Genomic DNA, 144,179 nt, shown 5'->3' on the forward strand with positions numbered 1-144,179 from the left:
AACGCATTTGTAATGACTAAATTGGATCAGTGGTTAGAGAACTAGCCGGATTTTAAGGTTGTGGGTACGACCAATAATTTAGGAATTTTTTTTCTAAACTTTTGTCAGAGACATTTATTTATGTCTCTGCTTTTGTTAAGGTATTCGAAACTGAATATTGTTCAAAATTTTTCTTTTGTAAACTTTTATTAAAACATATCAAATTTACATGTACTAAATTGAAAAAAAAGAATGCATTTTGAAAATGTATTTTAATTACGACAACCAAATGGGCATTTGCGCTGTCTTATTCCCCATCTTCTTTAGCACTTAAATTATAGCCGTAAAATGCATTTAAGCACTGACATGCACTGATATGCTTTAAATTTCATTTGTCAATCATCATGAAAATTTGCAACCCCTCCCCCTTTTTTTTTAATTCGGGAAGTTTGTGGTTACACTCATTTAAGCTTCCCTGTACAGGTTCCGGTTAATCCTCACTCCTGAGAAAATCTGAACGGTAGTCTGCAGTGTATTGCGTTTATTGATTTTATGTTAGGGTTATATGGTTAAATATTTAATGCTTTATCGATTGTGGGAAAATAGCATAAATATAACTTGTTCGATTTTCTGTTCTTTTTGCACTTTTCACGCCCAGCTGATCTCTGTTTACACTTGCACTCTTTACGTTGAGTGGGCTATAGGATATTTCACCCGATGACGTTTCGCACCTGACTGTGGAACGAAACGTCCTTGTTAATTATGTGATAAAATTTGCCTTCTACACTGTCGTCATACATTGAATTGTATATTTTACGTTGTGTTCATAAAAAATGAAATACAGTCTAAAAAAATGTAACGTGATGGGAGAAATAGTGACAGATCAGACAGGGATTCAAACCTGGGCTCCCTTAAATATCTATATGAATAGTCAGATGCTCTCCACACTAAGTTAACTCTGGAGTGTATTCTTTTCCTATCCCCAGAATTGGTCCAGGATATCTCCATTGTCTACTTGCTATTTGAAAAGTAGACATTAATATAATTAGCATATATTAAGATTACTCTTAAAGCTTTCCACTCAACCAAAAAAATACAACCCTGAAGCCGGTATTTGAACTGGTCTGACAGTTACATTCCTCCCCCTGATAACTCGGTGGGTAGAGCAGCTGACTAAAGATTCAGAGGACCCAAGCTGGCCCATCACTATTTTCCCCTTGATATTGCAACATTCTTAAAAATTTCTATAGATTTATATCCAGTACTGATTTGACTCTTTTCAATATTTAGATTATTCATAGGGCCATTATTTTGAAATTTCATCTGGTATGAAGCAGTGAATTAACACTTAAAATATTCTAAAAAAAGATTAAGTGCCTGAAACCTAATTCGTTATTAGCTGGTCAATATATAAGTATTGTGGCACATCATTTTAAATGTAATTTTATGAAACAGTCATTTGGACTCAACCATTTAAAAATCTAATTTAAAAAAATTAATGAATAAAGTACAGCAGACATATGACAGCAGTGTAATTGGTATTGGTAAATGTGTAAGTTGAATATCCTTTTTGCAGGCAGACAGCCAGACAACAAGTTTTCTTTTTTATTTCAACAGTAACGGTGAAAACTTCAAATGACTTGATGAAAATTATATGAGTGGAAACATGCTCAGACTGTTGAGAAACATTTGTCCAAGATCAAGAGTGGTAAAAACTAGAGCATTTTCCTCAAGTGAGTACTTTGATTTTGACAAATAAGTGTTCTGTTTTAACCCTATCAATCTTTTCTTGTTCAGTGTGTTTAAATGCATTAACCTCTCATACCAATGGTATGATACCATGCATATGAGTTTGAATCACATGATAAATCTTATAGATTTGTTTATATTTAATTGTTTATATTGATCTAAGTTAAAATTCTGCCTTTTATACATTCTTTATAATAATTCAGTAGTTTAGGCCAGCTGTAGAATTGCAAGATCCATTACCATTTGTCTTTTTTGGAAATCATATTTTTATCAACCTTAAAAATAAACGATTTTCCTGAATTCACAGGTGTCATTGAAATATCAGATGAGGTACAAAATGCATTGCATCATGGGAAACCCGTCGTTGCCTTGGAATCAACTATTGTCACCCATGGCATGCCTCATCCAAATAATCTAGAGTGAGCTACATTAAGTTTAATGAAGCCAACCATTAATTAAATAATTATATATGTTTGATTGATCCGTAGCTCAGTGATAGAACTTTGTTGCATGTACGGTACTAAAAAATCAAACAATTTAAACATGAGTACAAGTTTATATAATTGGATCAAGATAAAGCAAATCATGCACCCAAACCACAGACTCTCAACTAGTTGACTGTTATTTTCCATTTTTCAGGGATAATTGTATATCACTAAAATCTCTAATTGTGCAATTAATTTCAGGACAGCCCTATCTGTGGAGAAGATAATCAGGGATAATGGAGTAGTCCCTGCCACCATAGGGATTCTGAAGGGCAAGGTCAGAGTGGGCAAGTATTAGTCTTAAGGGCAATTACAGTAAAAATAAAATTGTTGTCTCAAATTCCTTAGGACCAAATACAGACCTCAAGACATCTGATGATTCCAAATATGGAGGTAAACATTCTTGAAGGAAAAGTGGTTTGGATTCCAGATCAATTTGGCATGTCCATGATAAACAGTTGAACTTTGGTATCTCGAACACCGATATCTCAATTACAATGGATATATTGAAGTGATTTGTAAGTCCCAACCACTTATACTTGAAGTAATAAACCCTTGATATCTCAGATACTTGGATATCTCGAGGTTTTTAACCCGTCCCATCTATTTTGAGATAACGAGATTTGACTGTACAATATATTTGTGTTCAATTTGTATTAGATTTATATCAGATGTTGCTGACTGTTGATGAAAAGTAAAGTGCATGTCCCTTTCAGTAAAGTATACATCACTTTTTCCACACCAAATGATGAATGTTTGAGATGATAACACTAGACGCTACTCTATAAAACAGTATACATTTGATCCACAGGGTTGACAAACACAGAGATGGAATACCTAGCGGATCCTGCCACATCAGTCATAAAGACCTCGCGGAGGGATTTCCCAGGGGTCCTCAGCTTGGTGAATGTTACATGTGTATTATACTAAAAAACAAGGTTATAGCAAACATGGTAATATCAAATTCAAACCTGAAGTGAAGTCACTTTCATTACCCCAATCTTAAAACTGTATTAAAAAGTTATCTGATATAATGAAATTACAGTTAATGTAATGAAACAAAATCATTTGTCCCAGGTGCCTTGTTTTATTATATCTTCGGTACACATTTGTAGAATGGTTAACATGTAAATGCCATATCAATTTCAGAAACCATTGGTTAGTCTTGTAAGAGAGACAGACATTACTGTTAATATAGCCTAATTAAGAGACAGTCCGTCTAAAACCAAACTCTGCATGTAATATCAGTAGCTCAATAGATACTAAATCCTGCTCATTAATTTCATTGATACATAAGTTTATCAAAATAAACGTATTAATGCATTGTTAATTTTTGTCTAGCATACTTTGTGATTATGATTGAATTAAGATGTATTTGATCAATAATCTCAGAAATGTTTGAAATGTGTCAAAGGTATATACATGTAAGGCATTACTTTGTTGTAGTATGATTACAGATCAAGATTTACTAAATTAAAAAAAAAAATTGGAATATTTCATCTTTTTTTTAAAACAGAAATTGAATGGTGGCACCACTGTAAGTGGTACCATGGTGGTGGCAAACCTGGTGGGGATCCAGATCTTTGTGACTGGTGGCATTGGAGGGGTTCACTACGGGGTACAGGAAAGTGAGTAGTTTACACACAATTTACCGAACCTCATGACACCATCATTACTTGAATATTTAATTTTTATGCTGATCTTTGTGCAAACAGCGGTTTGAAACCCAGCACATCCAGAATAAGGTGAGACTGGGTTTGATTGGTTGATTATTAATTTAGCTTGACTGTTCCGGTGTTTGTAATGATTGCTGATTTGTTTACGGATAACAGGATGTATCTCACCTGTATTTTGTAGCTTACCTATTTATGTACAGTACATGGACTGGTGTTTGTTAGTACAAAGGCACTCTTTAATAAGGAATGGTGTGCATGTGTGTGTGTGAGTACATGTGCACTGAAATCACACTTTAATCTTTTCCTCTCTGATATGCACTATTTTCCATTTGAAATATTTTAAAAGTTGATCAGTACATAAGCTGTATAGATGAAAAGAGTTTCTACTATATTAGGAATTAAATTACCCTAAAAATCAAACAGTTTTCTTATGAAAATTATGAGAGTACTTACTCAAAGGATGTAGATATACACGTATAATTTTAACACATGTTTAGTACAGGGAGTTTGAGGTTCGTTTACCTTTATTAGCATAATAATCCTAATATCCAATTATCTACAGTGGGATGTCAAAGTTCAGAGCTGCAATCCAGGCGCATTCTTTCCTTTTAGTTTCCCTCACCTTTGAGGGAAAACACTAAGCATATTTTCTATTTTGATGTGCTGCATGTATAATCAAAAGATATGCCTTCACAGTGATTGCTGTGCACTGTGTGCAGTACATTTGCACATTTACCAGTGTATTTGATGACAATCCTATCCTTGGCTCGCATTTCTTGAATCTTGCTCTGTTCTACCTTAATTCATTATGGAAGTTTTACCATACGAGTGTGTTTTCACTCATTTATCTTAATTGCAAAAAACTCAACCAGTATTTATTTTTAATAAAATTCAAAATGCAAATGCTCCAAAACAGATTTGTTGTAAGCAACACATAACACTTGTTTTAGTAAGTTTGGGATCTCTAGATTCTGTAGTGGTTCAATGTCTTGATTTGAGCTAAATTATTTTTCCATTTTAACAAATGATATGCTTAAGGTGCCTCACTACACCTTGAAATAGTTTCTCAAATCAGCAGAAAATTACTTGATTATGATAGAAAGCATGATGGATAAGAAGTATTTATATCAAATAGGCGAAAAAATGTGCAATTTTAGATAAAAAATGGTATTTTCAAACATTTCATTCAGTAAACATAAACAAAAGCCCCAGGTGGAATCGAACTCATGACCTGCGGTTCACAAGCCTGATACTTTAACCACTGATCTATGACGATATATATCTGAATAGATTGATACAAACAATTTAACAAAACATTTAAACCGCCATCTTGTGACGTAGTGTCTTAAGAAGTATAAGTCTCGGTGTAGTAAAGTACCTTAAGAAAGCTATTTCAAATGGTCAAAATCTGAATGTCATGCAGTTGTCAAGTTTCAAACAGGATATAGAACTGTCAATTCTTTGTAAAGTAACAAGGTTTGGGCCAAACAGAAAAAATCTTTGTCCTTTATAGCTATGGATGCAAGTGTTGTGTGTTTGTTATAGTTAACAGTATGTTTGTAATAGATGTACAACATTAAACTGTTATATAGCCATGGATGTGAGTGCTGACTTGACAGAACTCGGTAGAACTCCGGTCACTGTGATCTCATCCGGAGTGAAGTCCATCCTGGACATCCGGAAAACACTGGAATATCTGGTAACCTTTGATGCAATCACACATACTCTCAATATATGCACACAATATATTAAGTTATTTCATTTTTTTTCTACAATAATTGTTAAAAATCATCAGAAAAACGCTGAAAGATCTGGTATTTTAATGTTACACTGAGATAGCCCATCTATATTTGTATCCAAGCTTGCTTGCACATTTATTTAAATACATGTATCTTTATTTAGATATAATGAACCTATTTTTTTATGCAGGAAACTGAGGGTGTTGCCGTGGCAACTTATGGGACATCCCAGGAATTCCCAGCATTCTTTACACCACATAGTGGCTTCAAAGCCCCATACAATGTGACAAATCCAACCCAGTCTGCTCATTTTATAGGTATGTGTATGATGATTCAAGGTCTCTAATTAAATTACAAATGTAATACCAAACCTATCCAGGCAAGTGCCAAAAAAAGCTAAACTTCAGAAACACATTTAGCCCCACTGCTCTTTGTAACTATTGGAACTCAAAGTATTAATGGATTCTACATTTGACTTGTTTTATAGAGGCTCATAGAACCATGAACCTACAGTCAGGTATTCTGATTGGGGTACCCATTCCTGAATCTGAGGGAGCATCTGCAGGGGAGACAATCCAGCAAGCTATAGAATCAGCTCTCTTACAGGCCAAGTAAGATTGGTGTAGAAATTGTACTCACATGGTCAAATACAGTATAAATCATAATATCTGCTTTAATCACCAATTGTGATTTTGGTTATTTTACAGGGAACAGAATATTTCTGGGAAGGACGTGACTCCGTTTATTTTAGACAGAGTTAATGCAATCACAGGAGGAGCATCCCTTCAAGCCAGTATCCTTAAGATGAGTTTAATATTGATTCTGATTATTCACATGTGTAATGTTATTTATGAATCATTTGCATCCTAAACTCTGAAAGATATCAGCCTCATTAAAAATAATGCTATGGTGGGAAGTCAGATAGCCTACAAATTGTCCAAACTCATCAAATCCAAGAAAAGCCAATCCCATGCTGCCTCTGTAACAAAACACAGTCACACAGAAAAAGCAGATGTGGTGAGATAGTCTCTGTCAAACTACACACTGTGTAGATTGAAAATTATATTATACATGTAAATTCATGTGACTGGGAAGTAGTTTTCTTTTGCAAAGTGAAAACAGTATGCAGTAAAATCATCTGATATTTTCTTCCACAGGTAGTGATAGGTGGATCTATTGTAGATTTTTATGCTAGAGTCAACTCAGATAATTTCCAGGTAATTTAATACAGCATGATGCAGGTACCTGTGGGGTCACAATTGTTTGTTTGTTTTTTTTTAATGAAATATAGATGACTATGTCTCAGATCAATTAAAAAGATAAAACGGAAACAGTTAAACTTTCCTAAATCAACTTGACAAAAGTTCTGGAGGACAGTTTGAAATTCATCTGATGTTTATTTTTCCAGAGTAATGGAGCAACCTACCCTGGTGGAGTGGCCCAGTCTTTTGGAGGGGTGGGCAGGAACCTGGCGGATGGACTCTCCCACCTTGGAGTCAACACTTTCTTTATTTCTGCCATTGGAAAAGATTCACACAGAGCAGGATTCAAAGCTTATTGTCATCACATGGTAAATACATGACAACAAAATAAAATCGTGACAAGCACATCTTCCAATTTTTTTTAAATCTCGCTGTTATTTTTCGTCAGACATAAACTAAATAAAACAATCTTAAAAGTTCATGATTTATACCTACGATTTGAAGCAAAATGGTTGAATTTCGGAATTAAGTACTATCATAAAATAAGGAATCTACAATACACATTTTACATGTTAGTACTGAAGTAGCTAGCTTCAATGTTTATATTATGTGCCCTCACAGAATCTGGGAGGTGTGCTGGAAATGGAGGGACACAGAACTGCCACCTACTGTGCTGTATTGCAGAAAGGGGGACAACTTCTGTTTGGTATCGGAGACATGGATATTCACAGTCAAATTACACCTGAATATGTAAGTATGATATAGGTATGGCATATTAACTTAGATCGATAGGTAGAACCTGTAACTTAAGTAATGCATTTATGTCTGTTTTACCTTTTGAGGCATTCAGTTGAATGCAAGATTAATATTGTTTGCAGATTGAAACATTCCAGTCTGTCATAGAAGGGGCCAAAATGTTGTGTATTGATGGCAATATTACCCCAGATGCAATGCGCAGTGCTCTTCAGATAGCACAATCCAAAAACGTACCAGGTAAGCGATCTTGAAGTAAGGTCTTTGAATAGTACTGTATAATGTGTTTGTGCCTTACTTATCCCGTACATTCTATATCAGTCTTTTTTCTAGATGTCTGATATTGTTTTCATAAAATATTTTGATTAGGTATTCAATTGTGCAAGTTTGTTTTTTCCATTTGCAAAAATATAACCTTGATATGAATTTAGTGAGAATTTTGATCGTTTGTAATCCAATTTGAATTTATTTAGATGTTCTGAATCTGCAACAGCTGGTAAAGCCATATTAAGTCACCTCAAAGTGACCTTTCAAGAATGAATAATTTTCCTTCCAATTTTCTTTGTTGAGTGTGTATCAAGGAGTCTTAGGTTCCAAAGAAAATCTTTTGCTTGAAATGCTTGCTTTAAAATTGAAAACAAATTCTGACATAAAAATTTAATGTACATCATGTTGACTTACACTGTATATTTATGTCAATGTAGGTATGCAGTATAGACCTATCTTTGAGCTTATACAGGCATGCTTGCTTCAAAAAATGTTAAATTGAACAAAATCCTTGGCACACATCTTTTTCAGTTTTCTTTGAGCCAACGGACATGTACAAGGCAAATAAACCCTTCCAAGTCAATGTGGGGAAATTTGTTACTATAACTACACCAAACCTCAATGAGCTCAGAAGCATGTACAAGTTTTTGACTGGAAATCTGGATTCTGAGCATCATGGTGCGTTTGATATTCAACATTCAAGATGCTTTTATGTAGAAGTCGGACATTTCGTTTTGTAACTCTATTTTACTTTTCGCTTGCTCTACACTGTATGTCACCTTAAATCATCCACATTGTTGTACATGTATTGAATGTTCTTTAGTACTATAGCCAACATAATGAAATAATTCTTTAATATTGCAACAGGTATGCTTAAGGTACAATGACCCATCAATACGAAAGATAAGACCTACTCAATTAAATGACAATACAATTAGTATTATAAAGAGAAAAGCAATTGTTCCTTTTTTTGCACCAATTGAGAAGTATCTAGTCATGCATCTGTAGCATAGTAGGGTGCGAGACAAAGTCTTTGCTGCTATGTGATTGTATGAACCATTATACATGTACCAGTAATGATACAAATCTTTTATCACGATCAGGAGGCTTTGATGACCTCCCTTTGAACAGTCTGTTGATGGAGTGTATACTGATGTGTAAAGTGGTGACCCTACATATACCAACTGTGCTGGTCACCCTGGGGAAGCACGGCCTCGCCCTCTGTCAGAGACACCTGGCTGGCACCCCCAACAGGGGCATCCCGATCAAGGTGATATTCTGTTAACAAGGATCAAAATTTATTCATTAATTAACTGTAATTTAGTGTAAACAATTACATAAAGAACTGTAATGACCGTTACTGTAAGGTATAAGGATAAGCCGTGGATTTTGAGTTGTTTGGGCTTGTTTAGGATGGGAGTTATCTGACTGTGGACCTGTATCCTGTACCAAAGAGTAAGGAGCCAGCCAAGATCATCAGTGTGTCTGGAGCAGGTGACTGGTGAGTGTAAAAATTAACATCAGCTTGTTCAAAAATTCAAAAGTACCATTACTATTTTCAAGAAAACTTGTTTAAATTGGTTTCCTTTTTAAGGTGTGATTTTAATGTTTAAGTCAATAGTTAAGGCATTTTTAGTAAAACTAACATGAATTGCCATTTCCAGATTATGCAATGTGATTCTGAAAAATATCCAGCATAATTAGGGCTTTTCGACTTTCGGTCGAAAAGACCTATTGTTATTCTTCTGTTTCTTATTATTATTCTTATGCTCGACAGAATTTCCGTCAGCGATTTTTTGAAAACGCAAAAGAATTTTGAAACAATTATACAATAGTCCTAAAGCATCTCTACATGACACGCGTATGTAAGGTTTTGGACTTCCGGTTCCGGCATTTCCGGTTTTGACAAGGAAAATACTAAAAATTCATTGAAGCACAATATCTTTATTGTTTTTTTAGTTAGAGCATTCAAGTTTAAGAATTAGATGCATCTTGTCTTGATGTACAAAAAAATAAGTGTAGCCATTTCTCTATCTCTTACCGTTTTTGAGATATTAGGGCTCAAACTTGAGAAAAGGGGGGATGAAAAAGAAAAAAAATCAAAAAACCTTAGAAATTTTATAAGACGCCTAGACATTGTTCAGATAGAAGTATTCAAGATGTATTCAAAGTTTGAATAAAAAATATTGAGTACTTCCGGTTTTATTGGCCTATGAAAAATTGACTATGGGAGTTTCAATGTTAAACTAAAATCATGCGTCGTTCGTTTTCTCAAAAAGATTTCAAGTAAACATTACAATATTTAAGGTGTATAATGGTACACATAATGCGCAGACCGGAAAAGTTTTTGGGTACACAATTCGAGGAAATTAGGGATCTGCAGGGGTCAACGTACAAAACAGCACATTAGCTGTAACTTTTTTATTTCTCTTTTGATTTTAAAAATCTTTTCAGTTTATTGTTGAGAGTAAAGAGTACAATCTTCAAATTATGGTCCGAGGGGCCACTTTTTGACTCCTTATAGGGGTTTGGAAGGCCCAAAGATCATCACTTGTTTAAATTTAAATTTTTTCTTAGTAAGAGTTATCTCGCTTTGCTGTAAGAATGTAGAGCATAAATACTATAGGCTTACCAAGTTTTGTGTCCGTGGAATGAATACTTACCTTAATATGATTTTTTGAAAATATTCCTTTGGAAATTAGAAGTGTAGCTACCTGTAAAGTTCTGGAGTTATCTTTCTTTTCGCACTACTACCACGGTAATAAATTCCTATCTAAGCAACTGTGGATACCAAGGCGTTTAGAACACTTGGAAATAAATTAGGGGATAATTTTTTTTTGAACATTTAATTAAAAAAGGATAATGGGGCTGTCGAAAAGCCCTTACTTTTTGTTGAAGAAAAAAAAAGTTCTAGTTTCTTTTGATTTTAGCCCCCAATTGAGAAAAAAATAAGGATATATATCGATAATACATGAACTCTTTTTTTTTAAGAAACCTGTACATTTTACTTGTAAAACATATCAGCATCTTTTCAAGTCAAGTGTTTTTGGTTCACTTCGCTCCCCACTTTACTATTTACATGTACTATGGTTGCGTCAAAAACTAAATGTATATATGCACAATTACTCTTCTTCTAAAGAATTTTGACACTTATTACATTGCTTTAAACCTAGGCTTGTTGGGAAACATGTCAGGAGTATAGATCCATGTATTTCTTTGTGGAGTAATAATAACCTACTTGTGCTCTATTATTACAGCTTGGCCTCAGCTGTTATATCTGGATTCACCAGAGGTCGGGATCTTGACCTTGGCATTAAACAAGGCCTCGTGGCTGCCCAGTTATCTCTGACCTCGCACCATGCTGTCCCTCCCTCCTTCTCCCAAAAGCAGATTGAACTGACAGAGGATTTAATAAGAGAAATGAATTGTACAAGAATAACAGACCCCTCTATACAATGAACATGATGAAGTCAAGCCATCTACTCTAATAAAAGAAGTTAGGTTAATGCTGTTAGAATATCAAACCATACACTTGTCATGTGCGGATCCAGAAATTTTTTCCAGGGGGGGTCCGAAGGATAATTGTGTTTGCCAGGGGGGGTCCGAGGCATATTTTCGCGATAATTTTACTATGTATATTTAAAAAATTTTCATTTTCCAGGGGGGGTCGGGACCCCCCCCCGACCCCCCCTCTAGATCCGCGCATGCTTGTTGTGTATACTGTGGTTTCATCAAGATTCGTTGAATACCAATTTTCATGGATTTCATTAATAAGGTGATCCACGAAATTTAGTGTTCATTGAAGTGCAATTTCTATTAACATTTTGTATTGATAGGGTCATTGGCTACAAATTATCGTATCCTTGAAACTGTGATTTTCACTTTCTCCACAAAAATTGATACCCTTAAATATAAATGAAACCACAGTATGTCTTAGAAGTGCAATTCCAAGTTTATAGATCCATGGTTCTTATATAAAGGGTTGGTAAAGTTTATAAATTAAGCAATAAGTTTGCTTTCCAAGTTCACAATTGTTGAAGAAATGTTTAAATAAATGATGAAGAGATTGTGTACTAGATGTATATATGTGTGTGTATGCCAATCAGAGTATTACCGGTACTTGTTTGTATTTTTTAATACCAAAGAAATATATATCATACATGTAGACATATACTCGAGACCTGACCACTGTGCAAGGTCAAGGATGTTATCATGGTAACCATTTCATAAAATCAGGTTTTTATTCCATGTATTGAGAGGTTATTTTTGTATGATTTACAATGGATCTATACACTTCTCTAATTTTATTGTACCAGGTGCATTTTTTTACCAGGTATCGTAGCATGTATATGTCTTGCAAATGTATTTTTTACTGCTTGTTGAGTTTATCAATTAAGAAAAGTATTTCAGATCTGTTTACAGTTAAACTGTAAAGATGTATATATATGTATGCCATTGATGATAATTAAAGCAACTGTAAAATGTTTGATGTCTCCTCCACATACAAGCAATTCTTGGACTAATGAAAAATGATATATTTGCTTGTCAAGCAAGTGTGTAGAAATTGATATTGTAATAAATATTCAAGTTTTTTGTGATGCATACTATGCAATATACAAGTATTTTTACAAGTACAATGTACATGTTATATACAAGAATCTTGTACATATAACTTTGAAAGTGCCTTTATCAGCAAGATTAAAAGTCAAGGTCAGTTACTTGGAATACAAGGTCAAATGAAAATATACAATATGTCACCTCTTCATCTATGTATGATGTTTTTGAGCAATTACCAAGATGTATGTAATTGGTCTTTATGACCATTCTCTGTTCTTTGGAAGAAAGATATTGTTACCTAATACATGTACCATACATACAGCGTGGAAAAGTTCATTGGTTGTGCATAACAGGGAAAGTGGTCAGCTGTACAGTGCAGACTAGACACAACCTAACACCAAAGCAGACCCAAAGCTGACCCTGGGTCTGTTTGGGGTTGGTTCTTTTTAAATTTGTGTCTGCTATAGGTTCAATCCAGGTCAGCTCTTGGGATTAGCCTTGTATATTCCACATACACATGAAGTAACATTTGGTCATTTTTCAGTAGCGATTTAAGGGTCTGCTTCTGAAATTGGGGTCTGCTTTCTATGTCTGCTTGGGTCAGCTCTGGGTCCGCCATAGCAGACCCTGAGTTGACACAGAAAGCAAACCCGGGCTTGGTTTGGCTTTCTGTTAGGTTGGGTCTGGTACTGTACAATTATTTTAATTCCTACTGTTGTAAAGAGCATAGAGCAGTGTGTAAATTTCTGATCCATACATAATACAAATTATTGTATAATTAAGGTGGTATGGGACACCTCCATGTTGTGACATACCGGTACTATTTATTGAAGTAAACAAAATCAAGTGGTTTATAAATTGTTCCTTTCCCAACATTGTCACCAAACAATGTAGCGCACTGGTTTAGAGGTTTCTTTACAAATAATGTAAGTCATGAGTTTGAATCCTGCTGGGGATTTTAAAAGTTTAACCACTCCAAAATGAAGTTTTCAAAAACATATTTTTTTGTTAAATATTGTGAAATTTGAAAATTCTAAAGTATTTTAATTAAAATGTACTTTAAGCTACATTAATATCGAAACGTGTCCCACCTTAGTTATCGGGTCAACCATGTGGTAATTCTTATTGATTTTATTGTCATGCCTGATGATTAAATACTAGGTAGATATAACACTTGGTTTATATACTTACATGTTTATTTCAAATTACAGTTTCATGTATAAAATATATTATGAATGCATGTACAATAATATAAAAATTATGTGATTAATATATTCTACAAATTGATCTGATTTATATACAAAGATGAAAATTTTCTAATGAATCATGAATATAAGTGATAATTTAAATGAATAAAAAAAAAAATGCACTGATACGTGTTATGTTGACTGCCCACTATATACACACGAGTAGAGAGTATACACAATGCTGAGAGTCTATAAGAACTTAGCATCCTTTGTACAACCTCTGGATGACATGGCACAAGATATTGTAGATATCTCCAACAATATACAAGATTATCACTACAATGATTTAATAGGAAGAATTTGGTTCCTTAACCCAAATATTATTCTACCTGTCATGTTGATATTGCATAGCAAAAATAATGACACAGAATTTTTTGAAATTTCCAAATAAGGAATTGAAACTGGAAAAAGTCAAATAGCGGAATATTGTTGAAATGTTTCATATGCAAATATCACTGCATAAGATGTTCCTTTGGTTTATTACATCAAATGATCTGTGTAAGGAAACTGGAATGTTCTGACTAATGACATTTTTGAAGCTCTCCAAGGTCTATACTATACAAAGGATTCAGAGTGCTTGCTCTGACCCCCTTGACTGACCGCGCCCATGCTTGCCTGTCCCATGCTGGCTTTTCCCATGCTTGCCTGCCCTAAGCTGGCTTGTCCTATGCTGTAACCCCCCACACTCCTACCACCTTGCTCACTAGGTTCATAATGAGGGGGTCTCATGGGTGGTGCCATTCCTGTTGGAAGGTGGGGAAGCTCGAGTTTCTTCTCTATTTCCATGGTTGCTTTGTCTGGCTTGTGATGGATCTCTGTTGATTTCAAAAACAGAGAGATTCCAGAGAATACAGCAAAGAATCCGGACAGGACAAAGAATCCATAGGACCAGGACAGGTAGTTGAGCCAGGGGCGGGGCATCCAGGTCGGATCTTTGGCATACATCGGGAACATCAGAGCCACAATCAGCACAAACACACCTACACAGAGAGAGGGAGAGAGATATGATGATCAAATTCATTGTGTTTCTTAGACAATGCTGAGTATCTTGGAACTTGCCTTTTATATAAATTTCATTAATAGTATACATTGTACATGTATTCACAGATCATGAGATTCATTGCAGTACATCAAGTTCTAACAGTAGATATGTGTACCAGCTTACCTGACACGAACATGAGGACCGAGTTAATCATGAAGGCCCTGTATCGGTTTGGGTTGTAGTATTTGATCCTGAATCTGTCCACCAGATAGAATGACAGCATGCCCACAGTAACAATGTTTACTATCAGGGTCAACACCACCACGGTCTGTACAACTCGGAACCAGGCTACAATGTAATGAAAATCAAAATTATCTCCATTACAAAATTCAACAGTTGTACAACTCTACTGAAGTACAATTGGATATTGAGTATATTACATCACATGTATATATACATGAGTTTTTTGAAGGTCGCTTATTGATAAATGAATCAAATGGTTTGCTTTTTAATTTTACTTGCTGAAGTTGGAACACAAACAGCATGCACAAAAGGACCTGTGGTTTCACACCAATCAGCAGGTGCCCGTTATAAATAATTAACAATCTTAATTACCTGGCATGATTTCGTCCCAAACTTCTTCAAAGAACGTGGAATGTATCCACCAGCAGCCTACGTATGATCTCATCATGGGGTCCCGGGGCTTCACCCATCCCGACAGACAAATGTGCCACATCCCGACATTGGCCAGGGGACTGTGGACTCGGCTCCATGATTTGTACCAAAAGGGGGAGGCGAAAGCAACGAAGACTAAAACTAGTGAACAAATCGAACAAAGGAAGGCAAACCAGTACATATAACCCTCACCCTTCTCTCGATATTGTTTACCTGCGCCTTTACCAGACGCCATTTTGAATGTTTGGTCTACCTGGACGAGTCCACTTTCGCACCTGTACCATTGGTTTCCGGGTTTTGTACTTTATCGTCGAATTAGGGCAAATCGTACGAGAGAATCCGAACGATGTAAAAATTTGACTATTCTTATTTTGTTCCGTATGATTCATATATTGGAATTTGAATATTGTGACCCCGCGCCGTCGAGTCATCTTTAACTTTAATTCAAATTTGAAACAAAAGTTGACATAATGTAGTAAAAATGTTACACGAATTTTATTTAATGTATACAAAATTATTAAATCATATCACATTTATATTTATGCTTTTTTTTGTTATACATATAATATCAGACCATTTTATATCTAAATATTATAAACTTCAAATATCAATAAATATGTTAACCATGCATGTGATATCAAATTTAAGACACTTTAAATTTCAATAATACAAGTATTTAAAAAAACTTTTTAATAAATTATATCCGTGTATTTGCTCTGTTTTGTTATGTTAACGCAAGCTACATAGAATCGAGAACTAGGGAAATTCAGTGATTTATTAACGAAAATTATCTAATTTCGTAAAAACATCTACACCTGGCACGCAACTAATTTACTACTTTTTCAAGTGCGATTCCCATAGTATACGTCGTATATTATACTAAGATGTAAAATCATCGCACAATTGACGTATCATGGTTCTCATAGACGCTATATAATAGCTCCCATCAAAATTAATGAATTAAAAAAAACCATATTATTATAGCACTGATATAGTACTTTGATAAGTAGAATTTACAACAGTATATATACATATCAACCGTACGTATATTTGTTATGAAGTACGTACGATATATTTCATTTGGAGCTTGACAGCTTTTAAACAGAGTTTTAATTTATTATAAATGAGGAAACATTATAATCATGTCCTATTTGTGAGAACTTTTCTTAAATTGTAGACCTGTATCCATTTGATATATGAATCAATGTATATAATAACAGGTACATTATAGCTGCATTAACAATGATTAAAATAACTGCAATTAGGTTAAAGCTAATTTTGTTCATCTCCCTGCAGTATATTATACATGCTTAAAGAGTTCTTAAAATATAAGCTGACCTAGTTGTCAGCAACACAGTGACCCCCATCCCCGACAGACACTGGTCGGGTCACGCACAAGGGGTACTCCAGTGTACCTGTCACTTCTCGTTGACCCAGTACATCGGATGCGGAAAATGTGACCAAAGGCTGGTCCTGGCAATGAATAACGCACACATACAGCAGACATAGAACGTCCACAAACAACAGAATCTGGCAAAGAGCTGTCTATAAGATTATTATTCCACAGTAGAGAGTCATTCTTCTTCCATGAACAGGTAAGTTTCAATATTGTTGTTTTACCTCCCAGGTGATATAATATGTACATTTTACGTCAAAATCACGAATACTTATTTAACGTGTAAATATCATCACTTAAAAAAATGGATTGTTTTAAATTATGAGAGGAAAAATTTAATATAACATAACTTTACAATAAATATTTATTTACGAACTACCATTAAACTCATAAGTGAAGATTTTTTTTCGCTAATATATACGCGAAAGTTGGAACGCGAATAGACAAAGACTTTCATATTTTAAAATTAAATAAAAACGTATTCGATCGGGGGTTTTTTGGCCTCTCGTTTGAAAAAAAAATGCCGAATACAAGTTGTACAAACAGTATAAAAACCTTTTAAAATTGTACAAATGATTTTAGAAATCGTACAAACTATTATTTTAAATTGTATCAAAGAATCTACATTGTGATGCTATGATATAACAAGTGCGCTTTGATGCGCGAAACCGGAAAATTTTTCCAGGGGGTCGGGGGGGGGGGGGGGGGCTACATGCACTAACCATCAGGAATCTTGACAAGCAAAAAAAAAAAAGCCTAATTCCCAAAATCATGAAATTCCTAATCCGTAGGCGGGAGGGGGGGATCTTAGTATACATTGTACCCATATAACTAAAAAAATAAATAAAAAAAATTCATACCTACGAAAAAAAATAAAATTCCCTAAATCATGAAATTCTAAATCATGAAATTCCTAATCGGGGGGTTGGGGGGGGGGGGGGGTTGGGGGGTTCGGTTCTCGAGGCATATTTGCGATAATTTTACTATGTAAATTTAAATGAATTGCACTTTCCTGGGGGGGGGGGGCACCCCTCTAGATTCGCGCATGGTTTTTTACTTGCAACAGTTTCGCGTTTATTATGTTTGCGAAGCCATATACATGTACCAAAAACTGAAATTTATGGCTCAAGTCTCGGAAGAAGTTGGGTGTGAGGCAATTATAAAGAATTTACTAAGATTTCAAATCTTTTAGATATTTTCTTTTAGAAAAAATGCATGATTATGATGTCCATAGAGCTTTTTAATGTATTGTGAAAATTCTGTGTAGATGGAGAGTTTTATTATAGTGTTGAGCCTCTGTGACAAAACATGTACACTAGTGTTTATAAAATCTTCTTTTCTGGTGGATCAGAAAAGCCAAATGTTCAGTTATGATGTCCTAGCTGCAAATATGTAACCTTTGACCCCTCCCCTTTTTTTAGGGGGGGGGGGATTAAAAAATAATTCGGAAGGGCTACATTATTGCAGTATGATGACTATGACAGCCATCTTCCTAAGTTTTGAGAATCCCAGCCCCTGTTTTTATACTTTTACAAGTAGACCCTGGGATGGACCAATATGGACATAAACAATTGAAATACCATAAATCTTTGGGAAAAGTCCTGTCATTACTTTCATGGTAGTGGAAATCAAACTGAATGCATGATTATGATATCAAAGAAGTCTGTTTCTTTAATTATTTTCAATTATATCCATTTCCCTATTCATACCCCAGAACCAGTCTCGAGCTTTAAATTCATCTTTCCCTCAAATGTAATTGAATTCATATTAAGAATAGTCATATACAGCATTAAGTTATGCACAAAACTCTGGGAAAAAATACATAATAACAATGTCATTCATATCATTATTATCCATATTTAATATCTGTGAATAACACAACATTATATAATAATGATAAATATCAACAAAAGAACATTACGGTAACATGATATGTATTTTGTGTATACATAAATAAAGAATAGTTTAATGCATTTCATAAGAAATAAAATAACCTCTTTGTAAATTAATACTTTTGAACAACTGTGAAACCAACGTCTGTACAAAGAAGGTAATCAGGATAACATTCTGTAAATGCTTTTAAATTTGTTCTTTAAAATAGTTTGGCACAATACAAAAAGGGAAAAAAAATTACAGCCATAGCCATATACCAAGAAAATTTGGTTAAATTATAACATATCATGAAAGAAGGTAAAGTAAGAGCTTGTGAGAGCTCTGAATGACTGGGACTTTTGTGTATTGTAAATATATATAAAAATAAAACACAACAGAATCACAGATTGGAGACATGATGTCCACAAAAGCTAAGTTATATCCCTGTAAATATATTATACTAAAGTCATGTAAGTGGAATATGTATACAGGCATTTTTAACAGCAATCAAATCTACACCGTCAAATGTATACATATATATATAAATGGATTATATTGCAAAACTATTTTAGCAGTAAATTGTTTTGGATAAGGGTAAATAATAGCAAAGTTTTCATTAAAGTAACCCTTAGCCAAATAAATAACAATATATATAAAAAACTTATAATATATTATAATATCTACTCTAAAATACAACTATCATGTAATAGCCGACAGGTTGACAAATGCCTCCTTTTGCATGGCCTTTTTATTCAGATCTATGTAAAGTAATATGAATCCTAGCAGCTTTCTGATGGTTAATTCCTCTATGTTCCTTACTGCATCGTACATACTTAAAATCAGTGAGAGAGTATGACGTATACCATAAATTATATTACTGTAAACCAACTTTAATTTGCGACGACTTTATTTTGTAATTAACCGGTTCGCAGCAACTAATTTTCCCAATAAAGATGTAATATTTGGAAATTAATATGCCAGAGACATTTAAAAACTGATTCGCAACAAGAAAAATCCAAAACAACATCCCTCTCGCAAAATTTTCTCGCAAATAAAATTTGGTTTACAGTACAAGACGCCATAGTTGTCTCTGGGCAATCAGAATTACGGTACAGGTAAGATTAAGTCATAGTGACATGTGACTTTCTAATTTAATCAATTTAATCACAAATGGAATATAAGGCTAAAAAAATCTATTTTTGTAAAAGAACTCTTTTATGATGAAGGAATTGTTACCAAATCTATCTTACAATAAAAGATGAATGTAGAGATTCCTCATCTTGAATTGTTGTTCAACATCGAGAATAAATGTGCATGAAAATTACAAGTGAATGGACATTTATGAACACATATTTTCCATGATATGACAAATAGTTGAAGACATTGTAAATGTTTCACTAAAAAATATATGTAATGATAAAAACAATTGACATTGAATGTATCACTAAGTGGACATCATTGAAATCATATTAAGTGATAATGGCCGTGCAGCTGTGCAGTATATGAACCAAAGGCAAGTTAATAATGGAAGATTCCTTCAGATCTAAATGCCTTCATACTGCTTGTTCCAATTCAGTAGTAAACACAGCTACTGAACATGTATTACAAAATGATACCTAGCTGCTTAAAATAAATAGTAAACCAAGCTGCTTAACATGTATGTACATGTATTACAAAACGATACCTGTTATGAAATACCATTACCGGGGTAATTTGATGCTTGATTTATAATTGGTTCTGAGAAAAATATTTAAAATTGGCACACATTATCAATGAAGTTTTTTGGTAAATCGATATAACATCCATTACAATTAATAGTTTTTGCTACTTTTAAGTAATTTTAATGGTAGAACTCTTAATAACATTATAAGCATACACACATGTGATAATTCTTAAAAATCAGTGACAATGATAATAATGTAACAAATATCATGATATGAGGATTTATCAAGTAACAACCATGGATCCTAGCTCAATATCAGAATATGATAGCAAGGACAGCTCTTTAACATCTTATAAATGTGAATGTTCATACCCCTGATCGAATTGCTTACATTATTGAACAAATATCTCTAAAATCTAAGTACCCACTTCAAGTGATACATCAGAATGCATGGTATGATGGATGATCAAGTTTACAGTATGATACAGAGTTTGCTCCCTTCGTCACAGTTGTGGACAGAGGGCACTGTGACTCTTGTTATGGAGGTCACTTGATTGGCAGGCAAGGTAGGAACAGTGGGCGGGGCTTCAATATGAGGCCTGGCAGGAGGGTCTTTCAACATCCATAAGTCCTTACTTACTTTTCCTCCATTTTCATTACTGTTAAAATATTGCATACATTAAAAGTACATGTACAGCTATAGTGCACATGCATGTAAAGCTATGAAACTCCCTAATTACTAGTAACTGTTTCAGTGAAAATTGGCTCGAGTAATAGATTGTCATACATGTTAACCTCCAGTGATGAAAAATAGGTAGATTTTGAACCGAAAAGCGGTAGCTTCGCGCGCGGCCTTTTTAGCGTATATTTTCAAAGCACAGATTTTTAGCTACAACATATGAAGTGAGGGTTTCTGATTAGATATTAACGATTTCAACTAAAATATAAAAATACTTTTGAGTTTAATAATATCAACACAAACAATGAAAATGTTTGGATTGCATTTACCATTATATTGATTACCGGTAAGCTATTCTTTTTTTTAGGAAAAATATTTGAGTGCATAGACTTTAACAATTCCCTTTGTTCAGAAAATAGCTTAAGTTTCCAAAATCTAACATATAAGAGAAGCAAGAACTATTAGGAAATCGTATATTCTTTTTCAGTATCAAAACGATGTTTACTTGCTTATTACAAATCATGCAGCATTAAACTGCGAGTCAAGTTTACTGTTATGGCCAGCTTAAAAGATATATTCAGGCATCGTTAAAGCCACGTGTGGAATTGCAAAGCTTCTTTTTCTTTTGCGAGGATAATATCGACATGTCTTGTAACTAATGTAATCACGGGAAGTGGCTTCTTTCATTGTTCAATGTAAAACACGTGCTTGAAAACTTGTCATTCAAGCGACTTAATAAAGCGTTTGTGTGCCTCCGATTCAAAGTCACGCGCTAATTTCAAACCCGACGAGATTTTTTTTACCACAATGGCTTCCAAAATGGCTATCTATCAAAACAAGGAACGTATTTTGAAGAAAAGCGGTAGATTTTTAAATAAAATCGGTAGGCGGGAGACAGAGCTAAAAAGCGGTAGACTTCCGCGAAAATCGGTAGAGTTAACATGTATGAGATTGTACATGTTGAAATTAACAAGTTTTTACCTAGATTTAGACAAAGAGTCAATATGGATGATTTTGTTGTCATCCATTTGGCATTTTGAGTCAGTGGTTTTAAGAATTGGGTCGGCATTGACACTGTAGACTTGGTTGCTGTTGATGGCTCCCTCATGGACAGAGATCACTGTGATGGTCCTCTCAGATGGGGACTGCAGCCGATTCTGTCTCACCTGGAAATCAACACCAACGACAGTTAAAAAACTTTTGTAGTGGAAGAGAATAAAAATATATATCTTTAACAACAATGACATGTAATTTCTCCAACAGCACTTGGAATATCTATTAAATCTGTGAAAGTTCATGTCGGTGATTAACAATAATTTTGGAGTTTCTCTGGTGACTTACCATAACTTGTGGGTTCCTCTCTAGCTGCAGGGCACTTCTCTGATTGCCCACTATGTCATTCTCTTCCACTGTGACCTGGTTCTTTACAAACAACCCATGATCCCTGTTGTCAAAGATTCCATTACCCTCCACAATCACCTAGAGATCCAAGAAAAATATTATTTAATTTAGTTATTGTCAAGAAAAAGATCAAAGGAAGACATATCAACATTTGTACATGTATACTTGGCATCAATTAAAAAGTTTAGCAATTTCAAAGCATTTAACAGGATTCTTTATTACCAGTTTTCTTGGAAATTATGTGCATGTGTATGACCTACACACAAGCAATTATCAAATTAAAATTATCTTCATAATAAGACGGTTTTCATTAATTTCAAAGTATGCATTATTATAAAATCTTAAATATAACAAACCTCAACAATTTCGTGACTGATTTGTGACTGATTTTTAAATATCTGTTGAAAATTTTCCCAGAATTACCTCCCCTACTTCGGATGTAATCAGTCCATTTCCTGCATTACATGTAACACTGTTGTCCTTTACCAGTACAGGAAACTCCTGGTCAATATGGATGCCATCACCACGGTTACCATGGACAGCATTACATTTGACTTCCACTTCATCACCAAACATTAGAAATATTCCTCTGCCTAAAAACATATGCCAAGAGTAATCTCAGATTAAGGATATCTTTGATATATGCAAATACATGTTCACAAAATCAATAGAGGGAAATGACCAGATGTACAGTGATCATTCTCTTTCAAGCATTCACAAATTCTTCAGTACCGGTATTCTAAAGCCTTCTGAACTGATTCTGGTCAAGTTACTACCGTAGTTATTCACTGTTATACAGTGACTTGCTAGTAACAGTTGATGATATATTACCATCATTTTGGTATTCACTACATGTATTTACAGTGTTGATGCGGTGTATTACTATTGTTGTGGTATTTACAATATGTATTTACAGTGTTGATGTGGTGTATTACTATTGTTGTGGTATTTACAATATGTATTTACAGTGTTGATGTGGTGTATTACTATTGTTGTGGTATTTACAATATGTATTTACAGTGTTGATGTGGTGTATTACTATTGTTGTGGTATTTACAATATGTATTTACAGTGTTGATGTGGTGTATTACCATTGTTGTGGAATTTACAATATGTATTTACAGTGTTGATGTGGTGTATTACCATTGTTGTGGAATTTACGATATGTATTTACAGTGTTGATTTGGTGTATTACTATTGTTGTGGTATTTACAATATGTATTTACAGTGTTGATGTGGTGTATTACTATTGTTGTGGTATTTACTACATGTATTTACAGTGTTGATGTGGTGTATTACTATTGTTGTGGTATTTACAATATGTATTTACAGTGTTGATGTGGTGTATTACCATATTTGTGGTATTTACTACATGTATTTACAGTGTTGATGTGGTGTATTACCATTGTTGTGGAATTTACGATATCTCTATTTACTGTGTTGATGTGGTGTATTACTATTGTTGTGGTCTTTACTACATGTATTTACAGTGTTGATGTGGTGTATTACTATTGTTGTGGTATTTACTACATGTATTTACAGTGTTGATGTGGTGTATTACTATTGTTGTGGTCTTTACTACATGTATTTACAGTGTTGATGTGGTGTATTACTATTGTTGTGGTCTTTACTACATGTATTTACAGTGTTGATGTGGTGTATTACTATTGTTGTGGTATATACAATATGTATTTACAATGTTGATGTGGTGTATTACTATTGTTGTGGTATTTACTACATGTATTTACAGTGTTGATGTGGTGTATTACTATTGTTGTGGTCTTTACTACATGTATTTACAGTGTTGATGTGGTGTATTACTATTGTTGTGGTATTTACAATATGTATTTACAGTGTTGATGTGGTGTATTACTATTGTTGTGGTATTTACTACATGTATTTACAGTGTTGATGTGGTGTATTACTATTGTTGTGGTATTTACTACATGTATTTACAGTGTTGATGTGGTGTATTACTATTGTTGTGGTCTTTACAATATGTATTTACAGTGTTGATGTGGTGTATTACTATTGTTGTGGTATTTACTACATGTATTTACAGTGTTGATGTGGTGTATTACTATTGTTGTGGTCTTTACTACATGTATTTACAGTGTTGATGTGGTGTATTACTATTGTTGTGGTATTTACAATATGTATTTACAGTATTGATGTGGTGTATTACCATATTTGTGGTATTTACTACATGTATTTACAGTGTTGATGTGGTGTATTACCATTGTTGTGGTATTTTCTACATGTATTTACAGTATTGATGTGGCATATTACCATTGTTGTGGTATTTACAATATGTATTTACAGTGTTGATGTGGTGTATTACTATTGTTGTGGTATTTACTACATGTATTTACAGTGTTGATGTGGTGTATTACTATTGTTGTGGTATTTACTACATGTATTTACAGTGTTGATGTGGTGTATTACTATTGTTGTGGTCTTTACAATATGTATTTACAGTGTTGATGTGGTGTATTACTATTGTTGTGGTATTTACTACATGTATTTACAGTGTTGATGTGGTGTATTACTATTGTTGTGGTCTTTACTACATGTATTTACAGTGTTGATGTGGTGTATTACTATTGTTGTGGTATTTACAATATGTATTTACAGTATTGATGTGGTGTATTACCATATTTGTGGTATTTACTACATGTATTTACAGTGTTGATGTGGTGTATTACCATTGTTGTGGTATTTTCTACATGTATTTACAGTATTGATGTGGCATATTACCATTGTTGTGGTATTTACTACATGTATTTACAGTGTTGATGTGGTGTATTACCATTGTTGTGGTATTTACGATATCTCTATTTACTGTGTTGATGTGGTGTATTACCATTGTTGTGGTATCTACTATATCCCTATTTACAGTGTTGATGTGGTGTATTACCATTGTTGTGGTGTATTACCATTGTTGTGGTATCTACTATATCTCTATTTACAGTGTTGATGTGGTGTATTACCATTGTTGTGGTGTATTACCATTGTTGTGGTATATACTGTTATACTCCACGGTGGCCTTGCTACAAGAGCGTCTGTGATGGGGCTGATCCTCGTTAATAAACTGCCAGAACTCTGCGCTCTTCTGACTGTGTACGTCACTGCGATCCATGGATGACAAAGGGTCCGCTTCATGGGCCTCATCCTGTGAACATAAAATGTTGTCCAAATCCAGTTACAAAATTGAAAAAAAACATTTGTTATACTTCATAATCCTTAGAAACATTCAGAATGACAACATGATTCAAACTTCTAGTAGTTACGTTTTCAGTATAGACGCTGGAACATATGATCAAGACACTTTTTAAAAAATCAAACTTGAGATGAATGGTACCGTTTTGTTAACAAATGTAATGCCGGTGTCCAAGTTGTTGTTGATCTGGTTGCCATGGATAAGTGGCTGTGAGGCTGCCGTGATCCACACTCCACATCCAGCATTCCCTAAAAAGGAAGTCACATTTTGCTTCTTAGTATGATATTGATTTTAGCTACATGTTAGTCTCACTATTATAACAAGAGATGTTTGTGAAACATTTATGCCCCCCTCCTTTGGAAACATCCACAAAGAAAATGAACGTAAACTGCAAATAACTGGTATTTTTCTAAGTTCAAGGGCCACAACTCTGTCGAAAATTGCTCTATCATACCCAAAATCAAACTTGACCTAGATATTATTTAGATAAATCTGTATATCAAATTTCATATCCATATGTTCATCCTCTGCGAAGAAAATGAGCGGACACTGCAAATAACTGGAATTTTTCTACATCCACGGGCTATAACTCTGTCGAAAATTGCTCGATTGTAACCAATATCGAACTTGACCTTGATATTATCATGATAAACCTATATACCTAATTTCATTTCAATATGTTCATTATCTGTGAAGAAAATGAACGGAAACTGTTGGTGGACCGACCGACAGACCGACCGACAGACAGCAGCAAAGCAATATGCCCTCCCTTCTTCGAAGGGGGGCATAATAATACCATTTTTGAGGAAAATTCCTCAAGTCCACATCAAATACATGTAGACCAACCTGTGATGATGTTGTTTTCTATGCTGCCCCGCCCCTTTTCTCCGATCACGATTCCATCGGACATTCCGTTACAGATGATGTTCTGTGTGACCACTGGGTCACCACCATGACGAATATCTACTCCACCCCACTGATTCTCTCGAATTATGTTATCTATCAAAATATTAAAACCGTGTAAAAAAATAAATGGGTATACTGTAGATTCCTATCTAAAAGCTTGAAATTAATATTCTTGTAATATTACAGAAGCGCATCTCACGAATTTTAAAATCTCGCATTTATTTTTTTGACATATATATGTAAACAACATGATACTATGATAAAAATTTGGCATTTGCGATTTTATGGAAAACAGATAAATTGCGAAATTAACAACACTTTAAAAATAAGGAATCTACAGTAACTTTAATAGTACTTGTACTGTTTTCAAGCTACATGAACAACTATGATACCAATTTTTAGTAATAAAGAGACATTCCTACATGGTCTCAATAAAATTTTGTTTGTCCCAATGTATTTAATAAGCACTTACCACAGACATATCCCTTGCCACCTTCATTCACTGCAATACCTGCAGCCTTCCCACTGAAAATCTGATTCTTGCTGCAATTAACAAAGCATGTGTATCAGTAACAAATGCCTACTGTCTGAGTACAATTTACTTATAACACCATGAAATCTATATTTTTATGAATACTATAGCCATTGGCTAAATGTGTATAATAATACATGTACAATTATGACACACTAAATGATTTTATAACATCTATCAGTGCATGTATAAATGCATATTTATGTACTCTAGCTGGTATCATGTTGATTTATGATGACTTCCATCACTTAATAAGACGCAAAACTACTGGTATATTGATGGAAACTCTTTAATCTTTTTATCAGTGGCTTAATTACTGGTATTTGGGTATTCCCTGCTTTTAGATGCATCAGTAGTTTATATGAATTCCTTAGGTACCTGACAGTGGGGTTTCCTCTGTACAGTATATAGAGCCCCGCCTCCTTGTTCTGGTAAATCTCATTGTTCCGGATCTGACCCCGCCCACTCCCCAAGACAACAACACCAGATCTCTTCCCATGGTGAATACGGTTACTCTGGAAATATTTTATATAAGCAATATTTAAGTTTCTTTTAATTTAATATTAGTTGCTGTAGGCTTGATTAAATATATGTAATGTTTTTATGTACTGTATAATAATTTAGGTTTATGATCAACAATATCATGTACATTTGTATTATGGCAACAGAAAACTTACTATGACAAGAGGGTCAGCATTTTTCCGAATATCAATGCCAGCTTCACAATTGGAGTGAATATCATTTCCTAAAATGAATATTTAAGAGAATTGGTTTGAGTTTAAATCTTTCATTAAATTTTGATAAGGAAGCATTCACATAATTTACATAAATAGGGTCACCTACCTGCAACCAATCCGGAGGCAGCAAGCCTCATAAACACACCAGAGGTTCGACAATGGTGAATCTCATTCTTCAAAATGATAACCTACAGGGATGAAATTCAAGTTTATAAATTTAGCAGCATTTCAATCCAAATCTTAATTGTTTTGTACCATGATATATTTGAATAAAAATGTAATCTTCATCAACAAAACAATCACTTACCCTTGCATTTTGAATGCACCTGATTCCATAGCCCACACTGTTGATATCACAGTGTGAGATGATGGCATGCGCCTGTAGACTGACCATCACCCCGCCCTTACACAGACTCATCCGACAGCGGTGGATCAGACAACCTCTGACCTCATCCGTCACCTTGTTAACCGCAGCATCTGCGGTGATTCGGATGTTCTCTGACTGGTTCTGGCTGCAGATGGATATGACATCTGCCCCGATACTTGCGGAGGATATCGAGCGTGGTTGCTGGTGTTGAGGGCATGTCAACATGATTACAGACTCCTCCTCATCGCTGAAGTCCAAGTCTGTGTCCGAGAGGATCAGTCCTCCCTCCTCACTGCTACTGCTGGATCCTATGTATTTAAATAAACAGACTCAAAACATGCACCATATTTACTTGTATATACTGTATATGTAGCATTTAAAATTCACTGATCTTATTTATTTGTGTAAAGTAAATTTGCAATGTAAGAAACAGATATATTATTGTCTTTTAAAATAACAAGAATATATACCACATATCCGGTAATTTTTGCAATGATCTAATTTTCGCTTTTATTACGACGTCTTTTAAATCACAAATTATTGAATATGCAGAAATTATATTCTGTATCATTTTCTATGAAAAACCTTTTAAATCTCAAAAAATGACTGAAGCAAATTAAAAATGCTACACAATTTCCCAATTTTTGCAAATTTTGTGACACGCGAAAAAACCTGGATATATGGTAATACACTATAAAACTCAATACCTCTGGAGTCAAGAGATCCAGAGTGATAACTTCCAATACTGTCATTGCTGTCATCAAATATGTCACTTCCACTGGCTGTGGACACTGGACTGTGTGACCTTGAATTGCTGAAGGCCCTGCTTGGTGACCTTGACCTGATAACAATTCTGTCATGAGGGTGAGGATCTCCATCCTGTTCTTGCACAATGCCACTGTTTCCTGCTCCCCCCATTGCACCTGTTTCACTACTCTGGTTTACATTTTCAGCAGTCTCCTGATTGGTTTTCACTTGATCTGGAACTGAGAGTTTATCTTCTTCCAACAGCATACCTGAACACAGCGAGGTTTTGTCATTGTCCTCAATGTCTACCCTGATACTACCTCCTCCAACAGTGGAGCCATGGCTGACCTCCGAGGCAGTAAAGCTCCCATAATGACTGCTCCCTGCTACAGTTAGAGTGTTTTTACCTCCATAGCATGAAGGGTCACTTTGAGACAGGAATTCACAAGTCCTGGACCCCCCTGTGAGCTCGCCTGTGTGGGAGGAGAAACAGGAAGTCCGACCCTGTAGCTGGTCCAGGCTAAAGGTCTGTCTCCCACTAGATTTCCCGTGCACCTTGTTGGCACTCCTAGTTTGAAGGGAGGTATCCGTAAACTCGCTCTGCATAAAGGAAGAACTACAGTAGCTTTGTCTACGATTTGGATCATGAGAATACTCTGTTTTGGTATCACTAGATTTTTCCAGAAGCCATTTCTGTGTAACAGCAGTGGATGTGGAGAATGCGGACGGTGGAGCCATTTCATATCCTTTCTGGGGAGGTCTATTTAAGTGACTTACAGCAGCTATTTTCTCCATCATGTAGTTAAATGTCCAGTTCCTGTCTTCACGAGGAAACCCCTCCACAGTTATAGCTGCAGAGTCTGTTTTTGAAAACTCACAATTTTCTATGATGCTGGAGTTCAAATGTTGCAGTATCACTGTGGCATGGCGAAATGTACAGAATTTTATGTGACATGAACCAGGATTTTGGACATAAACCATTCCATCCTCAAAGATACAGTTATCAACTTGTAAATACCCAAGTCTGACCTGTAATTATAATTTTTACCAATGTCATTGTAAAGCTGTTCCACATGATTAAAGTAAAAATTGATTAACATTTTAAACATAGGTTTTCCTTAAAGACATATCTGTATACATATTATTTTCATACTTTTTTAGAAATGAAAACTTTCTAATCTGAGCTGATTACCTTCAGAATAAAGTTTGTGAACCATGGAGCTCTGAATACCAGGTTACTGACTCTGCCTGTCAAGGCGATCTGCTCCACACACACCACTAAGATAATGCTGCCAAGCTCCCCAACACCAATAATCTCAAATGGAATTTTGGAGGACATTTCAAACTGCTCATCATAAATACCTGGGTAGATCTCAATTCTGTCATAGTCATTAGCCACTGCCAGCGCACTCTTAAGGGAAGTATGCTCCATACTCCTTCCAACTCGAATCACTTTTCTTTCTTTTTTTCGTTTTAAGACAAAGAGACAAGTAGCTGGATCGGGCTCGCGTAGGTTTCGGCCCCAGAACCTTACAGAGAGATATTGCTCTTTGAATGCTAGTCTCCATGAGGCAGGCTCTGAATCAGTGTTTATTGGCCAAACTGGATGCTTCCAGTCTGAGCATTGCAGATACAGCTCCCTCCATCTGATTAAAGTAATAAAAGTTTGGATAAAATTTAATAATATATGTGATATGCTTGTTTGGATCCATTCAGAATTCTAGTTTTTAATTTGCTAAAACATATTCTGAAAATCCTCCTTATTTTTAAGTCTTTCAAGTGCTGAATTCTTGAGCATTTTAAAAACAAAATTGGCTTTGAAGAATGTTTCCACCTATAACCTTATAAATCTTAGGAGTAGAAGACTAAATTGAAAGATTTATTCTTTAAGTTCTATAACTAAGAAAATCACTGGTGATTTATTTGATGTGTCTCATATGAATTCCAAGCAGTATATATTGACAATGTGAAGAGCACTTACAGAAACTTCACTCACAAAATTACATGTTGATATTACAAGAGGTGATATTTATGTTAGATCTCTATGATATTATTTTTGTATTTCAAACTCAAATATTTTTCATGTGAATTTCATGTGAAAAAAAATAGATGAATTCATTTTTAATTGCATGAATCTCACATGAAAATTTCACATGAAATTCAAGAAAATGTTCATATTACAACATGTGAAGCCTTCATAGCATTTAAATTCTAGTTCATATATCATGGAAATTTCATGTGAGGCATAACTGGCTCACTGGGTAATTTACAGGATGGGAGAAATAATGATGAACCAGACCAAAATTTAAACCTTGGTCTCCTGAATCCCTGGTCAGGTGCTCTATCCACTAAGCTACATGTATTTGGTGCCAGCATTCAAAATAGTCCGACTATCACATTCCTTCCCCCGTAAATCGGTACATAGAATTACCGAAATACCCGGGATTTACCGAAATACCCGGTGAAAACACCGAAATACACTTCAAAAACACCAAAATGCCCATTATTACGCCAAAAAGAGTTTAGGATGTTTAGGATTGTATATAGATAGTTATTGTATATAAAGTTAATTTTTTGAATAAATCATCCGATTTTCATGGTTATTGATTAGAATGCAATTCTTCCAAGAAAGATAACTCTTTCATTAAATTTAGTTTTTAACGTGTTAATAAAAACCCAATGTAACTAAATCTCTTTATTGATTTATTTCTTGTAAATAACAATGATTAAATTTATTTTAAATAATTCATTTCAACTGGACATAAATGTTTTCATCTCATTATAAGTTAACAGGTTATTGCCCTATGACCAATTATCTGCTCACAATTATTTTCATGCTTTCGCTAAACATAGATTAAATACATTTTGAAAAAATATAAAACAATTTGATGCTCCTAATTAAAGATCTAACATTTTATGCTTTAATCTTAATCAATTCTGGGAATAAAAATTCACACCTCTATTTGAGTGAAAAGCAATTTATGCAAGAGTTATCTTTCTTAACCCAATGTCTACACATGTTAAAAACCGTTATTTATGTCAAAATACTTACATTATCAACATGAATATTGGGGAAATACATTTTAACACTTAGATTCAAACTATGATGTTAAAAATCTGTGTTCAAATGAGGCATTTTGGTGTTTTTGAAGGGTATTTCAGTGTTTTCACCGGGCATTTCGGTAAAACCTGGGTATTTCGGTAAATCTAGTTACCCCCCGTAAATGATAACTTTGCCCTCAGTGATCATATTGGGCATTTCCCCCATGCAGGAGTTAAACTGACAGTTACAACAGTATACCAATTTAAAGGAGCTGGGAGAAATGATGGAGCACATTGCAATTTGACACCCCCCCCCCCTACTCTTGTCTGGTGCTTTACTAATTGATCTACATGTATCTTGCACCGGTAGTCAACCGGTCTGATTGTCTTCGCTGAATTGAGAAGTGGATCAACAAAAGGATTTTGACAATACATACCCACAGAACGCTGCTACAGAACAATTTCATTAATTTGTCTTTCATGCTCAATTATCATTTTACACAAGAATCAGAATGGTTTACCTTGAACTGTCCAGACTAACCACTAGATCATTCCAGGTTTTACAAGTGCATGAACATCGACAAAGGTCTTCTGCGGAGAGGTAGGACAGAATTATCCTCCATATTTCCCATGGCAAACCTGTTTTATCACCTGGGAGAACCTTGCTGCCAATATCTGGCTTCACGCTAGGAATAGACATCCTCTGTTTTCAATTGTATTATCTCTGCATTTAGATAGCATCATCCACCGGCCAAGAGATCGGTGGTAGACTGTCAAGGTGGTTTTTGTGCTGCATATTCGATTTCAGAATCAGAGGAATGTTTATAGTTTGCAAGGTGATAGAAAACTTCCGGCTGCCAATTAGGAGTCTTGGTAAAATGGGTAGGCAAACCCGGGCCGGGGCAAAATAAAAGCCGGGGCAGATCGATATTTTTCAATTTTCTTTGTTAATATTCAACCAATCTCATTGAAATTTTCAGGACATATCAACAATCAGTATAAATGTATTCGCTTTAAATATTTCTGCAAAACAATGTATATTAAGAAATTTATCGACGATTGTTGATTTTCAAGTTGGTAAAATGGGTAGGCAAACCCGGGTCGACATTTTACGGTTTTGTGGACTTATTTAAGAAAAAACTGAATATTTCACGTTTAATTCCGGTAAAACATATAAAATACTAATAAAAAATAGTCATTTATTGAACGGAAAGTAAAAATTCTTCAATTAATAACAGTTTTTAAGAAAAACCGAGTCACTAAAACCGGATCCGATCACCCGGGACAAACTTAAAAATTCCGAAATTATGAGGATGTTAGCTATCACAAATATTGTGAAATTGCCCAGCTCTAACCACAAGGACCTGGAGGTATCCTCATTAGAGCCTACTTAATTAAACTGAAAAGGTGAGTAATGTTTTGGTGTTATACATTAATTTTACTTTTAATAAATATTTGAGATGAATCAGTAGTTCTAATTGATCAAGCAGCTTACATTTTGGCCTATGTGAGATTGAAAAAATAATATTAAAGCTAGGCACAGTATCTGTGATCTTAATTTATTCTCAAATTATGTGAATTATTTTAAATATAAAATAACATTGATAAAACATAAATAAAATCCATGTGGGATAACATAGACACGCAACCATTACGGAATTATCAAGTTTGTCCCGGGTGATCGGATCCGGTTTTAGTGACCCGGTTTTTCTTAAAAACTGTTATTAATCGAAGAATAATTATTTTCCGTTCAATAAATGCCTATTTCTTATAAGTATTTCATATGTTTTACCGGAATTAAACGTGAAATGTTCAGTTTTTTCTTAAATAAGTCCACAAAACCGTAAAATGTCGACCCGGGTTTGCCTACCCATTTTACCAACTTGAAAATCAACAATCGTCGATAGATTTCTTAATATACAATGTTGTGCAGAAATATTTACAGCGATTTCAGTTATATCGATTGGGAACATATCCTGAAAATTTCAATGAGAATGGTTAATTATTAGTAAAGAAAATTGAAAAAAATCGATCTGCCCCGGCTTTTATTTTGCCCCGGCCCGGGTTTGCCTACCCATTTTACCAAGCGTTGCCAATTAGGACTGAAATGTTTCGTGCGGAATTTTCCGGAAAGAATTAGGCAGTTGTGTTATTTGGTCGTTGAATCTACTGGTGTGGATATAATTACTTATTAATTGATCATAGTATATTAAGGATGACCTTTGTACCTTAAATCAAATTATGTATGCATTAATGGTTTTATTGTAAATATTTACGCATTTTATAAAAAACGAATAATTTTGAGTATGAATTGATGCATAAAAAATATTTCCGCCAGAGGGGGAATTCAACAGACGAAAAAGGTAGGACAACTTTATCAAATTAAATCAATATTTTAAGAATATTATGATGTTTTTTTTAACCACATTTCACTGCTTAATACATATCTACTGTTAATTTAGTAATTCAACCTTAATTGGTGTAGTTTTCTTCGTTTAATATCTTAAACAAAACCTAAAACCCTGCACTTAAAAGCTTTTGTTTACAAAACATTAAACTGGATTCTAAAACACAATCAAAGCCATCAAACTGATTTTTTTCTCTTCATATTTCATATTGTAATGAATATCCTACAAAAATAATTTTTAAATTTCTAACATAATTCGCGTTTTTTTATTCAAACGAATGTTATTATCCTCTACAGATGTTGTAATTTAAACAATTAAGGAATAAGCTGTAGGGGGCTTAAGTTAAATTGCTTGTTTTATTAATGTAGATCTTTTCAAGTATTTACCAGCTGTTTATAATCCTTTGTAAGTTTTATTGTATACAGCAACGAGCATATAAATATTACCATTTTGTTTGAACATTTGAAGTTATTATAGACTGAGCACCATACATACTCCATGCATATATACGGTTTTTATCAAGACATGTTCTTAAAAAGAAAGAAATGACAAATTCAATATATTTATCTTCTTTTGCTATATTTCATTATTTTTAGAAATTGAAGAAAAATAACTAACCTGGTTGAAATTCCAGGTTTTAAATTAATAGTTTTGAGATTCAGTCAGTCTGTTATCTCTTGTCCTAGCTGTTCACTGTCACTCTCAGTCTCGTGATAAGGCCAAAGTAAAATAAGTGTTTCTTTGGAATTGCCTCCTGCCTTATTGAAATACTCCTCACTAATGAAATTTTATTAGCAAAAAATCAAGAACTCTTTTTATTGTTTCTTTTTTTGTTTAACCTAGTTACAATTTCATTCAGATTTTTATTTTTACCAATTTTTAATTAGTTGAACTTAAAAATTTGAAAAATAACAAAAAAATCCTTCTCTTACTTCTAGGTTTGGAAAACCCCAGATGGCAATTTCAAACATTTTTTCAAGGATGGCCGGCGCTAGAAGCAAACTAATTTAAAAAGAGATGATTTAGAAAACTTATTTTATCTCTTTAGCTAAATGCATAAAATTAGGTACCGGTAATCAGTTATCACTTTTAGGTATGGTATATCTGCCTTTAAATATGATTTTATTATTAACAATCAACACATGCCCTTTATTAGTCCTACATTGTAGGCGTGACATGTATTATATTTCCCCCATTTTTTTGTTTCTTGATTTTTTTGTTTTTGATTATATTTTAATTGATAGATATAAGTTTGAAACAAATAATTTTAGACTCACTTTGAAAATACAATTCTGAATATAAATATGGTAAAAAATTATATTTAAAACTCACAATCTATCCTCATTAAGAAAAGTATAAAAATAAGAGTTTAATGATATGCATGAAAATATTTTGAAAAACATTTGATTTTGAGGAACTTTTATGAGCAAGATAAATACATGTACATGTATATATGAATTTAAGTTGATGTATTGCTAGTACATGTATTTGATTTGTTGAACAATAGAAAAGTTTATATCAAAATAATTTTTTGAAATGAGAATCAGGAAAACAGCTCAAACACTTTATAGAGAAATAAAATGATATCAGTAATAATGTCAAAATCAATATGCATTTCAGCATGATTTTGTATTCCATTTGTTTATGAGAATTTTTCTGTTTTTCTGCTTAATGAAGTCTGTTATGTGGTATCCAAAGGCAGTATCAATAGTTCAGTTTCATAGACTATTGTGTTGCGTTTTCTCTGTGCAGTACTCAACAGACACAGTAGCACAGCTTGTAGATCAATTTATATGGATACAGAGATCAGGGGTTTACTGTTAGTTTGCTTAGGGACATGAGATGTTACAGTACATGCCAAAATGAAAAAAAGAAACTTGAAAAGATGACATGCAATACATTTATAATGTAAACTCATGTTTCGATTTTTACTTTAAAAAGAAACTATGTTTTGTTGATCACCATGCATGTATCATAGAAAAACTAATTGGATGCAATTTATATGCTAAACTCTGTCTTGTAAAACTTCACTATTTTGTGTATAAATAGGTTACGAGAAAAAGTGTTACATAAAGAAGTGGGCTAATTGAAAGACAGAATTTTTATGACATTATGCATTCATTTTCGTTAACATTTAGCAGCAGTGGGACAAGTATATGAATAAGGCAGAGGGATTGACGCGTTTAACTTGACGCATTAAGGGACTACTTTGGGTAACCCTTTATCTATGGTAATACTCTTAGGTAGTCCTTGCATATTCCCCCAAGTCACTGATTATATCTGTTGCTTGTCATAACATTGGCTGCATTAGAATATTAATGACTGAATACATTGATTAACTCAATTATAGCTGTTGGATAAGGTTTTTTCAAAGTAGGTATGTATATGTCATGTTTTTAAAACAAGGACTATAAAATCGTACAGGAATGTGACAATTTTTCTCTGCATTTATAATATGAAAATATTAATATATAAATCAGAATAAATGATTATATAGTGTAATTCATCATTCCAGGTATTTCCCACCCAACCCTGATTTCATGTTGAGAATCAAAAATAATTTTTTTTAAAAAGCTGCAAGTTTTCTCCTTCCTTTGACAGATACTTACATTTGAGAGGCTGACCAAATCATGAGATTTACAACAGTATTTCAAGTGCTTCTTATGCATACATGTGTTCTGTGTACAAATTGTACCAGTTGGGAAACGACTTACTAATACAATCTAGCATAGAATTGTAGCATTGAGGAGTATATGACCTTTTTGCTAAGCCACTTGTAAAATTATTCTGAATATTGTTTGTGACTCTTAAGTGATTTCAGTGCATGTATTTTACATGGGATTATTCAGTAGTAACCTTCATATCAAATCAAATGTTTTTTGAGGTAAGTGAGATAGGACTTTGACATTATTTATTGTATTGTAATATTTTTTCCGCTACATTTCATCCCCAGTGCAGATTTAAGAATTACATCAACCTTTTTGTGATTAATTTTAGTAGTCGGAAATCAAGTACATGTATGTACATGTAGAATGACTTGAACTACCAAATACATTTTTATTTCCTTGTATTTATCGTAAACCAAGAAAAATAGAAGAATGTGTCAGATACCATCTCGTGTTGATTGCCTTGTGCTACAATTTCAAGTGTGACGCCTCATGAATAGATATCTGAGCATTCTTTCATGAAATCTTATAGGGATTGTTTTGCTTTATTGCTATATAAACTGTATATGAAATCTAGTGTTTTTGAGAATACATGCCATGTTTGTATATATAAGATAAACCTTCTTTAACACTGAAAATGTTTTACAATTTCAGGATCTTATAAATCATCTCCTTTTTGTTAAATTCTCATTTGAATTAATTGCAATTTTATGAGTATACTTACAAATTTGAAGTAGGTTGACATTTGGTGGGAAAATATTCAGCATTTATGTAAGTAGAGCTCATAACTCACGGAAATGACAGTGTACATTGTTATGTAGGTCTGCTAGCTCCATGTGTATTTGAATTATGAATTTTACAGGTTAATGTGATGATGATGGAGTAGAAGTTGAAAGGCCGACCCCATGCACCAAGTAGGAAATTGTAAACAAGTGGAATTTGACTGGCCCAGTGTACACAACAGGTGTATCATTGTGATCCCTAAAACCTCAGGTAAATTCTCAGCCGGTATAGACCACTTTCTGACTAATCAAACTGTTTATAGCAAAAAAAATAGATGAAATCACACAAGGCTAACTGTTTCTTTGTTGGTGAGCAATTCAGGAGAAGTTCGCGTCGGTGGGGACCGGTTACTTATTATAAAAGCTTTGGCTGTGTTTAAAAAGTTTCGTTTTTAATTGTTCTGCTATGTGAAGAAGTTGGAGACCCTTATCAATCCTTGTTATTTGATTTAATTTATCTACAGGTATATAGAAACATTTGTTTTCTTTTAGACTTAAGCTTTTCTTGAGTGTCATTCAGCTATTATGTAATTCTTTAAGAGACTTAATTTCCATTGGAGAGAGATAAAAAAATCTTGAAAAAGACATCTGTTCCTGAAATCTAAAGAATTAAAAGTGTGTTTGTTGTTGATACTGAGAGGTAGACTAAATCATTTGACTGTGTATGGAGACTGACACTTGCTGATGTTTTGTTACAGACAATAGATGCTTCCTCTTACAGCTCCTCTTGTTTATCACCCATCCAACATGCTGTATTTCAAATACTTTAATTACAAGTAGCAAAAAAATCTTTTCTATGCAAGGGGAAAAAATTATTGCATTTTTGCATTGAGGCAATAGAGAAAAAAATGTTGAGAGGTGTTAGGGCGTTCTTGCTGAACCAATATTACGATACATTTGTATATCTTGTAAACACATTCAATGTGACCTCCTTATAAAGGTTTACACAAATTGTACTGAAAGTCATGAAAGAAATGAGGAAATGATAATTTATGTTTGATAAAAAATAAATGTTTATAAACACTCTCACTTGGAAATTGTTGAATGTATGCAAAGCTAATTATCTTGTTGGGAGGCAAGATGTATCTGTATACAGTTTGTTCAATGTCTACCTCCTTGTGCTTGAGAAATATTGGTTGATTTCACATTAGATGTCTAGAATTTTCCTGAAACAATAGCAATGGTTAAGACAATGTAAGCTCAGTGAGGTTTGTTCTGTATACAGTCGGACTGCAGCCAGACATTTAACAAGCCTCCCTCTGTGTGTGTGACACCATTAGTCGTCTTAAGTGTGTCATAATCTGTCCATGTAATTATGCACATGCATTTGTCGTGCAAGTGTCCTCAAAGACGTACAAATCACAAAATGTGTGCATGTGCATGGCCATACCTGTTGAAGGTAAAAATTCTCTGTGATAGCCTGTACCTCCACTGATTTTTTATCAGTTGTTGAAGATTTAAAACGTTCTACAACTAATTGTTGTATCTATTCTTGACACTGATTGGAAATGTTTTAGATTTGGAACTTCCTGATTAATAGTGTATTGATTTTTTGCCTACAGAGACACCACAGAATGGCGGCTGAACCCCATGTCTGTGATGGGATCGACCTCAAGTGGATGTACGCCTCCGACTCTGAGGAAGAGGATGATTGGAGCAGGTCAGTGTATGCTTTATGTATAATCCAACAGTGTAGTGCTACACTAAGTGTATAATCCAAAGGTGTAGTGCTACACTAAAAGTATAATCCAACAGTGTAGTGCTACACTAGAAGTATAATCCAACGGTGTAGTGCTACACCAAGTGTATAATTCTACAGTGTAGCACTGTATTATTAAGTGTAAAATCTAAGAGTATAGTGCTAAGAGTGTAGTGGTACACTGTGTTTAAAATCCATCATTAAAGTGACACACTATATGCATAATCCAACAATCTAGTGCTACAGGTGTATAGTTCCAGTGAGTAGTACAACTAGATATAAATGTCATCCGACGTAATCAAACGTAGCATAATGCAAGACAAGAAAATGTTGTACTTTACTATGTACATGTATCAACAGTGTAAAACTTTGCTATAGTTATAATCCACCACTGTAGTGTGTTCTACACTCCATGTGTAATATAACAGTATTCTGCAATGCTTTATGTTTTATCCAATAGTGTTTTTCATTTGATGCCTGATTTACGGCCATAAAAGGCTACAGAGAGTAAACTGACACATTGGCTGTATTATTAACAACATTCATATAATTAATACATTTAGCACTGAATGATATCTGTCTAAACTACTTCAGTAGAAGGTGCATTAACATGAAGTGGTGCAATACAAAATGTCATCTTCATTTGAACTACTGGGAATTAATTATAGAATGAAACATTTTAGTCTCTTAATCTGAAAGTACTGGTACAACATTGTTAAATGTATTATACTATGCGGAATCTTATTGGTACAACATTGTTACATGTATTATACTATGCGGAATCTTATTGGTACAACATTGTTAAATGTATTATACTATGCGGAATCTTATTGGTATTCTGATTCTCAAATGATGGTTACTCCATGTAACCATTCAAAACCAAGTTTTTCATGTTAGCATATGCTTGCTATTATCTTTTGATTCAAAGATTTCTTTGAATCTGAATAAACACTGTAGTGTACACCTGTTTATTATTTTTGTAAAAGAAAACAAACTTGAAAAGGAAAGGAAATCCCGATCGAGTGATCCATGCTGTGATAATGATGCATGCTCTTTTCCTGGTTTATCAGGATTGCATTTAATGAACATTACTAAGTTTTTTAAACATGTCAAGGCCATAAAGATAATTCTGACAGGGGTACATTGTATGTTTGTGGCTCAAATGACTATTTATACAGATTTATTTTTTGAGATTGGCATTCAAGAATAGAATTCCACTGTTGGACATGGTCAGAAGGTTAATAATTATACATTTTGTTTGTATTGCTATCATGATGTTCTGGCTAGCTTTTATTGAGTACATAAGCGTATCACTTTTCTCTACAGCAATTCACCAGTGGTCCTTACCCAGGAGCTATCTCTGAAAGGCAAAATTCGAAGGATTCTCTTCAGAAATGCCAGAACCAGTAAGTTCAATAGTTTAACTAGTTCAATCCAGCTCAGGGGTCAAATAGAATTAATAATGATCTTGTGGGACTCGGGGGAGTAAGTCACACTTAAAGTCCACACAAGAATTGACTGCATGCAGCTGTGTGTGGGTCTCTTGATCCCCGGGGACTGACCAATGATAAGGGCTGTTCACTAATTTCATTTTGAATAATTACTGATAAACTTTAGTGGTCAGTTCACAAAACACAGAGAAACACAGAGAGCTCTCTTATCAGTGTGGGGACCTGACCTGTAAGACATCCACCTGTGTCCAGAAATCTCCACCATGGGCGCAACTTCATTCACTGTCAGACAGAGCTGTTACTTTGCCCTCACTGGTACAGTATTACGGGTGGGGCTGGGAGGGGTTCATTGACCGGCACAGTACTAGGGGTGGGGCTAGGAAGGTTAATTAGAAAATTGAGTGTGGTTTTGGAGGGGAAGGGATGACTCATGGATGTTATAATGAAATATTTTTTACTTTTACAAAGTTTACTTGTTGGATGATTTATTTGGTTTGACTGGTGATTATGAATGTTTTGTTTCTTTGTACACAGGACTGGGTTCTACTCTGTTTGACATCATAGTGAAGTTAACACTGTGTGTGCTGTACATCACAAGGATCCAGTTTGATGAAGTGGAACTCTATGCCTGGTATGTACAGCTACAGATGGTACTCTTACTTCCTAGTGTTGGTTCTGTTAGCCTCTGGGTATATAAGTACAGCAGTCCCCTAATTTCTCTCGTGTCAACAACAGTTAAGTCAATGACTTGTCATCTCAATGTTAGATCACCTAGGTTATCATAGGTTAATCCCAGTAACCATTCAGAGCTTGCTGAATTATGTAAAGCATTCCTTTCCTTAATCAATAAGTTTGAAATGTATAGAAGTCTGGTAATGACAAGAGACTCTCAGAAACGTGCATTTCAGTGTTGTCTATAAATCATGAAAGTACACACGAGCATTGTTTTCAGAATCATTTGGGTAAATTGGGACAAAATCTGAGGGTCAATGACTAATGTGCCGCACTAAATGACCTTGACCCTATTTATTTACCTCTGTAGTTCCTGTCTTGTCCTAACTGTTTAACGATCTCTCCAGCGTACCTTGGTGTAAATATAACAGCTGTGAAGTTCTTGACACACATTCTGATGTTCACGTGTAAGCTTGATGAATGATGTCTCAGTTTATTTCTTTAAAAAAATGAGAGACGGGAAGACAGTTTGCTTTGAGCTGTGGGTCGGTTGTTGACCCTGAGGGTAGTCTCATTGCAAATCTCCGCTTTATACAATGTAATGTGGTTTCATCAATTGTTGAATACCAATTTTAGTGGGGTTTACTTTTGAGTTGATCCACAAACTCTAATGTTCATTAAAGTGAACATCTTTATCTATAATATATTGCATTGATTGGTTCACAGACCACATGTTTACCCATAAAATATTAATGAAACCATAGGTTGATGCTTGGCAAATTCAAAGCTGCTATACTTGTTATTTTTGGGGTTTATAAACTCTAATTTTCTAGCCTTACAACCTACATGATCTATTTTTTAGGAATAATTTATCTATCATCACTATTTGTATGCTGTGTTGCTATTCATGTATTGAATAGAGTTACTGTAGAAACACATATTTTCGTTGGTGCAAAATTTCGTTGTTTTTAAACGAAATAAGATTTCGTTGACATTTAATTTCGTCATATAGTATTATCTTTGTATGCATTAATACTTGGTTTAAAAATTCGTCATGGATTTAATTTCGTTGATTGATACTGCCAACGAAAATAACGAAATTTAATCCTCGACGAATATTTCTGTTTCTACACTATTACATGAGATATTTCAGGTCATTGCGAGCTGGATTTAAGACTTATTAAGATCCACTCTTGTAATATTTACAGTGGAGGAAGTCCGTGTGGAGAAAACAATACATACCAGATCTACCCTGACAACAATGATGATGGAATGATCTTCTCCTCCGCAGAAATCAACTGGTGAGTGCTCCGAATCCTACCTCCCCCTCTCTTCATTATACTTGTATGTGTGGAGCACAAGAGTGACATCTTCACCTTTTATTTATTGTGTACATTTGTATATAGTGGATGTCAAAGTAGATTTAGAAAATTCAATAGTACACGTTTTAGTTAGATGTACATTATTCTGTAAACTTTTAGTATTTATTGTTAGAGCAAATCTCCTTGAATGTTGGATTTTTTTAAAATTGAAGAGACTGATCAGGATGCTGAAGTTAAAAAATTTTTTGCAATGATTTTGATTATCTTGTGGGCAAAAGGAAAACATCAAAAGGAAAATTTAATCATCTTGCAATTGATCTTATGCTTTGAGTAATTGGAACTACTGAGTGTGGTAACGTTGACTCTTTTGACTTATACAGGCAGGTGCTCCTCTGGGTCCACCGCCCAGAGCCGATCTGGATTATAGAAGTGATCTTAGCCATCTTCACTTTCTCTAAAGCTTTGCTTTTTATTTTTATTTCTAAGGTGAGTTGGTTTTGTTTAGTTTTGATCATTTGCTATTGCTTGTTGTTTCTTTTTGATTGTGTGTCCATGATACATGGGTACCTGTGTACTGTGAACCAACTTTTATTCGTGTACAAGAAATTTCTGCGAGGTTCATAAAAGCCTGGTAATCACAAATATTTTTTGCCGCTTTCTCATCTGGGTGAAATAACAACATAGGTGTGAATTAGGCTGTGATCCTGAAGAAAAAAGTCGCAGTGAAACAGCTTTCCTTTTGGAAATTTCAAAATAAAGTCGTCACAAATAAGAGTTGGTTTAAAGAAATTTGCACATGGTTTACTCTGTCAAAATATATGATATATATATTTTGGGCATTGTTTGAAAAATATGTACAGTACTACATAATTTGAACGTCAGAAAAGCTTAAAGGATGTTGGATTAAATGTTACAAAATGTTCTTATTTTACTAAGTATTTATTTGCTTTTAAAAGAGTTTTTGGCAGTTTGTCATTGGATTTCTATAATCATATTCCTGATTCCTATTGGATCTTTAAAAAATTCTATTCAGCATTATGTCATACAAAAAAATTGTTGTTATTATATAATTTTGAGATTGAATAGTCTTTACTTTACAAAAACATACCCATTATCTTTTTCATCATTTTTTCTCTTGTATGATCTGGATGAACATTCCTTGCATGCAATGAGAAAGATTTGCCATATAAGTTTATTTGTGTCTCATAATGTACATTCTGACATTTTGCTGTATTTGAACCTGAGTCTGTATGATAAAACATTCCTATATTAAAATGGGAATAAAAAAATATCAAATATACACTACAAGGGCAGAGAGTCTATATATAGGTCAATATACATTATACATGTATACAAGTAGATTACTATAGGGCAAGTTCAGTGAACAGAAGTTGATTGAAAACTAGTAATTTACACAAATTTTCCTTGCGACCTAAAGTTATGATTTTACCTATTAAACTCTGGGAAAATATAGAAAAATGCCCACATTTAAAAGGAATAAATATATGGATTTTTTTAACTAAAAACTATTCATAGCTAAACAGTAAACAAATCATATCTAAAAATTTTAGGAAGATCTGGCCCCGGGGCCATAAATGTTAGACGAGCTGACTTTTGATCTCAGTCTCACTTTTACAAAAGGAATATATAATGGAAAAGTGAGACTCAGATCAAAAGTAAGCTCATCTAAGTTTTATGGCCCCCAGGCCAGATGTTTAATTTGTTGAACATCCTTAAAGAAGATTTATTGAACTGGATTATCATTTGTAGCTCCCTCACAAAACCTTTAGATTTTATGTGCACTCAGTAGGAGTACATGGGTATGCTATTTTTGCATTCCTTTCAAAATGAAACAGAAATGTCAATTTTTATGAACTTCATCTTTTAGAAACATGTAGGGATTTAAACTTTTCTTTAAGATATAAAACTTTTCATTAATATAAGTTATAAGTCTTGAATTCTACTTATAAATGAAATATTTATTAAAAAATTTTGAAAATATAAAGACAAATAACTTTATTGTGCAGTATGTCTTAACATTTAATTGAATTTGTGTGTATTAACCATGACGTAAATAGGTATGTAATTTAAAAGTTCATGTACTGTTATTTAGAGGGCCATTTGATACCTTTGTCACATATATTCATTTGAAAGAAATATATTGTATGTGCAGTGATAGAATACTATCGCTACAAGATTACACTGTTATTAATTTTGATTTGCTGATATGCCATTGCAGCTGAAATTGGGCAGGACACAGGTAATATAAGCCTGTAAAGGTTGTGGTTTGACCTCTGTGTAGAGGTCATGGTGTGACCTCTGTGTAGAGGTCGCCACTTGACCTCTGTGTAGATAGTGCCTACTTTATGTTGGCATGCTCCTCAGTCACAGTCTGCCCCTCTGATCAATGATTTGTGTGTCGTTGACCCATTGATGATCTCCATCACTAGCACTACAGACCTTGTAACCTTTACTAGCATCACTGGCAGAACCATCTGCCTGAAAGTCTTTATTCATTTATCAGTACTGCTTCTTGTCAGGTCTCAAAACAAGTAGTGAGTTAAGAAAAAAAAAAAAGAGTGTTTAGCCTGGTGCACTTGTAAACCTTTAAAACCACAGATTTGATATTTAACAATTTGTCTAGTTTGATAATAAAAAACTTAACTAATATAAAGGAAAATGACTGCGTGGAAATCCTTCCTTTTCCATGAGCCCAGACTACGTTTTCCTACATGACGTCCTTGTTGAGGTGAGCTGTGTCCCCTCTTTTTGTAGTGAGTCATTGCCTGATAAGCTGTGAAAACTCTAATGTCTGTAAAAGTTTTTTTCTATTGTTTATTTATTTTATACTTTTTAGTTTTCGAAACATGCATTCTTTTGTACACGTGGTGACTACCTTAAGTTTATTTTTGATTTTATTTTTTTACATTACTCATTTAGTTTGCAACTCCTATTGCATGTTGTTAGCTATAGATGTGACATTTATTTCTCCAAAATCAGTTGTCTATGTAGGGCATAGTTAGCTGTATAGTTATTCACCACATAATGGAAATAAATCTAGGTATTTTTCTCTCCTGATGTTCTCAATTTTTATGCTGGCTAATTGCTTTCTACAAGAATCTTAAATAATTTTCCTTACTGAAGTTATTTATAGATACAACAAGATGGGCTTGTTAGGGTCCCGCAAGGATTTGCGGGTGCCCTATAGTAATCACTCTGTCTGTCCGTCCTTCTGTCTGTCCATCTGTCACTTCTGTCCACAAATTTTCTGTTTTTTTTCTAATAACTTTTTTTATGGTTGCCCAATCAAGTTCAAGTTTGGTATGGTAGTTCAGTAGGCAGAAATACATATTTTGATGCTAAGTTTAGTTCTCTATGTCTTCTGGTTTGGAGCTGGGGTGGTGGGGTAGATTCCTTAACTATGCATAAGAATGAATGGGCAAAGAGAGATAACTGCTGAGAATGTTACCATTGTATACTTTGAAGGCTGTGCAATATTTGTCCTTTGGGATTAATTAACCTTCCACAGGAAGAAAATCCTAAGCTTTATCTTTATCTGTCATATTGAGATTAATTACTGCACTGCCTGTGTCTGCAAATGAACTTTGTTTTGAAGTTAAGGTCAGTTTTGAATGATGTGTAGTATTGTGTACTTTCTTTGAAATATGGATTTAAAATATAATATTTATACTTTATTTTGGTTAACATACCATACACAATGATTTATCATAATTTTATTGAATTCTAAAATCAAGATATAGATTAAGATATCCTTTTTCACTATTTTATTTTTTAATTATTTATTTTATTTTTTTCTGCCTTAATGCTGTTAATTTTATCAGGTAATCAGATAATAACCCAATTCTGTCATTTCTGAAAAAAAAATCTTATTGTAAATTTAGAGGAAAAGGATGAGAGAGCAGAACAATTAATCCCCTGGGATTAATTATCTTGCCTGCTGCAGAAAATTTAGAGGCTTATCTCTATCTGTCATAAGAAGATTAATGAACACCTTTGTCTGCAACTGATGTTTGTTTTGAAGTTGAGGTCAACCCTGGGTGATACAATGTATTTGCATTCACTGAAGGCTTGCATTTTATAAAACACCTGTTTAAATCTTTTTTGAATACACATTTAATTTAGTTTTTGATTTAGCTTTTTTTTTTATAAGACATGAGGTTATACCTGTTTTATGCAGATACAAGGTTACTATTTAGAGGTTTTGGACATTCAGGAATTATCTTGAAATTTTAAAAATACAGTTGTTACTTTTAATTTTCATATTTTTATTTTATAAATATAATCAAATTAAACTCTCATTCCATGAGCTGCACCCTTATATTTTTACCCCATTTATTTTTCATCATTGTTAATATAAAGAGGATGGAATTCAAAGTTTTTTTCACTTCTCTATACATGTATTAATTGTCACAGCGGGGCCTTTCCTGACTGGTCAGTTTTCTAGTTTATTATTTTATGGGTTCATGTGGTAGTCATTGTTCAGAGGTTTTAATGAATTGTAATTAGTTTCTATAGTTGCATGTCTTAATTTGTATGTTATAATAATATACTAGCATATGCATAAGTGAATGAACTTTTGACATCTGCACCATTGAACAATAGATAGAGTGTTGTCACTGGTCTGTGTTTATACATGTATATTGATGGTTGTCACTGCAGATGTAGAATGTTAGAAGTATACCTACATCCTTCAGTCTGGAGATGTGTTAAATCATGGGCATATAACTCTTGTCATTCCATTTTCATTACTGTCATATGTTGAAAGATTGACATGTTTTTTTTAGAACTTTTTTACACTGCAAATTACATAAGAAAACAGATTCATTACATTGACAGTACACAGAGTACATTGGATTGTTATTACAGTTGGGCAAGGTGGAGCTGATGACAAAACCAGCCTTTATACTGGAGGTGATCTGTTCCTTCCCACTGATTGTCACGGTGAGTCTGATACCATACTGGGTCTAGATACTGGGCAAAAATTACAACAGTTTAACACAATAAAAATGGAACTTATTCTTTATAAAAAGTGGCCTGTTTGGTTGGCAGGTAAAGGATTTATGAAATTTTCTTTATTCGAAATAACAAGATATTGTCAAAGTGTACGTGTGTAATCCAAAACAAATGCATCATGTGTAATCCAAAACAATAAGGATATGCAGTCAGATTATGTGTATTATTTTCTTAAATTCTTAGGTCCCTGCATTTTTCTCCCAGGTAAATGAGAAAAAGAAACTGAACTTGAGAGCCTTCACATGGCTGTATTATAGAGAATGACTTATTTATAATACATGTACATGTATATACAAGTGTCTTATTATTAGCTTGTCACATTTACAATTGAAGCCAGTGTGATGGAAACCATCTATATATCAACTGTGTTTTAGTGTGTATGCATTTTGTTTTTATGAATGAGTCACCCAGTTGTATTAAAAGTAAATTGTAGGAGAATTCTTTAGTGAGAAAAAATACCATTACTGTAGATTCCTTATTTTATGCGAGTACTTAATTTTGCTATTCAACTGTTTTCTATCAAATCGCGAGAACATGAAATTGCGAATGCCGAATTTTTAACATAGTTGCATGCTCTTTACAAATGTCTGAAAAATAAAGGCGAGATTTCAAAATTCACAAGGTGTTCTTCTCGCGTTTTCATGCAGATATTAATTCCTCGCTTTTAATTAGGAATTTACAGTATTCATTTTAGATGAAAGATTGTCAAATAAAATGTTAAAACTTAGAATGGATTTTTGCAGCTAACCTACCCAATGCTATTGAGGAATTTATATGTCCCAACATTCCTAAATTGCTGGCTAGCCAAAAGAGCCATGGAGAGGTTATTTGTAAGTATAGAATAAAGCTAAGATGTCCTTTGGAACTCAACAAATAAATTTTGGTATACATACTGGTATTTAGAGTAGAGTATGTTGATTTGAGATATTTTTTAATGTGCAGGATATTTTCAACATTACCATTCAATCTCTCTATTCATATTTCACTTAATTTTCCATGGCATGCTACAGTTTTCCTTGATTTATATTAAAAATTGATATCATTTAATTAGATTCCAAATTAGGATTTAATTGTTAAAACTGTGTTCAGTTTGGGTTTTTTCATCTTTTTTGAAATATTTTTGATCTTTAATTTGTTAACGGGAAACTGCTACGTGACTTTTAGAGATATTTTTGCTTGACTTTGTTTGTCTGTTTGCAGAGTATAACTTGATTTGTGTCTTTCAGAACGACCTTCACCTGACCAAGCAGCGCTTCCAGACAATCTCAGTGACCATGTCCCAGCAGCTGCTGATTCTGGGAGCCACCCTGGTCTCTCTCATATTTACCACGTAGGTATCTCAGCTCAGGGGATGCACTGTCTGTCATCTTGCTCTGTGACAGCTACCTATCAGACAACTTGTAACAAAAGTAATTCCCCATTGTGGAGTCAACTTGGGGATCAATCAGTGTTAATCACTATTTTCCCTTTGAACATTTGCAACGTTCTAGGGCATTGTTGAGCCATTGAAATCTTACTCTTTACAAAGGGAGATAACTTTAAAGATTTGAGATTTGTCTATTGCTATTATACTGTTTGAAGAGTTTTCAGGGTACAGTGATTGATTTAAACCTTTGTATTGACACAGAGTCTGCGGCATCCAGCACATCCAGAGAGCCAGCACGGAGAAGTCCCTGACCCTGTTTGAGTCTTTCTACTTCACCATAGTGACATTCTCCACGGTCGGTTACGGCGACATTTCTCCGGACATCTGGCTGGGACAGCTGTTCATGGTCCTCATGATCTGTATTGCCTTTGCCTTCATTCCAAGACAGGTTTGTGTTGTATATATTGGACATATGGACTTTCAATTTTATGCTAAAATGTAAAGGAATTCTTGTAATTGCTTAAAATATGTGTACATTTGTTTGATTTGTAGTTCTTTTTTTTTTTTAATATATGACATTTGAAGTTTTTTTCATTCTTTCATATTTATAAAGCCTTGCAATTGTAATCATAATACAACTTCATGCATTCTTGTTTAATATGTTTATTGCGGAGTAGCAGTCCTATTTGGTATATGGAGGAAGTACAAGGTGTTGTTATTGACTGTGTTATTATATACTAGATCGAAGGCATTGGCTCCATCTGGGTGGAGAGGAAGAAGTCCGGGGGAGAGTACAACTCCAGGCAGGCCCGCAAAAACCACCACGTGGTGGTGTGTGCCCAGAATCTGACCGGGGACGCCATCATGGACTTCCTCACAGAGTTCTTTTCCTGTCCCAAACATGAGGTACACCAGTTTCCTGTCAGCCAAAGTCAAAATTCAAGATCAGTGCAGACCCCCAACTAATTTGATTTCCTCCTCTTTTTTCTCTGCCAGTCATATCCCTATTCATAAATTTATTGTGGTATATAAATTTATAGAGGTCCTTGTATAAGTTCTTGTCCTGCTGTGTTTTTAAACTTCATCTTTTATTGAACTAAAGCAACTATAATTTTCTGTTTTCAAGGAATACACGGTGATCTTGCTGAGCTCGGATGAGCTGAATTCCAGTATGCATATGATTCTGAAAGACCCTAAGTGGGCGAATAGGGTGATTTACATGAGAGGGTCAGCCCTGAAGGCAGCTGACCTCAATAGATGCAGGTATGTAATAGGATGAAAGGTTTATGGTACAATATAATTCATTATATAGATTAAAAAAGCAATGTTAAGAATAAGGAAACTCAGATAAAATTTGTTATTCTATGTTCATGCTGCTCATTTTTATAAGAGATGTAATTGTTACAAATAAATGAATCTAATTAGTCATTTTTTCCTTTTACAAAACTCTATACTTTCCTGTATTTTGGATACTGTGAGCATGGATATAATATTGCTGTGGAAAAGTTGTGACTTATACGTAATATAATGATGTTTGAAGTGAGAGTAGTATGTAATGTATATACATTGTATAACATTTAGAGATATTTAGTTTGAAATTATAAAATATTTTCTTTTAGAATGAATGAGGCAGATGCTTGCTTTATATTGGCCCCAGAAAACTGCACCAACAAAGACCGAGAGGTTAGTTCCACAGTAAACAAAATTACAAGCAGTGTATGCTTATTGAAGTCAATGTCTTGTTATGAGGAGAGGCAACATTCTTAATACCTGTAAGGCTTATGGCAAGGATGTGGGGCTTCACAGAGACTCTTCAATATGAGCTATAGTCTATCTAGCCAATATCTCTCCTTAAAAATAGGTGGATTTTTTAAATTCTATAAGTGACTGAATTTACTTTTGTACAGAAAACATGAATTTGTGGTAAAAGCATATTGTTAGGTAAAGTGTAGGTAGATTTGCCAAGTGTAGTGTATATATGTATGAATTCACATTCTTCACATGATCAGAATTGATTAAATGATAAAATGGGGATTTTGATGCATACACCTTAGTTTTGTATATATTATGCAGCATTTACATTTATGAGGTTTGTAGAACACGGGCTTGTGTTTCAGGATCACAACACCATCATGAGGTCCTGGGCTGTGAAGGATTTCTGTCCGGACACGAACCAGTTCATCCAGCTGTTCCAGACAGAGAACAAGATCCATGTCAAGTTTGCAGGTATGTAGCTGAACAAGATCCACGTCAAGTTTGCAGGTATGTAGCTGAACAAGATCCACGTCAAGTTTGCAGGTATGTAGCTGAACAAGATCCACGTCAAGTTTGCAGGTATGTAGCTGTTCCAGACAGAGAACAAGATCCATGTCAAGTTTGCAGGTATGTAGCTGTTCCAGACAGAGAACAAGATCCATGTCAAGTTTGCAGGTATGTAGCTGAACAAGAACCACACGTTTCTGATCAAAAGTAAATCAAGATCCATGTCAAGTTTGCAGGTATGTAGCTGAACAAGAACCACACGTTTCTGATCAAAAGTAAATCAAGATCCATGTCAAGTTTGCAGGTATGTAGCTGAACAAGAACCACACGTTTCTGATCAAAAGTAAATCAAGATCCATGTCAAGTTTGCAGGTATGTAGCTGAACAAGAACCACACGTTTCTGATCAAAAGTAAATCAAGATCCATGTCAAGTTTGCAGGTATGTAGCTGAACAAGAACCACACGTTTCTGATCAAAAGTAAATCAAGATCCATGTCAAGTTTGCAGGTATGTAGCTGAACAAGAACCACACGTTTCTGATCAAAAGTAAATCAAGATCCATGTCAAGTTTGCAGGTGTGTAGCTGAACAAGAACCACACGTTTCTGATAAAAAGTAAATCAAGATCCATGTCAAGTTAGTTGGATGAGAAGGCTTGTTGTTAAATAAAGTATAAGAATGCAGTAGTTTTAATCATTTCAATTCTTCTTTTTCTTTTAATACAGAGGAGGAATGTTATTTATCATCATCATATAAATCCAAATGATTATGTTTATACATGTATATAATATTAATGCTATATACTAGAAGATCATTATTGATTTCCTATGTCTAATTTGCTGATTTGCTGAATTTGAATACAGAAAGATATGAATTGTTAAAATTGAGTCCTGTGATTGTCTTACAGAGCATGTGGTGTGTGAGGACGAGTTTGCTTATGAATTGTTAATATTTAGTCCTGTGGTTGTCTTACATTCCGGTAGCATGTGGTGTGTGAGGATGAGCTTGCTAATGAATTGTTAATATTTAGTCCTGTGGTTGTCTTACAGAGCATGTTGTATGTGAGGACGAGTTTGCCTACGCCTTGCTGGCCAACAACTGTCTGTATCCTGGGTTATCTACCTTAGTATCATTGCTGGTTCACACATCTACAGGATAGTAAGTACTTGTACACACACTTAGAACCTACCAGATAGTAAGTACTTGTACACACACTTAGAACCTACCAGATAGTAAGTACTTGTACACACACTTAGAACCTACCAGATAGTAAGTACTTGTACACACACCTAGAACCTACTAGATAGTAAGTACTTGTACACACACTTAGAACCTACCAGATAGTAAGTACTTGTACACACACTTAGAACCTACCAGATAGTAAGTACTTGTACACACACTTAGAACCTACCAGGTAGTAAGTGCATGTACATACACTCAGAACCTAAAGGATAGTACATGTATTAAGTGCATGTACACAAACTCAGAACCAAAAAGGATACACACACTCAGGACCTATAAACAGAGGGGAAACTTCATGTGTAGTTATGAAGTGGAAACTGATAGTTGAAGGGTACCATAATGTATAGTGTAGACTTATAAACTCAGGTTATTGGAAGGGTAGTACATGTATATAATAAGAATTAACCAAAAAGGGTAGTGTCTAATGGAAACAGTTTTATAAACTCGGGGGAAAACGGGAAAGGTTGTGTGCAGTAGAAACCTATAAACTTAGAGAAAATGCCAAGGATATTATTAATTTAAGAGAAGGAAACATCAACTCAGGGAAACCAGGAAATGTATTTCCAAAATTAACACATTTTGACCATAAAATTTTAGATAGGGGAAGTAAAAGACAAATAGAAAAGATGGAAATGACTTCATACATGTAACATTGGCAATTATTAGTTTTAATTCTTATTTGAAAAAAATCACACTTATGGTGTTTTTACAGTGTTGACAAATAAAATAAGTGTAAGTACACTGTAATTTTTAACAGTGAGGGTGAGATGGCTTCTGAACCATGGATGCAGTTGTATGGCCGACACTCGGGGAACGAAGTGTACCACATACAGCTGGCAAAGAGCATCTTCTTTAGTCAGTATGAAGGAAAGACATTCTCAACTGCCTCAGCCGAGGTACACTCCAAGTAAGTTTCTCAATCCCATTAAAATGGACAAGCTCCACAGTATTTTGTCTTACTTTTGATGAATTCATTATTGTATGCATTGTCAAGAATATTGTACTGTACAGCAAACCTTATATATACCTGTGTCTCTCTTAGATTTGGTCTGTCGCTGATTGCTATCATGGAGACTGACCTTGACAAAGTCAAGGACCAAGAGAAGGACCATAAACTGATCCTGAACCCTGGACCTAGCTACATCCTGAAGAACTCAGACTACTGCTTCTATCTCAGCAAGGTAAAGGAGGAGCACACCAGAATAGTTCCCGAGAAGGCTAGTAAGATGGAGGAGAGAAACAACAAGAAGCAACAGCAGAGGGAGAAAAACTATGGTGAGTACGGGCTCATACTGTATAGGAACAAATCTGTGAGAAATTGATGGCTTTGAGATTGTGAGATTGTTGTGAGACAGTGAAAGTATTGTGAAACTGTAAGATGGTTATGAAAAGGTGATTTACCTAAATACCTGAATATATGTGAGATACTTTGAATGAGGCTTTGCTTTGTCTGCTAAGCATAAAGTTCTGTGAGGTCAGGATTAAATAGAAATGTAAGTTGAGCTAGATGTATATGTTAAAGGTTTGAAAGAATGGAATAGTTTTTGAAAAGAGCTCTAAATGATTTTTTAGCTATTAATCAGACTGCCAGTATGAAAAATTGCAATCCTGTATTTATATAAACCAAGTTGATTTTGTACTTGAATTTCTTGTTTTCAATCATTTAGAAAAAGTTTGATAACAGTAGGTATAAAGCTATAAAAATTAATAAAAAAAGATATGATTTATATAATACATGTATATACATGTTTTTGAAATGTTCCACAGAGAAAATTGCCTCCGAACTCCAACGATTCCTGGAAAACAACCACTTGGAGCTGGATAGCACGCCTGCTGGGGAGGAGAGTGTGTTCAACACCATCACCAGTCAGATGGGCATCGACTTCTCCTCCACCCTCCAGGGGACATTCCGCTCGCCTGTGGAGACTCCGGACATCTTGAACGGAGGGATGGGGGGAGGTAAGAGGGACACGACCGAGCACCACAACGTTCTGCTGATGTACAACGAGATGGCCAGTGAGGAGTAAGTGTCTCTATTGCCTCACTAAGTGTTTCTACAGCTGTATGTTATTGGAATGGTAGCATGGGTGATTGGGACCAGTGAAGGGTTTAACACAGGCTAGGAAAATGCTGAAGGGTTTGAAAAATAGAAAAAGTAGATGTGAAGGGAAGTTTGACGAATTTTGCATTTATTTTTTAAAATGTTTTGGTACATTAAGCTTTTGGAACTCTGAAGGGAGGGAAATTTGAATATGTTGCGCAATGTAAAAATATTAGACTTTTCAAAGACGGAGTGGTTTTATGTTAGAAAATATTATGCATTGCTGGAACTGAAATTGTTAAAAATGTTAAAAATATTTGTAAGGGAGAAAAATCTTCATTTGAACATAGGTTTAAGTTTTCAATTTTTATATAAAATAAATAATTGTCAGCTTCATTTTCTAACAACAAAGACCAGAGTGTATTTATCTGACAGATATTAAAGATTTGATTAACTGATCTTACCAATCTTTAAAATTTTTGCAAATGAGACTAAACATAAGACTTTACCATCAGTGAATATGTAGCGATGCCAATAGTTGATTAAATAAATCATGATTACTTAAAATGAATTTATGGACATTTTGTTAAAGGACAGCTCCCAAGTATTTATCTGTAAATACAGCAAAATGTGAACCCCAGGCAAGGTGAGTGTGGAGACAGTGAAATGTCAATAATCTTCTCACCTCTAGTCTTAGAATTAATACATATACATGTATCTATTTGTACATTTATCATCGTGAGTGCTCATTTTCCCTGGTAATGGGTAAATATATTCTCACAACTAAAAGCTCGAAAACACCAAACATTAATAAATCAAAATATTGAAGAACATTTGATAAAAAGGTTAGCATGTGAACAACTGCTGCCATTGTAAGCCAGTACTTGTAGTAGGTGCTGTGAATGAATGGAGTAATGTCTATATATATTGTGTCTAGTGCCACAGCTCTGTGCATGGGAATACTGCCATGCCTATTCTTGTTGTTCTTAAAGCAGTTCCAACAATATGAATACTGCTTAGAGCTGTTTCAAATATATTATTCAATATACAACAAAAGATATCTCTATGCTCTTGTGATTCAAAACTTTTCTTCTTTATCTGGTAATTTAAGGAACCTGAACATACATTAACAAGTTAATCACTGCTATTCTTACCTGTATCTGGCTACCTGATTATTTCAAGGTGTCAATGCCACACCACTGAGTATATAATAATTAAATGGTTTTCAGGTTTGGTAAATTGTGGTTCATACTTGATTGTTTTATGTTTTTTTAATTCTGAATTTAACAGCTGCAGTTGTTTTTTGGGGGTTTTTTTTATAACAAGGCTGTTTGTTAGAAAGTCATTTGCTGGCTTTCATTTTGTATTGAGTTTGAGAGATTGATATAAAATGCTTTGATTTTCTTAGTGTGAGGAGCGGTGTCAACCCAAGCCTTCAGTGTAATGTATGCGAGAGACTGAGCAGTATATCTTGGTTATACTGTGTGTGCTATATTGATTGTATTGATATACTGCTGTATCAGTGTCCACCATGCTTCAGTAATTATGATACAATATGATGGTCACTCTAGACTTTTATAATTTGTAACATTTTATCGAAATACAAATTATTCTTTTTTCAGATGTAGATTTCACTTAATCATGATAATCATAATAAATTAATTTACATCACTATGTTTTTATACATATTTTCATGAAGTGATCTGTAACTTTCAATTTATTTAATACGTTAGATTTTTTTGCTTTTTACAATTCTCACTTTTTGATAGAATTTTTGTAGATTATATTTCACTTGCTTAAATCTTGCATATTTTGATATACATACAACCAAATATATTTGAAACCTCAAATACATGTACTTCATCTTGAATTGATATCATATAATTACCGTATGTGGAAATCTCTTATATCAGAATTTCCCTGTTATTTCAAGTTTCATAATGCATTTTCTGAATGATTTAATAGTGTCACAGTTGAAAACAACATGCATACTTGATGTTGTAATACATGTATATAATATAAACTAACACAAAAAGAATTGAAGCAAAATCATTATTGAAGGGTATTTTATAGTACTGATTATTACAGATTTAAATTTCATTATATATGATTAGTATTTCACACATCCATTATACAGATGTTATTTACTACACACAGGTTTGTGACTGGGACCCCGCCCATTTTCCTGACAGGATGCAGGAAGACTCTGTGTCACCTGGTGAAGAATCCTCGCCATCAGTGCTGCCTCAAGTGGGGAGAGGTAGGGACATGATTCCATATACTGTATACAGGGTCATTTTCGCCCTCTGTACTTTTCGCCCTTCTTAACTTGCAAAGGATTTCGCCCCATCTTCAATTCGCCCAGACAGGGTTGTTTTAAATTTGCCTGCTCACAACGAAGGTGAAAAGGATAAAAAATAAAACAGGGGCAAATATTTCCCTGTATACAGTATTTTTTGTCTTATCTTCTACTCTACACTTTTCTCTCTCTCTCTCTCTCTCTCTCTCTCTCTCTCTCTCTCTCTCTCTCTCTCTCAATAATATCACTTTTATTAGCCTATGATCCTTATTTAATTTGTCACACCATTTAGATATTAATTTTTGTGTTTGCCATATTTTAGGACTGTAGCCATGTTAATTACAAGAATGCTCGAGATGACCGGTGGCAGAACCATCTGATAATTCTGTCCGCAGACAAAATCTGTGTGGGCGTCTACAACTTTATTGTCCCCCTCCGCTCCAAATTCCTGAGCATCAAGTCACTCAGTCCCATCATACTGATGCTAGAGGAGGAGTGAGTATAGAACATACACAGTCCCAGGCAGATTTAATGTCTGGTTTAAAGATTGACTGGAATTTCTAGTAGTTCAGTAACAAGTACTTTGAAATACTTCAAAATGGAAATAACTAAAAATTCAACCGTGTTCTGATTTCAGGCCCCCTGTCATGTTCATGGATTCCCTGGCACACTTCCCAATGGTTTACTGGATGAAGGGGAACATCAAAAAGTGAGTCCAAACAGTCAACCACTCCTTTTAGTACATGTAAAATCAAATGCAGTTCAACATCACAAAGTAATCGGCTTCAAATTGTAAAATAGATATTTGTAGTATTCACCAGTTACTGGATGAAAACAGACATAGAAAAGTAAGACAGTTGTAAGACATAGGATGATTATATTCATCAGTTGCCTTATAAAATGGAATGATGCATTAGAAGACAAGGTTTCTGGCTTTAAATAATAATGTGTTTATATTTTAGTGTTGACGATCTCCTGAAAGCTGGAATAAACAAGGCGAGCCACCTGGTGATTGTGAACAGATCGTCCAATCAGGCACGAGAGGTGGTGTTGACGGATGCTGACACGATCGTCACCGTACAGTCCATATTTAAGTGAGTCGTCGTCACAAACCTTACATCAATCTACTCGTAGAAGTCATGTTAACAATAATCAATTACTATCATCACTGCTTAGTCCAGTTTTAAGTGGGTGACAAAGTGAACACTATGAAGGCAACCAATGACTTCTAAATACTTGTTTTGATTGCTCTTGATTAATTTTGCAGGTTATTCCCAAGCATCAATATTTTGACCGAAATTTCACAAACCTCCAACATCAAATTCATGCAGTTTCAACCACATGATGAATACTCCAAGAAAATAGCCCGACTGGAGAAGGTTTGTAACGATATCACCTCAGATTCATACCCTGGAATATATTCTTGTTCTTTAGCTATTGTTCAGACTATGTACCCTTTTATAATTATTTTTTTGCATAATATGGAACTTTTGATTACAATTTTTCAAGTGCATATACAAAGTAAAGTAGCTCTGATGACTGTTTTACCATGTATGACATTACAATAAATCTATCACAATCTTGATTCCAATAAAGCCTCTATTTATAATATACATGAGTCAGTATAAGTTACCAACAAACCCTTAAGTACAGGGCTGCTGTCTGTGTGTTGTAGAAGCTGCGCGATGACATGCGATCTAGCCTGGTGCACATTTTCCGTCTTCCATTTGCTGCGGGACAGGTGTTCAGCTGTAGTATGTTGGATACACTTCTGTATCAGACGTGTTCCAAAGGATACCTCATCAAGTTTGTTCGACTTCTGCTGGGAATCGACGCTGAAGAAAACTCAGGTCATTTATCTAGTGTAAGTTTTGCAATCCTGTATTTATATAAACCAAGTTGATTTTGTACTTTAATTTCTTGTTTACTATCATTTAGAAAAGTTTGATAACAGTAGGTATAAAGCTGTAATAAGTTAATGCATCTTTAAATTTAAGATGTTGAAAGTTTGGAACTGACAGTCATTTTCATATATTCCAGATTAAAGTGAAAAGGGATATTCTTAAGAAGTACAGGACGTATGGTGATTTGTACATCGGTCTTTGTAAGGTGACAGGGGAGGTTCCCATTGCTATTTATAGAACAGAGAGGAGGAGGATGGTTATGGAGGAGGATGAGGTAAAACATTTGTAATGATCGGGAACCACCACATGCATTCTGACATTACAGATACAGTGACAAATCATTGAAAGCAAAACATCAGTCCATTGCAGATTTAAAGCCGTGAATGGAAGAGCTGAATTTAGCTTGGCTGTTGTCTTTTCATTGAGCACTAAGCTCCATACCGGTATTACATAGATTTTGAACAATATTATAGGATGACATCAGCAAAATCTTGATTTGTATTCACTAGACTGACTCCAATAGCAAAACCATGAAAATTAGGCATTGACTATTAGTCTATTACCAATAGACTAGACAGCTAAAACAATAATGCCATTTAATCTTCATAACAGCCTGTATATATTAAACAGTTTCTGTGAAGTAATATTTATTGTCCTTTACATTTACATCAACCAGGTACAATTTGTGTGATAATTTTAGTCATTTTCTAAACCATTGCTTTTGAATATGACAAATTTGCTGATGTATATGGTATGACTGCCATTTTGCAGGAAGAGCACCATCCACTTCCCAAGGAGCACAACAAATCTGCTCCTCGTCCAAACAAGAAGTCTTCCTTTAACATCAAACAGTTCTTTGAGAGAGCAGTCCCCAACGATCTCTCGGACTTTGTCCGCAGTCGGATGACCTCTATGGCCATTGACCCTTCAGGGTACAGCTGTATGTATCAAATGAATTGGCAGATTCAAGCAACTAACGTTAAAATTCTATCAACATACGTGTACATGCATATTTATACAATATGTAAATGTATTGTTAATTCAGTGTATGCATGTATCATTGTGAATGTACAGTGCCAAACACTGAGTAGTTTGATTTTTTCTGATGATAGGTGATGAAGAACTCTGCAATAAACCTCTGTCTTTTATCATCATCAATCCCCATCCGCAGTGTCGACTCAAGAAAGGAGATATTGTGTAAGCATTTATTGTACAATTAACATAATTGCATTTTTAAATTGAGACCAAGAGTTTTTTGAAATTTTTAAAGTAAAAAAGTAAAGTGGAAAATGTAAGTATCTATATTGAACTGTAATTTTGAAATATTCCGTGTAATATAAAATTGAGAAGTTCTGTTATGTTTTGCTACTTCCTTTGGACATTATCAAGTGGTAGAGATTAAAACATGCATTTCAAGATAAAATGCTACATGATCTTGGATTGTAAGTGACCGAGATATAATCTGATCTTGTAGGTATGTACTGCAGCCTAGTGCAATGTTTGCGATTCCGAGTCGTGTACAGCACAAGCATCACAAGCGGCGAAGGTCATGGAGCGAAGGAATCAACAACCGGACACAGCCCGACACCCCAGCCCGATCACGCACCCACTCCATCGACATACCCTCAGGACGAAATGTGTCCTTTAAATTCCCTGGGGAAGAGGAGGAAGAGGATGTGGTCCCAACAATGGATGTAGGAGTAGAGGTCAAGATGGATGCTGAACCTCTGGATGAAATCGACACCACCTTACCCAAAGCCTCTACAGCGAAAATCAGAGGCAACCCTCCCATTTTCAACTTTACATTCCCTGACTCGGACAACGAATCGACCACTGGGGAAACAAAAACAACGAACGCCTCAAACAACAACGACATCGCACTTAAAGACTTTCCCTTTGGGGCCCCTCAAGATCCAACAGTGCAAGCAATGAAAGATCCCCCCAAAATAGTTATTACAAGAACCCCAACAAAAACCTTTCTAACGGAACGGGTGCCTGAGGTGTAAAGTAGTTTACTTTATCATGGCAAGAATAATCAGTACTACCTTGCTTACTTACTGCTGTAGAATTTTCTTCAATTTCTACATCACACAGAGCCATTCAGTGGTTCTGGGTCCATTCTAGGTAATACTCCTCAAAACCAGACCCACATACACCCCAACAAAGATGACGGCCACAAGGATGGAAGCCACACCAGCCATTATCGATATGTTGGACAGCTGTCGAGCCGAGTTGGAATTACTTCGGGCAGATTGCACGTCTCCTCTAGCATACGAGCTCCGCGACTGGAAAAAGTAAAATACATGTATGTATTGAAACCCTATATATGAATTAAATCCAGTTTATTTTTTGCTATAATGTACTGTAAAAACAAATAAAAATTATTATAGCCAGTGCAGTGAGCTTTTCATAGTCCTGTCTGAATTGCAAGTTTCATCAGGGTACCGGTAATATTCAACACCCAGCAGGAAACAGTTGCTGGTACATGCATTGCAAACATGTAGATGTACATGACCAGTACTGACAAATAAGTACATGTACGGGTATATCTAACACATGTATGAATTACCTGGATACAATGTAGGTTTCAGATAGTATCTGATTTTGAATTGGAGACGCTTCAGTTGGGAATGCTCATGTGAGTCGGTATCTGTTGATTAAATACAAAACTTGAGCAGTAAATTTGTGAGCACTCCTCTACAATGTAGGTAACACTAACATGCAGCAAGTTTATGAAGGATCGACCTCAATTTTTTTTTCTCATTTAGTACGCATCTTTGATATTTTTCTACTTTCATGGGCATTGATTATTAGTTTTTTGTTTTTACTGTATTTTCTGTTATGGTATGTTTTTTAACTTGATTGCTGTATATAAAACATTCCAGATCAAACAGATTTTTCCTTCACTTAATGTGCATTTCCCCTTCTGTTAAAAGTCTTTTTTATAAAAAAAGAAATATCTATTTTGACAGTTAATGACCAAGCTCATTGAAATTACTTTGCATTTTCTTATTTTTACCCTTTTTTCTTTGTTAATTATTAAGATTACATTTTGTTTTTTCTTTTTCAACATGTCTTATAAGTTCAGCAATTATGTAATATTTTTCTTCATTGAATGATACTGTATTCCTGTCATTGTGAGCTATATCAGGATTTGATGATTTGAAGATCAGTCTCTTTTACAGCTATGAAATAAGAGCATGTACTTACCAAAAGATGTACAACAAATAGGATGGGTTTTTTTTTGTTATCGTATACTGAAATCTGTTTATTTGATATAGATGGCACTGAATGACCACTTAAACTTCTACTACAGATCTGATTAGTCCCATTTTAAAGTTTTTCATTGAGGGTGTTGGCACAGGGCATTTATGAAAATTACATGTATACATTGAGTTTTATGTTGCACTCAAACGAACTGTCATTACATTGTAACACTTACATTTGTATTACTGTATTTTGTTCTTACATTAAGTAGTGTATGTGTAACACTTACATTTGTATTACTGTATTTTGTTCTTACATTAAGTAGTGTATGTCCCTGTAGATGTCTTGTGCAGTTGTAAACAATGTAATTTCACTTTTAAGAAGGTTGTATAGATTGGCTATCATATTGATAGTGTGTATTAACAATCACCATGATTTATTCAGACTTTCCCCACAACGAACTTGTGTCTACTTACAGGTGAGGTAATGTAAGACAAGAGAGAAATGTTCTCTCAGTAGATTGACGCACACTCTTGTTTTAGTGAATGAAGGTGTTTATTTTGTTGGACAATGATTACATTAGGTTGCTATTGATTTTATTAATTTTCCATGAACCTAAAACCCAATGGCATTCCCTTCTAGAATTCCTTAAATTTACACAACATTCACCTTATCAATATTAGGGGATTTTAGCTGTGAAACAGATATTAAGGGTTTTAAAATAATTTTTTTTCTCATCAAATTAATATTTTATTATGTTTGTTAGTTACACAAACTATTATGTCAAATTAAGGTACATGTAACTCAATCCATATTTCAATTAACAGTATGATATAATTGTTAAGAATCCCATTTCTTGATTGTATATACATAATCCTTTTTGGGGTAAAATAGGGGATTCAAGAAAAAGATATAGCAGCTATCGGAGATAACAAGGGTGTTACAGCACAGTGGGTCTTGGTGTTAGAATAGATGATTTTAATGTAGTTTATGTACAAGTATATGTTGTTACTTTTGGTTAGTCAGGTAGGTAGAGCAACTCTACAGCTTTTGTTGGTGCATAGGTGAAGAATCTCCAATTGTTTTATTTCATTTGCCAAGTTTATATAGCTGTTTATTGCAGTTATATTCTTAATTGTATTTCTTCCTCAGTATTTGTTTCATTTTATTGAAATGTCTATAATATTTTAGTTTCACATGCAATAACATTTTATATACTGTGGTAATTTGATATCAATTAAGTAAAACAAAGAAATATTTTTTGACATGTATAAATAAGGAAACAAATCAAAAGCATAGTTACAGGAATGGATCGCAGAGGGCTTTTACAGTTTGAGATTAACGAATGATCGATCATAATATAGTATGCCTTCCTTGTTTTTATTGTAGAGATATATTTATACCTTTTCTTCAATGATTTTTATACACACTTGTCAATGATTTGTACAATTAAACCTCCTTAAAGCAAGATATTGCTCTTATTTATTATTTTCATCAATCCAAAAGGTTTAGTTTCTAGAATATGAAAAAGACATGTTTTTCCCTGTAATACTGGTGTCATATAATATTTTGAATGATACCGTGAAATATTGAACCCGGGTTCAATATATTATGCGATATTATGAACCCGGGTTCAAAATATCGCTGCGATATATTGAACCCCCCCATAATATATTGAACCCTGGGTTCAAAATATTATGGCCGCGATATTTTGAAACCCCCTCGAATTTTCATTGCTCTTGGAGAGGGGTTAAAAATATTATGGCCATGATATATTGAACCCCCTACTGTTTCCAATTCGGTTTGGAGAGGGGGTTCAAAATATTATGGCCGTGATATATTGAATCCCCGACTGTTTCCAATTCCCTTTGGAGAGGCGGTTCACAATATTTTGAACCCCCCTCTATTTTTTATTGCTATTGGAGAGGGGGTTCGAAATATTATGGCTGTGATATATTGAACCTCCTACCTTTTACTAATTCCTATTGGAGAGGGGGTTCAAAATATTATGGCCACGTTTATATTGAACCCCTCTCCTATTTCCAATTCCATTTCATGAGGGTGTTCACAATATTATGGCTATGATATTTTGAACCCCCCTCTATTTTTTATTGCTATTTGAGAGGGTTCAAAATATTATGGCAGTGAAATATTGAATACCCAACTCCCCTTCCATCTTAAATATTATTTCTGCAATATACTGCACCCACCTTAATTTCAAATTGGAGAAGGGGATCAAGATATAATGTCTCGGAGTTATTTTACACCCCCCCTCCCCAACAATCTTATTAGCAACTTCATGTATACCTGGTTACTCTAAATGATAGTCCTCAGGTGGAAAAGGGGGCTAACACCTGTGTATTGTGTATACACAGGGTTGGGAAACATTCAAATTCCATTCAGCCTTTATGGTATCCCTTTTATGTTATACATGTACCAGTAATGAGGGGGTTCAAAATATTATGGCTGCAAAATATTAAAAACCCTTCTTATCACTGGCTATTGGAGATCGAGGGTTTTCAAAATTTAATGGCTGTGAAATTTAATTATAAATAATAATGCCCCCCTTCTTCTTTTTTATTGTTTTTAAGTGGGGTTTTAAGATATATAATTATTTTATTTGTGAAATATTGAAAACTCTTATTTTTTAGTCTCGTCATTGACCCCCCACCCCCAAAATCTTTACTTCATGCAAATTAATACAGAATATACAGATTTCAATTTTTTTTTTTTTTGGGGGGGGGGGTTAATTTGCTTTTATTGTCAGTCTGTAATAAAAACATATTATGAATGAAAATCATGTTGTTTTGGTGATTCTTTTTGTTACCAAGAAAATAGGGTATCCTTGGAGGTTACTCAAAATGGTAGTCCTCAGGTGGGAGAAAAGGGGGCTAACACCTGTGTACTGCGTATACACACCGGTGGTAGGTAAACATTAATTGGCTCCCTTCATAGCTGACATCAACCTGTATGGTATCCCTGTTATGTACGTAATACAATTTGGGAATTGCAAATGGACTGGCCCAATCTAAAGGCTGCATACCTTAATAAAGTAGGTAAAATAGGTAGGGGGTTCAATATATCGCAGCCATAATATTTTGAACCCCCTCTCCAATAGCAAGAAAAATTGAGGGGGGTTCAAAATATAGCGGCCATAATATTATATTTGCAAATCCATTGTTTTTTCCACTGTAAGCCTATACAGAGGAACTGCAATTATTCTTCCATAATCGCAATTGCTCTGTCTGTATACTATGACGTCATTATAAAGGATACATTAAAGTCTGAATGTTTATTTTTGATGCAATATCTAAATGTCTAGGTCTAGGCCAATACAGGGTATTTGTGAGTGGTAAAATGCAAATATAAGTAATAAACAACGATTATTTAGTGAACATGGCATTATGAATAGCAATTGAACTGTTGGAATATTTTCCATGATGCGCTAGCGCGCATCATGGAATAAGCCAACAGAGCAATTGCTATTCATAACGCCATGTTCACTAAATAACGTTGTTTATTTCTTAATTGAACCCCCCCTCCACAGGGAATTGGAAATAGATAGGGGGTTCAATATAGCGTTCAATGGGAATTGGAAATAGGTAGGGGAGTCAATATATTGCAGCCATAATATTTTGAACCCCCTCTCCAAAAGCAATGAAAAATAGAAGGGGGGTTCACAATATCGAGGCCATAAAATATTGAACCCAGGTTCACTGGGTTCAATATTTTATGGGGGGGTTCAATATATCGCAGCGATATTTTGAACCCGGGTTCAATATATCGCGGGGTTCAAAATATTATATGACACCGGTATGTAGTAATTGGTAATAATTATATCACATTTATAGATTATTATCTTTCTCTAAAAAGACATGGTTTTCAGTTCAAGTGCCTTAGTTAAAACAGGTTTAATCTCTAAATTCCACAGCAGAATTTGACATTATATATTTTTTCTCATATTAAAAACATATACCCAATACATAATAAAGGGGCATACCTCTAACTTGGCAAAATAGTAAATATGTGTTTTTATTGTAAATTTCCTGTTCTTCTAAATGGCATGTGAGCATTCACTATAAAATTAATGTTACTTTGAACAATGAATGAAGGTATCGGGTTTACACATTTAAACACTGGAAGTATTTCATTCAAAACTTGATATATCTATGTGATCAAGCAAAAGACGTATATATGAGTAGACTGCAGGTTTTCAGCATTTGTCTGACCATTGGACCTTTAAACCAGGTAATTATTTTTTCATTTCATCAAATCCTACAGAAGTCCAATCTTAACACCACATTTTTTTTCATGACTTGCTTCACAGAGGCCCTTTGTGACAGGTTTTAAAATTTCAGAATTTGTCCATTTTAAAAAATCTTTCGTACTTTACTACTGAAAAAAAATGAAATCTGCATGTGCACCAGAAATTAGCCCTGTACAAAATATATTTTAATATAGTCAGTGTAATAATTTGTGTAATATTAAAATTTTATTACTTTTTTGACTGTGAATAAAAATTACATTTTTAATAAGAAAGTAAGAAAGATAAATTGCATACAAAATTTGGATGGTCATATATGATTAGATGAAGCATAAACTCTGATAAAGAAATCTTCATTTGTTTTCCTTATGTGCATTGAAAGAGATATATATGCACATATAGATGAGAAGGTATAAATGTATAGCTTTCTACAGGCACGTAGCATCAGGGGGGGGCCAGGGGGGGCCTGGCCCCCCCCCCCCACACTTTTTCTCGCAGCAACAAATTTTTTAAAATTTACATATAAAAAAATGAATTATAATGGAGTTGGCCCCCCACTTTTTTGGAAGTTAGTAAAAAATAGAGATGAAAATAAGGAAATGAGTAGTCAAAATGAATATACCCTCCCCCGGATTAGGATTTTGAAGATTTTTGGAAACTTTAAATTTTCTTTTCTTTTTCTTTTTTTCTTTTTTTTGCTTGTCAAGATTTTTTGGATGGGTCTGGCCCCCCACTTTCAAAAACGATGCTACGTGCCTGTTCTACCAAAATTAAACATGCAATTCCTTTCCAGATTTAAGGGGGGGGGGGGGTAAAGGGCTGATTTCAATGCGTTCACTAATTTGTAATTGAATGGAAAATACATGTATTTGCATTACTCAAAGGATCCTTATATTTTTGTGCAGAAAAGACAGGAAGACTTGCATGTATATGTGAATACTATGCGTCAGGTAAATCAACTCAGTAACACATGGAGTATACTGTATACCTATGTGGCTTACCATGTACCATTACAAGAGTATAATTATGAAACATTTCAGAACTGTGTAACTACAAGCAACTATTGGTTAGAATCATGTCTTCGCTAGCCAAGGGTTTACGAGCGGAGTAGATTGGCTAGCGAAGATGAGATTCCTCATAAATAGCTCATGAAAAGTTAGGGTAATTTAAGGAGGCTGAATGTTTTCAAATTTACCATCTGATTTTCCTAAAACTTTTAGATATAAATTTTAAAGCAATATTTAAACTATAATCTAGTTAAGAAATAATGTATTTATTTTACCTTTTTGGGGGTATTTTCCTAAAATTTGATATGGAGCTCTTCTTATAGGGAGATCATTACAGTCTAAAAATGGCCACGACCATCAAGATCTCTTTGAGATATATACGGAATTTTTATTAAATTGCATAATTGATTGTTTGCTTATAAATACAATGTAATATTGTGTAAAGTGTAAAAAAGTTTGTGCAAATTATACTTAAAACATATTGTACCAAGTATTAAGACTAATAAAGAAATATTTGGTTTTTATTGGTACAAAACTCACTGGTTCATGACATACATGTATACCTCACTTTCGTTCTTGGATAAATGTACATGTATGTAAATTTTGTACAAAAATATAACCTAGAGAAAAGAAAAAGAACTAACAACAGTTTAACAATAACAAAAACAGAAATTTATGTCCGGTTGATGCAATGGTAAATTTCATAAAATGCCCCCAAATTATACTAATATTTGGATATAAAAATCACTATATAACAACTTTTATGCCGCGCCACTCTCTTTGAGCCTATATGGAGTAGGATCAGTAATGATGGGTGTAGGCGCAACTCAAGCTCTCCTGTATCAGCTCAGTAACTGATGTCCACTCTGAGTATATCAATGGCTGCAGCATTTTTTCTGAGATTGTTTTCCATTTGGTAGGTTTACTGTCCCTTGCCTATTAGCGGCTTGCAGCTGTGCCTCGGACAATGGAAGACAATACCGAAAGATGTACTCGAACACTTCCGTCACATTGTGTCCAGTTTTACTGGAAGTTTCAAAGTATGGGTCACTGGGCAGTTTGCCTAGGTCAATCTTGTCATTGATTTCTCGGGCAAACTTCTTTCCCTCTTGAACAGTTACCTCCCTTTGGTCCTCACCCAATGCATCCAGTTTCATCCCAACAACTATCTTAAGGCAGTCTTCATTAGCAACCTCTAGCAAGGGGATGAATCTAGCCCTAAAAAACATTCACAAGTGATCAACACCTGTATTACAGGCACCTGACATAATATAATTTCCTTTTAATAAAAATACAATTTAACTTTGATACTTGGAACACAAATATCTCGAATACAATGGATATATCAAAGTGATTTGTAAGTCCCAACCACTTATTTTTTAAGTGTTTTACCCTTGATATCTTGAATACCCAGATATCTCTAAATTTTTTAACAGTCCCATCTAGTTCAAGATAACCAAGTTTGACTGTATATGCATGTACCCTCTACCTAACAATACACCTTAAATAGAAGGTAAATATTTTTATTATGAGAAAAAATATAATGTCAGGTGCCTGTGACCTATACATTCATATCCTGTTTTTGTTGATCTGAACAATTACAAAAAGTGCCGAAAACTTTCATTTTAATCATTGAGTGTCTGAATGATAAAGAACAAAAGAGCTGGTAATATACCATAGAGATTCAAAAGTGCTGACAATGGACATGTCAAATGCTAGGATGGCAGCCCCAGCGTTTCTACAGTAGAATGAAGACAGACCAGTGAACCTCTCCGCTCCAGCTGTATCCTGAACAGAAATCATATTAAACATCACAAAACTGCATGAAATTGAGTCTGATTTAGCTGATTGAAAAATAATTGAAAATGGATGGAATGAATAAATAAAGGCATTAATTACCCAGATAGCTATGTTGTATGGCCCCCACTGTTTAAGGAAGAAAGCAGCACCAATGGTCTGTCAATGGAAAATATAATTTTACATTTTAATGGACTGTTTCATGATATCTGTAGTCAACTGATATATAGTTTAGAGAAATATGATTCCAAACTGAATTAATTTGTTCTGCAAAAGAGTTGTAACACAGTTAGATGGCCATTTGAGTTACTGATTGTGTCTCTAAAACCAATCCATTTGAAAGAAACTTATCTGGCCATTTCCAAAAAAAACTTTTATTTCCCACCAGTTTGCTTTTCATTAATATATAAAGGAATCTTACAGCATCATGTTGCTTGAATTCCCCCTCTATGTACCGACCAATAAAGGAAGTCTTGCCCACATTGAAGTCACCCATCACAATCACCTTCAGGTCCCTGAAACAACAACAATATACAGTTACATGTAGGCTAAGGGCATGTATACACATAGTCATTTTATTGATATTAATGTACATGTATATTATCAATCCATTTCTTATAAAAAGGGGACAAGCAGTGAACATTTGTCTAAGACAGCATTTGATTTGTGATGTCAAAGGGATTTGGTTTGCCTGTTTATAGCACCTTGCTAGCCAAAGGTTTTCGGTCCAAATGAAATGGGGTAAAAGTCAGGACTAATTTCTGGCCATATATGCTCTAGGTTATATCTTAATTCTTATTTAATAGTATCATAAATTCTGTTCCCATACTTGGTGGTCAGCAAATTTTCAAATTGTATTTATGCCATAGCATGTATACATTAATCTGTTGTTTCATGTATACAACCTGTTGTTTCATTCACTTACAATGTAAATTTGCAAGAGGTGCAACTCAAATTGTTCGCTAGATAGCGCCATAACATCACCGACTTTTCGTAATGATACCTGCCAAGGGTTAATGGGGGAGTGGAAAGGACCAAAAACCCTTGGGTGCGAATATGGTTTACAGTTTTAGTGCTCTATCAGTGTTAAACTCTTGCTCTCAAGTCATGCCAATGCTAATTGTAGCCGGTACCTCTCACCACAAAAACAAACAAAAGGCAACCACACCCCACTAAAACAAAACAAGAGAAACACTGAAGTGCACCATCTGCATACATTTACGAACAGTTAAGAGAGTACGTACGCTTTTTTCTTTGGGCCGGGTTCCATGATGATAGAGGTTTTCTCCTACTCTCTCAAGCAACTGTCATGTTTTGGCCCCCACCACAAACATTATTTTGCTTTTCTACTGAAAAATAACTGTGAGTCACTCCCACCTGAACACAAAAGGATACACGAAATGCTGCATATGATCCAAGACCGATTCCGCGTATTTCAACGAGTTCCGGATTACTCATCAACGAGCACTCAGTTTTCCGCTGGACTTTGTTCTATTTATTTCTTTGTGTTGTAGGTATCAGGACTAATACTCTTGTGTTTGTAAAAATTGTTTAATTATACAAGACTCAAATCCTCACTCTAAAAAATTAAATTTCCTGTCTCGTTTTTCACGTGAACACATCAACAGTTACAATGAAACGGCGGGTGATTTCATATGATATACAGTAATATATTATATCATAACGTAGTGTACTGTACATTGTACATACATGAATAGGCCCATGTCACGCGCTTCTTATCAAAGTACATTGTCTTGCTGTAAAGTATTAGGCTAGTCTAGACACGAGTTCTTACTTACAATTAGGATTTCCCACTGATCAATAGAAATTTATCTACCACATATAAAGAAAAATGCTATATCTATATATTTATATGAAATTAATAAAACAATATAATGCTTTCATTGGTGATTCATGCGAGATATGAAGATGGGGCATTGCAGAAAAATGCATAACCCGCATTAGTATGTTATGGTTTTTTTCTGCAATGATCGCTTAATATATTTAATTTTGGCAAAGTATGTAAAGTCAAAAAGGACACAGCACCTAAAAAATAACTGAATCGATTCGATTTTCCTGTTTCTTGAAATTGCTTGCAGCAGTTTCGGGGGATCGAAAACACGCAATTACCGGTGTACAGGTCACACAAATCAAACATCCCTATAACAACTTTATACCTAGCGATCCAACTATTTGAGTGTAATGTTTATATCTTTTATCTGTGTTATGTTTGATTTCATTCTACAAAAACCGATCCCATGTAAAGGTACAGTAAAGATATACATGTACTAATTACGATAGATCTTAAATAATTATCGTTAAATCTTGTCATTCACTCACTGACAAAAGCTATGGATTAGTAAAAGGCAATGTTTAAAGAGTTCTAGAATCACGTTGTTTAACGTATAAAGACATTTCAAAATTTGCCAAATATCGTAAATTGCAATTGATTTCACTTTCGTGATTTATCATTGAAAACAATACATTTTGGTCAAACAGATTTCACTTTTAACCAGATTAGCTCAGTTAAAATTTTGAAAATTTGCATATCTTCTATAAACCTTTTTTTCACGATGATCTCATCCATCATCAAAATGATAGTATGTTTGAAAAAAAAATAGGTTGAAGTTTTTGAATTTGTTCCAGATGCAGTCAGCTGGAGTCCGGGTGTTCTGCGTACTTCTTCTATCGACAATAACCCAAACATCCGGAATAACCATTTCGACCCGGATTGGTCGAATAGAGGGAATTACCGCTGACGTCAACAACGTCACAGTCCACCAGTTCCTTGGGATACCTTTCGCAAAACCACCCCTCGGAAAGCTGCGGTTCCGGAAGCCAGAGCCTTATGGGAACTGGACAGGGACTCTGAAAGCCACGACCTTTGGACCCTCGTGTATGCAGGATTTCTACGAAAATGACAAACGGCTTATTCCTAACCTCAACATTACTGAGGACTGTCTGCAATTGAATGTGTTTGTTCCTGGAAACATCGATAAAAGGAACTGGCGTGCTGTTATGGTCTGGGTACATGGCGGAGGGTTTACGAACGGCCAAGCCACCATGTTTAACGGCTCTTACCTGTCTTCTCGCTCTGACGTCATCGTGGTCACCATCAACTACCGACTCAATGTGTTCGGGTTTTTATATGCAGGGATGGACTCCAATTATAAGGGACATTATGGGTTATTTGATCAGCAGCTGGCTTTTAAATGGGTAAAAGACAATATTGAGGACTTTGGTGGAAATCCACACATCATTACAATATTTGGAGAATCGGCTGGGGGCGTGTCAGTCACTCTACAAAGTATTCTGGCCTCTAACCTCGGATTGTTCCAGCGGGTCATCGCAGAGAGTGGGTCTGTGTTAATGCCCGTCGACTTGGATGGTACGCAAACATTAGAGTTGACGAAGCAAACGGCCAAGCTTCTCAATTGTTCCAGAGCTAATATGGAAGATACGATAGCATGTTTGCAAACCATTGATGCACCCAGCCTGATGGCAAACTACTTTAAAGCAATGCACCACTTTTTCAAGTTTTCTTTTACGTTCGCTGGGGAACTTTTGAACCAATCACTTTTTAACGATCTGGCTAAGAACAATTCGCCGCCACTAACAATGCTCCGAAGCCTTGACGTGATGGCTGGAACCAACGCAGGAGAAGCAGGCCTAGAATTCTTTGATTTACTTGGATATCAAAAGCCGTGGAAATTTAATATATCAAAGGGAATTCCAGAGAGAATATTATGTAAACACATCATTCCAATGGCTAATGCAGAAATATACAAGGGTTGTGACGATTTAAATGGTGTGATTTGTGACAGCTATGTAAAAAATTCCTCCACGAGTGCCTCTCTCCAAGACCAAACCCAGGCTGCGATGGATTTCTATGCTGATATGTCGATGAACTATCCAACTTTCCAGTTCTTGAAGATACATTCAGACAAGACAACAATGAATACCTATCAGTACACGTTCGACCACACCCCTACCTGGGAACTTATACAAGAGAGACCGTCATGGCTCAGGGGACCCAACCACGCCTCGGAACTGGCGTTCGTTTTTGGACTCAAGGACTGGTACCCCCGAGACGTTCAACCAACGTCTGCTGAACTGGTTCTGTCGCATCAGATGATGGATATGTGGACCAACTTTGCAAAAACAGGGTGTGTATATCAAGTTTATTTCTTAATAAAGGCATACTGCATCTATGTAGAACGTTATCTAGTACTGTTTATTGTTTTATGTTTTCAGGAACCCCAACAATGGAAACACGAGTTTATGGAAGCCTTTTAACAGAAACAACCACTATCTAAGTCTAGATATACCATTAAAATCAGGAGTGTCTCTATATGGACAACGAATGGAATTCTTGTTGAAAGATGTCCCAGAGATAGCGCGTGCCTGTAAAAACCAGACATATGTAGTGTCAACATCATTAGGAAAAATTCGCGGGACCATTGTGGAAGTCGATTCCCAAAAGATTGTTCAATTCCGGAAGATACCATATGCTGTTCCACCTGTAGGAGATCTAAGATTTGCCAAACCTCTTCCTATCACCCCTTGGAACGAAACCATGGATTCTACAACATTTGGGCCATCTTGTATGCAGACTGTAAACAAAGAGGACTCTCATCTAGTATCCGAGGACTGCCTCCATCTCAATATCTACGCTCCATTCCCTGTCCTGCTGTCATCAGACAAACCTGTGATGATTTGGATCCATGGCGGCGGATTTACATCTGGCCAAGGAAAGTCAACAGATGGAAGTCGTCTGAGTCTCAAAGGTGACGTCATTGTGGTAACAATTAACTACAGACTGAACGTCTTCGGGTTTTTCAGTATGGGTAATCCGAACGCTAGAGGTAATTTTGGGTTGTACGACCAGCAACTTGCCATCAAATGGGTATATGAAAACATACATGCTTTTGGGGGAGATCCCAATAAAATAACTTTATTTGGAGAATCAGCTGGAGGAGTTTCGACAACAATACAGGGAGTGATACCAAGCAACGTAGGGTTGTTCAAGAGGGTCATTGGTGAAAGCGGATCTGTACTGGCGCGAAGAGACTATCAAACGAAAACGTACGAAACCTCCAAACAAATAATCAAAAATATTCATTGCGAAAAATCCTTGGATACCGAAATTCTTGGTTGTCTTCGGTCACAGAATGCAAGTGTACTGCTGCAGACATGGCAACAGATTGATTGGAAGAAACCGTCTAAAGCCTCTTACTCGATGACGACATCAATCGGACCAATCACAGACGGAGAGCTTATTCCGGAATCTCCCGAAACTGCACTGAAGAATCCCAAGTCTTCGATGTATCGACAGTTTACAAGTGTGGATCTATTAGTAGGAACAAATACTGCAGATTCCGGACTTCTCTATTTCAATCTGAAACCCTATGCTCAAATCTTCAACATCAATGTTACTGAGGGTGTTCCAACACGGATAGTGTGTGATGAAATGGCACCATCCATTGTACGGGAAATCTTCAGTATAAAATGTCCCGCTTTGGCTGAAGCGATATGTAAACAATACTCACCAAAATCACCAGCAACTCTTCAGGCTCAGTCTCAGATGGCAGCCGACCTATACGGCGACTTCCTGGAGGACGTCCCTACCATCAAGTCTCTGAACTACCACGCCCAATCAGTGAAGTCTACATTTCAGTACTTGTTTTCTCACCGACCTAACTGGGAGATAATTGGAGATCGGCCTCCGTGGTTAGTTGGCGCGAACCATGCGTCCGAGATACCGTTTGTGTTCGGACTGAAATCTTTTTATCCACCGACCATCCCTATTACACAACAAGAAGAAACACTGGCCGAGCGAATGATGGAGTATTGGATAAACTTTGCAAGATATGGGTAAATACGGTCTTTAAATATCTATGTGGAACATTTCTTTATATAGAAATTTACCGTATTGTAATAAATTACTGTGCATTTGCTTCAAAACTAATCAGCTAGCTAAAATGGTATAATTTAATAGGAACCCCAATGGAAACTCTTCCGGATACTGGAGGCCATACACTGTGGAGGGGAGAGACTACCTTAACCTTGACCTCAATATAACAATGTCGTCATCCTTGTACAAGGACAGAGTAGACTTCTGGACGACCACCGTCCCGGACATTGTCCGTCAGTGTCAGCCACATTCTGTTAACAGATCCACTACCTTCCTCCCGAACTCCTTGGTGCTCTTTGTTAATGTTTTGGCTGTTATTTGCATTTTAATATAACTACGTATATTTATGTTAAGATAGCATTTTTAAGAATAATTATTTTGTAAAAATAATGCTACAAATACTCATTTATTTGCTTTGTCATAAATAGGCTTTAAATATCAATATTGTAATTCAAAAAAACTCTTCCCAAAACAGAGAGAGAGAGAGAGAGAGAGAGAGAGAGAGAGAGAGAGAGAGAGAGAGAGAGAGAGAGAGAGAGAGAGATGTTCCTAGATTGATATGAAGAACACCATTTTCATGCCTATGAATTATCAGAAATCTGGTTGTTACATTCATTGTTTGTTACAAGTATCAAATTATAGTTAAAATATCAAAATAAATTGTTGACACAATCAAATGTGAATCACCAACCCATGTTTAAGTGTTGTAGGTATCTGATTATTTTTGGCTATTTTGGTCATTTTTGGCGTTTTTTGTTTTAGTTTTAGGTTTTTTTGCCATTATTTTGTTGGTGCCATAGTATTATTTTATCTTTCATAGATATGGGTAAGGATAATATATTTTTTCTGTTTAGCATTTTACAATAAGTAATCAACATGAATGCTTGTCAAGTTGTCATTATCTTTTTAAAAATATTGTAAAAAAGTAATCTTTTTCAGTCATAACAGTGCGCTGTAAGGCAGTTGTGGCATCAGCAGAAAAAAACCTGTGTCTGAACAGAACACCTATTAAAATGTATGTTACGTGTATATAACAAAGCAAACGAACCCTATTTAAGTCTGTTTTATAAAGAAAACTAAAGGTGGTATTTGGGAAGATATTTATTTGTCATTGTGAAGATCTTGATATTTTTATACATGTATGTCGCTGTTTGGATCTCGATATTTTGATATTTCATTTTTGGGATGTCAAAATCTTGACTTTTGACATGTCACTGTTGGGATCTTGATATTTTGACATGTCACTGGTATGCTCTTGATATTTGAAATGTCACTATTGGGATTTTTGTATTTGACATGTCATTGTTGAGCTCTTGGTATTTTAACATGTTACTGTTGGGATCTTGATATTTTGATATGTCAGTGTTGAAATCTTGACATTTTCACATGTCATTGTTGAGCTCTTGGTATTTTGATCTGTCACTGTTAAATTTTAGGGTCTTGATATTTGATATGTAAATGTTAAAGTTTTGACATTTTGACATGCCACTGTTGAACTCTTGACATTTTGACATGTCACTGTTGAGCTTTTGACATTTTGACATGTCACATTTTGACATGTCACTGTTGAGCTCTTGACATTTTGACATGTCACTGCTGGGATCTTAACATTTGATGTGCCATTGTTTGGGATTTTGACATTCGACATGTCACTGTTGAGCTTTTGGCAATTTAAGATGTCACTGTTGGGATTTTTTTTTTATATATCAATATTGGGATCTTCACATTATAACAGGTCCTTGTTGAGCTCTCGGTATGTCACTGCTGGGATCTTGATATTATGACATGTCATCGTTTGGATTTTAATATTTTTACACGTCATTTGTTTGAGCTCTTGGTGTTTTAACATACCCGTTTGGGACCTTAATATTTTCACTGTTGGGATCTTGATATTTTAACATGTCACTGTTTGAATCTTTATAATTTGATATGTCACTGATGGGATTTTGAAAATTTGATTTGTCGTCGTTGGGATCTTGATATCTTGACATGTCATCGTTTGGATCTGATATTTTGACATGTCGCTATTGGTATCTTGATAGTTTTATATATCGCTGCGACGATGTAATAAAATCCTTTCAGTGACTTATTAAAATACCGTAGCATGAAAGATTTCCTTTTGTGAAATTGGATGATCAAAATCAATATGTAAGCAAGCAAATAGTTCAGAAGTATGAAAGTTTGATTGGACATAGTCCCTTCAATAGTCATTTTAATAACATTAGGTTAAATATCATTATGCAAAATAGGATTTTTTTCACATTTCTATGGACATGGAAATATCTAGTAATTTTATTAAAATTGAGCCTAAAACTAACAATACCTCTACATATAGCTAATCTTCGATAGTTACTTACCAAGTTGTATTTTCTTTATCGAAAAAAAAGATAAGAGAAAGGTAAATCATTTGATACTTGATAATTCTTATGTTTTGTATTTTGAAAAATAATTGTCCACGCACTTGTTTTATTCCTTAGACACCAAAAGGATGGATAACACATTCTTTTCATGTGTCGGTACAATCTTGTGAATCTAAGGTGCTGATACACCGGCACATTCCTCGCTCGTTAGGACTTCTCACCTTGTTAACGTTTACTTTACTGTCGACATCTTCTCCTTATTTCAACTTTATCTTAAACAAACCCGTCCATGACATTCTTTAAATTTTTTTTCTAAACAGAAATCAGCAAGCGGGTTTCAATTATTGGAGAAAAAGTAAATATGGTTTTCCTTTTGTGGATTCTATTTTCTGTTGCTAACGGAATTGTATTCGAAAATGGTATCGTCGAAACACTGCATGGGCGGATCCAGGGTTCACTGAGAGCAGAAGAAGGGTTCAGGGTTTATCAATTTCTCAAAGTGCCCTATGCCCAACCTCCTGTTGGAGCTTTAAGGTTTAGTAAGCCAGCGCCAGTACTAGCGTGGAAACACACACTGAATGCCACTCAACATGGTCCTTCGTGTATCCAGAAAATAAGCAACTCGTACAGGAAATTTCTACCAAATATGGATATATCAGAAGATTGTTTGTACATGAATATATACGTGCCGACATCGGATGAAAAAGCTAACAATTTCTCTGTCATGGTCTATGTCCACGGCGGGGGATATTATACAAAGTCCGCTAATTTACACGATGGAGCTAGAATGTCCGCTCTAGGGGGAGTAATAGTGATAACTATTAACTACAGACTTGGAATGTTTGGTTTCCTGAGTACTGAAGATGAACAGTCTCCCGGAAATTACGGTCTCTGGGACCAACTCGAGGCCCTTAAGTGGGTCAATAAGAACATTGGATATTTCGGCGGGGTTGCCTCACGTGTGACGTTATTTGGTCATTCGGCTGGAGGTTACAGTATAGGGCTCCATCTTCTTTCTAAACACTCTTATGGTTTCTTCCAAAGAGCAATCGCAATGAGTGGACTGGGATTAAACAGACGAGCTGTAACCCACGGCGCCAAAGACGCTGCTTTCCGCGTAGCTCAATATGCAGGATGTTACAATGATTATAACAATGTAAAAAACAGCAGCGTATTCCAAAACTCTTCTTTTATTTTACAATGTTTGCGATTCAAGTCTCCACATGAAATAATGGCAGCCACTCGGAAAATGCGAACCAGCTACCACAAATACGACTTCATTATGAGACCAGGAGCTGTTGTAGACAATGACTTTCTGAAAGGAACTCCAGAATCCATTCTAGATAACAAAGACTCCGATGGGTTCCGAACCTTCGTTAGTGTTGATGTTATGGCGGGAACTAATGATGAAGATGGATGGTTGTTGAAATCAAAGTTAGACAAAATGCAACAGACGTATCAGTTTAACCTAGATGATGGAGTACCAGTAAATGCGATGTGTGATGGTGTCATAAAAGAAGTGGTCCGAGACTATTTTGACTCCAACTCCGCCATCGCAAACAAAATATGTCAAAGGTATTTACGAAACAGTTCAATAGAAGCCCAAGGTCATTCAACTCTCGACATGTATGGCGACATGTTTTACGCCTCCCCAGCTGTCAAGACACTGAGAGAGCACCGAATGGGCCTCAGACATTTAGGTAACCCAAATCATAAGAAAACCTATAATTTTATTTTCTCACACAAACCCAGTTTTCCAGTCATTTCTTCTCGCCGGAAGTGGCTAACCGGGGCACAACATGGCGACGAAACGTGGTTCATCTTCAGAAATAAAAACTTCAACTATACCAAAGAAGAGGAGAAATTAAATGATAATTTTGTAAAATACCTAACTAACTTTGCAAAATCCGGGTATGCACCATAGATCGATTCAGTAAACTGTGAAATAAACTTATTCATAAAACAATAATCTTTCATAGTTCATACTTTTATAAATCTCTACTGCAGAGACCCCAGTGCTGAGGCTCTAGAGATCTACTGGCCTCCATTCGATATTGAGACAGAGAGCTATCTGAACATCAACAGATCCTTTTCAATAGGACATCACCTGTTCAGGGACCGAATGACGTTCTGGCTGGAGGAACTACCCTCCCTACAGAGGTCTTTGTCGTCCTCCACTGGGTCCGACCCCCAACACCGTCTGCTGTCCTTGACCTTTCTACTGACAATTTTAATATGCTTCGTTATTTGCTTTTGACAATAAAGCATATACCCATTCGACGAAATCAATTCCTTTGGAGGTCGTTTTAAAAAGTTACATGTTTGTAAGAATTTGATTAAATGTTCAACGTTGATTGACAATCATGATGAGTAAACCGGTATTTTATTTAAAATCAGTTATGATTGAGCAAATTTCGAATCTGTTTTTAAATGACTTTCGAAGATTAACTGGGTTTTTTTTTTTATCAAGAACTAGTAAACTTCACATTTATTTGACATTTATTTAGTATGTAAACATTTTCAAATCGCACGTATCGAAAAAAAAATGTATAATATATGTATAATAAAATATATTTTACCATGTATAAAATAAATAAATTTAGAGACAATCAGCTATAACAATATAGCTGAAATATTATTTGTATAATAATGATAGTCGATATACATTGTGAATGGTAATGTTCACAGAGTAAATGACCAGGACCTTAAAAGCCTGAAGTAGTAGTGCATACAATTTCATTCTACTTTCATAAATCTATGTTGTAAGACTTATAGTTGTTCTAGATCTCAGTCATCATGACCCGTGCTATAATACTGGTACTATCGAACGAAACTATAAATCTTATCATTTGAGATAAGACAGTCCATATAGGCACACTGGTACCGGCAAGCATGGCTCCTGCGTGGTTCCTTCTGAGTAAGGTTTTGTTATAACTAATATAAAGAAGTTACATGTCTGCAGTTGATATGCATGAATTTTTATTTCTGACAAATTTTTCACGATTGCAGGTTTTTTAATCGGATATAGCCAGGGTGAGATTTCTATTTTTTGACTTTTTCTTAGAGCACACGTGTGCGAATTTTTCCATCGCTCATTTTATTCTTTTCTCAAAAAAGCATTTGAGTGTATGATAAATTCAAAGTGAACATGTTTCTATGGTAGCGGCTATTGATAACATCCGGTTGGTGGGTCCTGCCGGGGTGGCGGGTCAAGGTCGAGTAGAAATCCAGAAAGATGGCGTGTGGGGAACAATTTGTGACGACCAGTTCGATATGAAGGATGCAGCAGTCGTCTGTAGAATGCTGGGATCAAAAGGGTACAGAAAACAGTCTGTAGAAATATTATAGTACACATCCGATAAAGAAGCTTATGTAAACTTGAATTTTTTTTAATTTAATAGCGGTAACTGTAGTAATAATAGATGTAGGATCATAATGTACACATTTCTCGAATTTTCTTGTTTATGCCAAAACCTGTCGTCAAAAGATAAAAAAGCAATAAATTTAATGTTTTATATATGCAAAATACTCAAACAATTGCCTTTTTGAATTAAAACAGCTGTAGAACTGCGCAGCTTTAGACTTATTTGTCTAAATTGAAAATCGTGAAAAAATGTGAAGGGAATCATCAGGTATCTTCAACAATTTGTTAAGAAAAAGTTGAATCTTGCACAGTAGTGTTGTTACTTTGCCCCATAATAGAGTGCCCTTTTTCTCAGTCGGCATGGGATCTTTTTTTAAAACGAGGAAAAAACCAGTCTATACAGTTTATACTGTTTATAGAGGTCAATTGACATTATACTTTCAAAATAAAAAAAAAATTGTCAATTCAAAACAATCTGAGTTGAATGTGACACATACCTCAATACCAGTCCATTATTTTTTTTTTCAATTCTAGAAATATAAATAAAAGTAAATTCTATTTAGGAGTGGGTTAAGGTTTAATTTAACTGATTGTCTAAAATAAAAAAAAAATGTTAAGTATAAATTTTTCAATGAAAACACTTGTATACCTTCAATGTACTTCATAGACACAAATAGTTCTTTTATGCGTAATTTGCATACAAAACAGAGTAGATTCAAGTTTGTTCAACTCCCTGGGGTATGATGGGGCCACATTGGGGGAGGTATGATGGGGCCACATTTGGGGAGGGGTCAAATTTTCTATTATGTAGATATGGAGAAAAATGTTTACAAATCTGCTGGAAAAGCATTAAGTCCAAAAAGCAGATAATTGTGTGAAAGCACATGCAGTGATGATTAAAGTTTGATCAAACCATGAATCCCTATAGAAAAGTGGAGCCACAAAGGAGTGATTTTTATATAGGAATAGAGAAAAATATTCTTACAAATGCTAAATCAACAAAAGGAGCTTGGGATTTACCATAAAATTTGTGGGAAAATCGACAGAATTTTTAAAAACCTTTTTAGAAGACCTACTGTACTTAGTTGTCAAAATATTTTGATTTTGATATTGTAATGCTGATTTGATCAGTTATCGCTATTATTGCTCAGGTGAGCAATGTGGCCCCTGGGCCTCTTATTTTATCTTTCGACTACAGTTTTGGGAACAAACAAACAAGTTCAAGAAATGTTTATAGTTTGATCCTCAAATATGCAAGATGACCGCAGATATTCCTTAATAACGAATTCACAGAAGCACACTTTGGTAAGATGTATACATCTGTGTACGGTTGTTGTGGTCTTGTCAGAAACGTCCACTTGGCGACAGTTGAAGGTGTTTATGGCGGGGGCACGGGGAGGATCTTCTACGACGAGTTGCAGTGTATTGGCTCGGAGTCCTCTCTAGAACAGTGTACGAGTGACTCCTTCCATGACTGTACCCACACCGAGGACGCCGGCGTCGTCTGCGACTCAGGTAACCATGGAAACGGTGGCGTTAACGTTTCTGAATGGTTTAAATATCCTAAAATTTAGATATAACAAATTAAATTTTAAGAGATATCTCTCAGAAAATACTTAGTTTGTATCCAAAATTTGATAGTAATGCATATATGTCTGAAACTATTTGTTAAACTTTAACAATCATTTTGAACAAAATGTTCAGATTATAGATTGATCTTCCTGTTTTTGTATTTTAATGTCCCAACTGATTGTTTACACGACTGATTTAGAAAGAATGCGTCTACATTACATATACGATAAAAAATGAAATCCATCAATGTTAATGACGCCACGTGAAATGTTGTCGTCATGAATTGTAATACTCATCTGCATTATTTTATAAATTTGATTAAAATGAATAGAAAACATAAATACCATAATTTTTGTTAACGGAAAGCTATTGTCAAAACTAGACTAATTAAGAGACTATAAGACCTTTTCAAGTACACGTATTTCGAGAATTGAGTTTTGTGTGTAATCAGTAGTTTTTGTAACACTCTATTTTCAGACTCGGTAAAGTTCCGGTTAGTGGGAGGCAGTGATGCCAACAGTGGCCGTATTGAGGTGAACCTGAATGGCCTGTGGGGGACGGTTTGTGACGACGAGTTCAACACTGCGGGCGCCAAGACCGTGTGTAAACAGTTGGGGCTGCCATTGTAAGTACAGCTGTATCTCAACTGGGACAGGGCGGGCTATACCTCTTAACCTTTTCCCATTTATATACAGTAAACTGTTTTGTTTATGCGAGCTGCATAAAAATATGATCAACAGAAACAGTCGGTTTCTTTTCAAAAGATCCAACTGTTGACACGTGTCTATCAGAACGACTTTCGGATTCCTGTAATTGTCCATCGCATTTACAAGTTCATATATATGTATATATATATTTACATCTTTCGAATACTAGTACTTTTTCTACATTTTTTTTCGGTTTTCATAAAAAATTGTGATTCATAGCTCTAAAGAAACTCAGTTCAGTTTTGCAATAGTTTATCGAGCGGTCGATACATTCAGCAACCTAAAAAAAAAACCACGGACTGTACGACCAAAAAGTCACGATGATGTTATATACTTAAATTCTTATACAGGAAAACTAGTAATTGGCAATTTCTTTAAACAATCGTACTGGTGTACCTACATAATGTAAATACTCTCTTCAATGTCGCTTACTTCATACCCATATGAAACAGCAAAGATCGAAAACATTTTACAGTTTAATAAGTATTTACTGGTATTCTATATGATTGAAACCTATTTTTATTTAAACAACTACAGTATTTTTTATTTTATTTTATGCTTTTAAACAAACAGTATAAGTGTTATGCAATAATTTGTTTTCGATTAAGACTGCGAATGTGCTTAAAGTTTTATACTTTAATTGCCTTTTAGCGCACATGCATATCCATTCAACTTTGGCCCAGGAAGCGGATCGATCTGGTTAGATGACGTCATGTGTACCGGGAAGGAGGCCAACATTCTGGAGTGCAACCAGACTGAGATCGGCAACAACGACTGTGACCACTCAGAGGATATCGGGGTGGTCTGCACCGGTACAGTAAAAGAGCGATAGAGCCTTCAGAAAGAAAAGAAAGATAGTGTCAGAAAAATTTCATGTGACCAGAAACATTAAGAGGCCATGGGGTGCTCTGCACCGGTACCCAACCAGATCGGGGTCTAAGATATATCAGAATATTATGGGGTTCAATGCTATATCTGGGTGGTCTGCACCGGTTCACAGCTAGCAATAGAGCCTTCAGAAAAAAAGATAGGATCTGATAAATTGTAGCTATACATGTACATAAACATCAAAAGGACATTGGTGTTCTCTGCACCGATACACAGCGATATTGAGGGGGTATGTACTTGTGCAAAGATATATCAGAGTTATGAGGTTCACATAATTATATATACATATATCGTGGTCCTTACCAGTACACAGCTATACATTGATGTATCAGCACACAGCTACATGTGTATCGGTTGCTCTGCACTCGTACACAGCTATGTCGAGGTACACAGCTAGGAATAGAGCCCCCCCCCCCCCGAAAAGAAAGATAGGGTCTGATAGATTATAGCAATACATGAACAGAAACATTAAGAGGACATTGGGGTTCTGTGCGCCGATACACAGCCATATTTGGGTGGTCTGTACAAGTACAAAAATATATCAGAGTTATGCAGTTTACAGCTACATATGCAGCTATATATTGGGATGGTCTGTATCGGTACATGTATAGCTATATCGGTTGCTTTGCACCGGTACACACAGCTATGTTGTGGTGGTCTGCAACGGTACACACAGTTACCATAGCAGCACACCTTCTACAGAAACACAGGCAAAGAAAAGCTTAAACTATAGGATAAAAACAGGATTTATTTCATGTGATCACAGAAACGATTTAAATAGCTGGAGAAAACAACATTATGGTGCTCTAAAATGTTTCATGATCAAATCTTTTCTAGATCAACAGAAATGTTTAATTTAGGATCCCAAACAGAACTCATGTACAATCAAATATTACTCAGACTGGTATAGTGGTCAAGGATTAAAGTTTATATTGTCTATAAAATCAAAGGACCATAATCACATCCCCCAATCCAGTTCTTATTTCAACGTTTCTCGCTTTATTTTTTATTACTGTCAATCTTTCACTAAAATTAATAGGTAAGAAGAAATTTCAGTCATTTTATAAAAGCAGATGAAATCAAATTCTAGATATAAAATTTTGTAGAAGTAAAAAGAGGGTCATGTGATTTTTGTAGACACCGTCCCGAACCTCCAGGTCCGACTAGTGGGTGGGGGCAGAAATGACGAGGGGCGAGTTGAGATCAACACCGGTACCGGCTGGGGTACTGTCTGTGATGATGAGTGGGACTCACGCGAAGCCACTGTCGTCTGTAACATGCTTGGGTTTACAGGGTAATGTACAAACTACAATCACTTTTTTCAAGTAACCTATATTAAATTGAAGTTTCAGCCACGTAGCATGAGGGGGTGGGGAGTGGGGTGGGAGGGCACTTTTTAGCTCACCAGAGCCAAAGGCTCAAGTGAGCTTTTCTGATCACAATTTGTCCGTTGTCTGTCGTTGTCGTCGTCGTTGTAAACTTTTCACATTTTCATCTTCTTCTCAAGAACCACTGGGCAGATTTCAACCAAATTTGGCACAAAGTACCATTAGGTGAAGGGGATTCAAGTTTGTTCAAATGAAGGGCCACGCCCTCTTTAAAGGGGAGATAGTTGAGAATTATTGAAAATTTGTTGGTATTTTTCAAAAATCTTCTTCTCAAAAGCTATTCGGCCTGAAAAGCTTAAACTTGTGTAGAGGCATCCTCGGGTAGTGTAAATTCAAGTTTGCAAAATCACAGTCCCTAGTGATAGGGCGGGGGCCGTGATGGCGGTTTGAATTTTTACATAGGAATATATAGAGAAAATTTTTAAAAATATTCTGGGAAAGTTTTCGGTCCAAAACTCAGTACTTAGTGTGAAAGCACAGGTTATGCAGATTTAAGTTTGATGAAACCATGATTCCCTAGAGAAAAGTGGGGCCACGAAATGGGGGTGGGGGGGGGGGGGGGGTAAATAGGAATAGAGAAAAATCTTCTTACAGGTACAACAAAAAGGGTTTGGTATTTACCAAAAGAAAGAGATGGATAAAAATTGGCAGATTTTTTTTTAGCAAGATCTATTGTTCTTAGTTGTCAAGATATTTTGATACTGTAATGCTAATTTGATCAGAATTAAGGCAATTGTTGCTCAGCGATGTGGCCCCTGGGCCTCTTGTTTATAATGCTTGTCAAGATTTTTTAGATGATGTTGCCCCCTCCCCCACTTTCAAACACGACGCTACTTGCCTGAGTTTTCACAAAGTGACCGTGTTCAATTTAAAGTATTTTTTTAACTTCCGAACATAAGGTTGATTAATAAAAAAAACCTTTTAGAATTTTTAAGCTTAAGTTCTTTTTTCTTTTCACAAATCTTTAAGGTTTTATTTTTTTCTAATACATTTTTATGATGTCAAATTTTAATCAAGATGAAGTAAATTTTAGTGTGCAGAAGATGCCTGTGTACAGGTAATTAAAACTCTTTCAGTGGCATCCCTCGGGCTGTATCCAATGGGTTCTTTGGTCAAGGCAGCGGAAGCATCCTTATGGATGATGTTGAGTGTTTCGGAAATGAGACAAGCCTAGCGGCCTGTGGTTTCGCTGGATTTGGCTCCCACGACTGCGATCATTCTGAGGACGCCGGGGTCATTTGTCATTCTGGTAGTGACCTTCTGAAAACACATCTTATTAACTTGAAGATTAAGCATTATTGTCTTGAAGGAATTAGGAGAGAGAGAGAGAGAGAGAGAGAGAGAGAGAGAGAGAGAGAGAGAGAGAGAGAGAGAGAGAGAGAGAGAGAGAGAGAGAGAGAGAGAGCATTTTGTTCTTTTAGAAAGTAAACGAATTTACAATTGCATAAAGTAATTGAAAATGTTCCTTCAACTAGAAAATTCACAATCTCTGCAAATACGACTTGTTGGCGGAAATAACGCAAAAGAAGGTCGCGTGGAACTGTTCTTTAACAACACCTGGGGTACCGTGTGTGATGACCAGTTCGATGACAGGGAGGCCAAAGTGTTTTGTCGTATGCTGGGATACAAGTAAGCCACCATTTATGTATTCTCTATCGCAATAAGTTGAACATTAGTAATTTAAATCGACAAGTTTAACCAACGCGAGCCAGGGCCTTGTCTCTTTGACACAAAAGATTTGCACGTGTCTTGCAGTGGTTCCGCTGTGGGATTGGGCAATGCTCATTTCGGTCAAGGATCTGGACCAATATTTCTGGATGACGTCTCATGCACCGGAAATGAAGATTCCATCACAACCTGTTCTTTTGCCGGATATGGTCAAAGTGACTGTGATCATACGGAGGATGCCAGCGTTATCTGTGACGCAGGTACTGGGTCCTAGACAAAGTTTTCAGTCAATTAATACCTTTATTGTAAGGTAAAGGGTATATTTTTTTACAGTTCTGAGAAAAATATATAACTGTGACCACTGTGGGTCACTGTGACCTCATCTGAACCTGAAATCTATTGCCATACATACTCGACTCGTGTCCGGTTCAATCATAGCTTTTGGATAATTGAGTTTGTCCTTTAATAGATCTTTGATAAAAGATCCGTTTTGTCCCGATATCTAATGATGTCATTATAGTAAAATTCTTTTTGAGTCATAGCTTGAATTTCCGGAAGAGTATTTATCAAATTTGGTTACTTCTATTTATCATGCGCCGATTTACAACGAATACCAAAAATAAACCTACCTACCTCCAGTAACGCAAATATCCCTTGGAACTCCACCCCCTCCCCCCGAAAAATACTTTTGGATCCACGCATGCTTATTATTCAGAGTTTATGTAAAACAAATTAATTGGAGCTTAATCATTATAATCTTGTGTCTTACATTTTAGGACATCAGAATGTTAGCATTAGACTTGTAGACGGAAAAGTTCCGAATGAGGGGCGTTTGGAAGTGCTCTATCATGGCCGCTGGGGAACCGTATGCGATGACCTTTTCGACACAACAAATGCCAAAGTAGTCTGCCGAATGCTGGGATTACCTACGTAAGTAAAATACGATGATATTTCAGCGTCACTATCAGAGGATTTCAAAGTTAAAACTTACAACGGTAACACTAGAAATGGTTGCTTCTACTCAGGGGCAATGCTGAAGCCGTCCATGGAGCTCGCTTTGGTTCCGGAAGCGGAACTATCTGGCTAGACAACGTTGACTGTAGTGGGACCGAGAACTCGATTGCTGAGTGTCGTCATCAGGTGTGGGGCTCCAACAATTGTGACCACACGGAGGATGTCGGAGTCCGTTGCGGAAGTACGTTATAAATTATTACTTTTATTGATCACGAGGCATTGTGGGGTAATGTAATTGAGGCGAACATTAAATGTGGAGTACGGTTTTCTTTTGCTCCTCAGGTACTATTGAGAGTCCAGTTCGTCTTGCGGGTGGATCAACTCCTTATGAAGGGCGTTTGGAAATTTTCCATGAAGGGAGATGGGGAACTGTGTGCAACAATGGATTTGATGCAACCGCAGCAAAAATTATTTGTAACAGCATTGGATATCCAAGGTATCGAACTACATATATGCAAGAAAACTTTGATAAACTATAGTAATTAATAATTTTTTTTAACCTTAATCAACCAAGCAGAAGTTTAACAATGCAACATATGCATGAAGTCTACATACCTTTCTGATACCGGAACATGTGGATTATTCAGAGTCTCGTTTTAGCGATACCCCATCTTTGATGTCTGCATCCGGTTTCGGGACCCCACCCTCCACCATCTGGTTGGACGGTGTTAGATGTAACGGTAATGAGACTGCCATTGATGTGTGTACCCACAACAGATTCGGCCTTAATTCCTGTACCCACGACAAGGATGTAGCCATGATGTGTAGATGTAAGTACTCAAATTATTTATAGACCGTGTGTAGATGTTAGTCCTCAAACTAAATGTAGACATCATGTGTGGATATAAGTTCTCACTTTAAATGTAGCCATCATGTGTAGATGTAAGTCCTCAAACTAAATGTAGCAATCATGTGTAGATAAAAGTCCTCACATTAAATGTAGCCATCACGTGTAGATGTAAGTACTCAAATTAATTATAGACTGTGTGTAGATATAAGTTCTCCCAACAAACGTAGCCATCATGTGTAGATGTAAGTGCTGACATTAAAAGTAGCCACCATGTGTGGATATAAGTCCTTGCAAATGTAGCCATTTTGTTTAGTAGTCCTCACAAATGTATACATGGTGTGTAGATGTAGTCCTCATGGTGTGTAGATGTCAATCCACCACATAAACAGCTATATGGTATCTGTTATTATTCTTTTTAAAAAAGTATACAGCTGGACTTGGGTATATAATTAAAATCAAATAGCATATGTATTTAGTTTCAATGATCTGCAATTGAGGACACATAAATAACTCTTTTAACAAAATGTAAAAACGTTGGTGCACACCATATACAAAACTATAACTGATTAATATATTTTTCAAACTCATACCTTTTTTATTATAAATGATGTTTTTTATTTTCGGTTTTAGCGCACGGTATCAAATGCTACCATTGTGACGGTCTTTTAGACCCACAGACATGTAATGAACAGGTCCAATGCTCCGCAGGCGAGGTGAGTAGGAGATCCGCTATCAATTCAAAAGATTCAAACTTAAAGGACTGAAGGACAGTTGCCATTTTTAGACAGTTCTAGTTTCCTCGAAAAGAAGGGCTCAATCTTTATGGAAAGAGAATGAAAAAAGTTGAGTTATTAAAGCTGCTTGTTCCGATTTTATATCAAATATTGTGAACGCTTTTAAACGATAGTTATGCTAAGATGTGTATATTAAAAGACATTGCAAGAGTTTTCCCGGTCAATGAAGCCATTATTCAAAGAAAAAATGATGTACAAAATCTGTTTTCAAAACAAACGACACAAAAGATTGCCGCGTTGTTCGCCTTATATTAAAATTTGCCCCCGACGTAGAGGCGGCCATGATTGTATTACCACTTCGACATCGCTTAAATATATATTTTGGCAAATCAAAAATAAATTTATGTACACATTGTTTACTAATATTTCTAAAGTTTGCTTTGTTGAATAAACCTAATCGTTCAGGGTACATAAACCAAACGGTTCCCTTTTCTAAACATTCACTGGTTTGTTTTAATTTTTTGTTTGCTCAAAAAGAAATTATTTTATTTACTTTGAATATTCTAACTTTGAAAGGAGACCGATTCTGATGGTGTAAATAGGCGAAAGTGTATATTGGTTTGTATGGAAAATTATTTGATATTGTAATAGCGAAAAAATCGGACCATGCAGCTTTAAGCTTAACAAAATGTAGGTGTCTGTGATGGCTAATTGTTTTTGAATTATTATTTGCAAGAAAATATATCGGTGTGAATTAAAAAATAATAACCATATGTAGTGCTGATCAGTTAACTTTCGCTTAATGGAGTCATGTTTCTGGGAGTTTGATTCTGCAGTCCTCTGTCTAGGTGTGTGAAGAGGCGGCATTCATCGCTAACGGGGAGACAAGATTCTCACTCACCTGTCAGAGCAAACTGGTAATATCTGATTTAATTATCATCTGACTTGTCAAAACAGAATTGATTACGTCCAGTTCGGCGCCTTTTGCCGTTATTTCATCTCCTGTTGGTTATTTTTTCTAGGTATGCGATGCGCTACAAGGTAATGTGATCGGAAGACGCAGCATAGCAAAACGCCAGGGCCAGACGGTCCAAGTCAAGTGTTGCGACTCCCCGCTCTGTAACAGGAATCTGATCGATAAGTCTTCTGTACACGGAGGGCACGGGTCTCATGGACACTCAACCACTGGTAAATACCGTCAAAGATGTCGGTCATCGCAATACATAAATCGCAATTTTTCGGGCCTCTCTGACAGAGCTTATAAAAACACCCTTTTCTGTTTGGAGAAATTGCGAATGCGCATTACACATATGTCTTTTGCTATTTGACAATTTTAATTGTCAATAAGTCCATGACTATTCAGTGAAAGAAACATATACTGCGTGCGTTTTCCAGTCATCTTTGATAAGTTGATCAAAAGTATCTATCTATCTATCTATCTATCTATCTATCTATCTATCTATCTATCTATCTATCTATCTATCTATCTATCTATCTATCTATCTATCTATCTATCTATCTATCTATCTATCTATCTATCGTGATTGATGAATATGCATGAATTACAACAGCGTCACAAGAAAATAATGAGGCTATAATTATAAGTAAAAAATATCGACTCTAAATTTACCAGTTTTCCTCAATTGAAACCATTTAAATGTGACAGATGTACTTTATATTTTGCCCGAGAAATTGATTGATGTAGAGCGTGACTGATTGTGACGTTAAAAAGTCGTGAATAAATGAAATACTCAAACGTCGAAAGTATTACCGCAAAACCAAGAGACTATATCAGTTAAAGGACACTTTAAATGTATTTTTATAAAATTAATGTATACCCTCATCATATCCTCACTTTCACCATTTAGACTAAAGGACATTTTACAATCAAATCCCTTCTTATCCGTGGTGTCTTATTTGACATCATTCCCTTAGGACAAGACATAGATACAGAAGGAAAATGGTGGCAAATAGATATAAAATGTTTGCAATTTAATGATGCTTACGTCTCCAATTTTTAGAATTCACTTTAAAACTAGTAAAAATCAGATCTGTCTATGTTCGTATTTGTTCAGTGAAGTCTTTTTTTTTTATGCTATATTAAAGGGACTTAGACACGATTTGAGATCATTATTTCATTTTTTTTTTATTTTCATGTATAAAATAGTTAACTTGTGCATTTTGAAAGATTTACTAAAATTTTAGTGTTAGATGTTAAAGTAGATTGCAAGCGAGATATATAATGTCAGAACTCTTGTTATGTAAACAAAGCTCGATTTCCTTATTTGTTTACAAATACTATGAAGTAAAGAAATTGCCATTTCTTTGTAATTCAGTGTGTTATAAATTAATGCTTTCAACAAAAGAAAGCACCATTTAATTAAGGTACTTCACTACACCGAGACTTATACTTTTTAAGACACTACGTCACAAGATGGCGATTTAAATGTTTTGTTTAACTGTTTATATCAATCGATTCAGATGTCATAGCTCAGTGGTTAAAATATCAGGCTTGTGAAACGCAGGTCATGAGTTCGAATCCACCTGGGGCTTTTGTTTATGTTTACTGAATGAAATTTTTGAAAATATCATTTTTTATCTAAAATTGCACATTTTTTCGCCTATTTGACATATATACTTCTAATCCATCATGCTTTCTATCATAATCAAGTAATTTTCTGCTGATTTGAGAAACTATTTCAAGGTGTAGTGAGGCACCTTAATTGAAACGTATGCCAATTAAACACACATGTAAGCAAAACCAAGACAATCTTTGCTCTCAAAACAAAGAATTTCAAACTCTATATCTGGCTTGTTACTCGATCGATATTTGACTTTCAAATTTTGAGGAAGCATTAACAATATCCATATTAAACACTCTAGACATGTAAGCTGAAATCGTGCCCAAGTCCCTTTATTGCACGCAGAACTCTAAACAAAGTGTTAAGAATATCCTGTTATTAATGTATTGCCAATTCAAAGTGAATCACGATGTCTGAATATGAAAATATCAATTTAAATGCACCCTACGATGTAATGATTCTTTTTTCAAGTCACGGTTACACCAATAAGGTGCTCATGTGTGCGTGTTTTTCAAGAGAGAATCGGGACTTGTTTTGAACGTTGAATTCTATTTTTGATTAAAATTTTATTATTATCTTATACAGAATACCAAAAATATCTGACTTATTTCACATTAAACATCGTCCCTATTCGTCCAAAAAGTCTGCATTTCGTTATAGCCTTCGTGATACAGTCATGTAGTATCTAATTGACGAATCGCCGAAACAAAGGACAGTTCTGTTTCTGTTTACAATTTTGATATTATCTTATATAGAATGCCGAAATATCTGATATATTTCACATTGAACATCCTCCCTACTCGTCCAAAAAGTCTGCCTTTTGTAAATGATGTTACAGATATGTAGTATTTAACTGTGATCTTGATCTCCTGTAGGTTGTCAGGACGACCCTAAGATGGACTGTAATGCCTTGGACGGTATCAACATCTGCGCCAACGTCCAGGCGGCCAAGATCTACTGCCCCTTACATTGCGGGCTCTGTACCTCCCCATAGGTCCAACGCTTACCGCCAACTCATAGTTTATGTCTTTGTTCATAAATTGTTTGTTTTGTTTCTTTTTATTAAAAAATGGAAATCTCGCGTTGTTTTACTAATATTTCGGAACTTTTTTTCGCCTTGTTAAGGATCGTATATTGACATCATGGTTTGAAAAAAATACTCGTTTCAAACAAGTTTGAATGCGATTTGTTCGTTTGTTTACGTATTTGATATATCAGCCAAAAGGTTTCTAAGTTCACACTTTTGTTATTTAGATACATAATACGGAATGAATAATGCCAAAATCATGCATTACACTTTAGCACACAATAATTTTTACATTTACAAAGTTCAACACATTAATATTTCGACAAGTCCAGGGTTATCAACCCTTGTATTTGACGTTCTCCACAGAAAAACTGCAAAATAATTTTCAACACACAATGCACTAGTTTGTGGAACTTTCTGACGTCACAATGAATGTACGTGACAGATCCTCGGGTGCTTGGTGAGGGTAAATATTATGTATGGTATGATAATGACGCGCTCTATTGATATTCATAAAGTCATTTCGCCTTTACTGAATAAGCCTATTCCTGTCACGACTAAGTAAAATCAAAATATATGAGTAAAAGGAATTCTCCTAGCAGGGATTTAAATATCCGAACAATGGAGCGATGAAAGGGCGTCGCGCTTTGAGCACTTGATTGAGGTTTGTGTTCGTGACGTCACAGTCAACTAAATCACTTTAAATATGTCAAAAAGATCCGTTTTCTTATTCATACCTATCTGATTTCAACGAGAAAGAGCTAAACTGTAAGTAAAAATATCTAAAATTTCATTTATTATTAATAGAAAGTTCTTAAAATGATTTTTTATGTAAATATGAAGAAAACGAAACGATTGATTAGTATTTTTTAAAATTGATGACTGTAGTACATGTAAATCAAACAGCATTCTTATTTCCAAATATTCTCTTCATGCAATAACTTTTCGCATGTCGTTTCCTGATGATAACAATGCAAGCTGTATCAAAATGTTTGTTTCATTCTTCAGATTCAGCCATGCCCGACCCCTCCCAGTTTCATGGGGGCCCCGTCTACGGGACAGGACCCGACTATCGGGTCCACCAGCCCGCATTCCATTCCTACCAGGTCAAGACCTACGACAAGGTCCACCACTACGACAAAGCTCACCAACCCCTTAAAACCCACAGATACGAAAACCAGCACGTTTACGACAAGATACGAACGTACAACGAAGTACAGGAATACACTGTGAAGGAATATAAACCGCGCTTCTACACGGCCCCCAAGCCGCCGCGACCCAGGGTTCCTACCCCCACTACTCGTCTCAACAGACCACGGACACCGGACTATAAGTGGGCTGAACTGTATCATTGTTATGAGGAACCGCTAGGACCCGACATTACGTTAAAGGACTATAAATGTCACGAATATAGGGGCTGTGATTACAATCCAGTAATGAAAGAATACAAGCCCCCAATAATGAACACCTTATCAGGAGTTCAAGGGCTTTATCAGGGGAATGTACATTATAAACTCACTAAGGATAACTATTACCCTTTTAGAAAAAGGAAGGATACGACAAAAGACGTCCCTGAAAAATACGTGAAAAAACCGAAAGAGGTAAAACCACGGAAAAAAGAAAAATCGGTTGCAAGTTTAAAGCATGTTGACATAAATGAGAACAAAGTGAGAGAGGACAGTACAAAACAAGAGATGACGAGTCCCGAACCTGCGCCGATCCGTGACGAATCCCCGCCTCACCCAGCGCCGATTGTTGTTGCGGAGAAAAGAGAAAGATCTCCCGAGAAGGAAAGGACGTTTGTGAATGAAGCGGAAAAGAACGGCTTGGCAGTTGGTACGTCTGTGATGATGGTTTCAGCAAGTACGGGAACGGACGATCTAAAACGCAAAAAGCGGTGTTCAAGATGGACTCAAACCACGCCCATTTCAAGCCCCGAGCCTTCTATTCGAGAAATGACTCCAGTTGAAATCGTTAAAAAAAGCGCCATTGTCGGTGTCCCAAATAAGAAACGAGTTGAAACTCCGGCTAAAACGGTCACACCACAACCGTCTCCACAACCGTCGCCACAACCCATTGAACAACAACAACCCTTGCCTAATAACGTGGCGCCTGCTGCAGTCGTTATTGCTAGTGATCACAGACGGCGTCGGAGCCCCACTCCTTCACCCAGGAGATACCGGCGGAGGTCTCCTTCCCCGAGGAGCAGGTCTCCTTCCCCACGACGCAGGTCACCGTCCCCAAGGCGATATTACAGAAACTCCCCGAGCATCATGCCTCTCGCAGGATTTGCCGCCGGCACTGTTGTTGGTGGAACTGTTGTTGTTCCGGTGAAAAATAGAACACCAACACCACCAATGCCGCAACCCAAAGAGAAAACAGCTAGTCCAAAACCAGACTCTGCAGGATCGAGGGTTGTTCCTGCTTCGGCAGTTATTGTGGGTGGAGCAGTGATAAAAGACAATGAAACGAAACCCGCCAAATCCAAGTCTCCTTCTCCGTCCCCGAAGAAGAAATCTCCCTCGCCAGTCAATGAACCTTCTTCTCCTGGTCCTGATTCACCAACCGTTGTACCTGTCGTTCCATTAAAATTATCACCGAGTCGAAACAGTTCTCCTTCTAAGGAAAAGAAAAGGACTCCATCACCAGTTGAACAAACAGCACCTGTTGTTGTTCCTGTTATTCCAGTAAGTGCAGAAAAGAACCCAGATTCACCGCCAGTAAAAGACAATACTCCTCCCTCATCCCCATCAGCTTCTCTACCATCGATCGAAAATACATCCTCGCCTAGTCCAGTAGCCGAACCAGTAATTATACCTGCTTTAACAACCGCAGAAGTAGAAGCAACTAAACCGGACAATCCGCCTCCAGAGATCCCAAAGAAGGAGGAGGACCCAGAACGACCAGTTACACTGTCACCCCGGCCCTACGAGACGACAGATAACAGTCAAACGGAAGCAGGTCCTTCACGACGGGGTCTGCCGCCAGAGGTCGTGGCGGCGTTAGAAGCGTATGACAACGTGCACAAGAATCCGTTTGGTGAACAGGTATCTGAAAATAGTCCGGCTTCTGTTTCTTCGGCACCTAGATCTTCAAATTTACCGCCAGAAATTGTAGCTAGCATAGAAGCGTATAGCAAAATGCCTAGACGCTAAGCTTTCATAATCATTAACGTTACGTTATGTACTACACAAGTCTTTCACAATAAAAGAAAAAATTTTCATTGCATGTTTTTATTTCTTGCACATTTCTACTAGCATTCGTAAAAGAATGATTAGATATTCTTCCATAATCAACTCAGTACTTCTGCATATGCATAGTTTGGCAACCTTTATTATCACATGTACGTTCATTCTCAGCATATGTTGTGCACTTAGTCTATACATTTTTATTTATCTGTATTTGCTACATTTTAATCATTTAGACTTATGCCGTGTTTAAACTCTAGAAAAAAAAGACCATTAAACATTTGGTTGCAGTCTTTTACTCTCTGTAAACAACTTAAGGTGTTGGATGGTCAACAGATCATTCATCAAATCTACTTAAAAAATTATTAATTAGATATTATTCTACATAACTTTTTTTTAATAAAGAAAAAATCCTTATATTTGAAATTCAAAGATTTTCCGATATTTTTCTGAAAATGGTCATGTCCTCTATACAACCATCAAGCCCATTTTATAAAACTTGTATAAAAAATTTTAAAGAAAAAAAGGATAAGTTTAGCATGAAGATTATACACATAAACACATTCCCGAATGTATTTACTAATTCTTTAGTTTATAAATACAGAATATGGTACTTTGAGTTGTTGAAAACCAATTTGTGTCTGAGGTAACAAAGACACCAAATTTCGTTATTATCCTACTCCAAGAATAAATCAAAGTACTGAAAGTACTGAAAAGCGCTAACCTAGCTTGGTTCTAAGAAAATTTACTGTGTGCAAGCGTAGGCGGAAATGAGCCTTATTGAAATTTTGGTTTATGTTTAATGAATATCAATTTAAAGTATCGAAGGCCAGATTTCTTTAAATATATGTTACTTTCTGAAGATGATGTGAATTAAAGCTGAACACGACTTGTTTATGGATACTTGCCTGAAAAAAGATATGTTAAAATCACAAATTATACCTTTTGAACAGTAATTTATCACAGTTTTTGACATATTCTTGCAAAGAATCGATTTTATTTTTCTATATTTTAGCTTCTGAATACGCACTATATTTTTTCATCACTGCGTAGCATCCCGTGCTGATGTACGTAAGCCCCGCAAGCCAATCGTATCTACTCGGTCATTTCCGTCACCCAGATAACTGGTTCCCTATACCTCTAACCAGTTTAAATGATTATATTTCTGCTCATAGAGGGCAGTTATTCCTTGCACCGGAAATAGAAGTCTAACGACAATAAAGCGCTGAGCTATGCTTAGCGCTTTAAAAATTAATGCAAAATATTCAAAATTATTTTAAATGTGATAATGTCATTTATTATAACCTATAAGACTATTAAGATTTATTAAGTTTTCCAATTATTACGGCAAATATTGCTGAAAGGATCCCTCGCACTTTCACTAGCTAATGTTTTAGTAATACTTTATATGTCTTCTTAGCTAGAATTCATTGGAATTCATTTTATGAAATGTGTGAACTATCACATATAATTTAGTGTACCATTGTGCAAACTCCGTCTTGTGTCATATGATTGCTTTCCTCAATTTCTCACTACTTTGCGCGTATGTACACAAATGTAACACGTGTATCCGAGAAGAAATCCAAAACCAGTGACGAAACGATGTTCAAGGTGTGACATTAATCAATGACAGAGTAATATGAATTTTAGGCCTGTATTTATCGAGATCCAATATAAATTTCCTATCATTTTTTCACACCATAACCACGGAGACAATACTGTTGATGACGTAAATTATAAATGTACTGGGTTGAATTTTTCAACAGCAAAGGAACATTGTAATTAAACATGTAATGTACGAATCAAAGTATTGAAATTACTGGTGGGGGTTGAATTTTGCAAAAATTGTATAACGCAGGATCTTGTTGAACAACAACTCACTGGTTATTACCAAATCAATGTCAGATGCAGCCAGTTTAAATGCCTGGTATAAAGTTTGGATTGCTTGTTGTGTAGATCATATTAACGCATAAGAAGAAAAATTCAATGAAATCACTATTGGAAACGCACAGGAACATAGCGTGATTGTGATTTCCCGCCGGGAAAATAATTGTATAATCTGCCGACGGCTCTTTCTAGCTATAGGTTATTTGTCTTTTTGTATGTTTTTGTTTTAATAAAATGATCCACTACTTAATGGAAATTCGGACAACAGTTTTTGTCACACCCCAGTACAGCTCTTACCAACCCTCACGCCATTTTAAACCAAAAATGTACAATTAAAGCGCATGTTTACCCCCCCCCCCTCCCAAAAAAAAGAAAAAAAGAAAAAAAAGAAAAAGAAAGAAAAACCAGAAATTCAGGCATTTTTGTTCTGCCAGCGGAACATAACTCTTTTCTGCTGATTTTCACAGCAGCATTAATGCATGGAAAGTCGTCTGTACGAAAGCTTTTAAATTAGCTTCATGAATACAACTTTACATGTTTTTATCATTTGAAAGGAAATTCATTTAAAAAGTCAGTAGTATAATACACACCCACGAGTCTGATTGCATAAGCTATGACCATCGTGTTTTGTAACCTTAAATTGAATTAACATTAAGGTTGGCGTTTTCTTTCCCACTTTTTGTTGCTTTTTACACTATAATAAACATACCTTAACATACCTTAAATGCTCATGTAGATCAATCTTTTCTTTTCTGTTTTCCAGTTTGGCCCGAATGCTGTTAACACAATAAAAAGGACCATGGCTCTTACAGGTTGACGTTTCTGTCAGGAGGACCAGGTGTGAGCTGCTGAAAATGTTCTTATTTGTGTAGTCCAATTCTACATTATGAGTTAACTCTAAGACGAAAGGTTCCATCAATTTATTCTACAACTGGAGACATTTTCAGTGAAATTTCAAAAAGATTCATCCTTTTAGAAAAACCAGTTTGCTGCTTTAAATATCATTAAAATGTGATAACATACCTGCATATCAATCCATATTTTGTTTTTTGTTTTATATTATTTACAAAATGATACGATAAAGGTGATGATTTAAATTTTTCCATCGTCAACCTCCCTTACGCATGTAGCAATAAACCATCATCATCTGCTGATGGGGTTTATGTCTCTCAGCTTATACGAGAACATGCTCTATATACAAACAATGTCGTAAACGGGGCAAGCAACTAACAAACAAGTTGTTGGAACAAGACAATAAAGAACCTCGACTAAAATCATCTTTACGCAACTTGTATGGTCGATACAATGACCTTGTCAGCAAATACAATGCTTCTAAAGGGACATGCTGACTGACGTTTTTCATACTTAGTAGACCATTATTTATACACCGGACTGACTACGGTATCTTCCGTTTTCCTGATCTTGACAACGAGCACACGGCAGATGTGACCGGTTGGAACGGAATGCTTACTCCTCCAAGACACCTATCCCACCTCCAATGTAATGGAGGTCCGTGTTTGCTCATTGTTTGTATTTTGACCATCACAAAGACACCAACTCATCAACTTTTTGTTTTCCCCCTATTATGCCTTTTATGAAGCAATAGCTATATATGCCAAATTATGTCAACAGAAATAACAAAAAAATGTTTAAATGTGTTTTTCGGAACATCATGAAGATATCGTAATGCACTATCTGGAAGCTTGGTCTGCACTAAAATTTAGGAAACAAAAATAACAGTACTCTAAAACTACCGAGTTATATGAAAATTGTTCATTTTCTTCTTGAAAACCATCCGCCACATAATATAATCCCTTTATTAACTTTTAAAAAGATGTGATTTTCTTTTCCACTATTTCATTCGCTATAATTTATTTGGCATTGTTGAATATAAATAAACAAGTAAAAATTAATACCTGATGGAGAATTTTCAAACTAGAGGTGACCAAAAATGGTTACAAAAATCAGAGAAATTAATTTGGGCTCTAAATCAGTAATATTCTCAAAATAGTATGTAACAGGTGGTGAAAACCTCAAATCTCAACCGGAACTCGAACCCAGGGCCTCTGGCGTACCGTAACAGCTATCTAACCACTTAGCTATTGAGACCCAATATATTGACTGACAGTCACAAACCTGTTAACCCGGTGAAAAGTATTTTCTCAATAGAATATTATTACTTAATCATCTTTCATCTATTAACTTTGGTGCTATTCTACAGACAATGCCAACTATCGAGCATATAAACAATTAATTTGCAATAATTGAACTGGCTGGATTTATTTTTTTTTATCACGGAGAGAAATGTGAAGAGAGGTAATTAATCTGGATTCTGATATACTAGAGCTGTCTTATTAATGCATTGAGAACTCATTTTCTTGATTTAAAAAAAACCCCCACCAAACCTGTAAAATGAAAAAGCAAAAATACTATTAAATAATTCCTAAGTCACATCATGTCGTTTGTTAACACCTTGTTAAACATGAATCGTATGTCGTTGCTATGGTTATTCTGTAATAGATCCATTGTTGTGTTTCCTCGACTGAAACTGGATTCCAGCAGCATATCATTTCCAAGATCAGCCTCGATACAGATTGGTATATATAAGTGCTTGTCAGGTGGATGGCAAAGAATAAAGACATTCATTAAAGAGGTAGCATCCACCTTTATTGATGGCGGTCACTTCCCCCGAAAACCCTGTCGTAAGTATAATTTTAAACCTGTGCTTAGGGTAACATTTTTATTATAGTTATATATTCATAATTCAGGATAAGAAATATTTATTTCTGATTGTTGAATATTTTTGGAGTTTATTAAATTTCTATATATTAAACGAGATTTAAAAAACCCCCAAATATCATTGTATTGGTCTTTAATAAATGGCATGGTATGGTCGAAGAATATCAGTGGTAGCGACATTGCAGGAAAAATACATAACCCGCGTTAGTGGGTTATGTTAATTTTTCCTGCAATGATCGCTACCTTCATAACCCGCATGAATCACCAAAGAAAGCATTTTATTGTTTATATTAACATCTTTCTTTAACTAATTAATAAATTTATTATGAAAAGTTAGTAAAATTCACTAAATTACTGTTAATGTCCTTAAGTACGATAAGTACATTAGCTAAACGAAACAGCTAAATCGTCTCCTGTGAGACTTTGAGTCTTGCATCATCATAATTATTTCGTGCAGTCCTTTAGTTTACTTAGGTCGCTGTAGATTCAGACCAATCGATAAACAGGGCGTGTCAATTTCAGTCCTGTCACTTTCAGCCGCTGTAGATTTCGACCAATCGATAAATGGGGCGTGTAAATTTCAGTTTGGCTGTTTCTATAGAGCTATGAATTGACTATATAATTCCTTAAGAAAAAGAGGAAATTATACATGGTAGATGTAAATATACGGAGATGAAAATTATAAACAAGCTTGTAGACGTCAAGTTTACTATATTATTAGTTTACTAGCATACTTATATTAAATTACATTAATATAAATCGAGTTTTTATATTTTTTTGAAACATGTATACTTCACTCACACCACCCGTACATGTACAAACATTCTTTTTACATATATAATCAAATTGCTTACAGTTTTGTCTAATGAAATATGTTTAAAGAATTAAAATATTGTTTGAAGTATTCCCGTATTCGGCGATCAGCTTTTAATTAGCAATTTTCGTTCAAATCTTCTAAATGTGAGGTTGAAAATAAATCCAAAACGCTGATCCCTGACATAATTAAAAAAATAAATAGAGTTTAATAGACATTATTGTTTTACCGTATTCATTTATATATCATAGGTTGATAAGGAGAACGATGTACCAAGCGCCACAGAGAACTCGCTGAAAGCCGCAGGTAAGGCTATATAACATATGGCAGCCGAACAAGCACCACCAATGGTTTCCCTTCCGTAATTTGTCGCACTTTTTTGCACATAACAGTGAGAATTTTAATTCAAAATGCTATTCTCGAAAAATTATGAAAAAATTGCTTCTGTAAAAGAGTGTAAAAAGAATGTTAAAGAATCTTTAAGACTTATTATTTGTTAAAAAATGCTTGGATACAATTTTCAAGAAATACCGTACCGTATTTCGGTTACTGATGCATAATGCATCGCTTTGCTTGATGGTGTTATCAGCAGGATTCTTTTGGGCTTTTTGTTCGGAATTCTTTCAGGAAAAGATCGAGAATTCTTATTAGAGAAAATGAGCGTAATTCATCAAATACAGCTTACTTGTCATGCACAATTACAAATTGTTGATTTTGAGATAATAATAAATAAATCAAATCAACTCCCACAAGAAATCTTTCAAATTTAATTTTTACGGAATTCTTCACCTAAACTATTCACCATTAATTTAAATATTCTAATAATATTGGAAAGGCAATAATTAACAGAATCTAATATATGTAAACATTTTGTACAACAACAATAATTTTTTCATCTGTAGCGGCGAACTCAAGTTCGCCCGACGATGTCAGATTCCAGATGACGAGTGTCAATGAGGAGAAAAATAAGGGCTCTAGAAAAGGAACCATTGTCCAATTCATTATCGTGGCTATTCTATCCATGGCCGTCGGGGCAGTAGGGGCCATCTTTATATACAGGGAAATTGGTAAGGGTTGTTGGAAACCTGCCAGATACCTGTAATGTAATCCGTATATCCTATTATTTTTGCATTTTTTTTTTTAACTTTTCGAGGTCATTGATAAGTCGCAAAAATATGACACACAAAAATGATTATTTTTTGTAAATAATTGTCTGGTATCATTTGCTTTTGATAAAAAAGTTTCATTTGCAAAAATTTTTGACGCAAAGAAAAAGAAACATATTACCCATTTTCACAAAAAACTGGATATACGGGGTTATGTTCTAAATTCTTTTTTATCTTTTTTTTCAACACTCTAGTCGGTAATGCTGAGCCAGCCCCTCAGACGGTGACTCCTTCAGTCAGTGGTCAAAACCAAGAACTCTCGGGTAGGGAAACATTTGTTTTAAACGTTCACAAGTAAAAAAAAAAAAAAAGGTCTATATGAGCAAAAACAAGACTTTATTTTCTCGTATCGATTCAAATATCTTCTCATGTAAAAATCAAAATGTGAGTTATTATCAAGATTTTGATGAAATATATATATATGCTTAGTATAACACGATCTTTTAATATACAAAATTGAATCCCATAAGGATATTTGAAACTTTCTCAAATTATTGAAACGAAAATATCTAGAGCTCTTTGACGTACGGTTGTTCATCATAAACGATGATGGCTGATATTCTAATCTAATAGATTCAATGATAAAATGGTGAATGATTGCTTAATTCCCATTTAATAATTAATTTGTATTAAATGTAAAGAATAGACAGTTGCTGAAGCTATGCAAAAACGTAAAAGAAAATAAACTATACAAGAGAAGAGACATTAAATGTGTGTAAAAGGTTGTTCAAATAGTTGTGTCAAAACAAGATGATAAAAATCCTCCACATCGGTAAGAATTGCATCACTATCTTAATACGTTTTTGTTGGATACTTTTAAGCCCCTTTCACAATTGGCGCACGACCATTTTACACCACTTTGCGATCGCAAGTTATGAGCTTTGCATGAGCTCTCGCATACGTTGCACGAGCCCTTGTTTACGTTGCACGAGCTCTCGCATTCGTAGCATACGTTTAACTGGTCACATCAAGTCTCCTCTGAATAGTGGACATGTACACTAATCAAACGCGACCGAACGCGATCCAAATTATCGCAGTGCAACGCAAGAACGTTAGTTCGAACGTTTTACAACGTTTTGTGTACTCGCAAGAGTGATACACGATTTATAAAGATCGTAAGATAAATCGCTGGTGTTTTGCGACCATGAGACTGTTGCTCAACGTGTCTCATGTATTCTTGCAAAATTTTACTATCATTGCACGACTTATGAGCCTCAATATGCCATGCTTTGCTACTAGAATATATACCCTGTATAAGTATCTCTGTTTCAGAACACAATTTACAATATACATTTATTGCATGATGGTGAGGGAAATACATGTTAAGATTTATTCCCTCAAGAAAAATCATATTTCCCGAGGGCTTCGCCCGAGAGAAATTTGTTTTTCTGGGGAATAAATCTTCATATTCCCTGAACATGAATGCAATAAACGTTTTATTATACCAAGCAACATATGATTACACAAAATACGTAAATTTCTAATAATGTTTGACTTTTCAACAGTCGCAACATTAACGTCGTTATTGTTTGATTTCCCAGGTAACTGCCTCACTTTTCTTTCATAAATCATAGATAGTTAAGTTGGTTCTGAGATATAAAGAGAATCATAATGATTAAATATCTTCAATTTAATCATATTTGTCTACGTCGTATGTTCATATCGGCTTTTTCATTCCTATGACATCGCCCTGTCAGTGACTTTCTAGACAAATCAGATATAATAGAATAATCATATTGAGGTAAAATAATAAATGCTGCTGCATATCTGTATCTTCTTGGGCGGCATCTTTTCTCGATTTCAACTATGTCTACTGAATATGGGCGGTGTATATACCCTCTCTGACTCGCACTATCATTCGTACCATGGAACGCATAATCGCACGTCCAATCACATTGGCGCACGTTCAATCGTCCTATCACCTATTCTCTCGCGCGTTCCTATCGTATTATCTTTCAACATTTACTTTCATTGTACAACAGTCGCATGCAGACGCATTATATATCGCTAGATTTAATGCGTTTACATCTCTCAACGCTTAGATCGTCCGGAATTCGTATGAATACTTTTTTCATATGCGATTATTTCGGCAACAATTTACGATTCATATCTAATTTTTCCGGTGGCACGAATATTTGTTCGTTTCTGCTCGTGCGCCAATTGCGAAAGGGGCTGAAAGGGGCATGGTCACGATTTAAATCAAGTTCTAATTTTTTTATTTTTATGATTTACAATGCTTTAGGAATACATTTCTGATGATCGAACGGAATTTGAGAGTCAGTCGAAGATAAGCAAGATAAAGGGCTCACAATTCTTTGTGATGTAAACAGGGCGCGTGCCCTGTTTCTGTTTACATATGTTTGATATACCAGTAAAAAACCTTATTCAAGATGATTGTTATTTCTTCATATTCATTTTAAGCAAAAACAAACAGTTCATAACGTTAAACACATTCATTTTAGGTCTAAAACTGGAATTTTCAATTCAACATTCAATATGAAACAAAAACTTTGCTTACATGGCAAAGAATTGCAACCTCTGTAACTCGCTTATAACTTAACGAATGACACTCAAAATTTGGTTGCCTAATAAAATGCCTTATTGAAGCACTGTAAACGTTGAAATCGGAAAAACAGTTTTTGACCAAACTCGTGACCGTGCCCCTTGAAAGTGAAAGAGACAAGCTAGATTCAGTTTAATTTTTAACAAATCTAGAAATTATTTTTCCGTCAAAGGGTGAAAATCTCCAGATATTTGAAATCAAATTGCATAGCAAAGCATTATTGCTAAATTGTTGTCTAAATTAAACATATATACGCTTTATTGTTGGGCATGATTCCATATGTAATGAAAAGTAACGTAAATATAAAATGGTTGTTTATAGAATCCTCTGATGTAGATTGACTCCTCATTTTCTGATAAACACATGTATATTCAGTTAGGCTATCTACGATATGTGAGAACTATTTTTGAATTCTAAGTCTCGAAATAATATTGATACTTGTGCCATAATTAATTTAATAAACATATATTCGAACATGATAATTTTTCACGATGCAATACTACTACTCTACAAAAATGAAAGGCGTGGTTTCTCTATACCATATTCTCAAAAGATAATGGCGGGCTAGGAGATGGAGGGTTTGCCGGAGGCATTGAACTACCACCCCCACCGCCGCCAAACGACAGACGAGAAGCCACAACATCAACGAGTAATGGCGACGATCCACCTCAACCTCCCGTGTTTGATGGGGGAAACTTTGGAGGCTTATTTCTAGGTCAAGGAGAAGGTAATACTTCGCCCGAAAATATTTACTTTATATAGTGTGTGGAGAAAATCATCATTTGTGTACATTTTCCGTTAAACCATTCAAGATGACGGCAGTATTGTTTAATTAACATATGTATCATTTATGGAGTCTTAAATTGGAGCGTTTTTTGCATTGCATATCAGGAGTGCTCTTTAAAATAAATCCAAACGTACTTTCACACTTATTTGTAAAAACACCAAACCCCCTTTAGTTTTAAAGGCTTTGACAATTGTTTTATTTGAAAGATGTACTTAAAGGAAAGTCTATCATTGCACAAATGTTGATAGACTAAACCATTTTGATTATTTGATACCAATTATAATGACTCATATAATCGCACTTTTATGAACCCTTGTAAAATATGGGTCTGTAAATTGCACATCTATACAGCCCAAGTTATGATTTGATAATTTAATATTTTGCAGATCCAGCTCTAGAACCACCGTTTCCTTTAGGAGGTCAGTTTTGATTTAAATATTGTAATTATTAAAAATGTCACGTTTTCCTAATTAAAAAAAAAACCGTTTGCTAATGACCATTTTTTAAGACTTGCTTCTATATCTACTCTTACATATTTTATAGGTCGACCCGAGCCTGTCGATGTAACCTTTCCAGTTACCAATGGTTTGTAACAACCCCCTCATACGCAAACAATAACAATTGAAAATAAGATTTTCAAAGTTAAATAAGAGATAAGACAAACTAATTTTGAAAAAATAAATCAAATTTCCTCAATGACAACCATAGAAAGTAAGCAAAGTATTGATTTATTAACGTTTTTGTAACAAAATTTACTGAAGTAAATATTATAAAAAAAATCATCAAATAAGATTTTAGGCTTTGCTGAATTTCAGATTTTGTAGCTTACATTTTCTTTGTTTTTAGGTAATTTTGGTCCACCCAACTCCGAGGACTCAATGCCGACAGGTGTGATGGAAGGTATTTAGAAATGAAATAGGTTTTAAAAAATACTATTTTTACATAAAAATTATAATTGTATAAATGAGAATAGGAAAAATTAAATATATAACTAATAATCCCACGTGACTTTCACTAAGTCTTTTGTAAATGTTTCTCCGCATAGCTAGTGATGCCTTGATTAATGGAATTCATAAAATAATGTATTGGGGTTTGATTGTTTCTTTTGAGGGAAGAATTTTGATATCTGGACTTCTACGTTTCAGACATTGCTCACCATTCCTTTCAAAATAGGATAGGTAAGTATAAAATAGTGATTGCTTTTTAAACTGCCTTTTTGGTTCAATACTTCTCTAATATTTACATTCAATGTATATTTACCCTTATGTTTGCATCGGAAATCCCCGACGTTCAATTTCCTATGAATACATATGGACGCATGAGCACAAATATAAACGTCATCACGGGTTTGAATATATTTTTTGTTGTGAAATTAAATGAAAGATTTAAACTTCCATCACAAATTTGATATGTAATAATGAAAAATAATCGTTTAATCATATATATACGTTAATAAAAAGATCTTCTCGGCTAAGTTTCTGACTCTATAACTAAGTCGCGGAAACAAACTAAATGATATGTTAATATAGCTATTCCATGTATGTTTCATATCACTGACTAAAATCGTATCTATATACTATATAATGGTTTTAAAGCGACGATACACAAATACTTCGTATAAATAACAACAAAATTGATAAAAATGTAAGCGTGGAATACTTATTTTTGAATATCTTCGGTACTATAGCATACCGCACTGAATTTAATTTTTCTGCACATGCTTTGTGTGTCATAAGGCCGACGACATCCCAAAAAATTGGCATTCAATGCTTAAATATTTATATGTTATGTTACTTTTTAGGTCCATTAAAAGTTGGTAAGTAATCTATCATTCAGTTGTGGATTCGTCTTGCTATTTCTTCTTTTTATTAAATGTATCTTTATCGTGTATACATAACAAACTTTAACCTGCTGAAAATATTATTTTAAACAAATTAACAGATATGTAAAAAACTTATCTAGTTAATCTTTTTTGCTCATTATTTTCATTGAAGATTATACACAAATTTCATGTGATTTTGACACACCCTGTGAGTGGTTTAGAATAGAGGATTGGACCGTGCAAAACAAAACAATTGGCAATGTTTCTGATCTTGGAGTGTACTACTCAGGTACAGTATCACACGTTCTTTTGCACCATGACATAATTTATTCCAAAATATTTATATCCCCCAGGTATGGTTTCCTATGTCTCTTTCGTAAACTTATTGTTAATCATAGCTCTGTAAAACATACAGGAATGAAATTTACACACCCGTTTTATTGATGGGTTGTAACCTTTAGCAACCTTCGAAAAATCAATGACTGCACGAAATAATCATGATGATGTCAGACTCTATCGTAATTCCCATAGGAAAGCATTTGGCTGGTTTTTTTTAATATACTGGGGCCCGTTTCATAAAGCATACTTAGGACTAAGTTATATCTTAGGAAAGAACTTTTTCTTAAGTTCATTACTTATCTGTTTCACTATTCTCGTCTGATCTTATGAAATTCCTAAGTTATGTCTTAACTTTAAAACAGGTTAATCGATGTCTTAGGAACAAACTTAACATTGCGATTGTTTATTTTATAAAGACGTCTAGAAAAAACGAATCATTATTACTTGTTCACTTTACTTGTTAACTGAAAACTTTAGAACTATCAAAATAAACATATATTTCTTCAATTAATTTCTTTGTGTAGAATTTTAATTTTATCATTTTTTAAAGATTATCCGGTCGCACGCGCAGATGGGTATCGAGTATTGTTATAGCTAGTGCACTAATGATAATGAAATTAGTCATGCCCCAGAATCACTGATATCTTAGATAGTTTGATAAAAACAGGAATAAATACTTAATAAAACTCAATTACAGATGTCCTATCCCTCCACCAAATAAGCTTTTCTTTTACGAAAGAAATTCTAGGTGTTTTCTTTGCGGTGGGATGAGGGGTTGTTTATTTCAGTTTTTGTTAACGTTGGGAGGGGTAGGAGTAACCGGCAAATGGTTTAGGTATGTCGATGCTAAATCATCCTTAGGAATACTGTTTCATTAAAAAAAATTGTTGCCTTTTATCCTCGCTTCCTCTTTTAGCCAAGATGCATTTACTAGTATTTGCAATGTTTCCTTTTGTTTAAAAAACCCTATTCTTATACCAACCATTACAAGAAAACGCGCGTTAAATTAAACTTAGTTTAAAAGTTCCACATCTTTCCATTCTAAATCCTACTTGTCACTGCATGTGTATTCCATTTTGAAATATACGTAAAATAGTAAAATCATAATATTTGGATATCTCAGCGGGCATTTTTAATTTAGGATTAAGCATATCTGTATATGCTAACACGGACTATTTATAATGGCCCAACTAGACAAAAAAATGCACTCAATCGTTTGACCAATGTTTTCAAATGATTCATGCTTTCAAGAATTATATGTACATATAGCAAAAAACAAGAAAGATACTGCGATCTCTCAAATTCAAAAAATACCGTTTTCAAAGAGTACACATACAGTTTTATTACGTTATTTTTATCTAATCGTGAAGGTAAAATATTATACAAAATTTCAGTACATGCACATAGGCACTACACTATTTGCACTCTATTTACACGTTTTAACCTTTTTTTCTAATTTGTTTCTATGTGAATAAGGTAATGTGTCTTTACGTTAACTTAGAAAGTTTACACCCACGCCATATTGAAAAAAATTTACATGATCGATATAAGTTTGACGAAAAAAACCGAAATAATTTAAAAGTGGCTTACAATGTATCTGAAGATCAGATTTTATAGTCAACTGCGTTACGCTAAGAAAGTTTTGTGAAACAGCTATGCCAAATCTTAGGAACTTCCTAAGTTATAACTTACGCATATCTTAAGTTCTATCTTAGGAAACATCCTAGGAAATCTTTGTGAAACGGGACCCTGGTGTATATTAATAATGATTTAGTTAATTTTTTCTTACTTTTTACAATCAATTTATCAATTTGTTGAAAGAAAGATGGAAATATAAACAATAAAATGTTTTCTTTTATGCTTCTTGCAAGTTATGAAAGAAGCGATCATTGCAGAAAATATTTACATAACTTGCTAATGCATAAACGCAAAACACAAATAAAAGATATCACTTCAAAATGCATCTTGGCTGAGTGAACATTTGATAGCAGTTATCATCAGCTTTCTATAGGTCTCAGCTTTGTGTCCAGTTGTTGAATTCTTATAACATTAGAATAATTATGATTGTTACCAATAAACCCAGTAAATCTATTAACAATTGATATAAGAGTCAACTCTCCAGATTTATATTTATTGTACGTGTATACATTATTGCTTTTTTTTAATACATTTTTTGAGTTTGACATTTTTATCTTCGTTTTGTAATTTCATATGAAGTTACATTTATATCAAATAAGATGAAAAATATATTATTGGTTTACATTTGCAGATAACTAACTGTTATTTCAATATAACAATGAGGAGATAAAAATGTCAAATTCAAATAAAATGAAAAACGTAGTAATCATTGGTTTACATTTGCAGGGAACTACCTGTTATTTCAAAATCATTCGCCCGGTGTAAATATCATTGTCACCAACGATGTTAATGTAAGTAAGTTCAACGCCGTGTTCTGTCTCTCCTTCGTGTACTACTTTCCCGGTCCCTCTGGGGTCCTGTACGTACAAATCGTTGATTCCAACACAGGGGACATGAGAGCGGTCTTTTCTGATAGAAATTACTCCGAAGTGTGGAGGAAAAGTAATGTCACCATCACAACTTCCAGCGATTTCGTTGTAAGTAAAATTCATTGTCCACCTAAGTAGAGCGTATAAGTGAATACATATAAGCTTTATCATATTTGAAATAACGAAAGCAAGTGGCGATCAACACACATGGTAATTAAATGAAAATTCACTTTTTATAGATTTTACTGGAGGTGGAAAACCTGTTAAACGATTCAATGATTGCCATCGACAATGTTGTCCTAACAAATGAAACGTGTATTAATACACAAGAATCAGAAAGCAATCCTCCTTTAACAGGTATTAAAGTACTCTCTCTCTCTCTCTCTCTCTCTCTCTCTCTCTCTCTCTCTCTGTGCAATTTAGTACATCAAATATAAAACAAAGCCTGCATGTTCCTTTAACTTTAATTTAAACATCATGATATCGAAAATACGTTGACATGATAAGATTGATGCTAGCACTATGTTGTCTTATTTAAAAAGATTATTTTTATTCTAGTCCAACCATTTATTCCCGCTGCACTATGAGATGGTTTATGGATCCGACTGGTATTAAGAAACGTTCGCTGTGTTTTACGGACATTAATTACTTGAAGACCAAACAAGAATGAAGTATATTTCAGTAATGTTCTTTATTTAAAAAAAAATATGAATACGTTGATAGATGATGTTTTAATATACATTTAGACTAAATTATATGTGTATCAAGTTTGTAAAAATGAATTGATTTGCTACGACATCTATGTATGTTTATCTAAATAACATATTGTTATATTTTGTAACCAAATGTATCAGATTCATGTTGTGCAATTTTTTTTTTAAATTTTGTAATTATTTATTCATTTATAGAAAGTTTTTTTTTGCTTCAAATGCACTTGTTTAAAGAACAAATAAATGGTATGATATCAGCTTAGCTTTTTAAGTCACCTGAGTCATTTAAGTGACCTACTGCTGTCAGTTTCAGTCCGTCGTCGTTTGTGGTTCGTCGTTCATCGGTCGTGAATTTTGAACATTTTTACCAAATTTAAAAAAGCATCTATGGGTGAAGGGGAGTAAACAATAGGAAATTCGAAAATTCATGGACCATGCCCCCCCTCCCCCGGGGGTCTAAGAGATGGGACAAAAATAAAAAAATTATGCAATCATTTGTCTCTCTACCAATATTGTGAAACTCATAGCCCCAGTGTCAGGGGTTCAGGCGTTAGGATAGGGCTCTAATAAATAAAAAGTGAAACTGCATTAATACTTTAAAAATCTTCTTCTCTGCTCTTGGGTATTATGCCCATGAAACAAGTATATAATTATGATGAAGACGAATGCCTGTTATAATATTGTGAATATTACTAAATGATTTTTTAGCTCTGTATTTTTAATGCATATGAATATACATTGCGAAAACCACACTGCTGTTACTCAGATGACCGATAAGGCCCATGACTTATGGACCTCTTGGTTTTTTTTAAATAATTTTATGAAAAGAAAAACCTGAACATTCATCATTAATTATATCTGAATTTGTCATCTTAAAAATGCTAGTTGTGAACAAATTCATTATCCGATCTTTTAAATGTAATATTTTTGTCAATAAACCATTATTAGGACAAGAAAGAATTCAAATATTTAAGTTTTCAAATTTGAACATTTAATATAGATATATCTTCGTCCAACAGAGGAAAGTACAGCCTAACGACCACAAACCCTCCTTTAACAAATGCAGATAAGAGGTCTATCAGATGTGTATCTGATTTCACTTTACCATCAACCTAGCATGGTAACTTTGAGTTTTACATTTAATACTACTTTTACCGGGACACCATGTACGCATCGTAACTCCAATAACTTTCCCAAATATCACTGTAAGTTATCCTTGACCCTGTAACTAGCTACCTAAAACGTTTAAATATGGTTTAAAGCCACATGATGTAATTCAGTAAAGAAATATAAAACATAAAAGAAGTCAGGCATTACGCTCGTCTTATACAAAATTCTATTTCCCAGGTGAGTAAAAAAGTATATATCTGGCAAATATAAAAAAAACCCTAAAATATTATAATTCTTATGGAAAATATATAAAGATTAGGGGATATTTGAAAGACTTGCCGTTTCTCTCTTCCAGGTAAAATAATCTCGGATGTTGTCTTACTTTTTTATTTGTTGAACTTTTTTAACATCAAGTAGATGTATTTTATCTGTAATCTTTATCGTATTGTGAATGACCATATTATTTTTTGAAGGTTTAAAAATGTTAAGGGTCAATTATTTAAAACTTTGGAGGTTTTAAAGTAATTTTAATATCAAAACAGTTTTTCCCATCTATAAAAAATTTGAGGAAATAACAGTAAAAAAACATTAAGGAATACATTTAGAGTCCACTTTTTTTCATCGAATATGTGTTTAATGTATGTTTGTTGCTAGACAGAAAAGTAAACAGTGTGAAATTTGGAATAGTAATATGAACTATCGTTATCGTAAAGTGCTTACAGGGGTTTTCTACACCAGGGTCTTCCACCGTCCATCAATTGTCTATGGAGGTAGAAACAGTTTTTTAGTAAACATATTTTTTAACAAGTTCATTGACATATGGCGCAAAAATTCTTTAGACGATATAGAATTACCTAGATTTCAAGTTATCACATTGTTTTATTTCTATAAAGAAGAGGATGTATTATTATCCTATTAACAGTTGAAGAGTTCTTGACTGAAAATTGCTTCGTCAAGATTAACCTTGACATGAACAATGGGTATTTGACAACATTATAACTATTTAACAGCCAACCTTTTTCACACAGTTACGACCGACATGTCTGAGCAATCTTCATAACAAATACATTTAATAGTGGAATTTATTTGGATGATTTCACCATTTGACTATTTCCTGTAAACTTTTATATTAAGAATAAGACAGAAACGTAAACTGGCAAAGGATCCATCATCTGGACTTGCATCTATTTAATGGCCATTGTACAAATATGTTTTCTAAATGTTTATATAACGCCCTATCAATAATATGATAGTTTTATACTTGGCTCTTTAAAATGTTGAAGTGCACATGGCTATCTGCCAGCATTGGGTCCTGTTGTAATCAGCCAAGTTATTACTATACTTTTATTGTGCGTTTAAGTGGTATTTGATTTAAAATAACAATTAAAATAACTTATTTTGCCCTATCATTGTTATTAACGCTTTATTCCCAGAGCGTCAGACATCAAAATAAGTCTTGATTTGACTTGTACATGTAACTCAAAACTCTAACGAATAAATTCTATATATATGTACAGGTCATATTCTCTTTTGATCTCTTCCTGCTTTGACATAATTGGAAGAATTAAGGGAGTTTTTCTAACTGTATTACAGGCACCTAACATTATTTATTTTTCTTGATGTAAAAATATTACACCAACTTCTTAATATTTTTTAACGTACCGCCGCCAATTTGATTATATACCAGTACTTGTAATATTCTTTTTTGGTCTTCTTTTTTCATTTACCGGTTGATGTATTTCTAATTGCTTCCCTTGGAATTGGGATTTGGTTTATTCTACATACGTGTAGGCTGCCTATATACCGATATTTACCCCTAGACTGCCTATATAGTGAACCTTTCCAGCGAAATTCTTACGAAAGACCATTTGGGGGGTCACTATACAGCCATTCTTACCCCTCAGATAGTGTTTGATGTTTTATAGTACCCTTCCCCCTTAATTAGTCACATTTCTCCCTGTTAAAATGGCTATACAACAGCTTCCCCCCCCCCCCAGAAAAAAAACTGATAATAAGTTTACCCACCGAAAGCTGCCTATAAAAGTGGCATCTTTCCCCCTTTTTATAGCCAGCTTACCACCACGAAAAAGCCCACTGTATAGTAGACTCTCCCTCTTTCTACCTGTATAGTCCTGTTTATGGCTTTCTGTCAATATTTCGAAATATCTAAGATATATTATGAAAGGTTATTAATCTTAAACTCCTCTCCAAATTTCATAGCAAGAAATGAATTAAAATCGGTATAGGTATCTTTTGAAGAAACAAGTAGTCAAAGGTTACAAAAGTCGTACCTTTCATTCGTGGCCAAAGTTGCATATAGAATTTGACATGGGACCTTTTCCAACCTAATGTTTGTCATCAATAACTGAATGCTAGTTTAAGTTTAATTTTGCTTATCACTAATTTACTAATTTGTGAAGATGCAAAATTCTCTTCTTTCAAATGAAAGACTGCAGTTATCATAAGTTTCCATTGATGAAAACATAAAGGAAAGTCTTCTTTTGAAAAGACATATACCTGTAAAAACCCGTTAAACATTAAATTGCACAACATTAATGCTATTATTATAGGGTGACATGGACGTCCTTTTCTAACGTAGACAATTAATGTGCACTATTCATAAATTTACGAGACCTACATGTATGTAAATGGTGTGACAATTACACCGAAAACAAACTAAAGAAACGTGTTTAATAAAAAAAAAAGTACGAACTGCTTGATTATCGTTAATTTATTGGGTAAAAAAATTAAATTATGAAAGATCTTTGTACTTTCGGTAGATATTTTCAATGATTATCCAGAAGGGATATGGCCTAAACAAGATTGCAAAAATAGACGGACGAACAAACACACGTCGTGATTTGTTGAATCTAAAGATTTTCATTCAGAATTCCAGAACCTTTCTTATTTACAAATTCAAAACATTTTCAAATAATAAGTCGGTAAAGTACTCTGTATTCCGTAGACCAAATTAAAACAGTATCTATATAAAATAATCGACAAACACGTAACAATATGTATGCAAGGTTAAAGCAACCTTGGAGTGTACAAAACATTAAATTAGATTTTAATTTTAATTGGCTTTCCATAAATATATTTCTAAAATCTGAACCCAAAACGTAGGGGAGTTATCCTAACAGGGGAAGGGGAAAGTCTGCTACATGTACATGTATATAGTAGATTTTCCCCTGGTGAAAAAGGTTTAATTAAATTAATTTAATTCAAAAGCATCCCATTCATCACCTGTATACGCTATATGCAGAGGAAACGTGTAGAGACCAGAACTAATACGGCACCATATACGAAGTACGTCTCTCAAAGCTCTAACATTGTAACTATCTTTCTTTTGTATAAACAAAAACAAGTAAGTGAAACATGTTCAATACAAGTGTGTATTGAAGCCCTGATTTATTCGCGTGCGGTCATTATGAACACAGTTGATTAGATATAACCAAACTAAAAGGGGTTGCTTGAGCATCAAATGCTTGATTTAGTTATACATTTGATAGGTTTTGTGAAAAAAATTATAAAGTTTTAAAAGCTTACACAATTGTCAATTTATCAACGTACAGTTTTTCAATTTTCTTCAATTTTTAAACTTGCAGCAAAAATATTGAACAGGGTTTCATTCAAAAGGTATTGTAAAAAAGTTATCTTTTATCCGTATAATTCTCGTCCTTTTTTACTTGCAAACAGTTTCGCCCCGTATTGAATTCTCTCAGATACAGTTGTATTTATAGAGAGATAATAGAAGAGAGACATCAGAATTCGCCCAGTCTTAAATTTGCCCACTGACAACGAAGGCGAAATTGGCGAAAAAAGGGGCGAATATTTCCCTGTATTCAGTATTTGGCCAGACAATACGAAATATTATGCGAGACAACGGTCTAGAAGATTCATCAATATGTTCGTTGCTAAATTTTACAGTTTTACTTTGGTAAAAAAAAATCTCAAAGTAAAACGTAGAGTTGGTTGTACATTAGCTTTTCTTATAATGAGGATTTCAAACAAGTACTTGACATGATGTCCGGAATATGTTGTCGGCGTCGTCATCGATTCGATTTTTGAACCTCTATATGTACTCAAATACCTATTTCAATTGACGTTTGCTTAACGGAGTCCATGACAGCAGTACAAATTAATTTGCCTTCTTATTAAGCATATTTAGACCAATTACACTATTAAGTTTAGAAGGCAACTGGTTTCTTGATTATACTCACCCGATACTGTAAATTTATGTATTGTATTTCAAGTGTGTTTCAGTTATAATTGCACAGGTCATTTGCGCTTAAAGCTTAAAGATTAATCTGGAAGTATCTTATTGTTTATCAAAAGTGTTACTTGTTTGAACATGTTTTCTCTTTATCTTTTACATACTTCGCGCAACATGTAACGAGGACATAATTTGTTCAAAGGCCCGTCTCATATCAGTTTTTATCATATCATGATAGCAATTATTAGATCATAGTCCATGCATTCTCGTTTAAAACACATACCCGTGAAAAATATGGCTGACAGTGTAGTAGAAAATTGTCCTCGGACTTTTCAAGATTGGTCAAGTCGAGCCAGTTCCGTATGTAGCAGAGACACTTACCACTGTGTAGAAGACGAGTACTCTAGGATTGTCGAAGTATGTGCTGTACCACAATGGATAAAAGCAGGTATTTTTTCTTTCAGAAGATCTCATGAAATCACCTTTTGATAAGAGTACAGAATCCACCAGGAGGTTTGATGCTTTAAATGTTAATAAAGTATACTTTTATGATATGTGCCAGAAATGTAGATATAAGAAAACAAACGATGTTTTGCAGACATTTACACTTACTAGTGATTATGTCTGTGATAAAGTCCAATACATTTCACCCATGACGCAAATAACTTTTCGAGCTTTATTGGTTTTGATAATCACTACCGTATTTTACCACATTTTGATACTAAAAATATGATATCTTATTCCTGAAATGAATTTATACGTAGTTTTACTTTTTAAAACAGTATTAGCTTTTTTTGGTCTTTATCTTTTTTATTTATAGTTAATCAGATAGATAAATAAAGGGGGGGGGGTATATCCTATAATAGGGGAGAAGAGGGCTAACGATCCATTCGAACACACGATTAATTATGTATCGGGAAAACATGTACATGTATCTTAATTAAATGTTATTTATTTAATAAAAACTTTGAAATGTTTAACAAATGTTAAAAAAACAATTTCGGGCAAAAAGTATATACAAAAATAATAATGATAAAATAAATAATAATTTCTTACTACTCATTTGAGAGAAAGCCCTTATGCTCAAAATATATGTGTACAGTGTTAAGAAATTAAAAAAAACCCAACTCTTACGGCTTTTTTGGACACGTTTTGCATATGTTGTCCTTGCCTTCATAATTCTACTTATTTATTTAATCTTATCTGCTGGTGTACTCTATATGGTGTACTATATAGAATTTATTGTTTTTGGACTACAAAGAAGGACCACTGTTGTTGTTTTTTCATTGTAAAGATTTTATTGTTTAATTTGAAAAATTAAAATCAAATTTTATGGTTAGTTCTGCAACTTAAATATTGCAATCGAAATTGTATTTCATCTGTAACTTGGCTTTAGGAACGTCGTCAGTCAGCAATTGTAATTGACAAATTTACACAGTTATTTTTTTATTTGTAGGTCACTGTCCTGTTTATAACACCGAGGGAAAGGATATGAATTCTCGTGTGTGTTCCGGGAACTTCTGTCCGAAGGAAGTATACAGATCTGATGCTGTGTACAAATGTATATCTAAATAATGATAACGAGATAGTAACTTTGCAAATTATGTAATAAATATACACTGTATACTGTACAATTATACATCAGTCTATATTCATACGAGTTGTGACCGGTGTAGATAATAAAAAGAAGCAATGCGTAAGCGCTGCACGGCATACTTTTCAAGGGGATTATCCATTCGTGTTTATTGACAAACACAAAAATAACAAGATGCAAATTTTGAATATCGCATAAACACAACATGTCAACTGCTTTACAAGTAGCAAAATACTTCATAACATGCATAATATTATTATAACGCAATGGTCTAGATAATGGAAATAGTTAATCCGATCTGATTGAATTTTTTTCTTCATTCTTCAAGGCTAAATAGATTCTTCGGTAAAATTATCACTTTCAGGCATATATATAATGAAGTTTGTACCATTGAGTTTTACCATTATAAGATGGTTTATTTCATAAACTAAATATTACAATTTTGCTTAATTGCTGAACAAATCACTTTTTGCTCATACTTTCGTTTAAAATGGGTAAAATAAAACATTCTTCAATGATCTAGCAGTCACATTGCGAGAGTCTAATTTTAATTTCAATTATGTTGTTTTTTTCAAGACAAAAACTGCATGTAATGTCATTTTATGACTTTTAGATAATGGCTGTCAACAGTTTGGTCCTAGGTACGTTTTTTCAATCAAATGTTAAAACGATTGGCTTCAATCTTAATGCTTTTGTTTTTTATTTCTATTTTTAATTTGATATCAAAATATCTTAAAGCTCAAGAATGACTACATCCACAAGCCCCTTTGCCAACACACCAATGTCAGACACCTCTGATAGTTCCACCATCGCTGTTGCAGTATCATCAGTGATAGTTGTCATTCTACTGGTCGTCCTAGGAATTATTTTATGGAGAAAAAAGAGACTATTTGGTATGCAATATTTGATATCTATTATTACAACTCACATTTCTTTGATACAAATTCATAAAAATAACAAATATCTATACTACTATATTAAAATAATAGACTCGAACTTTTGGGCTTTAATACCGAGAAATCGGAAGAGTACTGTTTTTTGTTTTATATATTCTAAACATTATTGGTACTTAAAGATTACATTTTTTTTTCTCAATCAAGCTTTACTAATTAATAATCAACGAAAATTCTTTTTAAAAATCCGTAAATCATCTGGATTTTTTAAATTTTACAATCATGCGCATACACATTACATTCACGCTATACACAAGATGCTCTTTAGTTTGTTTCCACATTATCACATTTGCATGCTTAAACTCAGAAACGATTATACAAATACGACGTGTAAAACTTTTGAAAATTCGCTATACATGCATGTTCTGTTCATCAAAGAAAATACGGGAGATAGCTCTAAATCAGTGCATTTAATATAAAAAATCCCGAAAGTTCTGAATGTCAACGTGGTGGGTAAATTTTATCGAGTAAAAAACGAATGCGTTACGTGTATTGTCTCTGTAGCAAAGAAAATAGGTGTACGTTGGTGAAAAAGTGTTGAGTTCTTTAAAATGAATTGAATGTTAGATGAAAGGTATTTAAAGCCTCAAAATGGTTTGTTATGAATAATTTGACGGTTCTTTTCAATGCAGCAATTAATTTTCTTCAAAATCGTTTTGGACATATTCTTTATTTTTTTGCTATATTACGGGTATATGGGAGGCATTTTAGATATCTAACTGTGGCAAAGGCATGTCCCGAGACAAAGTTAGATTATTCTAAGCAGAGGGCAGTGAAATTAATAGCATTATTGTAGGCTTAAGGCTTGGTTATGTAAATATCAACAATACGTGTATCGATGTATTTATTTCTTAAATGTCTGATATTATATGCAATGTCAAACCATGCACGCACGATTCAAAGTCTAGTGAATGTCAACAAATTCTGGTCATCATCAGAAAAATATTCCAAAAAATGAACCTCTGTGTTTGATTGCAGTGTTCCCAACATGTTTATGTGGCACAGTGGAGACAAATTTAGGGAATGAAACTGGAGAGGAACACGGTAAGCAGATTTTGATATACCTATTAGCCATTTAACAACAATTAAGCAATTGGTCACATTTGTATTTTTTAAAATATATATAAAATAAATATTTTTTAAAAAACGTCCGAATTAACATTTTCTCTCCAAAAAGACAGTGGGTGATTTAAAATAAAGGAAAAAATAGTATATGTACATATTAATTTCATTAAGACTTGATATGTATTTTTGATTTATATAATTATACTTATAGAGCACCTCATAAAATATGAACAAGGTTTTGCTACTTTAGGTAAGAATTTTTAAAACATTATATACGTTTTAATTAATGTTCTCACATGTTTATATTTTTTCTGTTAAACCCCATTGTAAGATTTAAAAATTAAATAAACGAAATAATGATCAAAACCAGTTGATGATGGACGTCATAAACATATCTATCTGTAGCGGAAATCACTCCAAAGGAGCTTGATGCTGATAAGAACTTTATTTCTCAGTGCCAGTATTATCTTGAAAAAAGTGGTCAAACTTTAGCGATGTTTGGAAAACTAGGTAGCGGTAAAAGAACACTTGCAGCTCAAGTAGCAATTCGAATCGCCAAGAAAAACCCGACATTGAAATTAAAAATTGTCACAGAGAGAGATACGATAACGGAGGATATGGAGTCAATGCATTCAACAATTCTCATCATACAAGACCCAGTTAAGACATGGTACACAGACGGGTATACGGAGGAAATAATTAGCATTTTATTAAAAATTTGTACGTGTGCTAAAAATAAGGATAATAATATTTATATTATTGCCATTTTTCATTGTAATGATTGGAATTCACTTCAATTCGGCAACAAGAAAAAAACTATGGAAACAATGTTCCCAAAGAGAGAACCTATTCATGGAAAGAAATTGTCAGTCAAATTGAGTAATATGGTAAAAGACAACCAAGAAAATATTTCAAATGAATCGTTTCAAAGAGGAGAGAAAAGCACTGAGGAATCTTTTGAATTGACCTTGTTCCTAAAAAACTGTGCATTTCAACATGATGTTTTAGACAATCTAATCATGTCTATTATTGAAGCATTAAAAACTCTTGAAAAATCAAATGACAATTACAAACAATTAGCATTCAAAATTATAGTTATTCTTATGCTTCGTGGTGGAAAAATCGCAAAAAGTGAATTACAAGGTGATGATATTGTTCACCATGAATTGTTTGTTGATTTGAAAAAGAAGATGAATGTAAAAGGATCCATTGTTGGATGTACTGAACAGTTGCTTGAAATCTTCATAGAAGAAAGGGACGAACAATCTTTCCGTATTCTGCATGACGTCATCACTAGGTGTACATTTATGGTTGCCTTTCAAAAGCATGAGACTTTACTATTTAAAGAATGCGATTCAATATTAATATTTGAATGTCTTCGATTGAAACCATTCGGCGAAAGGTTGTTTTATTCAAAAGAGGTAATTTACGATTATAACAACTTGCAGATTAGAATTCCTTCGGAAAAATTCGAAGAGATAGGCAAATTGTTTTTTCAACGAACAGGAATGAGGAGTATCTTACAAAAAAGCAGATTATATGACAATAGAACATTTAAGGATAAATGGAATAAGACTGAACAACATTTTTCAAATTAAATGGACGTGGCAAATAAAACAGATAACTAGCCATTTTTAATAAAATGAAAATAATCATAGTACAATAAAATCTATGAGTTTTATAAAATCAGGGGCTAGAGACTAAAAGTTGTCCAATAATTGGAACTTGGATGCATTTTGGACTCGATAGTGACTTAATACAATTCTCTTAATGATTTGATTAAAGCGTATCATATATTTCTACGTAACTTTTCATCTTGTGTCTTCATTTTTCATCGTTTTTTGAAAAATATATTTATTTTGTGTTTTTCCCTTAAACAGTTGATAGTCACATTAAGGGTATTTCCAAGATCGTCTATTCACATTAAAAATACGGTATTTGTTGTTATGGTATATAAAGGCCCTTATACAAATGGCGCACGAGCAACTTACTTTTCGATTAGAATCTTTTAACTTCGCACGAGTTCTCACATTCGTTGCATGCGTTTTAATGGTCGCATTAAGTCTCCTCAAAACAGTGATCATGCATAATATTCAGACGCGACCGAATGCGATGTATCTCTGTCTCTTTTTGGGCAACATCTTCACTTGCATTCAACAATGCCTACTGAAATGCGTCGGAAACGGGCGGTATACTTCCTCTGACTTGCACAGGCATTCGTACCACGGAACCCATGATCGCACGTCCAATCGCATAGGTGCACGTTCAATCGTCCGATCACTTGATCACTCGCGCATTTTTATCGCATTTTCTCACAACACATGCTTTTATTGTTCAATAGTCGCAAATACATGTTTAATGTGTTTTCATGATCGTGTGAGTTTCGTACAATACTTTTTCATATGCAATTATTTTGGCAACAGTTTTCGATACAAATCTGAAAGGTTGGGTCGCACGCATATTAAGTCGTTTCTGCTTGTGGGATAGTTGTGAAAGGGGCTTTAAAATGCATTAACAGTTTCATTTGCATGTAAAACTAACCTTTATTCTTAATGTAGACCCAAAGAGAACAACTATTACTGAATTGTTTCCACATCTAAAATGTTGTGTATGAACCAGACAAAGCCTAGTTTCTAATCAGTATGTTACATACATAACACTGGTTATCATCAAGGTACAATCCTTGCAATAATGAAAAAAATCAATTTCAAAAATAACCATTGATTGCAAAATTAGTCCTGTGCTTTCATAAGCAACCGCGACCACAGTCAACGACGCGGATATTCTTTCCACAGCTGGGGGTTTCTATAGTAAACCTTTACAAGCCATTTTTCTGTACAGTATAAAAAAGAACAATATGGTAATAATTCATCTTAAACAAACACGGGTATATATGATAAAAATTAGTATTAGTATAGGACCAAACTCCCCATCAAGCCCCCATCTATAGCATATACCTCTTTAGTTTGTAAGCAAACGAGCACTAATATGAGTGTATAACAACAGCCTCCGTATATCAAATGTATTTTCACTGGTAGTCCCATTTGTCCTTGATGGATATTTTGAGTTTACTGTACATGAGTTAAGGAAAATGTATTTCTGCATTTAATCATTTTGTAAATCAAGATACATCAGTATGCTACATGAAGCATGGTACCAAACTTTAACAATGTAACAATGCTCAACTTAATACATGGTTATTTACTTAACCATTGTGCTCAAGTGACACACTTCATTGTTCAACAAAGCAATAAATCGTGCACACCACACCAAAATGTTGTACTGAAAAAATCATATAATATTCATTTATCATTTTGTCAAATATAACAATAAATCATCAAACCTGTATGAGTTCAATGTTACATTGTTCCCTGTTACACGCTGGTTACAAGTCTAAGGTATTTATATATAGTCACTTTAGAATTATTGCACCCAACAGAAGTTTGTTTCCCCGATAATCTAGCAAGACATCTTCGTCTAGAGAGAGACCAGCTCCATCACGTAGGCGCCAAACACATTTATATGTAAAAGAAGATTACTTCAATTACATCCTGAAGTCTGCTTTAATCGCAAATTTCTCTATACTAGCTTTATTTATTTCCAAAAACACTGAACTAAAATATGATTCAATGCAGGATTAAAACATGGAAAATGTATAAGATTAAAAAATATATATATTTTCCCAGATATAAATAAACATTAACATGACAAAGGAAGACTTTTAATGCAATTTCAATTAACATGAGCATCCATAAATGCTGATAATTAGTAATAAAATACATTTCATTCTATGTGCAGGTTTAGATATGCCTTTCTATAACATAGTTACACAACTAATTGATGAAGAGAATCAAACTGGCAACAAATCTGTGTTTGAGTAGAACACAGCTGTGATACTGGAGGGTAATTGGGTGAAAACCTAAGCTTAAAAAATTAATTTACTCATCTAAGTTTAAACAGTAATAATTGTGAATAATACATGTGTATCACACAATACACATATTTTTGTCTCTGAAAATTGTGCCTTTAAACATACTGACCCCGTTAATGTAGTTGGACCTGTCGATTTTCTCGTTCTGAGAGTGGGCGCCATCATCACATTCTCCGATTGGAAGTAACATCACGTTCTTACCAGTCGCCTCCTGAAAGGTCAAGGTCACTGGAATACTTCCTCCCTCTCTAGTTAAATCTGGTTCCATCCTAAACACTGTAAATATGTCAAATTAGGAAGTATTGTTTTTAGGTAAATAATAAGCTTGTAATAAAAATTGTAGGAATGAATAAATGTTTACATTTGATTTACGTGAAAGGATACAATATTACTTTTATGTTTGTAATTGCTATGCTTTTAGCTGCAAAAGATATACAGAATACATTTGAAACCTTAATCTCTCTTTTTCTGAATTAGTATTTTCAGAAACAAGAAAATCTAATAATTGAGGCATGAAAAAATACAAACATCTTTCTCCAACTTCCATCTTCACATAAATTGTTTGGAAACATTCGGCATTAACGTGATGTGTGCTTCTTAATGCAATAATGGGCGTGCCTCTTGAGAAATTTTACCTGTTTTTATTGCCTTTCTACCTGCTATGTAGTTTGGATCATTGAAGTCGCTGACCCAATGCTTTCCTACATGACCAATTGAGGTAAAAGGTAGATTTTTGTTGACTTAATCGAAAGATAAACTAAAGCATGTTATATGAGTTAAAATATGACAGAAATCACTCTATTGTATATAAAAAAAACATAGGAAATTACAGATTACAAAGCTCGCCGAAACAAAGCACCCCTTTTATGAGGCATCACCTTTATAAAACCACCTTTATCATATCATATGAAAATCGTAGTTAATGATCTTGCATATTCATCAATACTCTAGTGTGGTTTGACATAATATCGCATGTCAAATGTTAAAAAATTGTTTAATATAATATTGCATCGTATGATACTATAAAATATTGTGTCATATGATAAAATATAACACTTGAAAATATAATAATACAATTATTCTAAATATGATATGACATTGTATCTAAATATGTTATTTTGTCATATAAGAGTTGTATGGTAAAACACTGTATTTGATCATATTATAAAAAGTAGGATATAGTATGATACCTAGTTTTTTAAACTATGATGTTGTATCATAAGATGTTGTATTGTATGAAGTTGTATCATATGTTATAGATAATATAATATTGTTTTATATGATACAAAATTTGGGCCAATTTAGAATCTTCCCTTTTTATACAATCCCTTGAATAAACATTGGCATTTCTGGTGTAGTGACTCTAAGAAGAAGATTTTAAACATTTTTCCAATGTTATTTTATGTTCATTTTGAACCACACCTGAGGTCCCAGTTTTGATCCGGGGTTCACAATCATTAAAATTTAGAATCTTCTTTATATAAAAGCTTTCGTATTAATATTGGTATTTCTGGTGCACTGGTCCTTGAGGAGAAGATTTTAAAACATTTTCCCGATGTATTTCTATGTTAAACTTTGAGCCGTGCCGGGGGGCCCCAGTTTTTGTCCGGGTGACGATTTTTTTCAATGTGGAATCTTCACCATTTATAAAAGCTCTTGTGTTGATATTGGTACTTCTTGTGTAGTGGTTCTTGAGAAGAGTTTAAAATATTTTTCCATGTTATACTAAGTTAATTTTGAACAAACAATACAATATATTTTTTTCAAGATACACACTTTGAAATTACAAACGAAAACATTGTTAAGACTCAATGGCTCTATAAAGTCTTTTTAAACTCTTATAGATCAAATTCAAAAGGAGTAATCATTCTACTCAACAATAAGTGTGAAATAAGAATTCACAACCAGTTTTATGATAACAATGGTAACCATATTTTTCTGGATGTAACGGTTGAAACCCTAAACTTTATACTAGTAAATATATATGGTCACACTACTGGCTCTCGAGAATTGTATAAGGAGCTTTCAAATAGAATTAAACATATTTACTATACTCAACAAATATTATAAGGTGGTGACTATAATTTAGTACTAGACAAAAATTTAGATTCCAAGAATACATACATTTAAATACTTCAAAGTCTAAACAAGAAATTCTGACTTTAATGGACAATTTTGACCTCAATGATATTTACTGTAGCAACAATTCAGAATTAAACAAGAGGCCAATTGGCCTTAACGGTCATCTGAGTACCATATAACCCATACACAAACTTGTCGGTTTCATTCTGGAGTAGAAAAATTATAAATTTGTAATGACGACCACCTCCCTGCCTGAAATCTTTCAAAAAGAACTTTAAAACCTTTAATTTTGGTGAAAAAGTTAAAGATCTGGTCTACAAAATCATTCGGTTTTCCTTTCTTAGGAGTAAAGAAGATAATTTTTAAACATTATATGCATTAACACCTATACTACCGTTTTGGCCCTGCCCTAGAGTCAAAACTTATTCTCTAGGGGACATTACATTAAAAATTTTAGTAGAGGACTTGCTGGTAAACATAATTATGAAGTCAGTTTTTCATACAGATGTGTGAGAATAGAGAAGAAGGTGATTTTCAAACATTATATGCATTAACACTATATTGCCCCCCCCCCCCCTATGCCCTGAACCCCCTGACCCAGAGGGGCCATGAATGTCATAATTTTGTGGAGGAGATAGTGGACATCATAACAATGTATTCAGTTTTTAGCCCACATGTGTGGGAGTAAAGAAGAAGATTTTTAAAGATTTAATACATTTTCATTATATGGCCATAGTGGCCCCATCCTAGAGCCAGAACCCAGGACCCAGGGGTCATGAGGTAGAGGGCTTCATGGTCATCATAACCATGCAACCAGTTTTTTCCTTACATGTAAGAGAGTAGAGAAAAAGATTTCTGAAAATTTGGCGCTTTTTTCATATTTGGTCCCAATTGTGGTGCCCCTGGGTTGGTAGAGCCACGAATTTCACAATTTAGAAGATTTCTCTTACCATAGAGATGCCTCACACCAAATATGGTAACAATTAGCCTTGTAGTTTTAAGAAGTTAAAATTGTAAAATTGTTAACGCACGACGACGGACGAAAACGGATAGCAATAGGTCACCTGAGATTACTCCGGTGACCTAAAAATATACATGGAGAAAAAAAAATGCAATTAAACGAGCAAGACCAAATTTTTTTCTAATCCCAGAATCTTTACAAGCAATGACCCCGTGTATAAAATTAGAAAATATACATGGAGAAAAAAATCCAATTAAACGAGCAAGACCAAATTTTTTTCTAATCCCAGAATCTTTACAAGCAATGACCCCGTTTATAAAATTAGAAAATAGATATTGCTCCGACCATTCACCAGTAGTACTCTTCTGCAAAATTGATAATTTAAAAAGAGACAGAGGATTCTGGAAGTTCAACATCTGACTATTAACGGATAAAGATTATATTAATATACATGTAATTAAGAAAACAATAGGTGATGTTAACATATACAATATTCATGTCCAGTTTTGCAGAAAACTTACTAGATTAATAGATGTAGATAACGATACAATACACTTTACTGTCAAAAATCTAACTTTCATGGATATTTTATTAACAGAAATTGGAGGGAAAATATTTTCTTATGCAACCTTTTAAAAACAGGAAATAAGAGAATAAAAATCAAACAGGATTTATTGAAGGGAGATGTATAGGTGAAAACATTAGGAAACTAAGAAAGAACGAAATTCAATACCTAGTCTGCTGATAATGATAGATTTTGAAAAAGCCTTTGATTCGATATCATGGAATTTTATCTATCAAACACATGACATATTCAGTTTTGGTCAACTTATCAAAGTATTTTTAATTATACATTATACATATAACATTGAGTAAAAGGCATGAAAAATACATGAGAGAAGTACATTTATTTATCAAATATAGTAGGCTGGTACATGTACCTGGTGAATATTAAATATTAAATGTATATTGCTTGCAGGCACATGTATAAATCTACACAACTACATTCAATTAATACACTGTACATGTATTATGTAAATTGAAAAAAATGCACAGGTTGTAAGAGATTTTTTTTTAAATGAATTTTCTTAAAATGAAAAATAAAATAATGAAATTGCATATATCATTCTAAAAAAAATCATAATACTAATAGACACGAAGTTCAACATAAATAAAGTGATACATTAGATGGACAGGATAGAATGTACAGCAATTTAAGATTTAGATGTCATTTTTCATATGAAAGGTAATTAAAACTCCATACCATTTAAACACTGAAAAGGTTGCAGAGGCCTATTTGTATCTATTTGAATATAATGAAAATAAATTAATGACCCTGTATACATCATTTTAAGAAAAAAAGTAATGTTGTTCAAGAAACTAAAGTAATATATATAGGCAACAAAAGGATATTCTGTACAGCAATTTTAATTATATATTGGATTTGTTTCCAAACATTGGAATATAGGGGAAAAACTTTTATATCTTTATATTTAGATTAAATAATATTCTTAAAAAATATTAATATTTGTATATGATGGCTAAAACTGAATATTTTTCTGTCTATTTCTTCTGTTCATGAACAAGACCTATACATTTATCAGACACTTTTATATACACTATGTCCATTTCCCATTGTAACTAAGTATTTTTGTTCTGTTTGTATACAAAATATTTAAAAAAAAACTTGTATAAAATAGTAAGGCTAAATTTCAATTTAAAAAATAGCTGTTTTCAAAAATGTTACATTTATATGAATATGTTATATAAAAACATATGTTAGCTGGATGGGTAGGAACAATACAAAATAAGTGCACTCGATAAAAAGTTTGCTGGTATTCACTATGTGAACACTAATTGTTGAAAAAAATTCATCCAGTAACATTTAAAGTTATGCAACATAAATAAGAATGTTATTAATGATGTGTATAGAACAAATTATTCTGTGGTTGGCTCCATAAATCTTGAAAAGATGCATGGTGTGAGTTGGTAAAAAGGCAGAATAAGGTTCCATCCTAATCCTCATGCATTCCGTTCAAGAAATATTCATTAATGTCATGGTCTGGAAACTAAAATAGAATAAAATTAAAGTGTTACGAGAATTACATGTAATTTTTGCAAACATTGTGCACTCATCAAATACTGATATATCCAATGCTGTTATTTCAAGAATGTGCTATTACTAACAATGTAATCTTTTATAGTATTGTACATACATGTATTACATCAATTTCCCACTAATTTTAAACCCAGCTTTGTTATACATACAGCGTCAAAAGATAGTTGCATCATGTGCATGTACTTTCAGTAATTTTAAAAGCCATAAAAACATTTCAGTCCTACTAAACACTTTAAATTTTAAATAAAAATGATTTTATAAATGAAATATGTACTAATATACCAGTAAGTCACAAGTAATATATACTTTTTAAAGCAGTACAATGTATCACTTATTTGACAAAATCAGGAAACCTGGCTCAATCAATTCTGCACACACATGATAAATGTAACGAAAGATATTAAATATATTGAACAAAGATCAAAGTCATAAACGCTTATGTAACATATGAATGTCTGTATGAGTTTCAACTATCAACATTATATGTACACCAAAATAAAATTGCGTCAATAACAAAAACTAATCTGAAAAACATATTTCCAGCCTAAGAAATTCATGGGATTTCTGCAAATCCCATTTTCTCAGAGAGTGTAAAACACATCTCGTTAAGTTTATAATATTTTCAAACTCCTGATATTCCTTTCAGAGGTTCCCACCACTTAAAATACAGATAATCATGCAGATTTGCAAAAAGATGCCCATACAAACCTTTCCCTTTTACACAATACATTGTAGCTATTTAGATGTCATTGACCTTGCTTGGCTTTTAATCAGCTTAAACCAAATATATCTACTTATGGAGGACAAGTTGTAAGTTTATTACATGACAAAGAAGTACATTCTGGGCTTCAGCAGACTTGACTGGGTCATTAACAATATCAAATTGTCAATACTTTCTATATTCCTGATCTTCAAATCAACTGGAGGCCGCAGGTAAACCTGTAGATTAGGGGAAAAAAGATACTCTAGCTATCATTACAAAGCAAAATACTGGCATTATCAAAACAAAAGGGTGTGTCCTAGATTACACATTTTATGGGCACATGCAGTATCTGAGACATGGGTCAAAACATTACCATGATAACAGCTATGACAACTCATTAAGTGGGATTTGACATATAACTATAAAATTTGTTATGACTTTTCTCCTCTCTCTCTCTCTCTCTCTCCCTCTCTCTCTCTCTCTCTCTCTCTCTCTCTCTCTGATCTCACTCAACATCTTTGTCAGCAATATTTCTAGTGCAATGTGGCATTATTGAAATATATATATATATATATATATATATATATATATATATATATATATATATATATATATATATATATATATATATATATATATATATGACTGCCGTCATGAGAAAAGGGCCCTTATCTTTTGACGTCACAATGCTCAGAAAACGACGTCAAAGTTGCGGCATTGTAAACGCAATTTTTTTTTCTGTTTCTCTTTTTTTCTGCGTTTATGTTGTGTTTTCTGAATAGCTAGAGTGTGGTCTTGTTATAATACTGCGATTAATATTTTTTTCAGTCAATTATTACATGTTGATTTAAAAAATAAACATTTGATAAATGAAATATACACATATAACGTCAATATCTACACATTTCGAACGCGTAATATTGCATGCAAGTTGATGCTGAGACGTCATAAAATTGCTTTTGCATCCGCTATGGAACTTAAACACCACATTTTACATTCTAGTGTGTGATGACAATATGCTCTAATTGGAAATCACTTTTTTATAAATCAGAAACCAAAGACCCGTCTCGCATACGCGTACAATTGAATTCGAGACTGGTCGTGGATTTCCGATGATGATTTATAAAGTAATCTGAGTAAAATTATACAACTTTAGTTTGCATGAGCAAAACATGTATGATTTAATAAAATAAAAAAAAACCCAACTACGTTGCGCACTTCTTGTTGATAAGAGGGGTTGAAGGCTGAGCCATACCGTATCGATGCAGAGCAGTATTGTTCAATTGTAACAGTTATCTGTGCAGTAATTACTGTGAAACAATACAAGTCAAATATTCCAAATCATAAGTTTGGAAGTTCACCTCACAGGAGACGATTCTACACTTTTAAATTAGTCGGAAGGAGCACGAGAGAGGCGGCTATGTTTCATATATAGTGATACTGCCAACATACAAAATAAATTCTCGCATATTCTTTTACAATTTAAGAATTTGCGATCAAATTTAATTTGAAATCATTTAACGAATTAAAAAGCTATAACTAACGGATTAGAAGAGTTTGAGAAATATTTTCATCGCGTAAAAATCTACTCTGATATATTGCATTTGATTTCATAGAAAAATCTGATTCTTAGGGACATTTTCATGTTAAATGCCTTTAATGAAACAACATAAAAGTATATATACCTGTACGAATGAAAAACGTGTTTATTATTTGAGCGCAACATATTTTGTTTTCTTTTGCAATATAACATAAAGAAAAATCAGTCATAACATGCCTGAAAACTCACTACATTTTCATGGATTTATAGCATGTTATATGATTATATTCATCTCAAATCAATTACGTACATGATTAAAAATTCCTTAAGTTAAACAGGTTTGTAAACGCAATCATTATACTACTTTACGTTTGATATCAAGTTTTATAAATCAATTCAATGTTATCGATAAATATAAACACTACATGTGCGACATTTACAATTAATAACATGCATGGCCTTCATGGATTATGGTTTCTCATCTTTTCTTTTTTATATAAGAAACAAATTTCGATGATACTGAAGTCAATATTTATGTATGTTTGTTAAAATGTACAGCAATAAAAGAATCCGAGAATCGCAATATTTCTTAAAACTTTGGAATACCGTATGCAACTTTATGCACTCTATAAACGTTTATCATTTAATTTGTCATTTTGTTTTAAAATTGACATTCACTTGACCGATATTTGTATTCAATGAGAGAGAGAGAGAGAGAGAGAGAGAGAGAGAGAGAGAGAGAGAGAGAGAGAGAGAGAGAGAGAGAAATTTATTCATTCATCGTGTAACATCGATAAGAAATTTAAATTTAGTCAACATGTAAAAATGTTACTTCTCATAAGCTTATAAGCTACGTCTATCGGCAGTGTACTACCAATTAGTGCAAAAGAATGGACATAATTAATGCAGAAGTATTTTTGAAATTTATTTGCAATCTTGCATTTTGAAAAAAAGGGAATAATGCTTATAAATAATTAACTATTTGAACGATCCGATTATGGTTTATAAAAATCGCATCACAAAAATACAACGGTACGCGTGAACTTACAAAGAGATTGAATAGAAATGTAGATTCAGCACGTGGGGTGGCTTTTGTATTTAGTTGGTCTGTCGTATTTGATACATTTAATTAGGGATGTACGAGTATATATAAACATAAACAAAAAGTAGCGATCAATACCGATAAAATTAACGTAACCCGCGTTCTGTTGTATCACCGAAGAAAGCATTTTATTGTTTATATTTACATCTTTTATTTAATAAATAAATGAATTAAATTGATCGTAAGAAGTAAGTAAATGTCACTAGGTTATTGTTAATGTACACCAGTACGTTAGATAAAAGCTGTAGCCAAAGCGTCTTATTTGAGTTTGGCATCATCATGCAATCCGTGATTTTTCATAGGTTGCTGAAGATTTCGACCGATCGGTAAACTGAATGGTTAGAACTGGACCGAGTAGATTTCAGTCCTGTCTGTTTCTATACAGTTGTGAATTACAATCAAAGAAATAGAGGTAATCATACTTAGTGGATGTAAATTTTAATCTATAAATATAAGATTCCATTTTTGTTAAATTCTTTTTTTCTCAAATCATCTGTCCACATTCTTGTAGTTGTAATTACTTTTCGGTGAGACAGTCAAAGCCGATTTTTTTCCATCGGTAATTTTATAAGAATTAAGTGTTGATAACGTATAAAAGAGAAGAGAAATCATGACAATAATTTAACACCATAACATCCGAGTTTCAAAAACAGCTAAAATTGATTTTAAACATGCTTCAGAACTATAAAGATGCTTAAAAAGTAATATCAGTAAATATGCGATAAAATTTCCGAGCAAAAGGTTAATTAAAAAGAATAAATATTTCTCTTTTTGAAAATAAATTCGTGTATGCAATTTGACAATGCGCCGAAATTGTGGAAACATAGGCATCGAATTTGACCATCTTTAACTTTGTTACATGTTTGTTTATTTGATTTATTTCTCGGCAGTTTTAATAATTTTGATTTATTTAAAGGTTGGGGAGAAGTTTGATATTTTCCCCCTTAGATATCTTTATCGATCCATCTTATGTTCGGGGAGGGGGGGTGAGGGGGGGGGGGTTGCATGTGGAGTCTTCAGATGTGTGCAGAACATTAACTATATCTGGATATTCAAAATGTCTTGATCTCTTTTGTTAAAATTGTAAGAAATCTAGAATTGTAGAAAATGATCAATCAATTTTACTCTACTTCAAACATTTAAAGACGATGAAAGGAAGTATAGAAGAAAAAATAATGCAAACAAAAAATTTGACGTTCGTGACGTCGGGACATTTTCGACGAGCTACGTCAAAGTCGTGTTAACATCTTTTACTAAAATTGTCATAAAATGCTTAAAATATACAGGATCTTGGGTATCTTTGTATATTTGTATTCAGAAAGAATTGACTAATCAGAATTGACAAAAAGTGAGTTTGTGAAATTCTGACCCTAAGGGCCCTTTTCTCATGACGGCAGTCATATATATATAAAAGGAAAAAAAACAACACTAACTGCAAAACATAAGCGCTTTCATTGTTAAAAATCTTCAATTCTTTATATATATATATATATATATATATATATATATATATATATATATATATATATATATATATATATATATATATAAAGAGGAGTTTAACATTATAACAATATCTAAGATACACAATGAAAGGTTATTAATGTTAAACTCCTTTCCAAATTTCTTTGCAAAAAATTAATCAAAATCGGTATAGGTATCTTTGAAGAAACAAATATTCAAAGGTTACAAAAGTCATACCCTTTCATTCGTGGCCAAAGTTGCATATAACATTTTACATGGGACCTCATCCAACCTAATGTTTGTCATCATTAACTGAATGCTAGTTTAAGTTTAATTTTGCTTATTACTAATTTGTGAAAATGCAAATTTCTCTTCTTTCAAATGAATGACTAGAGTTATTATAACTTTCCATTGATGAAAACATAGATGAAGGTTTTCTTTTGAAAAAGACATATACCTGCAAAAACCCGTTAAATATCAAATTGCACAACATTAATGCTATTATTATAGGGTGACATGGACGTCCTTTTCTAACGTAGGCAATTAACCTGCACTATACATATATGTACGAGACTTATGTAAATGGTGTGACAATTACACCGAACACAAACTCAAGAAACGTTTTTAATAAAAAAAGAGTACGAACTGCTTGATTTTGTTAATTTATTGGGTAAAAAAATCAAAATATTAAAGATCTTTGTACTTTCGGTAGATATTTCCAATGTTTATCTAGAAGATTGCAGAAATAGACGGACGAACAAACAAACGACGTGATTTTATGAATCTAAAGATTTTCATTAAGAATTCCAGAACCTTTCTTATTTATAAATTCAAAACATTTTCAAATAATAAGTTGGTTAAGTTCTCTGTATTCCGTAGACCAAATTAAAACAGTACCTATATAAAATAATTAGTCGACAAACACGTAACAATATGTATGCAAGGTTAAAGCAACCTTGGAATGTAGAAAACATTGATTTAGATTTTAATTTTAGTTGGCTTTCCATAAATATATTTCTAAAATCTGAACCCAAAACGTTAGGGTGTTATCCTAACAAGAGAAGGGAAAAGTTTACTACATGTATACAGTAGATTTTTCTCCTGGTGAATAAGATTTAATTTAAATTGATTTAATTTAAAAGCACCATCACCTGTACACGCTATATGCATAGAGACCAGAACTAATACGGCACCATATACAAAATACGTCTCTCATTGCTCTAACATTGTAACTATCTTTGTTCTGCATAGACAAAACAAGTAGGCAAAAAATATTCAATACAGGTGTGTGGTGAAGTCCTGATTTATTTGGGATCGGTCATTGTGAACAAAGTTGATTAGAGAGAACCAAACTAGAAAGGATGACAATGCTCGTCAATGAGTTAATTAAACATTTGACAGGTTTTGTGAGAAAACCTACAAAATTTTATAAGCTTTCACAATTGTCAATCTATCAACGTACAGTTTATCAATTTTCTTCAATTTTTAAACTTGCAGCAAAAATATTGAACAGCGTTTCAATTAAAAGGTATTTATAAAGGGTTATTTTTGCTCCGTATAATTTTCGCCTTTCTTCACTTGCAAACAGTTTCGCCCCATATAGTATTCTCTCAGACACAGTTGTATTTATAGAGAGATAATAGAAGAGAGACATCAGATTTCGCCCAGTCTTAAACTTGCCCAGTGACAACGAAGGTGAAATTGGCGAAAAAAGGGACGAATATTTCCCTGTATTATGTATTTGACCAGACAATACGAAGTATTATGCGAGACAACGGTCTGGAAGATTCATCAATATGTTCGTTGCTAAATAAAGAACTATATATGATATTAGTCATTTGGCCCCCATAATTCGCTATTTTTAATATGATTCAGGTGCATTAATTTGTTGTGATATTTTATAAAAGAGTAAGCAAAATTTGTTTTTCACCTATTTATTTGATTTATGCACTCACTGTCAGTATATGATGTCGGAAGTGACGCTATTTTTATAAATCAATCAAAATAATTTTTCTTATATTTTTTCGAATGGGAAATATATAGAGCGACTCTTTGAACAAAAACAAACTTTTTGTCACTTATAAGTATTGGAGAGAGACATTTGTGGTGAAAATATTTTGTTTGCTCAAGCAGTCGCTAAATGTTTCCTCAAAGAAAACTGCTGCAAAACAAGCCATTTTATGCTAAAAATGGGAACATGGCGGGAAAAGGTAAATCTTATGATGTCATATTTTTAAGTTGTGGGCACTAAAATCAAAATGAAAATTATGAAAAAACTTCAAATGTATATTCGTACAAATAAAACAAAGAATTACAGTAAACTGATAATGTTCACTTAAGGGGGCTATTTTAGACTCAATTCATATGTAGTCCTTTACAGTTTTTACTAAAAAAAATCTCAAAGCAAATCGTGAAGTTTATAATACAGTAGCTTTTCTTATGACAAGAATTTCAAACAAATACAAGTACTTGTCATGATGTCCGGAATCTGTTGTTGGCGTCGTCATCAATATGATTTTTGAACCTCTATATGTACTCAAATACTTAAATACATATTTTAATTGACGTTTGCTTAACGGAGTCCATGACAGCAGTACAAATTGTTTTGCTTTCTTATTTAGCATATTAAGATTAATTACACTATAAAGTTTAGAAGGCATCTGATTTTCTTGATTATACTCATCCAATACTGTAAATGTATGTATTGTATTTCAGGTGTGTTTCAGTTATAATTGCATAGGTCATTTGCATTGCGCTAAAAGCTTAAAGATTAATCTGGAAGTATCTAATTGTCTATCAACCTACAAAAGTGTTACTTGGTTAAACATGATTTCTCCTTATCTTTTACATACTTAGCACAACATGTAACGAGGACATAACTTGTTCGAAGGTCCGTCTTATATAAGTTTATATCATATCATATCATGATAGCAATTATTAGACCATAGTCCATGCATTATCGTTAAAAACAGATATCTGTGAAAAATATGGCTGACAATATAGCAGAAAATTGTCCTCGGACTTTTCAAGATTGGTCAAGTCGAGCCAGTTCCGTATGTAGCAGAGACACCTACCACTGTGTAGAAGACGAGAAATCTAGGATTATCGAAGTATGTGCTCTACCACAATGGATAAAAGCAGGTATGTTTTTCTTTCATAAACTCTCATGAAATCACCTATTGATAAAAGTACAGAATCAACCAGGAGGTTTGATGCTTTAAATGTCAATAAATTATTAAGATACTTTTTATGATATGTGCCAGAAAAGTAGATTTAAGAAAACAGATGTTGTTTTGCAGACATTTACACTTAATAGTGTCTATGTCTGTTATAAAGTCCATACAATTTACCGATGACGCAAAAAATCTTTCGATCTTTATTGGTTTTGATCATCACTACCGTATTTTATCACACTTTGATACTAGAAAAATGATTCCTTATTCCTGAAATGAATTTGTACGTAGTTTTTACTTACTAAGACAGTATTAACATGTTTTTGTCTTTATCTTTTTATAATTAGTCAGATAGATAAATAAAAAGGGATGTATATCCTATAATAGGGAAGAGGAGGGCTAACGAGCCGCCATTGATTCCTCAGTACCTCGTTCTAACGATGAAAGCTAGTGAAAATCACGGTATTTATTAAATGATTTTCTCAATCGAAAGGCAGACTGTTGTTCTGAACTGATATGTAGGAATTATTTACCTAACTTCACAAACACTTAAAAAAATATTCGAACTTGATTAACTAAAAATGAAATTTCTCTTGTATTTCATCTGTAACTTGTTGTTAGGAACATCGTCAGTCAGCAATGGTAGTTGACAAATTTACACAGTCATTTTTGTCTTTTTAGGTCACTGTCCTGTTTATAACACCGTGGGAAAGGATATGAGTTCTCGTGTGTGTTCCGGGAACTTCTGTCCGAAGGAAGTATACATATCTGATGCTGTGTAGAAATGTATATCTTAATAATGATAACGAGATAGTAACTTTGCAAATTATGTAATATTGTATAATTATACGTCAGTCTATATTCATATCAGAGGTGTGACCAGTGTAGATAAAAAAAAGCAATGCGTAAGCGCTGCACTCCATACTTTTCAAGGGGCTTACCCATTCGTGTTTATTGAAAATCACAAATCACAATATGCAAATTTTAAGTATTGTATAAACACAACATGTCAACAACTTTACAAGTAGCAAAATACTTTCAAAGCATGCATGATATTATTAAAACGCAATGGTCTAGATAATGGAGATAGTTAATCCGATCTGATTGAAATTTTTCTGTCATTTTTATAATAATGTTAAAAAAGCTAAAAAAAAAAAAAAGTTTCGGGAAAATTATCACTTGCAGACATATATACATCGAAGTTTGTACCACTGAGTTTATTAATCTAGCTCTCAGATAACAAAAGTCGAAGTTTTATTTCAATTATGTTTTATTTTCACAAGACAGAAATAGCATGTTATATTACTTTATGACTTTGACCATTTAGATCAAGGCTGCCAGCAGTTTGGTCTTAGGTACGTTTTTAAATCAAATATTAAAACGATCGACTTTATTCTGAATGCTTTTCCTTTTAATATTTCCAGTTTTAATAATGATATTAAAATGTCTTATAGCACGGGAATGACTACATTCACAAGCTCTCTTGCAAACACATCAAAGTCAGACACCTCTGAAACTTCCACCATCGCTGTTGCAGTATCATCAGTTTTAGTTGTCATTCTACTGGTTGTTCTAGGAATTATTTTATGGAGAAAAAAGAGACATGGTATACCAATAATATTCTTACTAACAAATTGCATAATGTAACATTTTACGAATATTAAAGTCACATGCCCTCTAAATGCTATTCTGCGATATTAAAACACCAGGCCAAAAGTTTGTCAGTGGATTGAGCTTTATAAAAAAAAATACTTATGACAAATGCTTCAGATATTTAAATGGTATATATTGAGTTCTAATGTTAATTAATGTAAGAAAAATGGATGCATTTTTACAAGCGATTTGCGTGTGTGCGGATTTGAGCGTATGAACGGGAAGAGTAGTCGATAGAAACGACATGGAGGAAGAGTATCTCACAGAGTGAAAAATAAAATAAACTTTGTAGGTTTTATTCATGTAAACGATGGGTCATTCTAAGGATTAAATACCATATATTGATTATTTTGAGGTGAAGATTATCGTCGGGGCGTTATCAAATATAACTAGTAGGCTAATTGTTCTCGAACAATTAGAGGTCTTTCCACCTAATATTTTTAATGAATTGCTAGATTGCTCAATAAGGTATACAAACAATTATTATACCTATGATACATGTTGTACTATAAAATGGGAATACCACGAAGCCATTAATTGATAAATGGTTTTTTAAGAGAATTTTTATTATTGTTGTATATATCGTAAAGATTTATTAAATTACATTTCTGAATTTTTTTCCACTTACTATGAACAAAACTGAGCCAAGTGAATATTCTTTACACAATCATATAAACAGTCAACCTAACAATAGAAGAGAGTGTTCTGGAGGCTAGCTGTCTGTACAAAATGAATGGGTTGACTGTAAAAACAAGTTCCACTTGAGTAACCACAGGACTTGATGTGATACCTGGCTGACCCAATTGAATACCTTATTGCGCAATCCAGCAAGCTATTGAAACCCTTACTATAATTCTGTATTTCAAATGATATGAAAACTCATTAATTAACAGACTTCCGAATGGCATTGACCTTTGACCTTTATGTCATTTTGATCGGCCAAGGTAGACGCTTCTATTCCAAGTGGTCCAAACTCTCTATGATAGATAGTAAAAAAGTTGGAAATGATTTTATGGAGGTTTCAATACTTTCAGGGGCAGTAACTGCTATAAGGGGGCCTCAGATCCTTTTGGTATGAATAGATTGAAGAACCCTCTAAGTGTACGGAAGACAATGGTAAAAGTTCCATATTTCTATCTCTAATGGTTTCAGAGGAGTAGCGATAACAAGCATTTCGTACAAAAGGGGCTATAACTCTGTAATTATTCAAAGGTATGAGCCAAAGGGCTATATTTTAAAATGGCTTAAGATGTCCTACTACATCCATGAAAAGTTTTTCTCTACTACCCTAAACAAAAGAGATATAAAAACTCATTAATTAACAGCTTCTCAAATGACCTTCACCTTTGACCTTTATGTCATTTTGTTCGGCCAAGGTAGACGCTTCCATCCCAAGTGGTCCGAAGACTCTATGATAATTAATAAAAAAGTTGGAAGTGATTTAATGGAAATTTAAATACTTTCAGGGGCATCAGATCCTTTTGGTATGAATAGATTGAAGAACCATCTAAGTGTAATGAAGACATTGGTAAAAGTTCCAAATCTCTATCTCTTTTGGTTTCAGAGGAGTAGCGATAACAACCATTTCCTTCTCAAAGGGCAATAACTCTGTAAGTTCTGGGAGTTCTTTGACACAGGGTCAATTGGTACCATAACTTTTAATGAGCAAGTACATAAAGTTTAAATTGTTTGGATAACTCTAATAATAAAAAAGTCACCCCGAGCTAAATAGAAATAAGAAGAAGAAGAAGAAGAAGAAGACTAGTAGACTAATTGTTCACGGAACAATTAGAGGCCTTTCCACCTTCCATAATGATTCAAAAAAATTCCCGAAAATGTTGATAATTATTGAGTAATTAGAGAAAAATCAATTTACGAAGAAAAAAAAAGTAAAAAAAAAAAATGGGTTCCGCACAGTGGTATCGATCCGAGTACCCATAGATTCCTAGGCGAGAGTGTTGCCACTACGCTATTTCGCTTGTTATCTGATAGAAGGTAAAACTTGTTGAGTTGTGTAGTGAATTTGGATGATGATAGAAAGAAGAGACGAAGCGTTCTTCTGTCCATCTAAAATTGATACCCAACGCTGAGGAACCTTTAGAATAGATAGGGGCTTAGCGATTGGTTGGGAGGGCAGTATTTGTTCACCAGTTTATTCATAAAAATCAGTGCTGCTTGTAAACAATGTGGCCGGATAGCGTTGACTAAGAAATCAACAGGCCAGGTCAAACTCTGGTCGCCGGCGGGTATTTGAAGGTGTGGGAACGTCACTTTTGCTCAGCTGATGCGAATTCTCCCTGTGATTTGAAATGCACGTGCTTATAAATCTACTAACTGTCATGCATTCGTGGATTACAAGTACGGAAAATCGGAACTGAATTAAGGCCAGTCATGTATTTCAGCCAAGTCGAGAAATAAACAAACTGAAAGAAAATGTAAATTAAATTCATCTAAAATCGGGGTCTGGGAAGGAAGAGTTATCTTTCGTTGCACTTCAACACAAGTCGTCACAGGTTGCCGATAGAAATGTAAACAAAGATTTTCAGTGAAATTTGAGCATGAATTTATTAGATACAAATATCGAAGCGTTGAAATTTCGTTTCTCGGGACCATGGTTCGATGCCGCTGAGGTGGATAACTTTCTTCAATAGGGTTCATTTCGTTTGAAATTTGGCAGGCAATTAGATTCAGGTGTGAGGAACAGTCCCATGAATTTTCGCCAAGTTCTACAGAGTTTTACTGGAGCTGGAATTTTTATTTGGAGGCGTAGTCTAAAACGCGGTCTGGAGTCAAATGGCAGGCAGTGTTTCACCTTTTTAAAAAATTCTGACAAACAGTTGTAACACTTTTTTAAGGTTTTATTTTAAAAAGGAATATCAAATTTCAAGTTCAAATATCGAGGGTCATGTTCATATAAGAAATCAATCCTGGTATAAAAGAAAGGGGGGGGGGGGCAAATTGTTCATATAACTGAACCTGATATATATGTTGCATACACTTATTACTCATTTGTTCTAAGAGGTCAAAGGTCAAGGTCAGGTCAAAGGTCAAGGGTCAAGGTCAAACCTAAAAATAAGGGGGGGGGGTTTAGTTTTAAAGAGCTTATTGCACATATAAATGAATCTGAAATGTATATGTAAAATATACTTGTAACGCATCAGTCCTTTAAGGTCAAGGTCAAAGGTCATGGTCAGGTCAAAGGTCAAGGTCGAAGGTCAAGGTCAAACCTAAAAATATAAGGGGTGGGAGTGTGAATTCGTGTTTAAAAGAGCTTTTTGTACATATAAATGAATCTGATATTATAGATGTTGCGGATACTTATAACACACCAGTCATAGGATGTCAAGGGTTAAGGTCAAAGGTCAAGGTCAAAGGTCAAGGTCACACATTTAACAGAAAAAAAGGGGGGGGGGGGTTATTTCTAATGTGTTTGTGAAATCAATGAAATTCAAAGGGGAATTACTGCCAGAAGGGCACGTTGGACCCTTTTGGGATCAATAGATTGAAGAAACTTCTAAGTGTGCTGAAGACATTGGTCAAAGTTTCAAGTCTCTACCTGTTATGGTTTCAGAGGAGTAGCGATAACAAGCGTTTCGTACAAAAGGGGCAATAACTCGCTAACTATTACAAGATGGGAGCTGAAGGGCTACATTTTGAAATGTCTTAAGACGTCCTACTACATCCTTGATAAAATTTCTCTATATCACCCTAAACAAAAGAGATGCGAAAACTCATGAATACACATATTTACAGATGACCTTGACCTTTGACCTTTACGTCATTTTGATCGGCCAAGGAAGACGCTTCCATCGCAAGTGGTCCGAAGTCTCTATGACAAATAGTAAAAAAGTTGGAAGTGATTTTATGGAAATTGAAATACTTTCAGGGGCAATAACTGATAGAAGGGGGTCTCGGAACCTTTCGGTATGAATAGATTGAAAGAGCGTCTAAGTGAACTACAGACGTTAGTAAAAGTTTCAAGTCTCTATCTCTTATGGTTTCAGAGGAGTAGCGATAACAAGCTTTTCGTATACAAGGGCAATAACTTTTTAAGTTCTTGGGGTCATTAGACACAGGGTCATTTGGTACCATAACTTTTAATGTTCAATCACATAAAGAAAAATTTGTTTCAATATCTCTTGAAATAAAAAAGTTTTCCCGTGGAAAATAGAAAAGAAAAATAATAATAACTAGTAGACTAATTGTTCTCGAACAATTAGAGGTCTTTCCACCTCATTGTTTTCTATGTTTGAAATAAGATTGCTTCAATAGAATAAATTATTTTTTCTGCGTTACATCATTATAAAAGGGTCAAACGATTAAGTTTGCAATTTTATATTGCTTAACCTTGACCTTTGACCTTTATGTCATTTTTATCGGACAAGGGAGACGCTTCAATACCAAGTGGTCCGATGTATCTATGATTATTGATTCAAAAGTTTTTTGTGTTTTTTATTGAATGTTCGAAACTTTCAAGGGCAATAACTGCTAGAAAGGGACTTTGGACCCTGTCGGTATGAATAGATTGAAGGAGCGTCTAAGTGTACTGAATACATTAGTAAAAGTTTCAAGTCTCTATCTCCAACGGTTAATTAGGAGTAGCGATAACAAGCATTTTGTACAATAGGGGCAATAACTCTGTAATTGTTACATGGTAAGGGTCAAAGGGTTATATTTTGAAATGTCCTAA

General features: G+C 34.3%; 10 protein-coding genes across 21 annotated transcripts; 7 read left to right on the plus strand and 3 right to left on the minus strand.

Moving 5' to 3' along the window:
- Positions 1-453: 453 nt before the first annotated feature.
- On the plus strand, positions 454-13,939 carry LOC105318930 (uncharacterized). Of its 2 annotated transcripts, XM_034458759.2 has the most exons (19): positions 454-499; positions 1,597-1,712; positions 2,036-2,147; positions 2,415-2,500; positions 3,025-3,116; positions 3,730-3,841; positions 5,482-5,588; positions 5,819-5,945; positions 6,116-6,239; positions 6,336-6,421; positions 6,509-6,645; positions 6,786-6,845; positions 7,037-7,198; positions 7,452-7,580; positions 7,709-7,823; positions 8,382-8,528; positions 8,954-9,120; positions 9,263-9,351; positions 11,108-13,939. In XM_034458759.2, exons 2-19 carry the CDS (start codon positions 1,634-1,636, stop codon positions 11,307-11,309), a joined length of 2,133 nt encoding a protein of 710 aa, XP_034314650.2. In that variant the 5' UTR covers positions 454-499; positions 1,597-1,633; the 3' UTR covers positions 11,310-13,939. The 2 variants fall into 2 exon arrangements, with proteins under 2 accessions (XP_034314650.2, XP_065940195.1); XM_066084123.1 differs by lacking the exon at positions 6,786-6,845.
- LOC105318923 (hypothetical protein) lies at positions 13,586-15,580 on the minus strand. Its single transcript, XM_011416247.4, has 3 exons — positions 15,252-15,580; positions 14,820-14,984; positions 13,586-14,634 (listed from the first exon to the last, which is right to left on the minus strand). The coding sequence occupies exons 1-3, from the start codon at positions 15,544-15,546 to the stop codon at positions 14,210-14,212; spliced, it is 885 nt and encodes a 294-aa protein (XP_011414549.3). The 5' UTR covers positions 15,547-15,580; the 3' UTR covers positions 13,586-14,209.
- A 4,138-nt stretch (positions 15,581-19,718) lies between these two features.
- LOC105319267 (F-box only protein 10) lies at positions 19,719-32,737 on the minus strand. Its single transcript, XM_066084488.1, has 16 exons — positions 32,395-32,737; positions 30,024-30,477; positions 28,792-29,860; positions 28,025-28,392; positions 27,824-27,905; positions 27,658-27,725; positions 27,359-27,495; positions 26,921-26,991; positions 26,389-26,541; positions 25,684-25,790; positions 25,332-25,494; positions 22,746-22,915; positions 22,263-22,400; positions 21,903-22,087; positions 20,264-20,901; positions 19,719-20,195 (listed from the first exon to the last, which is right to left on the minus strand). The coding sequence occupies exons 1-15, from the start codon at positions 32,571-32,573 to the stop codon at positions 20,715-20,717; spliced, it is 3,531 nt and encodes a 1,176-aa protein (XP_065940560.1). The 5' UTR covers positions 32,574-32,737; the 3' UTR covers positions 19,719-20,195; positions 20,264-20,714.
- A 1,352-nt stretch (positions 32,738-34,089) lies between these two features.
- On the plus strand, positions 34,090-61,072 carry LOC105318875 (potassium channel subfamily T member 2). Of its 9 annotated transcripts, none has more exons than XM_066084174.1 (32): positions 34,090-34,236; positions 37,810-37,940; positions 39,292-39,389; positions 40,755-40,834; positions 41,414-41,510; positions 42,760-42,852; positions 43,254-43,359; positions 45,113-45,133; positions 47,761-47,835; positions 48,091-48,111; positions 48,651-48,737; positions 49,134-49,237; positions 49,535-49,721; positions 50,015-50,179; positions 50,400-50,536; positions 50,893-50,956; positions 51,391-51,499; positions 52,585-52,693; positions 53,535-53,684; positions 53,820-54,052; positions 54,545-54,800; positions 55,411-55,464; positions 56,976-57,078; positions 57,440-57,612; positions 57,755-57,826; positions 58,080-58,211; positions 58,385-58,496; positions 58,793-58,981; positions 59,158-59,295; positions 59,793-59,961; positions 60,134-60,218; positions 60,496-61,072. In XM_066084174.1, exons 3-32 carry the CDS (start codon positions 39,304-39,306, stop codon positions 61,025-61,027), a joined length of 3,939 nt encoding a protein of 1,312 aa, XP_065940246.1. In that variant the 5' UTR covers positions 34,090-34,236; positions 37,810-37,940; positions 39,292-39,303; the 3' UTR covers positions 61,028-61,072. The 9 variants fall into 9 exon arrangements, with proteins under 9 accessions (XP_065940246.1, XP_065940254.1, XP_065940251.1 ...); XM_066084176.1 differs by lacking the exon at positions 34,090-34,236 and adding an exon at positions 36,425-36,511; XM_066084177.1 differs by lacking the exon at positions 34,090-34,236 and adding an exon at positions 36,635-36,658.
- A 5,092-nt stretch (positions 61,073-66,164) lies between these two features.
- LOC105318868 (uncharacterized) lies at positions 66,165-76,113 on the plus strand. Of its 2 annotated transcripts, none has more exons than XM_011416170.4 (4): positions 66,165-66,476; positions 71,943-73,462; positions 73,551-75,170; positions 75,295-76,113. In XM_011416170.4, exons 1-4 carry the CDS (start codon positions 66,423-66,425, stop codon positions 75,542-75,544), a joined length of 3,444 nt encoding a protein of 1,147 aa, XP_011414472.3. In that variant the 5' UTR covers positions 66,165-66,422; the 3' UTR covers positions 75,545-76,113. The 2 variants fall into 2 exon arrangements, with proteins under 2 accessions (XP_011414472.3, XP_019919055.3); XM_020063496.3 differs by lacking the exon at positions 66,165-66,476 and adding an exon at positions 70,834-71,562 and having other exon boundaries at positions 75,295-76,107.
- LOC105318860 (ras-related protein Rab-20-like) lies at positions 68,003-70,812 on the minus strand. The gene is made up of 5 exons (XM_066083877.1): positions 70,541-70,812; positions 69,718-69,811; positions 69,399-69,455; positions 69,175-69,287; positions 68,003-68,717 (listed from the first exon to the last, which is right to left on the minus strand). Exons 1-5 carry the CDS (start codon positions 70,564-70,566, stop codon positions 68,375-68,377), a joined length of 633 nt encoding a protein of 210 aa, XP_065939949.1. The 5' UTR covers positions 70,567-70,812; the 3' UTR covers positions 68,003-68,374.
- Positions 76,114-77,800: 1,687 nt separating the features above from the next.
- On the plus strand, positions 77,801-79,934 carry LOC105318849 (cocaine esterase). The gene is made up of 2 exons (XM_011416146.4): positions 77,801-79,481; positions 79,578-79,934. The coding sequence occupies exons 1-2, from the start codon at positions 77,932-77,934 to the stop codon at positions 79,825-79,827; spliced, it is 1,800 nt and encodes a 599-aa protein (XP_011414448.3). The 5' UTR covers positions 77,801-77,931; the 3' UTR covers positions 79,828-79,934.
- A 445-nt stretch (positions 79,935-80,379) lies between these two features.
- Positions 80,380-93,357, plus strand: LOC105318841 (deleted in malignant brain tumors 1 protein). Its single transcript, XM_011416135.4, has 18 exons — positions 80,380-80,487; positions 80,580-80,603; positions 80,734-80,887; positions 82,283-82,449; positions 82,984-83,131; positions 83,865-84,025; positions 85,239-85,395; positions 86,566-86,738; positions 86,965-87,118; positions 87,245-87,417; positions 87,934-88,087; positions 88,183-88,352; positions 88,454-88,607; positions 88,772-88,941; positions 89,592-89,674; positions 90,544-90,612; positions 90,718-90,883; positions 93,153-93,357. The coding sequence occupies exons 1-18, from the start codon at positions 80,463-80,465 to the stop codon at positions 93,269-93,271; spliced, it is 2,421 nt and encodes an 806-aa protein (XP_011414437.3). The 5' UTR covers positions 80,380-80,462; the 3' UTR covers positions 93,272-93,357.
- Positions 93,358-93,916: 559 nt separating this feature from the next.
- Positions 93,917-99,423, plus strand: LOC105318825 (serine/arginine repetitive matrix protein 1). 2 transcript variants are annotated; one of them, XM_011416124.4, is made up of 3 exons: positions 93,917-94,072; positions 94,313-96,351; positions 99,143-99,423. In XM_011416124.4, the coding sequence occupies exons 2-3, from the start codon at positions 94,321-94,323 to the stop codon at positions 99,194-99,196; spliced, it is 2,085 nt and encodes a 694-aa protein (XP_011414426.3). In that variant the 5' UTR covers positions 93,917-94,072; positions 94,313-94,320; the 3' UTR covers positions 99,197-99,423. The 2 variants fall into 2 exon arrangements, with proteins under 2 accessions (XP_011414426.3, XP_011414417.3); XM_011416115.4 differs by lacking the exon at positions 99,143-99,423 and having other exon boundaries at positions 94,313-96,683.
- Positions 99,424-100,927: 1,504 nt separating this feature from the next.
- LOC109617424 (uncharacterized) lies at positions 100,928-111,990 on the plus strand. The gene is made up of 14 exons (XM_034458864.2): positions 100,928-101,081; positions 102,184-102,238; positions 102,835-102,999; positions 103,293-103,361; positions 106,215-106,388; positions 106,835-106,867; positions 106,992-107,033; positions 107,295-107,348; positions 107,594-107,626; positions 108,250-108,264; positions 108,443-108,559; positions 110,974-111,224; positions 111,356-111,473; positions 111,675-111,990. Exons 1-14 carry the CDS (start codon positions 101,052-101,054, stop codon positions 111,701-111,703), a joined length of 1,185 nt encoding a protein of 394 aa, XP_034314755.2. The 5' UTR covers positions 100,928-101,051; the 3' UTR covers positions 111,704-111,990.
- The last annotated feature ends 32,189 nt before the right edge of the window (positions 111,991-144,179 follow it).

Source organism: Magallana gigas, chromosome 5, assembly GCF_963853765.1.
Source record: "Magallana gigas chromosome 5, xbMagGiga1.1, whole genome shotgun sequence".
NCBI lineage: Eukaryota > Metazoa > Mollusca > Bivalvia > Ostreida > Ostreidae > Magallana > Magallana gigas.

Bases quoted from the DNA above. Each gene is read 5' to 3' on its own strand.
- LOC105318930 (XM_034458759.2), top strand. From the start codon at position 1,634: ATGAGTGGAAACATGCTCAGACTGTTGAGAAACATTTGTCCAAGATCA. The intron at 1,713-2,035 runs GTGAGTACTTTG...CTGAATTCACAG, and splicing joins AACTAGAGCATTTTCCTCAA to GTGTCATTGAAATATCAGAT. The intron at 6,846-7,036 runs GTAATTTAATAC...TTATTTTTCCAG, and splicing joins TCAACTCAGATAATTTCCAG to AGTAATGGAGCAACCTACCC.
- LOC105318923 (XM_011416247.4), bottom strand. From the start codon at position 15,546: ATGGCGTCTGGTAAAGGCGCAGGTAAACAATATCGAGAGAAGGGTGAG. The intron at 14,985-15,251 runs GTAATTAAGATT...ATTACATTGTAG, and splicing joins TTGGGACGAAATCATGCCAG to CCTGGTTCCGAGTTGTACAG. The intron at 14,635-14,819 runs GTAAGCTGGTAC...CTCTCTGTGTAG, and splicing joins GGTCCTCATGTTCGTGTCAG to GTGTGTTTGTGCTGATTGTG.
- LOC105319267 (XM_066084488.1), bottom strand. From the start codon at position 32,573: ATGTCTATTCCTAGCGTGAAGCCAGATATTGGCAGCAAGGTTCTCCCA. The intron at 30,478-32,394 runs GTAAACCATTCT...TACTTTAATCAG, and splicing joins GTTAGTCTGGACAGTTCAAG to ATGGAGGGAGCTGTATCTGC. The intron at 29,861-30,023 runs GTAATCAGCTCA...TTATAATTACAG, and splicing joins TCACAAACTTTATTCTGAAG to GTCAGACTTGGGTATTTACA.
- LOC105318875 (XM_066084174.1), top strand. From the start codon at position 39,304: ATGGCGGCTGAACCCCATGTCTGTGATGGGATCGACCTCAAGTGGATG. The intron at 50,957-51,390 runs GTTAGTTCCACA...CTTGTGTTTCAG, and splicing joins GCACCAACAAAGACCGAGAG to GATCACAACACCATCATGAG. The intron at 58,497-58,792 runs GTTTGTAACGAT...TGTGTGTTGTAG, and splicing joins AAATAGCCCGACTGGAGAAG to AAGCTGCGCGATGACATGCG.
- LOC105318868 (XM_011416170.4), top strand. From the start codon at position 66,423: ATGAGTAGACTGCAGGTTTTCAGCATTTGTCTGACCATTGGACCTTTA. The intron at 66,477-71,942 runs GTAATTATTTTT...AATTTGTTCCAG, and splicing joins CCATTGGACCTTTAAACCAG to ATGCAGTCAGCTGGAGTCCG. The intron at 75,171-75,294 runs GTAAATACGGTC...ATAATTTAATAG, and splicing joins ATAAACTTTGCAAGATATGG to GAACCCCAATGGAAACTCTT.
- LOC105318860 (XM_066083877.1), bottom strand. From the start codon at position 70,566: ATGGAACCCGGCCCAAAGAAAAAAGC. The intron at 69,812-70,540 runs GTACGTACTCTC...TTGTTGTTTCAG, and splicing joins CCCGGCCCAAAGAAAAAAGC to GGACCTGAAGGTGATTGTGA. The intron at 69,456-69,717 runs GTAAGATTCCTT...TTCCATTGACAG, and splicing joins AATTCAAGCAACATGATGCT to ACCATTGGTGCTGCTTTCTT.
- LOC105318849 (XM_011416146.4), top strand. From the start codon at position 77,932: ATGGTTTTCCTTTTGTGGATTCTATTTTCTGTTGCTAACGGAATTGTA. The intron at 79,482-79,577 runs GTATGCACCATA...TCTCTACTGCAG, and splicing joins ACTAACTTTGCAAAATCCGG to AGACCCCAGTGCTGAGGCTC.
- LOC105318841 (XM_011416135.4), top strand. From the start codon at position 80,463: ATGGCTCCTGCGTGGTTCCTTCTGA. The intron at 80,488-80,579 runs GTAAGGTTTTGT...TCACGATTGCAG, and splicing joins TCCTGCGTGGTTCCTTCTGA to GTTTTTTAATCGGATATAGC. The intron at 85,396-86,565 runs GTAATGTACAAA...AAACTCTTTCAG, and splicing joins AACATGCTTGGGTTTACAGG to TGGCATCCCTCGGGCTGTAT.
- LOC105318825 (XM_011416115.4), top strand. From the start codon at position 94,321: ATGCCCGACCCCTCCCAGTTTCATGGGGGCCCCGTCTACGGGACAGGA.
- LOC109617424 (XM_034458864.2), top strand. From the start codon at position 101,052: ATGGCGGTCACTTCCCCCGAAAACCCTGTC. The intron at 101,082-102,183 runs GTAAGTATAATT...TATATATCATAG, and splicing joins CTTCCCCCGAAAACCCTGTC to GTTGATAAGGAGAACGATGT. The intron at 108,560-110,973 runs GTACAGTATCAC...TTACATTTGCAG, and splicing joins TCTTGGAGTGTACTACTCAG to GGAACTACCTGTTATTTCAA.